The 144,179-nt window shown below is 47.6% G+C and overlaps 3 protein-coding genes and 1 pseudogene across 11 annotated transcripts in view; 3 read left to right on the top strand and 1 right to left on the bottom strand.

The window, feature by feature from the left end:
* Sobp (sine oculis binding protein homolog) overlaps positions 1 to 839 on the top strand; it is a 179,142-nt gene extending 178,303 nt beyond the window's left edge. For all 4 annotated transcript variants that reach the window (NM_001104640.2, XM_087597559.1, XM_087597558.1 and 1 more), the window contains 1 exon segment: positions 1 to 839. This exon segment is cut by the window's left edge and continues 1,079 nt beyond it. The gene's annotated coding sequence lies outside the window, so the exon portion shown is untranslated.
* Positions 840 to 25,526: 24,687 nt separating this feature from the next.
* On the top strand, positions 25,527 to 29,243 carry LOC134483826 (uncharacterized). Of its 2 annotated transcripts, none has more exons than XR_015646037.1 (4): positions 25,527 to 25,637; positions 27,876 to 27,961; positions 28,073 to 28,123; positions 28,814 to 29,243. XR_015646037.1 is itself a non-coding variant. In XM_087598799.1 (4 exons), the coding sequence occupies exons 1-4, from the start codon at positions 26,762 to 26,764 to the stop codon at positions 29,027 to 29,029; spliced, it is 369 nt and encodes a 122-aa protein (XP_087454925.1). In that variant the 5' UTR covers positions 26,692 to 26,761; the 3' UTR covers positions 29,030 to 29,206. The 2 variants fall into 2 exon arrangements, 1 of the variants encoding a protein (XP_087454925.1); XM_087598799.1 differs by lacking the exon at positions 25,527 to 25,637 and adding an exon at positions 26,692 to 26,777 and having other exon boundaries at positions 28,814 to 29,206.
* Positions 29,244 to 41,867: 12,624 nt separating this feature from the next.
* On the bottom strand, positions 41,868 to 135,763 carry Scml4 (Scm polycomb group protein like 4). Of its 5 annotated transcripts, NM_001415016.2 has the most exons (8): positions 135,428 to 135,763; positions 84,423 to 84,637; positions 76,138 to 76,267; positions 72,505 to 72,705; positions 68,491 to 68,685; positions 56,327 to 56,617; positions 48,116 to 48,261; positions 41,868 to 46,143 (listed from the first exon to the last, which is right to left on the bottom strand). In NM_001415016.2, the coding sequence occupies exons 2-8, from the start codon at positions 84,576 to 84,578 to the stop codon at positions 46,018 to 46,020; spliced, it is 1,245 nt and encodes a 414-aa protein (NP_001401945.1). In that variant the 5' UTR covers positions 84,579 to 84,637; positions 135,428 to 135,763; the 3' UTR covers positions 41,868 to 46,017. The 5 variants fall into 5 exon arrangements, with proteins under 5 accessions (NP_001401945.1, XP_087453680.1, XP_087453683.1 ...); XM_087597554.1 differs by lacking the exon at positions 84,423 to 84,637 and having other exon boundaries at positions 135,428 to 135,694; XM_087597555.1 differs by lacking the exons at positions 41,868 to 46,143; positions 48,116 to 48,261; positions 56,327 to 56,617 and adding exons at positions 59,151 to 60,037; positions 67,612 to 67,669 and having other exon boundaries at positions 135,428 to 135,744.
* A 1,643-nt stretch (positions 135,764 to 137,406) lies between these two features.
* Positions 137,407 to 137,663, top strand: LOC147998741 (small ribosomal subunit protein uS19 pseudogene; annotated as a pseudogene).
* The last annotated feature ends 6,516 nt before the right edge of the window (positions 137,664 to 144,179 follow it).

The following is a 144,179-nucleotide window of genomic DNA, read 5'->3' as shown; positions in this document are numbered from 1 at the left end:
TCACTGTTTGCTTTCTCCTGTCATGGTTAAGAGAAATGTGCAATTCGATCCTCAATCAGTGGGTGGAGGATAACAGGGTAGATTTACTTGTGTGCACTTGTACAGTTGTAGCTGCGAGTCCAGAAGTCCTCTAGAACATGTGTACTGGCACTGAGTTGCAGAGACTGTCGTGGAGTGCCCCAGTCTGATGAGTACGAAAAAAAAAAAAAGAAAAGAAAAGAAAAGAAAAAAAATCCCCAAAAAAGAGAAGAAAACTTTAAAAAAAAAATCAAGTCAAATCACCTTGTGATTCAGTGTATCTGTTTACTAACTCAAATAAAAGCAATTGTTCCCTCTGGAGGGGTCCAGGTGCCCCGCCCCTCCAGGTCCCCGAGCCTCAGCAGGAGGGTGACAGAAGGCAGGAGGGCAGGAGGGGCTGGTGTCGTCTCAGCTTCGCGGCTGCACTGGGGCCGCGGATGCGTGTACATACTGTATTTCTATATACGCCTTTGTACAGTCGAGTCAAGCTACTGTTTTGCAGGCGCTCCTTATTTATTAGAGCCGTGAGAGCTTGGGGGTGGGGGGGACACACCTGGCGAGCAAGCTCGCTTTTTAAACATAAAATGGGGGGCAAGGGAAGGGAGGCGGGAGGGAGGGGTTGCTCATAAGCCCAGGGAGAGATTTATAAAAGGGAACGAAAAAGAAAAAAAGAAAAAAAAAAAAAAAACTTCCAACGACAAACTAAACCAGCTTACAGCCCACCACCAAGCCACGCCCCTACAGGAAGTTGCCGCCCCTCTGGGCACTCCTTTTCCTGCCGTGTCAGAATCATCAGACAAATAAATCTCTAAGAAACGTTAGCAGCGCACTTACATGTGCTTTTTTTCTTTGGCTTTTCTCTTTCTTAGATCATTGTTGTTATTTGCCTTGTTGTAGAAAGTGCTTATTCCTCAGTCCCTGGAGACACTTTTTAAAGGTCATGAGGTACGGGGCCGCCCGGCCCAAACTGCCATTTCCGGGTCAGCTACCCCAATTCTGACCAGAGACAAGTGTGCACAAGCGGGCTCTGGGGCTTGCAAATTCTGCTGGCCTTGTCAGCTCCGAGACCTTAGATCTCGGGTCTGAGAGTCAAGTAGCTAAAAGTAAGCACTTGCCTTGGGTTCCACTCCACCACCATCTCCTCACACTTGACCCCACCTCACCCCTTTTGCTCCAGGGCCCACTGCGGCTTTGGCTGCAGCTTTGTTCTGATGGAGTGGGGTCACCTGAAAACACCAGAAGATTCCTAAGGTAAAACGTGCATCAACTGTGGTTCTTACCCAATGAAAATCAAGTCCCATCCTCGGGTTCTATGTGTGAAAAGAAAGCAAACCTCAAACTTAGCAAAGCAAATGGGGGTGTCCACGATCCCACAACTAGCTGATTTAGCTTGTCAAAAAACAAACGCTCGCTCATTAAAACATTAGGCACCGTGAACCCATGCTCTAAGCAGCCGGCTTGTGGACTCCAGAAGCCTGGTTTCTTTCTCTTCTGGAGCATGGAGAACTCTTGCAGGCTTCCAGGTGAAGATTTCAGTGACTCCGTGTAAAGTTCCTGGTGGCAGACCTAGTGAGGACATAGACATGTCAGACCTGGGGCACCTTCTGTGGCTGTCTGGGTTGCTTTTGTCTGTTACCCAAAATTGTCGAGCAAACATTTTGGCCCAGCTGGAAACAAAAGACACCTTTGTGCCCACCGGGAAAGAGTTTGTGGCATCTCATCAGCCACTGTCTCTTTCTCCTCCCTCCCTCCTGATCCTGGTGTTCTCTGAACGTATCCTTCTCTTGAACCGTCAAAACCACACACAAAGAGAAACAGAACAGTTGTGGAAGCAAGAACCAGCCCGTATCAAACACACAGACAATGGCCTCTCTTCCTCTCCATAGCAAGCAGGTGAGGAGAAGCCTCTTTCCCTGTTAGCACTGAGGAGAAGCTCAGTGGTTTGGTTACCACCCCAGTCACACAACTGGTAAATTGTAAGGCTTGATAGACCTGGGTCTGGACTGGGTCTGGACTGGGAGAAGTGGCTGACATCCTCAGAGGGGTCACTTTGATTCCCTTTAAATTGGCAATGGTGAGCTAGCTGTCGTGGAACATGACTTTAATCCCAGCAGAGGATTCAAGAGGCCATCCTGGTCCACATTGTGAGTTCCAGGACAGTCAGGGCAGTGTAGAGAGGCACTGTCATAGAAAACAAAACCTGAAGCAGTGACGCGATAGCATCTGGACATGGCCTTTGTTTCAGATGGGTGTTTCTCACCCTGTGGGTCAGGACCCCTTTGCAGACAGAACCACCCTTTTACAGGGGTCATCTAAGACCATCGGAAATATCAGACATCACATTACAGTTCATAACAGTTGCAAGTTACAGTTATGAAGCAGCAATGAAAATAAATTTTATGGTCGGGGCCACCATAACATGAGGAACTGTATTAAAGGGTTGCAGCATTAGGAAGGTTGAGAGACACTCTTGTAGCTCAGACCATGGGGTGAGTGTTGGAAGGTATTGTCTGTGGCTTCTTCCTGGGGTGGGGGCAGAACTGGGGACATTCTATTCTGAGAAGTGCACCAGGCCGTATTTTCAAGTTGTCAAATCCCTCACCTGTCTGCTGCCCGGGGTAGACTAGAGAAAAATGAAGCTTGCAGTCTCTGTCCCTGAGGCTCCTCACCCCTCACAGGACAGGGCTGTGAACAGGACCGACCACTTCTTGGTCTCACCGAGACTCTGCCTGGATGTTTTCTAGAGTTGTATCACTGGATTTCTGGGCGCTAGAGTGACAGATTTGAAAGCCACCTTCCCTTACAGGTGCTTCACGGTTATAGAGGCCCAGGAACTACAAGTAGGCCTAGATGCCAGAGCCACGGACCCAGCTTTGGTGGTCTCCCAGCCCTACTGACTCCCTCGCCATGGCCAGCCTTACCCACAGCCTGTGTCTGATTTGGTAGCCCTGCTCTCTCCCCAAGTCCTGTGCCTCTGTCCCCAGTGGCTCTCCTAACTCCCACAGTCTCGGCTCAGAGCAGCTTTTCTTCCTCCCAGCACAATGATTGTCATCCCCATGCAGGCACACTGCCTAGTCAGCCACACACCTCTCCGTGTCCTTTCTCTGAGAATGGGGGTCATGTCTTACTGGCCTCGTTTGCTAGTCTAGAGGAAATCATGATTCTTATAAACACTTACAATCCACTGCTTTCAAGCCTCCCTTCCCGTGCCAGCCCCACATCCCCACACAAGGGCAAACCTGACTCCCTGGGGCACAGTAGGTGGCTTTCCTCCAGGGTCCTGCACCCACAACTGAAATGGACTAGAGTCAGTTCTGATGACCTGTACTGAACAGTCTTCCATGTCCGCTGAGCTCCTCAGAGGCAGGCTCTATGGCCCACCTCACTCTGTTTCCCACCCTTGGAACTGAAGCGCTTTGATCCTCCAGCCTATTGGTGGAGGCTGAGCAACAGTAGACCCTGCAGGCAGAGACACATGGCAGTGAGCACTGAGGAACTGGTGAGTTTCATCTTCTGGTGCCAGTGCAGAAAAGGGCATGGTTGCTGCCCCCGTGTTCCTGCGCTGAACACTTGAGCCAAGGTAGCAGAACCATTACATGTTGTGCCCAGAAGAGCCTTGGCGATAAGCTCGTACCTTGATCCTTACACACATTAATAGATGACAAGTTAGACTACAAACCCAGAGAGGGGCTCTTATTCTGTCTCCTGACAGCAGTTACTACCATGTGGTGCTCTCACAGCAAAGGGAAAACCTTGCTGAGAAATAGCTCATCCATTACCCATGAGAGAAGTGTGCTAAGGACTTCATTTATGTTCACTTTACCTTTCACCACCTCTATCACCATAACTACTACCACCACCACCATCACCACCACCACCACCACTACCACCACCATCACTACCACCACCACCACCACCATCACCACCACCACCTCCATCACCACCATCATCACCACCATCACCTCCATCACCACCATCACCACCACCATCATCCTCATCATCACCACCACCATCACCATTACTACCACCATCACCACCACCACCACCATCACCTCCATCATCATCACCACCACCACCATCTCCACCACCTCCATCACCACCACCATCACCACCACCACCACTATCTCCACCACCACCATCACCACCACCACCACCATCATCATCACCACCACCACCATCTCCACCACCACCACCATCATCATCATCACCACCATCACCACCACCATAACCACCATCATCACCACCATCATCATCACCAGCATCATCACCATCACCTCCACCATCACAACCATCATACCACCATCACCACCATCATCATCATCACCATCATCACCACCATCATCACCACCACCATCATCATCACCATCACCTCCAGCACCATCATCATCACCATCACCACCATCACCACCATCATTCTCATCACCATCTCTACTTCATACCATAGAAACAGGCAGGTAGATGAAGGGATTTTCTGACCAGGACACAACTCAGCAGGGGCTCCAGAGCTGAGCTGGCTTTATAATCACTCAGCAATTATAATCAGAGAGATCAGACCACCTCCATGGGGCCTACACACTGAGCACAAGACATAAGGACATCGAAGGATCTTACATTATGTGTGTGTGGGGGGGAAATTATAGCTCCTTTTCCTGACACCTGATTCAAGACCAAATATGTGGCTGTCCCAGGTACTGTCTGGGGGACGCTGGAGTGCCTGTGTTACCAGCAACTCAGAAAGTAAGTGAGAAGTAACAGGCACTTTGTTATCCATGTTACATTTCCTGGGACAGGAAGAGGGGGCTAGCAGGAGCAGACTCTTTTGTCTGTTTTCTTCAAACTAGGGTCTCTTCCATGGCACGTCACAACTTGGTGAAGGCAAGCCTAACCAGGCAACCGAGAAAGTGGACAGATAGACAATGATTAAGACCTCTGTGTGCCAGACACTACCACAGTCGCTGGGACCCATGTGAGCCTCTGTCGGTTCTCAGTGCGAGCCTCATTTCTGGGTGAGGAAACTACAGCCTGGGCAGGGTGAGAGAAGAACAGCCCAGGTTTGAGCCCTATGTGCCAAGTGCAGTGCCCTTTTGATGGCCACAGCTCAGCTCATCACCCAATCTATTCAAAACGAGCCCAAGGGACCCATCGGCGTGCAGCCAGTCTTATGACAATGGACCAGACTCTCCTTTCTGTTTCCTCACACGCAGACTGGTGTCTCACTAGCAGGCAATGAAGTCTCCACGAATCAGGGGCCACTATTCTCAGTTCTAGTGGACATATATCCAAAGCTTGTTAATTGCTTCAGCCTTGTCAGACCTGAGGTAGGCACCTCATTCTCACTTCCCAAGCTGAGCACACAGAGAGACTTGGTGCAGAACCCAGAACCACGTTCGGGCAGTAGAACACCTGAACCTTTCCAGCATGCTTGCACTGGGCCATTCTGGGGAAGGGAGGGTTTCTGCATCCGAAAGCATCTGCGTGACCAAGCCTTTCATGGCAATCCCTTTCGTGGACACCCTCTCATTTTTGAGAATGACTGGAGTATCAACCCTAGGAGCAGACATAAAGGATGCAAAAGTAATCCCTTATCCCCAGTGATAGGAAGGCCAAATGCCTCCATCTATTTACCCGAGGCAGTTTTTTGCTCGAATGAGGACTCTGTTTTGCAGGCATTGCCAATACATCAGAATGTTCCAGAAGACTCCCGAAAGCTATGTGCTGTGTTGATTTCCACTAACCGCTTGCCTTGGAGCATGAGGCAAGAGTCTGACCTGTGTGGACTGGCTTGCTCGGGAGGGAGGCAGGTTCCTGGCCCCTCTACCGGCCACCACCCACAGTCTGAGCCATGGACTGGGCCCCTGCAGACCCTTCTGCCCTCTTCTCCTTTCCATCCCTCATTCTCGGTTTCCTTCTGACTTCTTGAGGGTGGGCTTTTGAGAAGCCCAGGTGTTTTGAATGGGAGGGGGTCGAGGGATGGAGGGGCAGGCTGTTGGGGAGGGTGTGTGAGGAGTGACCACAAAGCCAGCTCACAGAGGACACAGGAACAGCACATGTGTGTTTCTGAGGCCAGAAGGCACTGGATTTTGAGGATAAAAAAAGAAAACACAAAAACAAAAACAAAAGCTATTTCCCTTCTCCCGAGTCTTGTGTAAACATACACACTTCCTTTAAATGCTCCATATGACGTCCTTCTCTTTATGCTGTTGCAAATGCTTGGGGGAGATGCTTTTTAGGAAAGGGCAGGTCGTGGGTGAGCGAGCTCTGGAAGCAGGCCTCTTTTCTGGCTTTCCTAAGGCAAAGGGGAGAGCACATGGTAGGCAGAACAGGCCAGCTTTGCGTTCTTTCTAGGCTAAGTTAAGCAAAAGGGATGGATTGAAACATTGAAACAGATACAGCAGGGAGAAAGAGTTTTAGGAAATGGCAGGGCCCAGTGGACGCTGTTTTATACAACACTCCCCCAAGCACCCCAGAACCATGTCCTCAACCTCCCCTGTTTACACCACGTGTAACTTCACACGCTGAAGCTGGATTAGAGCTCAGGTCTGAAGGCCAGAAATACAATGAGATACTTTTATACATATTGATCTTTTTAAAAAGTTTGTTTTCATGAAACTTTAATTCCCCCCTTTCCCTCCCCGCCTCCCCCTCCATTTTTAGCTTTTTAGTCTAACTGCTGCCCATTTTTAGCCCTGTTCTTTGTGAAATGCTAATCCGGCCCAGGGTTTTCGTTTTCCGGGTGTCACTTTTCAGAAATTGTATATCTGCATAGCAACCCCGAGAGGGCTGCCTCTGTCACGGTATCACATGTCAGAAAGATGAAAAGGGCTTCCAATCCAAGCTCTCCACAAACTTGGCCCTCCAATGGGCAGGCAGAGTGCCTTGGCCTTCACATAAATGGCAGCAGAGAGTCGCAGGGCCAGAGAGGTGCAAACTTTTATCTTGTTGATGACAGCAAGCGACACATGACCTCAGCTCACTCGGTGGGGACGATCAAACCAGAAACAAAGGCCGTATTTTTCTCTCCTCTCGTCCCTGCTGTCAGCTTCCAAGTGCAACCTGAGCCTGGATTCCGAACCCAGTGTCCAGATTAGAGATTGTTGACTCAGATTTAGCGGTGAAACGTGAGCCCGGTTCTGCTGATGGCAGGCCTTGAAGGCGCAAGTTTACTTAAGCCAAGAGAAAGATTGTATGTCAGACTAGAGCCTGGCTTTTCTTTATCACAAACTTCCTGGTCTGCCTCTGTTTTAATAGTTTCCACCAAGGGAGAGGGGGAGAGAGAGAGAGAGAGAGAGAGAGAGAGAGAGAGAGAGAGAGAGGGAGAGAGGGAGAGAGAGAGAGAGAGAGAGAGAGAGAGAGAGAGAGAGAGACTCTCTTCCATCTCTTCAATGTCATAAATCAGAATATTAACGAGTGTGTAGCTGGCTTTGCCACAGTCAAAGACACTCAACTCTCTGTCCTTCTTTCTGGTGGGCAATACATAATAACCAATGCAGAATCCGCTCAGAAAGGATGAAAAATGGGTTTGACCTCGCCATTTAGAGGCTGTTTCCCGGTACTCAGGCTCCAATGCCAGTTACAAACTCGCCTTTGGAGGGGAGGGCGAGTCATCAAGAGAAGTCATCACACCGCCTCCCCATAGCTGTCTCTCCCCCTCCCCCACCCCCACTTTTTTTTTTTTTTTACTTTGGCGTCCTTCTGGCTTTTCCTTGGCTTCTGATTTCAACCCTCGTTTAGATTCTCTGCGCCTTCAGTAATTTATGTGCAAGATATTTTCCCCAACTTCCAAATGTTTTTCCATTTGGCAAAGCGTGTACTGAAGCCTCCACACAATGTAACCGTAGAGTTCACTTATGCTAGAAAACATAAGCCCAGTCGATGGAAAAGCCTGTGCAGCCAGCGGCAGTGACCCCGTGGCCCCAGGCTGTCACAGGCTGATCCTCCGGGCCACCCCTGGGGATACAAGGGGGAGGGTACTAAGAGGAGTGTCTTTTCCAGGTTGCCACAGATGCTCTGCCATCCACCTTCCTTGTCTCCAAAGAGGGAGCCGTTCCTTCCAAGTGCCTTTCTCCATAGCTTTTTGGAAGCTTCAGGGTGACATACGGAGAATCGTTTCCCCAGTCTCCTGATGGCTTTTACATGAGCAGCTATAATTTGGATGGCTTCCTTCAGGTCTGAGGTCCCTACGGTATCTGTTATGGGGTGTGGGGAACAGTCACTGCCGTCAGCCCCGCTCTGTTCTCCGTTACTGCGAACAAAGCTCCACGCCCCTCTTGGCAGGGAGGTGGAAACCCGGGAAGGGGCGAGGCAGAAGTCCACACATCACTGGACTGATTTCCATTAATGACTTCTCAGTCCCGAGTCACGGATTTAGGACTAAGACAGGCAGTGCCTCCCCTGATGCAGTACCTGGCCCTTTCCCCCAGGGCCCGCCTTCCCCCATCCCCCATTTCCCCAAGCGTGGGCGGTCCGGGCCCCTCTGTGACACATTCAAAGAGGTTAATGAGCCTGTTTCTGTCCAGTCACTCAGAGGCCATAACTAGACAACATTTGGCTTCTGAAATGCGAGCTATCCTTCAGTAATGGGCATTTTTTTCTTCCTAAACCGTTACAATAGAACAAATTCTCCCTGTATTCCCGTTTTCACGGGGCACGTGATGCTGTGTTCTCTCAACTCTTGACCCAGTAATTTGTTGATTAAATAAGCAAATCAAAAATGGAGAGCCATTCTAATAAGAAGGAGGCTGGACAGGGAGGTATTTTGCATAGCGGGTATGGTCTAATCTTCCAGGAGCCCTCTTACCAAGGGCTAGGGGTGTAGAATGGACTGAGGGACAGACAGAACTGACCATGAAAGAGGAGTGGCGCTTTTGTTTCTGATCGTCTGTCATGAAGATCCCCCAAATCCGAGAACTGAGAACCGGTTGGCTCCAGCAAGTCACTCAGCTGTATTTTTAGGCTTTTGTTTAATCTTTCTTGATTGATAAAGTAATTATCAAAACGCGTTAGAAAATAATAGCCAACTGGTGAGAAAAGGAACAGTTGGGAGGCAGCTGAGCGACGAAGGCAGGTTCCAACGTAGCGCCATGCTAATTCCCCTTCTCCCTCTGCCTGGGAACCAGGTGAAGGGGCGAGCTACCTGGCTCCTCTACGGCTCCTCCACCCCTCAGTGTCTGATTAACCCTGCTGCCTTCTCTGCCTCGCCTCACCTCTTCTCCATCCCTTTCGGCTCTGAAGCCTTCCGCAGGCCAACCCGAACCCCAGCAGATGTTTGTGTTTTATGAGCCAAATAGAAGTCTGAGGATCAACTGAATACCAGCCCCACTGAGAGGAGGAACCGGGCCATTTGACACCAGAACACAGAACGCAGCCTGTCCAGCAAGGCTGGGCCTTCCAGAGAGCAGAAGGAGGCCCGGATAATGAGCTGGCACAGCCCACATGCTGGCCCATTGCTCTGCCCTTCTGAAGAGCACGCAGAGGCCTCTAATGTAGGCTCGGCAAGGTTGGGGTAGGCCTTCCACAAGCCCACCTCCCTGGCTGATGGTCCTGGACTATAATGACAGCCCCTGGTGCCAGAAGACCATGTGGTACCCTCGCTGGTTCCTGGCATGGGAAGGAACAGAGGGTTAAGGACGCCCTACCATCGAACCAGCTTTGAAGTGCCATGTTGTCTCGTGAGATGTCCCAGGCTTCTACATCATGGCGAGGCCAAGACAGGAGAACGGACAGACCGATGTGGACAGATGGAAAAACTAAGTTCTCGTGTCCCTGCTCCACCATTTACCGCTGTGTGCCATTGGCTCTGGAGGTCTGTCACGTCTTCAAGACTATGTCTCCATCAGGGATAGACAGATTCTGCTAACTATCCATGAGGTTACTTCTGGGATCAATCAAGAGCATAATGACTGGAGCTGTGAGCCCTCAGCTCTGTTGTCCATCTTTCCCCGCTGTGTGACCAGGTGACTTGAGCTCGACCAATGAGAGGCTTGGGGAAAGCATCTCTCTCTTTGTCTCTGCTTCAGACGCCCTCCTAGCAACAACTTCTTTCCTCCGAGTCTCCATGGTAACTCCTTAAGAGTGGCAGCTCTTGCCGATGGCCTCATACCCTTGGGGTCACCATTCCATCTTCAGCTCTCTGTCACCGTTGTAACCTACTCGCTGCACGGGTGCTCTTAGATGTGACTGTCTCGGGGCTTCCTATTTCCTGGTTGGTTCAGAAAAGAACACGTGAATGTGTGTTTCTCACACTTAGGAGGAAACAGACTTCGAAGATCTCACTCTATTACATAGGAAGGGGAGGGACTGCTGACCGTAGGCATCGGATTCCAAGTTTAACCATACTGATTTCGGGGTCTTTCTGGGCCAGTTATCAATCTGCAACCATTTCTAGTGGGGCTTTTCAATTTGGAACTCTACAAAAAAAATTGAATTAAAAGACTTCATGCATATGGCTTTAAAAGAATCACATCTCAAAATAAAAATACAGACTCTAATGGGAAAGAAATGCCCACTGGACTATTCCAGGGCACCTTCTGTCCCTGTGCTCCTTGCTGGTGGCACTGCTCATGGTTTGGGCTGGTGTGTCTGAACCCTCCAAGGCTGTTGTTGTCCTGAGACCAGAGATTGTGCACAGCAGACAAATGCTCTAGCTCTGGTTTGTGTCCCTGCCTTCTCTTAATTTGAGCTACTTTATTTTTGTGGTACAGTTTTGCTACATGGTCCAGGCTAGCCTCAGGCAAGCTTTGAACCTACCACCTTCCCACCTCGGCTTCCCAGATGGCTTCCATAAGCAGCCTGTGCTGCCAGGCATGGCTTGGTCTCTCCCCGTCTCTGCTGTCCTCTGAGTCCACTGGTCCTGTTCCACAGCCCATCAGGATCCCTGCACTGTCCCAGGCCACTCTCTGCCCATGGCTCTTCGGGTTCTGCAGTGCTGTGAGGGTAGGGAAGCTATTAGCTTCTTTGTCAGGAAGACTAACTTCCGTATTGAGGTCAAAATTGAAAATGGATTTCCCCATTGAGCAGAGTCGAGCCCTGTGTTTCCTGTGCAGTGTAATTAATCGGCTGTCCAAGCCCAGAGCCCTCCCTGATTAACCATTTCCTACCCAACACTGAGGAGACTCTGCTCTGAAGTGATGTCTATTATGGGTCAGTCAGCTCCCGCTGCAGCCTCCGCTTAGGTCATGAAGCCAGTGGGGAGAGCTGTGTCCTGCCGCCTGGGAGAATTCAGAGCTTGAGCCTCTTCATGGTGTAGGACAGCCCGGATGCAGAGGAGGGACCATGAGCTGGGGACACCAGGGCAATAGTAGTAAGGAGCATAGCTATGACGTCTTACTCAGTGCCATGGCAACAGGCAGGATGATGTTATGTCATCTCAAAGTGACAGAGCTAGGAAGACATTCTAGGGAGGCTTCTCCCTCCCCCGCTGGCTGCCTACATGCCGAGTAGCCTCCATAGTCACCAACGTTTCAGACCCACCTTTGGTCTCATAGATGACATTGCAAACCCCTATGTTGGCACAACATCCCCAGACAGGTGTGTTCTCGTTGTGGCATCCTCTTGCGGTGCATCCTTACTTATGTGCATACATGATGATATCTGAGGGTCAGAAAGGCCTTGCTGGATTGTTCCCACCATCCAGCACCCTCCAAGTTGACACTAGGTAGCAACCGTTAGCAGCAGCAACAGATACAATGTGGCTGACAGAGTCCAGAGGAGAATGCGGGTGGACATGTGCCCTCTATACTTTACTCCTTTCGCCCACCCCTCTCGGCAATGTAAACAACTACAGTAGTTGCTGCTTTGCTGGGTATGAGCTGTATTCAGTGAATGTAGGGGTGCAGGAGGTCGGGTGGTGCCTGGCAAACAGTGCCTGGTGAAAAGTGTGGTTCTGACGTAATGTCAGATAACATAATGTTAAATGTTAATAGATAAAAGGAAACGTTCAACTGGCCCTCTGTATGGTCAAATACATAGACATGTTTACATAAACGTATTATATAAAGGCTGCCATTTTACCGGATGTATATCACTCGTGTTTAGAAATACTATTAAAATACCGACACTCTTTGTTATACATTCCACAGAGCCCATTCAACTCTCCCTGAAGCAGCTTGCTGGTTTTTGCTGAGCTCTTGGAACCGTGCCTGGCTGAAAACGGTGATTGAGTATGGCTGGGACGTAAATGTTGAGTAATGTCTCCTTAAATGTTAATGTATCAGTTAAAAGGAAACCTTGAAGACACAGGTTGGAACTTGACACATTCATCAGTGACACGAGTGACTTCTCAATCAGGCCATGGTTTTCAAATGCTGGCAGCATAGTTCCTGAAACATCTGGGCTACTCACAATACAGCACCATGGGTGAGACGCACCTTTCGTGTTATGTATACAGGCAGTTTTGCTTGCTCTGTGTCTGTGTACCACATACACGCAGTGCCCAGAGCAGCCAGAAGAGGGCACCAGATACCCTGGACTGGGGTTGAGAGGCTCCACAGGGCTCTGAGAATTCAAACCGGGATCTTCCTGAAGAGCGACAGATGCTCTGAATAGCTGTACCGTCTTGTCCAGATACAGTACACTTTTAAGTTTTACTCCTATTAAAATTCCCTTTAATAATTCACTTTAGTCATGATGAGTATCCGCCATGTTGGATTTCAGGCTATCTGAGGTCACTGGGCTTTGTTACTAGTTCTTGTGCAGTGGTATGCCATTGTGTAATATTCAGATATAATAAAAGACCATGGATGCTAATACAATGTAGGGAAAGAACTGAAACATAATATGTGTGTAGTGTTTATCACTTTCCTTTTATTTTTCCTTTCATTTGGGGGTGTTTGTGTGCATGTGTGTGCATGTGTGCTCGCACACAAGCCAGAGTGTACGTGTAAAAGCCAGAGGTCAACGTGGATGAGCCAGTTTGCTCCTTTGACCTTTGTTTGGATTGAGCTTCGGTCACCAGGTTCGAATGACAAAGTACCTTGACCTGCTGAGCCAATCTTGCTGGCCCTTACTTTCCTTTTTTATTATAATTATTTAAATCCTATTGCTGCTGTTGTTTTGAGACTGTAGTTGTTTTTGCAATTTTTTTTTATTTTATGTATGCTAGTTCAACGTCCCCCACACCAGAAGAGGACGTCGGATCCCATTACAGATGGTTGTGAGCCACCATGTGGTTGCTAGGAATTGAACCTCTGGAAGAGCAGCCCATACTCTTAACCACTGAGCCATCTCTCCAGCCCCATACTGTGGCTGTTTTGAGTCTTCCTGTATAGACCAGGCTGACCTTAAGCTTAGAGACCACTGAGCGAGCCTCTCTAGTGCTGGGAACACAGACATCCACCACCCTACCTGGCTTTTTGTATCTACTCAATTGTTGTCGTTTTTGTTTCTGAGAAAGGGTTTCTCTAATATCTAGCTCTGGCTATCCTGGAATTCGATATGTAGGCCAGGCTGGCCTCGAACTCACAGAACACCACCCTGCCCAGCTATTTATTAAATTTACTTATTTGAGACAGGATCTCTCTGCATAGACCTAGCTGTCCTGGAACTCGCTATGCTGCCAGTCGGGGCTGCACACAAAACGGGACTTAGTAAACTCTTAACTAACAAAAGGAGAAGCAAAGAAACAGTTTCAAGAAAACAGAAAGGAAAAAGAGACAGAAATAAGAAGGAAAGATAATGTTTCTTTTTTAAAGTCTTTTATTAAGGAAGTAATTTTCTGACACAAAACTCCGGGTCAGCTTTTGTCAGTGCTCCCTGCCCTGTGGCTTCCAGATCCCTCCCCGTGGGCCTGCTGTGGTGCGTGCCCAGGAACCCCTTGGGCGTTCCCTGTCTGAGGACCTGACCTCTTGCTTCTTTGGAAGGACAGGATGAGATTACCAGAGCTTTGGATCCATTTTTGGATCAAATGAAAACCGCAGGCTAGTCCTCAGAGTAGCCTTCTCCTCTTACACAGCTGGCTGGGCTGTAGGGGCGGGGCTCCGCCTTCCCTGGGACCAAGGCATGGTCACGAGGTGGGCAAGGCTCCTCCATCCTCACTACCCTCTCCACACTTCCGTTTATTTTGTGTCCATTGTAAGCAGTGCTTCAGGCTCCCTCAGGGCAAAGATCTCCGACCGGAGAACCACACAACAGGTTCCAGTTAGACCCTCTGCCACTTTGTTTTGCGACTGTTCTGGCGGGTGGAAGTACACATCACCGTGCCTCAGACCACCAACGATAATCTGCACCCTTTAATAAAACCATGTGCTCACGATTCAAGTATGTTTGCAGACCACACTGTAAGAAATCTAGAATGTTCGTTTGCTGGGTGGGAAGGTGCTTCTGGACTCCTGGCTCTAACGGGAGCGATCATGATGCTTTCCCATAGATCACCCTGAACTCTTACAAGCCTAATTAATTAAACTAATTACAGCCATGTTGGTGATCCCCACTAGGAATATTAAAGGTACCTTGAGCTGAAATTCTTGCGCGCCACATTTTAAAACGGCAAGGCACCGCCTGAACTGAGCAGAACCCTCTGTATTCAGACATCAGTCACCCCTTTCCTTGCTGCCATCAAACGAGTCCCTGGGTGACTTCTGCCTTTAAAGTGTCATTTACCTTAATGGTATTCACAGAAGGCCTCTTGCCACATAACCTATGTCCTGAAGGGTGTGCTGACTTCTTTCCCAAGCCCATTCGCATCCTATGACTGCAGAAGCAGTGTCCCCAAGTAGACCGACCTTTAAGTGTCTAGCTCAGACGACATGTATGGGTAAATCTTTATTTCAGATGACCATCCTTTGGAGAAGGCTATATATGTGTGAGCCTCTCCTTTGGACAGCAGGTGCCACCTAGAGGGCGTGTGACTGCTGCCCTGGCTTGGCAGGAGCTGGGTAGCTCCAACCCAGAGGAAATTCAGCAAAGCCCACAGGAATTTGGGGTGGGGTCAGCAGCTGTCACCAATCCTAGCCCTGTGGATTCAGCTGCAGGTTTTGTAAGGGGATCCTGGAAGAGGTTGGGGGTGTGGGGTGTGTCTGGCGATTCCTAAGAGTTTGGCCCTCGACTTGATACGAACTAGGAAATGCACAGGACTCTATTTCTCCACCACAAGATGTCAGCAGTGGGCTGGCCAGGAGGTAGCTCAATGCCTGCGGGGGGGGGGGGGGTGCGGGGGGGTGCGGTGGCGGGGGAGGGTCACTGTCTGACCTTCAAATTCCTGGCTTGGGGAGACTTCTCTTCTTATTAGTGGGGACGTGGTGATTTAATTAAGTTGCAGAAAGACTCTCCCTTGCTCCTGCCAGTGTCTTCTTTAAGATGATTGCCTCTGCCAAATGTCCTGACTACTCTGAACTTGAGCGTGAAGGGGCCAGTGCAGGCAGGGGCTGAGGGCAAACAGGCCAGGAAAGTGGGGACATGGGGGATGCTCAGAGACGGGATAGTTGAGGGCAGATTTCATTTTTTGATATCGTGTGAGTTTGGGCTTATGTGGTTACTAGCTATGTGGCTTTGCTTCCTGCCTACCCAAATAACATAATCCCCACTTTTTAAAAGTGGTATTAACCACAGGGTAATATGGTTCAAATAACATAAAACGACTCTCAAATTAGGAGGTGTTGTGTACACATGGATGCAGTTCGAGGGAATCATCTTCTCAGCTGAGATGTATCGTGGAGCTCCCTGTTGACTCCGTATCGTGAAGGAGCCAGCTGACCTTACTCAGGAAATATGGCCTCTCTAGCGTGAGCTGCCAGCCATAAACTTCTTCCAGCCTGACAGCGCCATCTTCTAACCAGATCCTCCTGGATGTCTTTCTCTAGCCCGTGTCCAGGGGCAAGCTGGCACTCAATGCTTGCTCCTTCTTTTTCTTCAGTGAGCCCGCTTTTCAGTATCGGGTGAGCGTGAAGTGCACCTTTCAGAGCATTACGCTTTCCTCAGGACACTCCCCAGCGGTAGGATGATGGAGAAAACTGAGACGGAGCAGGGAACCACTGAGTTAAAAACTCATGGAACTGAATGAAGACAATTTTTCCACTGGTGTGGGCATTAGTTATGATGTCCTGGCTGGCCAGAGCCCAGGGTAGAGGAGGCTTCGGTTCCAGAGCGATAGAAGCAGCAAGGACTAATTTCTCCTTTGCAACTCAGTTAAAACCATTGAGCCCCACTGATATCAAAACTGTCCAAGGCCGAACTCCAGACTTAACTGCTCATAGCATGCCGTGGTGGGAGGCAGAACTCAGGTAGTTCACATAGGCACAATAGCAAAGAGGGGCTAGGCTATCCCAACTGTGTGCTGTTTCCTGAGGCTTACCTGTGACCTGATCCTGGAGGAGGGGAGCTACTCTGGGAAAGGAGAAGCCCACAGTAAAGTTCTAAAGGAACCAAGTTACATCTCAATTCCTGGACAACTGAAACCTTCAGGATGTGGGTTTTCCATTCATGACCAGTGTGTACCTTTCTATTTATTCAAATTTTCTTTAGAATTTTCTGTACAAAATTTTAGGTTTTTCCTATAAAGAACTAGCAAGATTCAGTTCACTTTGAAATAAAACATAGTTTTGAAATTGAAAGCATCATAGAGGCTTCGGGGTTCCTGCCCTTCTATTGTTATTACAGACACACATGCAAATACATGTGTGTTCTAGGAGTGTCTTGATAAGTATTAACTAAAAGAAATAACTTGGGGCTGGAGAGATGGCTCAGCGGTTAAGAGCACAGACTGCTCTTCCAGAGGTCCTGAGTTCAATTCCCAGTAACCACATGGTAGCTCATAACCATCTATAATAAGATCTGGTGCCCTCGTCTGTCATATATATGCAGAACACTGTGTATGTAATAAATAAATAAATAAATAGATCTAAAAAAATTTTTAAAAAGAAATAACTTTAATAGCTTCCTAGTGTCATATTCAATAATGCTAAATTCTTTTTTCTTTCCTTTTCTTTTTTTATTTTCAAGACAGGGTTTTTCTGTGTCACCCTGGCTATCCTGAAACCTGCTTTGTAGACCAGGCTGGCCTCAAACTTACAGATCAGCCTGCCTCTGCCTCCAGAGTGCTGGGGCTAGAGGTTTATGCCATGAAGCCCCTCTTAATAAGGCCAAATTCTTAAACCATTATTTCCAGAGATAACATAAACGGCTTTGGGTTTTCTCTTTCTGATCCTATTCTCTCTTCTTTCCCTCTTAGTTTTTGTATTGCCGGGGATAGACCCCCAGGGCCTTGCACTCTTGATGGGCAGCTCTTCTGCCTCTGAGCTATGGATCCCCTGGCTCACTTTAGTTTTCTTACAGCACTCGTCAGTGTCTTGAGGTCATCCTTCTCCCCATCTTAATTTTAAGGGGGAAAAAAAAAACCCTTGTTTTTGGAGGTAGGTTTCACTATGTAACCCAGGCTAGCCTGGAACTCTCTATGTAGCTCAGGCTAGCCTGGAGCTTGGGTTTCTTTTGCCCCAGCTTCCTGAGCACTCTGAGCTTGTGTCTTTACTTGCTTCACTTAAGGACATTTTTACTTTGGAGAATTAATGGACTAATAAAAGTGTAGCAGAACCAGTGCACGGAGTTCTCATTTACACCCCACCCAGTCTCCCCATGGCTATCATATTATATGGCATAGTACTGGGAAGCCCAGGCCCCCAGCAGTGAGAGATCAGCATGGGCTAAACACTGGCCTTCATTCAGATTTCCTTAGGGGCCCGGTCGGGGTAGCCATTTCGTCATCGTGAATCCTTACTGGTCCATGACAATTTGTTTCCAAAGGGAAGATATCTCTTCAATATCCTCTCTATTCTATTCCAACCCACACTCAGGTGTGTGCGCGCGCGTGTGTGTGTGTGTGTGTGTGCATGTGTGCGTGTGTGCATGTGTGTGTGTACTTGAGAGTGTATGTGTGTGGGTGTGTGAGTGACTGTGCATGTGTGCATGTGTGCGTGTGTGCGTGTGTGCGTGTGTGCGTGTGTGCGTGTGTGCGTGTGTGCATGTGTGTGTGCACGTGAGAGTGTATGTGTGTGCATGTGTCTGTGTGTGGGTGTGTGAGTGAGTGTGTATGTGTGCATGTGTGTATGTGTGCATGTGTGTGCATGCGTGTGTGAGTGCATGTGCTTTAATACCCTGCTATTCTTTATTTTGCTCCAGTTGTCCCAGCCTGGACCTCTTCTGGGTTGGCTATCCCTCTGGCCTGCCTGCTGTCCTCCATTTGTTTTTACAATATGACATATTCTAAGTCCATTTGTGCCTCCCCTGTCCTAGGCCCCAAACCGGCCCTTTCTCAACCTGGAAGCCAAGATCCGTGTGAGGTGTGCACACTGGAACCAGAATGTCATTGTCCCTGGCCTTTCAGCAGAGAGAACTAAGAACACACTCAACGCTTAGTCAAGCACACACGAGAACCTACCGCTATGTCTGTCTGTATCCATCTGAACAGTGCTAGGTGCAACCTGAGTTCATACTGCTGCCTCTGGTTCTCACCCGCGACCACGCCGTCCGCTCCGAGCTTCTCTCACTGTCTGTAACTTCCTTCTCTCCTGAGAAGAAACCCGGCCTCTACCCTCCACCGTTTGGCTTGCTCACCAAGAAAGTAGCCAGTAGTAGTATTCTATCTGAAGTATTATTTTCTAGGCTAAGAACATCTTTCTACTTCCAATCTGCTACAAGGATTTAATCTTGAATTAGGAAGTTATATATGTCCAATTCACCATCCACTACAGGATTAACATGACATAATGAAATAACTCTACGAAGTCTTAAGCTCCCTGAGTTAAAATCTAACAGGGTAGTAGAATTATATATATATGCATATGTATATGTATATATGCACATGTATATGTATATATGCATATGTATATGTATATATGCACATGTATATGTATATATGCATATGTATATGTATATATGTGCATATGTATATGTATATATGCACATGTATATGTATATATGTGCATATGTATATGTATATATGCACATGTATATGTATATATGCGTATGTATATGTATATATGTGCATATGTATATGTATATATGTGCATATGTATATGTATTATACACATATACATATATTATGTGTGTATATATATGTATATATATATATACATGAAAATTTGGAAGTACATGAGACTGCTGGAATTTAGTAGGTCAAAAATAGTCAGGTATTAGCAATCTGCATTCGGCCGGCTAATAATTTGTTTAGAATCCTGTAGGCTGCTTCTCAGTGGAAGATTAATACCCAAGTTTTCACCACTCGCTGCTCTTCCGTCCCCAGACTCAAGCACTCTGAAGCCAGGGATGTATTTAGCCACCACTAGGAAAGGTTAGAGCGTTAAAGTCATGACCTTTAGAAAGAAAGCAGATGAGGGGAAGCAGTCAGACGATTAAAGCACCCAAACAATGGCCACTGGTGGCCCAGGAGCAGTGGACTAAAGCCCCACGGCGCTCCTCACCCCAGACTTCGGGACAGCTGCTAAGGCCTACATCATTTTTGCTGCCTGAGACTGTCCCTACCTTGCACGCTATCCATACATATCCTAAGGATGGTGTGGCTGGCAGCGGGCAGGACAAGCTTCACTGGATATGCCTACATGCTGCCTCGGGGACTTGGGAGAATCCGGGCTTTCTAGCATTCACTCACTGGGAAGACCCTCGCTGTTGTTCCCCAGCCTGCTCCATTCCTTGCCTCAGGTTAACAGCACAATGCCTTCCTTTACGAGCTGATGATACCACACGACGCCAGCCCTTGGCCATAATAACACCCCCCTCTTTGGCCTGAGTAGTTAGTTCCAAATGTGAATAGGAGACTCCACTGGGTCCCAGAAGAGTCCTTCCCAAGAGGGTGGATGTGCTGATGGAGCAAGAAACTTTCCCTTTCTCATCTCTAAGGTCACGGGCTGCTGGACAAATGAATATGTTGTCGAGTAGAGCAGGTCCTGAGGTCACCGAGGGGTTGGGGCCACCACCAGGGTCACGTCGCCCATTGCCACAGTTACGGTGGTGCCATTGCTCAGAGTGCAGGCTTGGCCCATGGCATGGAGCTGCACCGCTGCTGCTGCTGCTGCTGCTGCTGCTCCTGCTGCTGCTCCTGCTGCTCCTGCTGCTCCTGCTCCTGCTCCTGCTGCTGCTCCTGCTGCTCCTGCTCCTGCTGCTCCTCCTGCTGCTCCTGCTGCTCCTGCTGCTGCTCCTGCTGCTCCTGCTGCTGCTGCTCCTGCTGCTCCTGCTGCTCCTGCTGCTGCTCCTGCTGCTGCTGCTGCTGCTGCTCCTGCTGCTGCTGCTCCTCCTGCTCCTGCTCCTGCTGCCCCTGCTGCTGCTCCTGCTCCTGCTCCTGCTCCTGCTGCTCCTGCTCCTGCTGCTGCTGCTGCTGCTCCTGCTCCTGCTCCTGCTGCTCCTGCTGCTGCTGCTCCTCCTGCTCCTGCTCCTGCTCCTGCTCCTGCTGCTCCTGCTGCTCCTGCTCCTGCTGCTGCTCCTGCTGTTCCTGCTGCTCCTGCTGCTGCTCCTGCTGCTGCTGCTGCTCCTGCTGCTGCTCCTGCTGCTCCTGCTGCTGCTCCTGCTGCTCCTGCTGCTCCTGCTCCTGCTCCTGCTGCTGCTGCTGCTCCTGCTGCTCCTGCTGCTGCTCCTGCTGCTCCTGCTGCTCCTGCTCCTGCTCCTGCTGCTGCTGCTGCTCCTGCTGCTCCTGCTCCTGCTGCTCCTGCTGCTCCTGCTGCTCCTGCTGCTGCTCCTGCTGCTCCTGCTGCTCCTGCTGCTGCTCCTGCTGCTCCTGCTGCTGCTGCTCCTCCTGCTGCTCCTGCTGCTGCTGCTGCTCCTGCTGCTGCTCCTGCTCCTGCTCCTGCTGCTGCTGCTGCTGCTCCTGCTCCTGCTGCTCCTGCTGCTCCTGCTGCTGCTCCTGCTGCTCCTGCTGCTGCTGCTCCTCCTGCTCCTGCTTCTCCTGCTGCTCCTGCTGCTCCTGCTCCTCCTCCTGCTGCTGCTGCTGCTCCTGCTGCTCCTGCTGCTGCTCCTGCTGCTCCTGCTGCTGCTGCTCCTCCTGCTCCTGCTTCTCCTGCTGCTCCTGCTGCTCCTGCTCCTCCTCCTGCTGCTGCTGCTGCTCCTGCTGCTCCTCCTGCTCCTGCTCCTGCTGCTGCTCCTGCTGCTGCTGCTCCTGCTGCTGCTCCTGCTCCTCCTGCTGCTGCTGCTGCCCCTGCTGCTCCTCCTGCTGCTCCTGCTGCTCCTCCTGCTGCTGCTGCTGCCCCTCCTTAGGGAAAGAAGAGCAGGAGGCACAACTCTGCCCAAGGGCTACAAACAGGACAGAGCTGGGCTTTCAGGTGGAACAGCAGCACCAAGGACAAGGTGGTGCGCAGCCTCATGGAGTCCACACAGGTCCTCCTCCGAGATGAAGACAATTTCATTTTCTGGGTTAAGTCTCCACAAAAGATTTCCGGAGTCTATGCTGTCCCCATAAACCATGCCGATGCCCGTGATCTGTGCCGCCCCAGCTGCTATGGACAAGGAAGCTTGTTTTGCAATGGTATGCGTGACTGCAGACTCGTATCTTAGAATGAGAGACATTGAAGGCTTCTATGCCAACTCCCACACACAAAGATGAGAGAGAGAGAGAGAGAGAGAGAGAGAGAGAGAGAGAGAGGAAAGAAAGGAAACAATCCAGACATAAAACTATGGAAGAATCCTTAAAAGTTGCAGTAAGGGGCTGGGGATTTAGCTCAGTGGTAGAGCGCTTACCTAGGAAGTGCAAGGCCCTGGGTTCGGTCCCCAGCTCCGAAAAAAGAACCAAAAAAAAAAAAGTTGCAGTAAAGATGCTAGCACGTAGCTCTTCCCAGTGATGGCTTCTGGGGTGCAGAGTGACTCATTTTCTTTAAGGGTCTGGCCACTGGGAGCTTGACCATGCTCCAATGAGTATATGAGTAACACAAATTGGACTTAGTTTCCTGCCCCTCGGGAGGATGGGGTGGGGACACATGGGTAGGAGGGTGAACCTGGGAGAAATAGAAAGTGCATTGTAAGAAACTTGTAAATAATTAATAGAAACATTGTGTTGGGGTGGGGAAGATCATGGGTTGTGAGGATGTGAATCTGTTTGACTACAGAACCACACAGTTCTGATTTCCCATCCAAGACAGACACAGAATTAGACCCAGAGACGGTCCTGTTGATCTGTTTTGAGTCTTGGATCCCTCTGTAAATGACTCCCCTCTTTTTGCTTGAGCTGTGCTACTTGGGTCCCCTGAGAGATTTACGGCAAAATCTCTACGTGAGGCCATGACTGGGGGGTGGGGTTTATGCCTTGTTTCAGATCTCCAGTCCTTTACATTGAACCAAGGGTCTTTCACATGCCAGGGAAGTGTTTTACCACTGAGCTCCACGCCCAGCACCACCCACCCATCCACCCACCCACTTTACCTCCTTATAGATCTCACCTGTACGGGCAGTGCAGCAACTCTTAGAGTGAAAATCCAAGTTTATGCCTCCTACTGCTAAGAGGCCTCTAGGTCGTGCCAATGTTTTGCTCTTTGGAACAATGTTGCTGTGTCCTCCTTCCTTGTCAGTTAGTCCAGACTCTCTAGAGGTAGACTATTGCGGCTACTGTGTAGACACATCTTCAGTTTTATTCGGTATTGTCACAGTGTTCTCTGAGGTAGTTGTATCTCTATCCTGCAAGTATTCGGAGCAGGATGTGTCCTCTGAAGGCAGGTTGTGGCCCCCAAGACTCAAGGCTTGCCCTTGGTTTTTAGTGGCTCGAACATCCACTTGTGCCATCTTGGAGCCAGATGGCTGCAACCACCTTCATAACTGTGGACCAAGAGACCTGCTTGTAAGCATAAAGCGATGATGCCTGTGGTGGATTATTTGTAAAGACAGCTACAGGGATATGGGAGGTAGGAGATAAAATCTACCTCCATCCACTAGGAGGGACTGGTAATATCGTATGCTGTCTCTGGGGACATCATGCAAGGCTGAATTAATAGCTCATAAAGCGGTTGGCAGCTTATCAGAAACTTTGGACTCTCTCTCTCTCTCTCTCTACTTCTTTATCTTCTTTCTTTGCTCTTGAGTTCCTGGAATTTCACAGCCCCTGTCCCCTCCCCCACCCCCAGTCTTGCAATGTCAGTTTTTGCCCAGTTGTTTGTCTTCTATTGTTGTGATAAAGCACCAAGAACAAAGCGTCTAGGGAAAGACGCTCTCATCACTGACTGAGAGAAGTCAAGAAGGGCAGGAATGGATGCACAAGCCGGGCAGGAGTGCCACTCATGAGCTCGCACCTCACGACTTGCTCAATCTGCTTTCTTATAGCACCCAGAACCACCTGCCCAAGGGTTTCACTGCCTGTAATAGTCTGGGCCCTCCCACGCCAATCTTTAACCAAGACAACACCTCGCAGACTTGCCTACAAGCCAATCTTATGGAAGTACTTTCTCAGTTAAGACCCCTCTTCCCAGATAGGTCTAGGTTTTGTGTCAAGGTGACAAAAGCCAATCAGCGTACTTCAAAAGACAAGCACAAGAATTGTCCTAGAAATCAGAACCTTAGAATGGGATTTGGACTTCATTGGTAGTCTGTCTGTCTAAGCTCCACCCCCACAGCTACCTGGCAGCAGCCAGGTAAGCTCCGCCCCACAGTTGCCTAGCAACAGCCAACTGTGCCTGACTGAAAAGGGGGCTGCTTGCCCCCTCCTCTCTCTCTTACCTCTCTCTTACTCTTTGTTCTTCTCTGCTCTTGTCCCCTTCCCCCTTCCCTCCATGTGCCCATGGCCAGCCTCCTTTCCTCTCCTCTCCTCTTCTTCTCTCATTAAACCTCTCCATGTGGGACCATGTTGTCTTGATGTGTTCTGTCAAGGCAGCAGGGAGGCAGAGGCACGAAGAGACAAGGGCTCCAGAGTAGCCCATCTACTCCATCTCCTCCAGGCCTGTGTAGATGACATAGTGAGTTCAAGTCTTGTCAGTATCGCATAGCAAGTTCAAGGCCAGCCGGGCACAGGATTCGAGACCTCATCTCAAAACAAACAAAAACAAAATCAGCGGGGTAGCTTAAGAAGTTGTCCTTCCCAGGTTTCATCTCATAGCAATTAAATCAAAATACTGACAAGGAGAAGTCAGGTGACAGCACTTTTAAAGATACCCTCAGGTAACTCTTATACGTATATAACTTTGGGATATGTGTCGATTGTGGCTCTTGGCTGGTCGAATGAAGTCATTATAATTCTCTGTGTAGGTGCTGGACTGCTTCTCAGGGCATTGGGATACCAGATTAAGACCCATTCAGGCCCACTTATTGCAGTTGTGGGAACACTGGAAAAGCTAGGGTGTCTCTCTATGGCCACTATAAGCCCTTCATTCTGAACCCTGCACCCACAGGACAAACTGTGCTGCAAATCAGCCATTGATTGGTCTTTACTACGGCACTAGCAGAGCTATGAAGAACACTGACTGTGCAACCTTAGGTCAGTAGGCCAAATTCACGGTCTTAAAGCTTCAAGAGAGGAGATCGTGACTGGAACTGGGGACATTTATTAGATTGGAAATTGTACGGGTGGTTCTGACACTTTGATCAGGAATCTGCTTGTGAGCACCAAAGGTCCTGTTCTCCAGGTGGTTCTTGATCCATCAATAAAGATGCCAGTGGCCAAAGGCTGGGCGGAAGAGGGAGGACTTCCAGGTTCCCACAGGCAGGCCAGGAGTCAGAGAGAGAGAGAGAGAGAGAGAGAGAGAGAGAGAGAGAGCGCCACCAACCATGTAAGATCTCAGGTGGAGTGGCTATTGACTGCTTCCCCGATTGGGCCTGGAATATAAGGCAGGAGATTAGAGACACAACTAAGCTGAGGGAAGATGTAGGATGCTGAGTGAGGAGAAGGTAACCAGGCAACTAAACTAAGGGCAGATTTAGAGTGTTGAGTAAAGAGAAGGGCACACTGGCCATAGGAGGCTTAGAAGAGCCCAGCCACTGAGTCATCAGGCAGGTTAAAGTGAGCTAATGTGTATGTTTGTCTATTACCTGCAGATCCAAGGTAACCAGGGCAGTGGCCGGCAGTGCAGTCTGCCCGGAACTTAAAACAGGAACTTAGAAACTACACACTACAAGAAATGCTTAGGAATTCTTGTCCAGTTGGGTATGTGGGTGCATGCCTTTAATCCCAGCACTCTGGTAGTAAAGGCAGGCAGATCTCTATGAATTTGAGGCCAGCCTTGTCTACATAGCAGGTCCCAGGCCAGCCAGGACTACATAGTGAGACCCGGCCTCTAAAGACAGCAACAAAACGACAGTGTCTTTAGCCACTAGTTTCTCATAGCAGAGCTGTCTTTCTATCCATCTGTCTGTCTATCATCTACCTATGATATCTATATATAATCTATCTTTTTATCTCATATGTGTGTGCATGCATGTGTACATTGGACATCAGGTGTCACCTTAGGGTCTGTGTTATGGTTTAAATATGATTGACCTAGGGAATGGCACTGTTAGGAGGTATGGCCTTGTTGGAGTGGGTGTGGCCCTGTTGGAGTAGGTGTGTCACTGTGGGTGTGGGCTTTAAGACCCTCATCCTAGCTGCCCGGAAGTCAGTCTTCTACTAGCTGCCTTCAGATGAAGATGTAGAACTCTCAGCTCTGCCTGCACCATGCCTGCCTGGATGCTGCCATGTTCTTGCCTTTATGATAACGGACTGAACCTCTGAACTTGTAAGCCAGCCCCAATTAAATGTTGTCCTTATAAGAGATGCCTTGGTCATGGTATCTGCTCACAACAGTAAAACCCCAACTAAGACAGTCTGCCTAAGAGTCTCTGAATGGCCTGGGACTTGCAGACCAGCCTCTGCTGGCTGGCCAGTGAGCCCCAGATATCCCACTTGTCTCCACCTCCCCAGTCCTGGGGTTACAAATATGCCACCACACTTGGCTCATTTTTAAACATGGGTTCTGGGGCTCACACATGGGTCCTCATGCTTTGCACAGCAGGTGCTTTGCAGCCATGTGCCGCCTCTCCAGCTTTGTGCAGATATCCCTTACTAGACACAGGGAAATAGCCTCCTTTTGCTTGCCGACAAGCAAAACTTAACTAAGCAAAACTAAGACTACTCTTGAAGCCAATAGACAGCTACAGTGATCTGTTTCAGGAACAGTGCAGTCAGAACACCATAGGTAGGACCTGGCCAGGTGGCTATGGGGAGGAACAGGAAACTGTTGGGGTGGGCTGTGGAGCTAGATATGGAAGACGTTACAGTGTATCCGTTGGAATAACCCATACACATTGTATCAACTGGCTATGAAAGTAGAAAGTGTGTCCTTTGTTCTCAGTTGTTAATTGCTGTGCACCCCACCCCCTCCAGCTCAGGATATGTAACTATGTAATGCTTCCTCACTTACCCAAAGAGAACAGCAGGCTGCCGTGGGGAGGGATCTCTCCCACTATAGTAATAGCTTTTTTTGTATGAGGAAAAAATTTGGCATTCGAGCAATAAAGTGTTGGCAGCTGAAGCTGGGGCAGAAGAGAGGGAAAGGAGACCAAGACAGAGGAATGGGAGCAGAACAGGGAGGTAGAGCAAAGAGAGCCACATGGAGAGACACGGTGGTGAAAGCCAGGTTAAGTTAGATAGGCTCGCTAGCTGAGGAATGGCCAATAGCCTTTTATTACATAGATGCCTCTGTGACTTTATTATTATTAAATCACAAGCGGGAGCCTTTGGAATCCCCCGCAATAGAGTCACTTACTAGTGCTTTAGGGGCTATTGTTCTGGTGAGGATATTGACCTTTAAGCAGGAAAACATCCCACGTAGGGAAGGGTGGGGCACAGCTGCTGCTCCCCATGGTAACTGAAACAGGTATGCCGACCTGCCGGATACCAGGGCTTCCTTTGCATGGGCCGGGTGGCCAAAATCAAATCTCTGCCTTAGTGTTTGCCCGATCGATAGCTCGTCGGAGGTGTATGCCCCTTGTACAAGTCAGTTTATGTGACTATGATCAAACACCTGAAAAGAGGAAAGATTGTCTTTCGCTCATGGTTTTGGAGCTTCCGGTCCATGACTGGTTTTCTAGCTCACACTCAACTGTGAATCCCATAGGCAGAGAGGTTGTCAACCTAAGAGACAAGGGCATACCCTAGGAGGGAAAACTAATGTTGACAGACCTGGGTGGACTCTGTTTTTTTTTGGGGGGGGCCCTTTCATCTCCCCTGAGGAAATCCTTTGCTCCCCATCCAAACTTCTTTCTCTCTTATGAAGAGTGTATTTAAGCCTCAGCCATCTGGTCATTCTCGTATAATGTCCAAGAGTTTGTACATTGGTAGTGTAAAAGCTGTGTTTGCAGAAACCGATTAACCAGCTAGAATTTCAGTCCTGTGGAGATTGGAATATTGCAGGTCCGAAAGGCTAGTTACCTATCTTGGGCTAGTTCTAACCCTCAGGAGCAGCCTTTCCTCGTCCACCTCTGTGTAGGAACACTCTGTGACTAATAGATAAAACCCTTTTGGAATCTATGAACTTAGCAGACCACCAGCTTACACTATCCCCAAAGATAAGGCTATCACCAGATAGCATCTTGGGTCTAAGGAAAAGCTTCTCCCAACTCAATGTAACCTCCCCTCTGATGTACCCACCAATGTATTTTAAACGTGTCTTGATTTAGGGCTTTCTTTGTTCTGTAAAACTTTACAAGATTATAAAACTGCTTCCATTATTAGAACACAGAATTTGAGGTAAATCTACTTTTTTTTTTTTTTTTTGTTCTTTTATTTTTCGGAGCTGGGGACAGAACCCAGGGCCTTGCGCTTCCTAGGCAAGCACTCTACCACTGAGCTAAATCCCCAACCCCGGTAAATCTACTTCTAAATCTGTACTCCTAGGCCATAGTCACTCAAAAATGGCTCCAGAATAAACTATCTTTTATTCCCTTTAAGATGAGAACTATGATTTTTTTGACAGTGGATTTGGATGCCTTTCCTCCTGTTAATCTGTCTGGTGTGTGTTTATTTCAAAAGCCTTGGCGACTGACCCTCCAAAGAAAACAGGTAAAGACGGTCCAGCTTGAGGTAGGGAGTAGGATAGGAGCAAGGCCAGGCCTCCTGTCCTCTGCCTCAGACACGGGATGAAAAGTGTGAACCAGATCTCTTCTTCCACAGAGAGAAAAACAGACTCAGCGACATGAAGTGATTCTAAAAAGGACCGGAGAGGTAGCCTAGTAATTGAGCAATTGCCTATCCTGTGTGAGTCTAGGTTCAATCCCCAGCATGAGGGAAGTGGGTGCAAAAAGAAAAAAAAAGAAAAAGGAAACCCTCTAAACATGGGCTAAAGTAGAAGGCAGAGGATGTAAGTGTTGGGTCTATGCTGTGGGATCCATAAAGTCACACCATGCAACAAGTGGGAGGTTTATTCGGGGGCAGGGGGGCGGGGATACAGAGGCTGCCTCTGGAGGTAGAGGAAAAAGGGGCGGGGAGTTGGGTGGGAATGGGTGGGGTGGGTGGGCCTTTTATCAGGGGATAAAACACATGCGCAGGAGGACATGCAACAGGAGGTGATAGTGGGAATGTGTCACCTCACCGCAGCTAGCGTTGATGTGATCTGCTTTTGCCTCTAGGGCTGGCCATGGAGGTGCCTGGTTACTAACATTAGAGGGCTCCTATAACAGAATGGTCACTCCCTCTCTTAGACACATTCTTGAAGGAATTCAGGCCAGGTGTGACAGCAGAGGTGGCTGAGAATGCGACCCGGTTTGCCATCCAGCAACAGCGTCACCTGGTGGTCAAGGGAAGCAGAGCCTAAAGTCCCCAGGATCTAAGATTGAGGCCTGAGGAAAATGGACGGGATCTTCCCATCATTCTCAGAGGCAAGCTGAAGAGAGCCGAATCTTTTTCTATCCACAGGCAGGCTTCGCAGCTCTCACAGATGGGGAATCCGACTTCATCTTAATCACCTGCCTGCTGTCCTTCAGCCGCTCAAAGGCGAGCTTTTTCCGGAGTCTGCTGCGCCTGAAGCCCCCAGGGCCAATCTGCTCCCCAGGAAGCCCCGCCCTGCTGCCTCCCCTTCCACCCTCAGCCAGAATCAGACACCGGCTTTTCAATTCCACCGGAATTTCCTGAGGCTTTGCCCAGATCTTTCCTCCAGGCTCCAGTTGAACGCTGCTGGTCCATTTCGCCCCCAGCATGGGACTGGTTGTGTCGGTAAAGCAGCCTTACCTGGGACACCGCCCAGCTGTATAATCAAACATTAGATGCCCGGGTGAGAAATCATAGCTTGAAACCTCATCCAGAACTTGACCAGTCTCTCTGCCATAAATCTTATCCTGTTCTGTCATAACAGCGGGTCAGCAGGACCGCCGGACACCTCACCCGAGGGGCTCTAAGCATATGGGGAAAAGAGTTGACTGTAAGTCAACAACCCAAGGCAGTAGGCTCAACCCTGCAGCCCTAGCCGGAGGGTCTGCATAAGAAAGGGAGTGCCAGGTACAAACCCCCACTGTCCTGAATCCCTACCTCAAAAGATTGAGGCCCAGGCCTCCTAGCAGCCTCCACCTTAGCTAGATGCAGACTGGCTTTCCAGGGCTTTTTACTCGATGCCTCTTTAAAGTGTCTAATTTTAATGAAGAAATCTTTCATCTGCCACCCTGTTTCCAAGAGACAGGTTTGGAAGGAATTTTCACAAGTCACCGAGGCCCTTGGAAATGTTTCCTGGTGGGAAACGCAAGGCTGTAAGACACAAGATGTTCTCACTCTGGGTGAGAGCGGAGGGGCCAAGAGAAGGAAATAAAACACCCCCCACCCCAAGCGTTTCAAGAGCCAAGTGGAGGGAGGATACAGGGGTACAAGCAGAAGGGGAAGAGAATTGCACTGGGAGTGGAGAAAGGGTAGTTGTACCAGAGAACAGAATCCTTCTGGGGTTAAGTGGGGAGAGAGGGGGTGGGGGATACTCAGAAGGGCCACAGGATGAGTGGGGAACGGCACCCACAACAGGAAGGAGAGCAAAGGCCCCAAATATATACACGACACACACACACAACGGAATTAAAAACTCAAATTTATCCCCTCTGGAGCTATGTAAGCCAGAGAGGATTTAAAAAAAAAATCTGTTGAACTGAAAATTTCATAGCTGAACTGAGGCTGAACTGACATTGTTGAATTGGGGCTCGGGGCAGCGAATGCAGCTGTGTGCTCAGTCACAGCCCTTCCAGAGGTGAGGCTGGGATAGAACATCTTCAAGGGTCGGGACTCCCAGATAAGGCTCTCCCTAGCTCCTCCCATCAAGGAAGCGGCTTCCCCAGCATTCATCTCCAGGGGGCGCCATAACGTTTCCTGTGGACTGTGTGCTACACCCTCCACAGGGAGCAATGGAGGTCCCTAGGTAGGCGCTTCGTGCTGTCAGATCCTTCTCTGAGGTTCTCTGTATTCTCTGGACGCACACACCTCCAGCCCCCATCAGGAGAGGGACTGGATAAATAGGTTAGAAACACAGGGAGGGAAAGTTGGGAGTATGGATTTTTCGTACCAGCTGAGCCAACAGATGCCGGGTGGCGGGGAGGGGTAAGAGGGTGAGGAAGCGTAAGTCATAAGTCATGGACAAGGAAGAGGTATGGGGGTTAATGGAGGAGACTTTGGGAAGAGAGTGGCTTTCCAGTGTCATTAAAAAGCCTCCTCTCAAGTCCATGAGCACGTCGACCAGGCTTTTTTTTTTTTTTTTTCCCAGTAAGCCTCTGGATTAATATCTGGACACAGTGTCTTCTGCAACTGGTGATTGAAAAACACCATTTTTCCTAGCACCTCTCTGACACACAGTCCACACCAGCACCAAAGGACAGAGTGAGGAAGAGGCTAACAAGGCAAAAACTACAAACATCAACCTGGTTTGTAAAGGCAGCGTTTTCAAAGCATTTGTTTACCCTGCTTCCGCTAATGAGATACTACTTGTAGATGCAAATTTTTAAGGATGTTATCTTCAGCCCGGAGAGAAAGAAACTGTAATTTGCAGTTTTTTTTTTCTGGGAGTGATAACCTTCGGAAGTAATGATTTCGCTGATTAACTGCTGCGAACAAAACATTGTTGCCAAACCTGTTAATCTAAAACTAGCAATAGAACTGCTGTTAGATCCACATTCCCATCCCTCCAATCCCCAGAGAGCTCGGAGAAATATTTCTCATTTCAATAGCCTTCATCTTCTGATGTGTTTTATTGCCTCTGCTAATAGGTTAGCCATAAGTTAGGAGCGGCTTCCGGCTTCGAGATAGATATCAAGTGAACCGCATAGAGGAAGGAGTTCGAGAAGAAAAGCAATCCCACTTAAAGCATAATTTTTTTTAAATGAAAGGTGGAGTGGGGAAATGTGTGCGAGCTCATTGAGTAAGCGAGCTCATAAAATAAATGGAAGTGTTTAGCGATCAGAAGGCTGGATGTCGTCGTTTATTGTGTGTGTGACCTGTGACTGCGCTCTCAATCCCCAGAACCGAGCAACAACCCTTTCTGCTGACCTGCTCACGAAGACGCACCCCAGTTGGCTCTCAATACTTTGCGGCTTAGGTTGCCATCTGAGAGACCCCTAAAGCAGGTCACCATTGTGCCCTCAACTTTGTCATAAGTCGCCCCCCCCCCCAAAGCTGTGGTAGGCTCTCTCGCTCTAGACTATGGGAGTCTAGTGACAGGAAGTCCGTTTTATCGCTAAGTTACAGACCTGTGGGATATTGCGACCCGGTAAAGGTGTAAAAATGTGGGCGTTGGGGGTTGGGGATTTAGCTCAGTGGTAGAGCGCTTGCCTAGTAAGCGCAAGGCCCTGGGTTCAGTCCCCAGCTCCGGAAAAAAGAAAAAAAGAAAAAAAGAAAAAAAATGTGGGCGTTGTCTGGTCCAACCCCCCTGTTATCAGGGAAGATTACGTGACTTCATTATGTTCCGTATCTTGAGATGAGGCGCCCTGGAAAAGTTGAGGAAGGTCTTTATTTTAACCCCGCCCCGCCCCCAGCTCACAAGATTAGGGGGGGAATATCTCTTTAAGTACACTAATGGAAAAATATATTGCTCAATAGTAAAATTTATATAAGTGTACCAAAAGCACTTTAAATATTCGACCTGGTTGATTCTGATGGATGTTTCCAATAAAAAAATAAATTTGTTTAAAACGATACTAATAAAGACGAAGTGACTTGTTCAAGGCCTTCAGCTGAGCCACTGAAAAGTGCGACTGAATCTGGTTCTGTGGTTTTTGGTTCAATGGCTCCATCCGTCTTCTGTCTTTATGAAGCAGGGGCCAAGGGCTTAAATCAGCGTTCCTGTGATCTTAGCAAAGGGGACGCTGGCTGTGGCAGGAGGGTCACAAGCCTGGGAACAGCCCGTGCTAGACAGTGGGACCCTGTCTCTAAGAGGAAAAAAAAAATATGAGGGGAGAAAGGAGAACGGAGAGATGACCGGAAGAAGAGTGGGAAAGAGAAGATGGGGCACTGCACACACATGCGCAGATCGAGGCATGCGCAAGAGCACGTGACATGTTGCGACATGTCTAGTCCCGCCCCGCTCCAGGTCAAATCATCCACCCTATATAACTGCTCTGGTTCAGGCAGTGGAGCTGGCTCCTTCCTTCCTAGGCCTGAAAGACTTTAGGTGTTTGGGCGGCCAAATCCATGTTCAAACTTCACATATAATATTCATGTTGGGGTTCTTCCACACCTTGCCCTCTGATAGAAAAAATAATCCCATTTGTACATCTGAGGTAAGAGTGTGACCTGGTTTTCAGAGCTTGACTCTCTGACGGAGGCTGAGAGAAGGGATCTGCAGGTCTATGAGGGAGGGCACTTGGAAGTGGTTTTTCTTGTAGATTTGAGTTGGGACTTCATGGAGATAGGAGAAAAGGCTACCCCCCCCCCAACTTGCCCCTAGGCTCGGGGGAGGGGCAATATGAGCTTAGAGGTGGTTTGGGGCTCCACAGATGCAAAGACATTTCCCTAGAGGGCCCTGGAATCCTTTAGTAAGCGCTTATGAGGCCGTGTAGCGGCTGCCTGGAGTCCAGTTGATGAGACGCCTCCCCATGCCCTGGGACTAGAGAGTGGATCGCATAAAGGCTACACAACCTCAGAGCCCACGGGCTGTTTGTTACTGTAGCAAGAACAGAAAGAAAGAAAAAAAAAAAAAGCTGCATCGGCTTGAAATCTTACGATTTAGAAACCTTAATCATTCCCAACTTTAGACGTTATGCCTGGTTCCTCCTCCTTACTTGGTGACACGTGGCACTAAGAACTGTTACTCATTAAAAATGAAAATCACACACTTTAAAAAAAAACATACACTCATCCTATCAAAATAGCCAGGGCCAGTGGCATTTTATCGCACTGTACACATCTGACTATAAGTACTGACTGGTTACTGTTTAAAGGTGCATTAAAAAACATAAAATCAGACTTCTAAATAATGAACTCGTTGGTCCAGAAGAAAAGGCTGCAAACAGCATATTAAAAAAAAGCTTTGGGAAATCGAATCTTACAGACCATGGCCTTTCTAGTAAGGCGTTGTCCACTGCAAAGATGGATTCACCCTTGAGGAGCGTAGAGGGTGTCACAGCGGCAGCCTGCTTCTCACGGACAGGAAGTGGCGAGGGCACGCCATCGGGACCCTGAGATAGTGTGTCTGCATGAATACGATTTGGTGGCATTAAAGTAGAGGATAAATAACTTTAATAAACTCCCCACCTTGAGGCCCAGGAGGAACAGAGCTCCGTTTCTAAGTTTGGACACAACATCTTTCCCCTTTGTTTTCTGCACCTTAGTGCAATGCCCATTTGCAATTTAACCTAGTTATCTCGTGTTTGCATGCTCTGCAAACCGAATTACACAACCAAATTGCCTATTACAATTTCCCATTATGTGACACAATTACAGAGGAACGATGTGAGGTGAGAGGGTTTTACCAGTACTGGGAAGCACTGATTACATCACTGCCGCACAGAGCAGAAATTAAGGTGAAGCCCTTCCCCCTAGGTGGCAGGCTTTAGGGCTCTGTCTCCAATGCAAATGCTGCTCAGTGTCCCTACGAAAGCTACTCTCTGCTGCTCATCCTGCAAAATTACATCCATCAGGTTTTTGTTTTTTGTTTTTTTTTTTTTTGTCTTTTTTTTTTTAAGTTAGCACCTAAGCAACCCCACTTTCAAGCACGAAGCTCCACTCTTCCTCACAAGCACTTCCAAATGAAACATGGAGTTACAGAAATGTCCCAGGATCCTTTTGGGTCCACAGGAAGAGAAAACACTGTTGCTTCAGTGCGCGAGAGCGCGTGTGAGCATTTTGCAGGCTCACGCGCACGCAATCTTTCATCAGAAAGGAGGAAAGACCATATAGGGAGTGTGTCTACACGTCCATTTATCTCTCTCCCTCCCTTCTCCCTAATAAGACCCCTCGATACCAGAACTGTTGTTTGGCATAACTTCTCAGGGATTCACCAGGGCATGGGCCCACCAGGTACCCCCTGGCTACATTATATTTCATAACAGAAAGGACTGGGGAGAGGGTCGACTGGCTTTTCCCTGACATGCGAGGTGGACTTATTGTGTCCTTGGTTCCTGTCTGCTTCCTGCAGTTCAGCAATGGAAGGAAGATGCTGTGAGGGAAAGGTGCAGCAGCCAGCTCCCAGGTAGGACGAGATCACTCAACTTCCCAAGTGGGCTCAGGGGGAATGAACCAGAATAAAGAGGAGATTAACTAAGGCTGAGTTTGAAGAATCTGCAAATGAACCTGTCAGCTTACAAAACAAAAGCCGTAATGTTTCAATCAGTATCAACTCCACCTCGCAGGCTCAGGCAGCCGGGTTTCCCAGGGCCCACGCTCCCCCATTGTTCAGTAAGAGGCTTGTCACACAATGACAGCCTCATCCTGGAGCTGTAGTAAAACACACCTTATGGCCTCCTGAAGCTTTGTGATGTTACAATAGCCCTTAATTAACATAACTCTCTCCCTGCTAGTGAAAAGGAAAAAATAGGAGATAATTATGATGAAAAGATTGTATTGAATCAATTAATTTTCTTGCACATATAGAGAATTTAAAAGTAAATTTATTCACGAATGCAGTTTAAGTATGAAACCTTTATATTAATAATTATTTCTCTGTGCAAAATGGAGAGCAATAATCTAACTAAGCAATGTCTGTAAAGTAGAAATATTTGCTTTAAAATGCAACCGATATTTTACATTTTCTTGAGGAAGGGCTGTCTTTTTTCTCTTAATTCCCAAGAAATCAAAAATAAGATTAAACAATAACAGAAAATTAAATATTGCGGCTGAGAAATAATGGATAATAAAGAAATCCAAGCCCACTAAACTCTCTCACACTTTAGCAGAACGATTTTTAGTTCCCAGAAAAGAAAGAAATTTGACCCCTGGAAAAAACCTAATAGCTCATTGGTTGCTCTGAGCCTCAGAAACATTGAACTAGCCGTCCCTTCCCACCCAGTCTTGAAGGCCAAGTGCCGAATGACCAGAATGACATGACCTACATCCCAAGGATTTCTGGTGTGGGAACTGTGCCGGGAAAGGCCAGGAAATTTACCACCACTGCCCTCTACTCAGATATAGCCATTTAATTCTGCTCACATCTCAACAGACTCATTGTACCTCAGAGCTGCTGTGTGGGTGCTTTTTTTCCTCCACCTCTTATCCCCCACCCCCACCTCTATGACTAGATGGGAGAGAAAGGATAGAGGGGAGAGAGTAAGGTAGGCGGTCCCTGAATCTAATTTGTTTCCTTTTGTTTCTTTTTTGAGTAGGACTACAAACAAACTGAAACCCCTGTGATGGTTTGTGTGTGCTCTACACAGAAAATGGTACTATTACAAGGTGTGGCCCTGTTGGAGGAGGCGTGTCACTGTGGGTGTGGGCTTTAAGACCCTCATCCTAGCTACCTGGAAGTCAGTCTTCTCCTGGCAGCCTTCAGGTGAAGATGTAGAACTCAGCTCCTCCTGCACCAGGCCTGCCTGGGTGCTGCCATGCTCCCACCTTGATGATAATGGACTGAACCTCTGAACCTGTAAGTCAGCCCCAATTAAACGTTGTCCTTTGTAAGAGATGCCGTGGTCATGGTGTTTGTTCACAGCAATAAAACCCTAACTAAGACACCCCCCCCACCCCTGAAAAACCAACAACCATGGTCTCACTATCCGGTCTCTAGTATTTATATACCCTCTGAAAATTTCCCAGAATTCCAAAGGTCACACACTAGCAGAAACTATCTGCAGTTGGCAAAACTGTGCCTCTGCTAGAGCACGAGGCAAATCACGCTCAGCTGCTTCAAAGCAGTCCCGGGTCATCCCCACATCTGGGATTAAAAAAAAAAAAAAGGCATTCTTATAATATTTCTGGTTTATTTGTTTGTTTGTTTTAAGGAACCAATTCCAGGATTCTCACTACAAATTGTATTAGGAGACGGTTTCCTGAGTCCAGTCATCACCGGAACAAGTTCCTTCCACCTGCCGGCAGGGCCAAAAGTGGCCCTGGTTCCCTGGCCCGGGAGCCAACTCCTGCCCTGCTTCTTCGTGCGCTCCATGCTTCCCTTTACCAGTACAGGGTGCGAAGAGGGCGGATGTTCCTATCCCTTAGCTAAACTAAGGCGCACACGTCGTGAATGCGCTGCCTGTCTTGACATAATTGACTACATGCCGTTTGCCTGCCCCTTGATTCCCTCTTCATTCTCAATCCCAGAGTCCAGGAGGGCACCTGACCACAAAAGCCGACTCAAGGACCCTGAAGCTAGGCGACCCGGATAAGGCCCAGCCAGCAATGCTAACGTCTTTGCTTAACCCCTTGTGTCAACGTATGATTCGTCAATGCAACAGGCCACCCTGCTCCTCCCCGATTTCTGTTCCCATCCTATAAAAGTGGTGTGTAATCTTCCTTCAGAGACGAAGTTCATTCAGATCCCAAACTGGCCACCTCCCTGCGTGCACAGAAAAGCTTTCATTTTTAAGCTTCGGTCTCTGAGGTGAGTTTTCTCAGCTTCTACCCCAACCCAACAATTGGCAAATAAAAACACAAGGAAAAGGCTGTCGTGTCAAGGAGCGAATCAACAGCTGTTGCTGTTCAAACCATTCGTACCAAGTAAGGAAACACACTAGAAAAACTCAGCCTATCATGAACGGAAACACAGAATTTTAGACATCAATTTGGTATCTCCTGCATCATCAGACACCATCCAGTGCCTCTGTATCGCTATGAGTGACAATAAAGGACTTCGGCAACTCTCGGAAGAATGTGACCTATCCTTTTAAAGACCAGCTCCAAAGAAATGTACTGAGCAATGCAGCATCTGGGGAACACTTGCCTAGGCTTTTCAAGTGATTTCTTTCAAGGTGAAACACTCTTTTGGGTATTTTGATTTTGCCAAATAATCAGTCACATGATTGTACTTTCGAGGCTCCCCAATAACGACTTACATGTGTATGGGTGGGCAAGGAGTTAGGGGGTTTAGGGGAGCCCTTATTATTTTGAACCTGTTCTCAAGGGAGAAGGCGAGTGAGAACAGAAAAGGGTAGGCGGAGTTTCTCTTCTACCTACTTCCGCAGGAGTGTCTGTGCGAAGAGTGAAGAGAGAGATTTTCCCAATGGAGAACTCGACCAGCAGAAAAACTCTGGCTCTCGTTTTGAAGAGGCATCGTGGGTTGAGAAAGAGAAGGTGTTTACAAAGTAAGGCTGTAGCTGTGCAGGGTGACATATGCCCAAAATCTCGGCATGGGGGAAAGGGGTGCAGAGGTCAGACTGTGAGCCCAAGGCCAGCCTGAGCTAAGCAGCCAGATATTCTCTCTCTCTCTCTCTCTCTCTCTCTCTCTCTCTCTCCATATATATATATATATATATATATATATGTATATATATATGTATGTATGTATATATATATGTATGTATTTTTTTTTCAGGTTACACAGTAACCCTGAAAACAATCAGCTCTTGTTCTTTAATTCTTGCCATGACGCATAAAGCCAGTCAGAGCTTGAGGCCTTAAGGCAGAAGGGTGGGTATTAGAGCAGGCTGAGCCTTAGAACGAGCGAAGGCTTGGATCCCTTCTGTGAGCCCGTCTCAATGGCGCTTCTGCTCTCAGTAGAAGCTGAGAGAACAATCTAAGCTTTGGAACACAAGGCGAGGCCTGCTCACCAGCCCTTCCATGAGCTTAGGAACGTTTCTCTTTTCCCGACAAATGGTCTCTGTTTCCTCTTCTGTGTTAAACCTTAAACACAAAATCTAGTCCTGTTTGGGAGGGAATAAGAAAGCAGGTCTAGTACTTAACAAGGTGCCTTGCTGGTAGCAGCAGACTGCTTCCTTTCCTGTTATAAATTACAGACTTACTTGTTTGTTCTTGATCAAAATAAAGCATCCTTAGTTCCTTGTATCACAGATACAGGGCCTCACCATCTCTGAGTGTCTTCTCCACAGTTAATGAAGCATGTGATCTCCTAAGCATGAACAACGTGGCTGCTTACGTGAATGCAGCATTTTGGTGAGACTTACCAATTTTTTCATTATTCTTTTTCTGACTGACAGGCCTGATGAATTGGAAGATAATGACATGTCCGGTGTCCTTGCCGGTTAGTTGCCTTAGTCACCGTTCTATTGTTGCAAGAGATACGATGACCATGACAAGTTTTGTAAAGGAAAGCATGTGACTGCGACTGGCTTACAGTTTCAGGGGTTCAGTCCATTATCATCATAGCAGGAAGCATGGCAGCCTGCAGGCAGACATGGTGCAGGACAGGATCTAAGAGTTCTACACCCGGATTGGCAGGCAGCAGGTAGAGACTGAGACAATGGACCTGACTTTGGCTTGTTGTTGTTGTTGTTGTTGTTATGAGACAGGTTTTCTTTGTTTAGCCCTGGCTGTCCTGGAATTTGATTTGTAAACTAGGCTGGGCTTGAACTCCCAGGATCCTCCTGCCTCTGCCTCCTGAGTGCTGGATTAAAGGCATGCTATCATGCCCAGTTTTAGTTTAGGCATTCAACAAGGTCACGCCTACTCCAAAAAGGCCACGCCTCCTAATCCTTTCTTTTCTTTTTTTTTTTTTTTTTCTTTTTTCTTTTTTTCGGAGCTGGGGACCGAACCCAGGGCCTTCCGCTTGCTAGGCAAGTGCTCTACCACTGAGCTAAATCCCCAACCCCTCTCCTAATCCTTTCAAATAGTGCCACTCACGACCAAGTATTCAAATATTTAAGCCTACAGAGGTGGGGCAATCTTATCCAAGTGAAACACTGGTTTTATGTCAACTGGACACAAGCTAGAATCATTTGGGAAGGACTTTCAACTGAGAGACTCTTTCCATAAGATGGGCCCGGAGAGAGGGCAGAGAGAGAGATACTCAGCAGTTGAGAGCACGGGCTGCTCTTTCAGAGCTCCTGAGCTCGATTCCCAGCACCCACATGACGGCTCGCAACCATCTGTAACTACCGTCCCACGGGATTTGAAGCCCTCTTCTGTGTACAGGTAAAATACCCATACACAGATATTAATTAATTAATAGCCAGGCATGGTAGTGAATGCCTTGAATCCCAGCACTCAGTAATCAAAGGCAGGACCTCTGTGAGTTCCAGGCCAGCCTGGTCTACAAACTGAGTTTCAGGATAGCTAGGGCTTCAGCAACATAAAGTTGACCTGAAGGAAAATCTGTAGTACGTTTTCTCAGTGATCGCTGCAGGAGGGCCCATCCCGTTGTAGGTGGTGCCAGTCCTGGGCAGGTGGTCTCTGAGTATATGAAAAAGCAGGCTGTGCAAAAGCAAGTCAGTAGGCAGCCTTTCTTCTTATCAGCTCCTGCCCAGTTTAAGTTCTCACCCTGACTTCCCTTGATGATAGAATGTAATGTGGAAATGAAAAACCAAACCAAACCAAACCCTTTCTTCCCCAAATTGCTTGCCTTTGTTAGGATTTCATTGCTGTGAAGCGACACCATGACCAATTGGGGCTGGCTTACAGTTTAAGAGGTTCAGTCCCTCACCGTCATGGTGGGAAGCATGGCAGTGTGCAGGCAGACATGGTGGTGCAGGAGGAGCTGAGAGTTCTACATCTTCATCCGTGTATTCTACAGGCAGCTAGGAGGTGGGTCTGTCTCCCTTCCTCACTGGGTGGAGCTTGGGCATAGGACCACAAAGCCCACCCCCACAGTGATGGACTTCCTCCAACAAGGCCACACCTACTCAAACAAGACCACGCCTCCTAATGGCGCCACTTCCCACGGCCAAGCACATTCAAGCCCAAACACTGTTCTTTCATGGTGTTTGTCCTAGCAATGGAAACCTAACTGCAGCCTTTGGGTACGACTCTTACATGGTGTCCATTCTCCTATCACAAAGAAAGGGGGCTTATTGTTGAGATCAACTAGCCAAGGTTTTTGTGGTATAGATTTGGCTTCTTCGTGGATAAACTCTATTAAACAGACAAAGATTTCAGAATTGGCTGCACCTTGAATATTCGTATCTGATTCACAGACATCTGGGTCTCCCTGAGAAGGAAGCTTTCTCACAACCAGCGCTGTCCAACAGAGAGATAAGCCAGCTTCTCAGGGAGGGAACTCCCTTTGATGGGAAGAAACCAAGCAGAGACACTTTGCAGGACCTTAGGGAAGGCAGTGCACCCCTGGGTGGGGAGGCAGAGACATCCCCCGACTTGAGGCTGCTTCATTTCCGATGAAAGTAGCCTTGGATAGCACATGACTGCTGGAAAATGACCGAGTGTCTCCTTTCACAGTGAGCCATTTGAAGAAGCAAGTTGTGGGTTTTTTTTTTTTCCAGAGCAGGTCCCGCTGGTAGACTGCTTTTCTGCCTTAGCACCGCGGCTCAGACCACAGGGTCCAGAAAGTGACAGAGCAAGTCCGGGTGGTTCATGGATATGTTTAGGCGTAGAGCTGCTGCTGCCCCCACAGTATCGAGAATCGTGATTCGATCACCGCCAAGCCCCTTCGCCCTGGTATTTGTCATCTTCCTGTTCTGCCATCCTGTGCCACAGCATCAACTCCTGGTCCCACTAGCAGCCATCCTGGGATATGATGTCTTGCTAAGTGTGCCAAGAAGCCCCAGGTAGGCAGTTTAGCGTCTCAGGGTAGCATGTTGGTTTAGCGTGTTGGTCGGGGGCACAGCTTGGGAAAACGTACAGCTGGCTTCCCAGCGCAGCGTCTCCAGGCCGGCGTGTGGTCAAGTGCAGCACTTGGTACAGTCTTGTGTGCTGACTGCACCGTAACCACAGAGGAAGTTACCACAGGAAGTGTCCCGGCTGTTGCTTATTAGCATTAGAACAAAATTACACAAAGTAAATTGTTAGCAGACGTGTTGCCGTAATCTTTAACCGGTGGCTGTAAATAGGAGTGATCCTCTTTCAAGTCAATACTAGATTCCCCAAAACCCAGCTTCCAATTGTCCGTGAAGGAATCACGTGGGGTGGAGCTAACTAAACCTTGGAGGGAAAGGCACGAGGGGGCGGAGGTCCCAGCATCCTTAGCGCCGCAGGGTCAGGGCGGCGCTCCTGGGCAGACATTACTAACTTGGCAATATGGAGGAGGGAATGCTTGTGCCTCTGGACATCTGACGATCTGCTGGATTCCCCTCAGGGTTCTTGGTCTGCCCCTCTCATGGGACAGAATAAAATCGTGTGGCAACACAAAAGCCGAGCCGAGATTCCGCTCTTAGTGTGTTCATGTCAAAAAAAAAAAAAAAAAAAAGCCGCGTTGGATTTTTTTGGCGCTTCTCCTCTTAACAAGATGTGCCTGGCTCTACTGGGGAAAGTAGGAAAGGGAACCTTCTGAGGGCACATCCCATAGCTGATGCATTGGGCTACCTCTCCAGGTAGTCTCTCTCCAGAATAGTTCTCAGGGAGAGATCAGAATGTCCTTCAAGGCTTTCTGATGATGCCTATGTTCAAATAGAATATTGGGTGTTTCCAGTTTCCTTCAGATTCAACAAAACCCTCCTAAAAGAATATACAAAAAGTGTTTTAATTTAAACCATTTTAATTTAAAGAAGTATTCTGTGACATCATTGGGTTGTGGCTGTGTCGTGAGCAGGGGCAGTGAGCACACATGGTATTGCACTATTTTCCTAAGAAATGTATAATTCTGTATGTTCTGTTTGTTTCTCAACCTCTCAGCCCAGCCTCCCTTCCCAAGTTTTCAATTCTGAACACAGTTTTTTCTGAGGTGTTCTCTGCTCTTTTATTTCTTCTGAAAGGGGAAAGAAATGACAATCTTGTGGAAGAGAAATAACAGGCCTGTGTCCTCCCGGGCAGACATAACCGAAACCCTTAGGCAGCTGCTCCTGGCCAGGACTCCCCAGTACGCCTTTCTCAGATATCCAGGTCCTCAGGTCTGGCATTTCCACTCAGCCGAACCCAGGCCCCAGAACTGTTCTGGTTACCTAGCTGTCCCAGGACAGGCCGTGCTACAGTAAGAGGGGACGCCTACAAGTAACAGCTGGTAGGAAGATTAGACTGTGTAGTGCCTCCACGTTTGTTACCAAGCTGGAAAGATATTTAAGAACATGCAATAGCGGCTATACTCCCGCCACTTCTTAGATTTTCCAACTCCAGTGTAGGAGACTCACATACACACATATACACACACAGACACACACACACATATATACACACACAGACACACACTCACACACACATATATACACACACAGACACACACTCACACACAGGCACAAACACACATATATATACACACACACACAGACACACACATATACACACTCACATACACAGAGACACACACATATATACACACAGACACACACTCACACACACAGACACACACTCACACAGACACATATACACACAGACACACACTCACACACACACAGACACACACACACATATATATATACACATAGACACACATACTCACACATAGACACATACACATATACACACACAGACACACACAGACAGACACATACACAGACATACACACACACAGGCACACACACAGACACAGACAGACATACACAGAGACACACAGATACACAGACACACATATACCATACACATACACACACAAACACATACACACACAAAGGCACAGACAGGGAAAGGCACACACAGACAGGCACAGACACACACACACATAGACACACATAGATACAGACACAGACACTCACAGAGACACACATAGATACACAGAGACATAGACACACACACACAGGCACACACAGAGACACACACAGGCCACACCTTTTATTTAAAATCTTCACAACAGGAATAATGTGTTTCATAAAACATTTAAAATGCTTTAGGCCACTGAATTGTCCCTTGATCCCCCCACCAAGTGTTTCCAAGTGTAATTGGAAATGTTCGGAGCACGGGCACCCACACTCTTTAATTTGGAATTATGCAAAATGTGATCATTACCCACCACAACCTGAGGCCAAGCTGTGCGGCAGACACAGCGAGTGTGTGAACCGTCAGATATGAGTTTAAGTCTCTCTCATTCGGGCCAGGGTAACCCGGATGGCCTGACCCCTGAAGGTCTGCTCAGAGGAAATAGCCTTGCATGTTCTACATTTGAGAAGCTACTTAGTTGCGCTGTCTGACAAGATTTTTGAGAGGGATGGAAATTAATTATACTTACAGTATTGCTACAGTGATTTGGTCAACTAATTAGATTCCATGAGAAAACGGGCAAGAAGAATTGGTTTCGCCGGGTCTTCTGTGATATGTCAGCCTTCGTTCCCAGACTAATGAGATTGCTTCCTGGTGCTTTGTTTTGTTTTGTTTGGCCAAACCTTAAATGTCTGGAATCCTACAATTGAGCTAATTTAAGGCTTCATGTGAAATAAGACATCATGTCTGGGGACAGAGCTCCAGTTCTTCCACAGACTTGAACCTAGCTCTCTTTCAAAAACTGCTTGAGGCCTCCCCTGACTTGTTCGGCCTTATTTTAATTTGGGGCACCAGTGAGACATGGGTCAGTTTAGGCAGGGCGTTTGGCAAGCTCAATACTGCTAGTCATTCAGGAGCCTGTGTCCCTGGAAGCCGCACCATGAGCCTACAGGGAGGGGCAAACGCTTTTGAGGGGCAAATGCTTTCGAGAAGCGACTTTTCTAATCTCGATGCTTTCCCCCCAGCAACTCTGTACATGGGAATTGTCTGGTGCTTTTTGAGACAAGGATCTAACTTCAGAACAGCATCGAGCACCCAGCATTAACAATCTTCTTCAAGGTAGAGTCTGCTCATTGCTTTAACATTTTGAAGAGTCTCTCCAAGGTCTATTTCAAGGTCATTTCTGCCTCGTGCTAAAAATAACAGACATCCGGCTCATCCACAACCTGATCAAGTTCCATTCAGCGGGAAGCTTTGGGACATTTTTTTCTCCTTCTCTGTCGTACTTAAACCCAACCACTGGTGTATACGTAACACAGACCTTACAGGGTCATACTCCCACAAACAGGGAACATCAAAGGGGGCCCTTATAGCACAGCATGGAATGTGTCCCGTGTTCTTCACCTAAATTCTAACTGATTGGTACAATGGGTAGATCTGTCCAAGAGACTACGTCTGTCTTGTTAGAGACCAGGACGTCTGGCTACCCTTGCCAGCTAGACCATGCTCCGACTGCAACCTGGGGGAAGAAACCTTTTTAAAACTCATACCATTGTCATGGGACAGCCAGGGTTACCCTTAACCCTCACCTTCCCCAGATGTGCCTTATGGAAAAGGATGTGCCCATGAGTTCTCTATTCATCGAGAATAAACAAAGGGAGTGGGGGAAGGATTCCATAAAGAATAGCATCAAAGAGGTCACCCTTCTGCCGAGGAAACCATGGCCCCATCCCCCCTCCTCTGGACACAGCTGCAAAGGGTAGAAAATCAATTTTTTCCCATTATTTCACAGTGAAGAGTAGAAACCTATTTGTAAATTGAATTAAACCCAATAAAAACATGTCCACGTATTTGTTGAAGACTAGAAAAATTAGCCGCAGACCCAGCTACAGAGTGCGGTCATGTAACTAGAAATCAGCATGTACCATTTCAAACTTTGCTCAGACAGTTCCCACCCCACCCCCACCCCCATTTTTCCCAAGAAACACCCATAGCTAAGTGTCACCAAGATTCTTCAGCACGTCGTCCCATTGGAGCCTCAGTGAGACTCTGGGAGGGAAGGGTCACCAGGTCTTTGTTTAGGCAGATGGTTGCTTCTGAATTTGTACAAGTCGGTCAGTAAGGAATGGATATGAGTTGGACCCTGATGGAGCACGATTTCTTCCCAACTGGCAACCTGGGGTGCTGAGTGTGGAATTCGTCCCCTGTCCCTGTGCAGCCTAGATCTTGCTTATAAACACCCTACCCCAGCCATGCAGTCTGTACATCCTGAAAGCTCATTAGCAGTCTGCCCTCTGGTGGAGCAACGAAGTACTTCAGTAGCTAGAGCCCGGAAAATATCCTTTCCTCTTTCTCTTTGACAGAGAAAAACAAAAACAAACGAACAGACAAAAAAAAAAAAAAAAAAAAAAAAGCAACAAAAATTCAAGTTTTCCAGATAGTGCAAGGCGAGGCAGTCATGAGAAGACAACTTCCAGAGCTGAGTCCAGTGACGCTCAGTTCCCAGAACAGGGAGGGATTGCCACCGTCCCCGGAACAGGGAGAGGTTGCCACTACCTCCCGGGACAGCATCCCCACAGCCTCTGCAGGGACAGGGTCCTTCTTTTTTTTTTTTTTTTTTTTTGGTTCTTTTTTTCGGAGCTGGGGACCGAACCCAGGGCCTTGCGCTTCCTAGGTAAGTGCTCTACCACTGAGCTAAATCCCCAGCCCCTACAGGGTCCTTCTTAAGACTCCCCAGGACTCTTCTTGGGTGACAACATTCAGTTATTCACTCTGTCATGGCACAAATAGCACCCGTAAAGAGTGACCAACATGTCAGAACATTCAATGTAATAGGCTTTCTGTGATCTTTCTGACAAGCCCAGCGCACACACATGTGAGTCTCTGAAAGGGACCACTTGGTGTGTTAGAAAAGGCAAGGATGCACACGTTTTATAAAAAAGACCCAGTCTTTGGGGCTGTCAGCCCGTGACGTTGGCCGACTGCTGCTCTGGCAGACAGAACCTTGAGATCTGGGGTTTCGTTTCCAGCTCGTAAGGACTTCAGAACTTAGCTTGCTTCAGCTTGTCAATGTGATAGCAGAGTTTCAGCGCGGGGCCCAGCTTCAGTCCCAGGTATTTCATGATCATGTCACTCCTTAGCAACAACAAGGCATTGCCATCAATCTCCTGGAGGGAAGGAAAAGCCAAAGGACAGTCAGAGTAGTCAGATGGGGGGCTAAGGTCTGGGGGCGCTCACAGGGCACTTTACGGGCAGGTGAATAGATCAGAGAGCACACACTCCTAGCTCTGGGAAAGCACTTGGGTACAACTGAAGCAAGCAACTATAATGCCCTCCTCTTCCTGGCCCCTCCTGGAACTCATTCGCTACCTTGTACCTTTTGGATTCCTGCCTTCTTCTGATTGAAGCAGACAGAGCTTCACTTAGAGTCCTCCTATCTCATGTGGGATAGATGTCATCCAAGTAAAGAGAGAGCCACAGACAGGTCAGCCTGAGGAGGGCCAGGACTGATGCTCCTGGCTTTAAAGAGGGCCGTGAAATGGGAGAGCTAGACAAGCAGATTGCCCCTGAATTACCCAGGCAACAATGTATCCCTCTCACACCTGGATCTTAGTCCACTGAGACCCATTTAGGCTCCAGACCACAGAAATAAAGGTAAGTGATGTCTGTCCATTGTCTAAAAGCCCCGATATGTAGCAATGTGTTATACTACCAATCCCGAACTGATACAGTAAGCTGGGCAAGTAACATAGCAATTCTTACCTTTCGCCCTACTTACCATCTTTGTCTATTTCAGAAGTGCCTAAATGATCATAACATTTATATGAAGGCTGCGTATCTGAGTGAGGCTTCGTGTAACGTGTTTATGTGTATTTTCTCATTTAACCCTCTAAGCCAGTGGTTCTAACTTGAGGGCCGTGACCCCTTTATGGGATTGAATGATCCTTTCTCAGGGGTCACCACCAGAAAACACTGATATTGACATTATGATTCATAATAGGAGCAAAATTAGTTTATAAAGTAGCAACAAAAATAATTTTATTCACCGAACTGAGAACAGGACCCTCTTGGGGAGGATTAGAGGAAGGATTGAAAGAGCTAAAGGAGCTTGCAACCCCATAAGAACGACAAAGCCAACCAACCAGAGCTTCCAGGGACTAAACCACTACCCAAAGAGTATACATGGACTAACCTAGGGCTCCAACTGGGTATGTAGCAAAGAATAGCCTTGTTGGGGCATCAGGGAAAGGGGAAGCCCTTGGTCCTGCCAAGGTTGGACCCCTAGTGCAGGGGAATATGGGGAGGGTGCAGTAAGGGGGATGTATGGGGGGAATACCTGTATGGGGGAGTGGGAGGGGAGGGAATAGGGGCTTATGGACAGGAAACCAGGAAGGGCAATAACATTTGAAATGTAAGTAAAGAAATATATCTAATAAAAAATTTAAAAAATTTTATGATTGGTAGTGACCACAACATGAGGGACTGTATTAAGGGGTTGTGCTTTAGGAAGGTTGAGAACCACTGGATCACAGTTTGCCTGGCAAATTGCAGGGGTGCTATAGATGACTGTTGAATGCACAGGTGGGTGGATGGATGGACAGATGGATGGTCGATGAACAGGTGGATGGATAGATGGATGGATGGACAGACAGATGAGTGAGTGGATAGATTTGTGGATTGGTGGTTAGATGGATGGTTGGATGAACAGACGGATGGGTGGGTAAGTGGATGATGACTGGATGGACAGGTGGACAGATGGATGGATGGACAGACAGGTGGGTGAGTGGATAGATAGGTGAATTGGTGGATGGATGGATAGACAGGTGGGCGAATAGGTGGATGGATAAAGGATGGGTGGAGGAATGGACAGATGGATGGATGATGGATGGACAGATGGAGGGGTGGATGGATTGGCAGAAAAGCAGGCAAGGCCCAAAAGAGAACAGAAAAGAGATGTGTCTCTTCAAAACACAAATCTGGTGGTTGCTTTGCCCTGACAGGCCTATGGTTGCCTCTGGCTCACTTAAGGGCACGGCTAGAGCTTAGCCTAGATCACCAGCATTTGGAGGATCCTGAACTCCTCTCTCCTTCCATGCATCCCCTTCCCCGGCCCTCCCTTCAGACCCACGACTTTCATACATGCTTTCTGAAGAGCTCCACATGAGGCCCCAGGGCCTGAGGGTCTGCATCTTTCACAAACCGGACCACGTCCTCCACGGTCCAGGTAGAAGGATTCCTGCTGCTTGGCCTCCTGGTATCCTGTATCTCTGGAGATGGGCTCGGGGCTGGAGGGAGTAAGCAGAGGAGGAGACCATGAACCATTGAAACTCAGTGCCCATTTGGTGCTGCCTACTGGGTTTACCCACCCCATGCTTGCCCAGAAGGAGTCCTTAGTGCTCTGAAGTCCACGGTAGGACCAAGTGTCTCTGTGACAGGTAGATGCTGTGAGTGGCTGGTCAGTGAGGAGCAAAGGGCTGTGCTGTGCTGTCTGTCCATGAAAGGAAAGTTTGGGAGAGCTCTCATCCTTCACAACTTGAAATTCTGGTTCAAAAACCTAGCTAAAGTTCCCCAGACCTTTGGTTCAGTTCTGTGTTTGTGGTCTAGAGCCTGCAATAGACAGCTATTGGTACCTGGGGCTGGTGAGCTGAGTGGTAAGCAAAGTGGGCCTCTGCAGCCTGTGGGGCAAAGCAATACTGGGCCCTTCCTGTGTCCTCTGATGATGGCAGTGTGGCAGAACAGAGGTGGTTCACTTTTGGACATTGCACAATGGCTAATCTACTGTTTATACCTCCAGCAGCACTGGAAGGGTCTGTCCATGTCTTGTCTGCTCTTAGAAGATGGTGTTACTTTAATACGTGTCCCTTGTCCCCAGCATTAGGCTCATAGGAGTCCTTGGGAGGGTACCTTTCCTGCTGGCCCTTTCCCCTGCCATCCATGCTGAATCTCATGACACTAGTATTATGGCTGATTGTCCTGTCAACGTGACTACACTTAGAATCACCAAGGAGGCACACCTCTGGGGAGCTTTTTCAGAGAGAAGGGATGGCCCACCCTGAATGGGCAGTACTACCCCAGAGGATGGGGTCTCAGACTGAATGAGGTACAGGTGGAGAACGTTAGTGTGCTGGCTAGTTTTATGTGGATTCAGCATATGCTAGAATCATTTCGAAATAAGGAACCTCAGTTGAGAAATGAGTTACCCCTTCAGTTGCTTGCTGTCAAGCATTTGTTCATAAAAATGGGGAAAGTCAGGAATGTACCTGCAGTGTACCCTGCAATGATTTTCCCCGTGAGTCTCTTTGCTTCTGCTCTTTTCTATCTACCATATAATTGCCACTGCCTCAGGCTGTCCTGAGACCAAGCTCTGTCTGTAAACTTCTCACACTCACGGTCTCTCTGAGTAACCCTTGCCTGGGCACTGTGCCTTCAAGTCAATGGCTGTATTATGGTTTCCATACCTTTCCTTCTTAGATAGAGAGAAAGGACTTTGGGCCAGGGGTCCTAGAGACAAATCCTGGAGCTTCCTCTGCTTGTCATTTGACTGCAACATGTCTTAGATCATGGTGGCATTCTCTAGCCATAGGTACTGAAGTGAGCTAGCATTGGGCCTTCTGGTCAACCCACCACGGGTGCTCTATAGAGTGAAAGAGGCTCCCTGTACAATCATCTGGGCATACTGCTTGTGATGGCTGTTCTCAGTTGTCAACTTGACTGTATGTGGAATGAACTACAATCCAGGAATGGAGGGCACACCTGTGGCATGGATCTTGAGGCAGGAAGACATCATGACTTTGATCCAGGTCTTGAGAGAACATCAACACAAGTGCATGCCAGCCCCGGGGCTATCAGACCCCTTCGTGAACACAGCGGCCGTCCTCCTTGCTACCTCCTGACTGTCCATCTGACCTTTGTCTATCCTTCTCCCAGAAGGCTTCCCACATTCTCCTTTGCAGTGCAGTCACTTGCATACATTTCTGTACTTTAGATTATAAATCCTATGTTCACTTCACGATCGTGTACCAAGCCCTTTCCCTGGCTTAGTCTTGGGAGAGGTGTTTGGTGAGCAATGCAGACCAAGCCCCCTCATTACAAGGGTCGTATATTACCTCAACCCCTCCACAGCTGAGCAAAGACTAACTAGACTTGAAGCATGGATCTGATGGGTGGGAGAGGGATCAATACGCTCAGTAGAAAGAGGCTAGCTGTGTGTGAGTGATCCTTGCTGCTATTTCCTGGCTAGACAAAGGCCAAGATTCTGAGCAAATAGCGACTGCCCTACAGGATGATTCTAGGAGCTTAGACCAGCGCTTGTCAGCCTTCCCCAAGTCTTAAAATAGCTTTCTTCTGTGCTTCCCTTCCCACTTATGATATGCCTGAGAAGCTCCCGGTGCTCTTGCACCGAGAGAGCAAGATTCATTTCTGAATTTGTCCTGGTGGACAGCCAGATTTTGTTTGAGTTCTGTCTTGTTTTCCCCTAACTTTTCCTTTTTGGACATGGAAGGGTCCCATGAGGTGGTGTGGCACCAGGCTTCTCGCTGAGAAACTGTTAATGCTCCCTCGAACCCTTGGAACATGGATGCCCGCTAGTGAAAGATGATTTTTTTTTTTTACTCCATTTAAAGACATCTGCACTCAACGTGGAGCTGAAGAAGCCCAGAAATCCCATCTGTCTTCAGGGCCCGCCCACAGGAGCACGGCTGTTAATCAGCGTGGTAATAGATGTCCAGATGTCAGGGGGAAGTCTTTAGTCCAAGAATGATTCTGCGGTGATGAGAGCAGAGGTCAAATCTAATTTCCTATACTTGGCAGGAAGGAGGGGAAGTCTGGCCCACTGATAAGATCCTGCCCCAAGTCCTGCAGTCCTTTGAGCGAGGTCACAAATAGGAGACACCGTCTACAGCAGAACAGAGGGCTCCTGGTCATCTCTGAGGCAAGTGCTCTCCGTGCTTGGGACTTGGTGCTGGCTGTGGGCATTTCCCTTTTTCAGGATGATGGGAAAACAGTCAGGCTGGCTCAGGGATGTTTCTGAGGTGCCTTTCAGTCATACAAGGCAGGATAGCAGGTAGGTTAAGTCACACCTCTGCGGTCCCCCCTCATTCAAAGCACATAAATTCAACTCCAGAGAAGGAAAATGGAACTTTCCGGCACTGGGTTTGCAAAGCTGGTGCAATTCTATGGCTCACAGAAAAATCAACACACCACTGCCTCCTTCCTCCAGCCAGGCGCTAGGGGCGGTGTCAGGAAGACAGATGGGTCCAGTCCGGCACAGGAAGGGGCTGCAGCAGGCAGATGTGACAGGTAACAAGATTGGACGGATTGAACAAATCTTGCCCCTGTGCAGACAGAGTGTGCAAAGCCTTCTCTAGCTCTGTCCCTCCCTGTGCGCTGTTGAGCTGTGAAAAGTGAGACCCGGTGGTGAATGGGTGCGTAATTAAATCCCGTTGCTCTGAATCCACGGTGAGCAGAAAAATAGACCACCGACAGACTCGGTGCTGAAAAGCAATCCCACCGGAGCCTTCTGAAGCGCGGCGATCGTACCACATCTGCAGATCTCTTTTCGTCTTACACATCCCCACGAGCACACACATAATAGCCTTTTGCTCATTCATAATTCAGGGGAAACTTTAGCTGACAGAGTGGGAGAGTGGAACAAGGGAGTGGTGAACCAGGGTGAGCCAGGAGTCAGAAATCCCTACCTCCCGCAGCTGCACAACACTCTACACTTCTCCAGAGTACAGTCTATGTGTCTGTCTCTGTGTGTGTTTCTGTCTTCCCTCCAACCTCAGGCACTACGTGACCCAATACACAGCAGACTGCTGTCAATAAGTGATACTTCTGAAAGCCTCAGGTGTATATCCAAGGCTATGTAGAGTGTGAGGTGCCCAGGCTAGCCCACCATCTAGGCAGAATCAGGTGATTTGAGACACTATTGTTTTACATTCTTTCAGTTCTGGCTTTTAAGATACTACAAGGCAACAGAGACCAGAGAGGAGAAAGTCTGATCCTTCCTTAGATTTTAATCAGAATTTTTGTCTGTTTGTTTTGTTTTATTAATCCTTCAAGATAAGCTGACCTACCAACAGGACAGAAGATGTCCTTAGGGACCAGCAGGCCAGGTTGGGCTGCGTTCCTTCTCAGCCAGAAACTGACACTGTTAGCAACCACCCGCTCCACCAGGAGCCTCTAGACACTGGTCCTTCAAAAGGCTCAAGTGTCAAGTCTCATTTCAGTAGGTTCCATCACACTGAAGCCTTTCCTGACTCCAAGGACGAGGTGGCCCAAAGCCCCAGCCCCTCCCCTTCCAACACTGTCCCACAGCCCCTCCCCTTCCAGCACTGTCCTGCAGCCCCTCCCCTTCCAACACTGTCCTGCAGCCCCTCCCCTTCCAGCACTGTCCCACAGCCCCTCCCCTTCCAACACTGTCCCACAGCCCCTCCCCTTCCAGCACTGTCCCACAGCCCCTCCCCTTCCAGCACTGTCCCACAGCCCCTCCCCTTCCAGCACTGTCCCATTGGCCACACTTTTCCACCCCCAACAGTAATCACAATAACGTGCTGAGGTTTCTCTGGAATAGGATCCTTCTGTTTTGTTCACAGCACCATCCTCAGACCTGAGAAGAGCCCCTATCTAGGAAGAGCCCCTGCCTAGCTGGTCAGCGGACATCTGCAGGCCAGAACAGCACAGTCTCTTAGTTGTCTACTAGTAAAACCTTCTGCCATTTTGGGCATCAAGGATCAATCAGGATAAAGAGGTAGAGGTTAGCCCCAAAGCTAGGCGGTATTCTTCTATGGCATGCAATACACATCCAGTAGTTTTAGCTCCCTAAATCTCACCACCCCTGGTGGCTCACTCCCTTGGTCAGAAATGTGGGATTTACAATCACTATAACCGGAGCTCCACCTGCCTGACATGGGCCCTAAATGCATTCACTATGCTTTCCAGGATCATCCCAGCCCCCTCTCCCTTCTCCCTATAACAAGGAAGCCCTTTTGCCTCTAGAGATCCCAGCCCTCATGAGTCCCCACTCCTCTTGCTTTCTCTAGCAGAATCGTCTCTTCCCACAGCCCATGAAGCCAACCCCAGCCCATAGGAAACTTTTGAGCTGTAACAACAATGTCAGGTTTGTTTTGCTTTTGCTTCTACATCTTGTAGATGCCTGTGGTTGGGAATTCTATAGCGGGTGCTGGAAGCTTTGTTCTCGGAAACCTTTTTGCAGCCTTCCAGAGCTCTGGCTGAGTGTATCTCAGATGAGAAACCCCCTCCTGAATATTCACCTGAACATGAGCAAACCCCAGGGAACCACTTGCATCCCGTGCTGCAGCCCAGAGAGCTGGCAGCCAGAGGAACCAGCCCTCGCACTGTCAGGGCAGCAGGAAGGTGGGGTAAGGATTCACACCGGAGGAAAAGGCAGCTGAGAACTGTGCACATTCTCACCCACTCCCCTCCTGTCTGCAGCCTGGTGTAGGTTTCTAGACTCTGTGGTTTTAAACCGTTGTGATTAGTACATAGGGAGAAAAATTCATTTCTAGGTTTCTTCCAGGACTTATGAGTTGGGTCAAGCACACTAAAGAGAAACAGTTTCTGGGTGCAAGTGGTTCTCTCCTGGGGTACACTTTCAGAGGCAGCTCAAACAGTCCTCTGAGAACAGGAAGATTTTGATAGAGGCCTGGGTGGGGTGGGGGTGGGGAGCGAGAAGGACAACAGCAAGGAGCTGCAGGCTGGCTGGAAGGCTTCTGTCACACCACTCAGTTCAGCACGTGAGTCACCACGGTCTCTAACGACCGGTAGCTGGACAGATTGGTTTCAAGAACAGCTAGTGTGAAGAGACCTTGATAAGGAGTCACAGTGGGGCTGGATTCCTGTCACTCTCACACTCTTCTCCATCCCCTTCCACACCAGAAAGAAGCCCCAAGAAACCCTGCGAACACAGACCAGAGACCCTGGAGTGGTTTGGACAGGGTCAGCCAAGTCAGCTTGGCGAAACAACTGGCAGGCCTCTTGCTTGCCCCCCCCCCCCGTTAGCTAGAAATGTATAGCAACGCGTCTCAAAGCAATACATTACAGCTTATGGTAAATAGCAGAAAGCCGTCCATAATTGGTGCTCGCTAAATGACACAGCCTCGCTTGACTGTCAGGGATTCGAATATAAATGAGACCCTCACAAAATTGAAGTCATGGTTCCCCTACCACAGCAGACTTAGGGTCAGGGTGGGGGTGGAGGAATTGGAGAACACAAGCATTCTTAACAAAGAAAGGTTGTTCAGACTATTGGTTGCTTCCAGAACATCTCTTCCCCCATTTCTTTAAAACGGGGTCCCCGATTTCTGCTTGGAATTAAAACCGCATTTCCTAGTTTCCCTTGCAGCCAGTAGCCATGTGACTAAATTCTAGAAAAGGAGGTGTAACAGAAATGGGAAGTTCTTTCAGAGATACAACCCTCCATCTGAGCAGAGGCACAACCTTCTGTCTGAGCAGAGGTACAGCCCTCTGTCTGTCTGAGGAGAGGTAAAGCCCTCTGTCTGTCTGAGCAGAGGTACAACCTTCTGTCTGTCTGAGGAGAGATACAGCCTTCTGTCTGTCTGAGGAGAGATACAGCCCTCTGTCTAAGCAGAGGTACAGCCCTCTGTCTGTCTGAGGAGAGATATAGCCTTCTGTCTGTCTGAGGAGAGATACAGCCCTCTGTCTGTCTGAGGAGAGGTACAGCCCTCTGTCTGTCTGAGGAGAGGTACAGCCCTCTGTCTGTCTGAGGAGAGGTACAGCCCTCTGTCTGTCTGAGGAGAGGTACAGCCCTCTGTCTGTCTGAGGAGAGGTACAGCCCTCTGTCTGTCTGAGGAGAGATACAGCATTTTCCCCCCTTAGCTCCCCGCAGAGACATGGTCTATGGAATGCTTACACTGAAGAGTTCCTGAAGCTATAAGGAGTGAATAATTTCATTTCTATGCCTTTCAGAGTCATGTCTCCTTCAAGGGGTCTCTGCGGACCCTTCCACCCTTGGCAAGTGGAGGCCCTACTGGGATGGGTGAAGCTGTTTGGGGGACGTGTGTGGAGGGTGTTGGCTTATACAAAACAGCTCACGGGAGTGATCTGTGACTGCCACTGGAAAAGGGATCCACGCCTAGAGCAGAGCTATGTTTTGCCAAAGTGCACACAAGCAGCCCAGCGGGCAGAGTCAGAGGAGCGAGCTGAGGAATCCCTGACTCTGGCCTGGAGTCTCCATCAGCACTTCCTGCTGTAGAGATAGACTATGGTCTACGGCATTAGCATTTATTAACCGCTTACTATACGCCATAGGTTTCCTACTAACTATATATATGAACTCATTTAACCTTCCCCATGGTTTGCTGGTACTACAACTTCAACTTCTCGGGGAAGGAAACAGAAGCACAGAGAAGCCAGGACTTGGAAAGGGCCAGGCAGCCAGGAAACAGCTAATCCAGAATTCCAAGCTGCAGCATCCATGAAGTTATCCACTCCATTCTATGGCTGCTAATCCATTAATGAGAAGCTTGCCGATGGCGTCGTGAAGCAGGGGTGTCTGATCCTTTGACATGGCGCTATGATGGCATATGGCATGTGCTGTACTAAATCCATGCCACTCTGGATTACAGGTAGTCCAAAGGCTGCAGATTGGACACACCTGGTGTAAAGCGTCTGTCAGAATGGCCGCCACCATATTCCTAGAATCCTCTGTCCTCTGAACACTTCCATGGATTATGTTTCCCTTGGGAGGGAGACAGGAGGACCTAACGAGCAGCACAGAAGCACTTGTGTCTCTTCTGCTCTCTCCAGGGAGCTCGAGTCATGGATGAATGAATCATCCACCACGCAAAATTCTCTTCTAGGGAAAGAGCTGGACTCCTTCCCAGTTAAGTGGGACTGAATGATCCAGCCTTGCCAATAGATTGTGATCGATACCTATGCCCATCTCTTCCTGGGCATCATAGTGCCATCCCCACTCCTGTCCCCTAGATGTGGGGCGTAAAGACAGACAGGCATGATGGAGACACAAGAGGGACAGAGCAAGGGTCCCCAAATTGAGGTGGAACACCCACTTTGGACTCAAACTAATTTGTCATTGGCATTTGAGCCAGTGGACATTTTGGAGTCTACTGGTTATTCCTAACCGAATGTGTCCTTTTCATCATTTACAATCAGAAGTTGAGATTGGCAGCCTATAAGAATAAGAATAAGAATAAGAGTAAGAATAAGAATAAGAATAATAAAAATTCAAGAGATTTGTGGAAAGTTCCAGTTTCCCAGAGGTGCCATGTTCAAATCACTATAACCTCTCCCCTGTGCGAACACAGAGGCCGCTAAGGCACCAGGAAGCCAGAGTTTGAATTATATTACCACATCTGTTTCCTTCGATGGCTGTACCATTCCTCTTGGGGCTGGAAGCTGGGAGCCTCAGCCCAGGTGTTGATGAACCTCCAGAGGGCACAGGGTTGGTACGGGAACCACTGGTGGTAGTGGCGGGGCCTCCCACGAGGTGACTGTCTCCAGAGTTCAGCCTCTTGTAGTACAGCGAGGAAGAGTGGGTCACAGAGCCCCTGTGGCTAAAGGCAGTGGAGGAGACATCTATGGTGTAGCGGTTCATTCCCACTGCGTTTACCAGACACTCTTCAGCAGTGGCTACCTTGGCTAAAACGTAAGAGAGGAAGAGCACAGACATGAGAGAAGTCCAGGGAGCTCCCCAAGCCTCCATCTTGACAAACCCTGCTCTGACATGGTCGCCATTACCAGTAAGCACAGGCAAAGAGAGAGCGTGAACACAGAGAATAATAGTTCTGAACAGCATGGGTAGCAAATTGGGATCTTGCCTCACCAGGGAGGAACCAAGGCGTAGGCTCTTCCGTGTTTAGAAAGCCCAGTGGCTATCTTGGCCCCTAGTCACTTGAAAATAAATTAAGTCAAACCAACCGGACCCAAAAAAACAATAGTTCTGTATGTGAGCCATATATGTGGCCAAATGGTGTGTGTGTGTGTGTGTGTGTGTGTGTGTGTTTATGTGTGTGTGTATGATGTTTGTGTATGTTTGTGTGTTTGTGTGTGTGTTTGTGTGTGTGTTTGCATGAGTATATGTGTGTGTTTATATGTTTGTGTGTGTGTTTGTGTTTATGTGTGTGTTTGTGTTTGTGTGTTTGTGTGTGTTTGTGTGTGTATGTGTGTATTTGTATGTTTGTGTGTGTTTGTGTTTATGTGTGTTTGTGAGTTTGTGTGTGTATGTGTGTTTGTGTTTGTGTTTATGTTTATGTGTGTCTGTGTGTGTGTTTATGTGTGTGTGTTTGTTAGTGTGTGTGTTTGTGAGTTTGTGTGTGTATGTGTGTGTGTTTATGTGTGTGTGTTTGTGAGTTTGTGTGTGTGTTTGTGAGTTTGTGTGTGTGTTTGTGTTTGTGTTTATGTGTGTCTGTGTTTGTGTGTGTGTATGTGTGTGTGTTTGTGTTTGTGTTTATGTGTGTCTGTGTTTGTGTGTGTGTATGTGTGTGTGTTTGTGTGTGTGTGTATGTGTGTGTCTATGTGTGTGTGTCTATGTGTGTGTGTGTGTGTGTGTGTGTGTGTGTGTGTGTGTAGGTCCAGATACATAATGGAGATAAAAATAGAGGATGTTCTTCTTGCCTCCCTCCTCACCCAGTCAAAACCACCAATAATGGAATATTTAATACCATCATCCAAACAGATCCTGATATCCCTAAAGAAACACCATCACTTTAAAAAAGTGTTCCAGGATTGACATATGTAGGACCGTTAGCCCCCGACACTTTCAGCATGTCTCCATTTCTCCTGCAGGAAGGTACTGAAAAAGTAAGATTTGATATTATTCGGGTAAGTGGCAAGTCCCACTGCTGGGGACCTCATGGAGACATCCTGGAAACAAAAGCCTCCACGATGTAAGACTGAAGAGGAAACTTAGAGGTAAATTTTGTAGGTGAGAATTCTTCTATTTTAGGGCTATTGAGATGGCCCAGCAGTTAAGAGCACTGGCTGCTCTTCCAGAGGATCTCAGCTCAATTCCCAGCATCCATATGTTAGCTCACAACTGCCTATAGCCCCAGTCCCAAGGGATCCAACAACCTCTCTGACCTCTGCAGGCACCGGCATGCACATTGTGCATGGACATACAGGCAGGCAGATAATGCACACATAAGAAACCTTTATATTGGGGTTGGGGATTTAGCTCAGTGGTAGAGCGCTTGCCTAGCAAGCGCAAGGCCCTGGGTTCGGTCCCCAGCTCTGAAAAAAAGAAAAGAAAAGAAAAAAAAAACCTTTATATTGTAAAGGATGAGAATTTCATATTAATAACCATTTGCCTTAAGACACTAAAAACTGAGCAAATTACATTTACAGCGAACGTATAAAGATTCGAGCAGAAGTTAATCCAATAGAAAAACACTAGGAAAAAAAAAGGATAACAAAAAGCTAGTTCCGGCAACCCTAGCAAAGTTGACAAACCTTTAAATGTCTTGACAAAAATATAGGCAACTCAGATCACCAGAGTCACAAATAAAAGGAGATTTCTCTCGGCCTTACAGGAATAAGGGAAACGAGAGTGTGCTGTTGGAGGTGGGTCTGCTCATTCAAATGCTCACTCCTGGTCAGGATGCCAACAAGGAGATCTTCGCTACACCAAGGGATGCTATGTAGTCCCTGCTCCCCTATTCAAAGTCAACCCGTTAATAAGAGGCCAGAGCCTGCACCTGGGCAGTAGGGAGAGAGAGGTGGGACTTGAGGTTTGAGTGAAGGTAGACTATGAGCAAGTGGCCAGGAGAAACGGCAGCTAACAAGGGGCGTATGGCTGGGATGTAAGTGTCCCAGGAGTGGACACGAGGGAAATAAAAACATTCGCCTATACAAAACCTGTGCACAAGTGTTTATGCGCCCGTCTCCCACTGTGAAACAGTCTCCAATCTGACGTTATCTCATCGGCTACGAATAGATTCTTTTCGCAAAGATCCCATTTCTAAATAAGGACCCATTCACAGGACCTAGGGCTGGGGCTTAAGTGTACAACGTTTGGGAGGACGAGTAAATTGAGTTTTGTTGGTGGTGTACTTAAGACAGAATCTCACTCAGTAGCCTAGGCTAGCCTGGAACTCGTAATGTAGCCCAGGCTGGCAGTGAACTTACAGCAATTCTGGTGCCAAGATAACAGGTGTAAGTGACCACACATAGCTGTTAATCTTTAAGTCATTTATTTTAATATATCTCCATAGAATACAATTAGCAAATTATATCCTTGCTGAAAGTCTTGCTAGAAAGGAGTGAGTCAGTTGAAGGGGACATCTCACGTCATTGTCAGACATTGTGAAAATTGGGAAGGGGGCATGCTAGCATTGGGAACACGCTGGGCTAGAGGCAATCTTTCTCTTCTGTAGTAACTGAACCTCTTATGGCATTATGGGAAAAGCGTTCCCAGGAGCCTGGAGAGATGGCTCAGTGGTTTAACAATCTGTACTGCTCTTTCAGAAGACCTGAGTTCAGTTCCCAGCACCCACACTGGATGGGTTTAGAACGGAACCTTGCACAACTGTCTACAATGCTGGCTCGCGGGGGGGTGGGGGTGGGGGTGGGGGTGGGAGTGGGGGTGGGTGTATAAATCTTATGCCCTCTTCTGGCTGCTGTTGGTACTGCACCTACATGCGCAAAGCCACAAATGTACGCATAAATAAAAAGGAAATAAGGTAAAATCTTCACCAAGGAATCTTACAGTCTGCCCCAAAGCTAGGCCACTATACTACAAATCTACTGGCTGAAATTTCTCTCTTACAACTAAGTCTAATTGTTCTCGCTTTAGTATAAAGATGACTGCTGTTTCCATAGTGGATACCTGTGATTCTATTAAAAACCATGAAGACATTAAACAGGTCGATGGGTTACAGGTATGCAGAGCGCCTAGGAACCTACGAGCTTAACTGCACTGTGACACACGAAGGAAGACCGTTTCACTGGCAGGGAGAACTGCTTTCAGTTGCCACAGATGACAGTGTGAACAGCAGATGGGGCCAGCAGACCTGGAATCATCCAGAAGTCTCCACGGAGACTTCGCCTTCCTTCCACGCAGACCTGGAAAACCGCAGGCCTGTCAGGAAACATGGCCAGCGCCTATTCACTCCTGGATCCTCACAAAGCCCCTGCTCATCTGAAATAAGCTGTGTGTCCCCAGCGAGAGAACCCAGCCTGGGGCTGTGGAAAGGCCAGCTGGGCAAAGGCAGGCCTCAGGCACCTTGCGAGTCCCTTGGGTCCATCACAGAACCCAGAGAAACCCCTTGTAAATCATTCTGGGTCTCCATCAGGGAGAACAATACCCTGCTTTCTGCGTCCCCACAAGAGCTTGCTTCAGCTTGGAGGCAAGCGCATACGCAGCGCATGCCTACAAATGGAAAGGAGCTTTGGGTTTGGCTGTCTGAGGAACTTTCTGGATAGGCTTTGTGTTTCCTTTTCACCATTGTAGATCTGTTTGGGGACTGTGGTTTCCTCGGCTGCTGGGTTTAAAAGCCTGTGCGAGGATGAAACCAAAGACATCTCCAGAACAGGAGGGGCCTCCTGTCTAAGTTTCTCCGTTTGAGGAAAAAGGTTCCTTCCTTCCTCTGCCTGCCCCTGAGGGATTCTTCCAAGACCCCTGTGGGCAGGCCACTCTCCACACAGTCCTGGAGAACTCCAAACGGGAAAGCAGCAGAAGAAAAGGGGACACGAAGGAGAAAGCCAAGAGACAAAGGAAGAGAGTCCCTAAGCAAGGGAGACCTGTGTGCAAAACACAGAGAAGCAGAGCGAGCCTTAGCCCTCAGTTCGGAAGGCACAGGCTCGACTGCAAATAGCCAAGGGAGCTTGGGCCATGGGTTTTACTCGGTGGATCCAGCCGTGCTTACTAGGATTCTCTAATGAAGGCTTGAGATACAGCAAGATAGCCACCTGCAAATCCCCCTCACATAATCAATACCTCACACAAACAATACCCAATGATACCTAGACTCCAAACCAACATGCTATTCCACCAATTCCACTCCCCAGTCAGTCGCCACACCACGCATATATGCCACATCACGCGTTCTCTCTCTCTCTCTCTCTCTCTCTCTCTCTCTCTCTCTCTCTCTCTCTCTCTCTCTCTCTCTCTCTCTCTCTCTCTTCCCCCCCCCCCCACATCAATCATAACTTCCCGGTTGAGGGAGCAGCTGTACAGAATGAGCCCTTGGTCGAGCCATTAACGCTACCTTCTCCCAGGCTGAAAGGCACGGCCTTTCTCACGGATGGTCTAGCCCTTTGCGGGTCTGCCTAGTTCTTGGGCAGGGTTCAAAGGCTTCCGTGAGAACAGCTTGGCCTGGCTCCACTACGAGCTGGCAGCACTTCAGTCTCAAAGCCCAGAGAAGAAAAGGCTGGATTGTAGCCTGCCAGGCCCAGCTTCCAAGAGCTGCGAAATGCTTACCAGGGAGGCCTAGCCAGGTAGCCGCTCCTAGAAAGAAAGGCCTGGAGTCTCGGAGCACAGAGCAGGAGACCTCAGCGGAGAGGCTGGGGGGCAGGAAGGGAAGGGCTGGGGGCTCCCTCTTCTCTCACCCAGACACAGGTGCCTCTCATCCTACCTGGGTGCAGAGTCCTTGCTGCTGACAGCTTAGCCCACACTCCCGGGGACGCCGCTCCCAACACGTGCCAGACGCTGCGGGACCCCGTGTCCTCTAAGGGACCCCGAGGTCTGCAAATAACCACCGTCCCTCTGCAGCTTTTGAGGAGGCTCTGGTCGCAGCTTTTCTGTTCCCAGGCTCAGTCCCGCCCTTGTTCTTACAGATAAGCAATTCTCGTTTTCCCTTAGGGCCTCGGTGGCCCATGCCTTGCCTTCGTGGTTCAAAGGGCACCGGGCCACACCACCTATGGGTGGAGCGATTCATTCGCTTCAATTACATCTTCCATTAACTTAGTCTCTGGCCAGTATAGATTTTTTTTTCCTCCTTTAGCTTGGCCCCAGCTCCATCACTCGGCTCGAGGTCCAAGCCTGGCTCCTCTCTGGTCCACTTTAGTGCATTTACATTTTCCCATCCCTAATGAGAGGCCCACAAGCAGCCCTTGTTTTAATGCCTGACACCTGCATTTCTTTCATTCTCCAGCGTGTTTCTGGTTTGCCTGAGACTTTGTTCTAAGCTACGGTTTGATTTTCCTCCCTTGGAAACTTGGACCGAAGACCGTTTTTACTGAAGTCAGCTGTTTGGAATAATGAATTCCCTTCGGGGCCTCCAGAGGACCGCAGGCTCCATGACCACCTTCCCCGGGATCTGGCAGCTCTGCCAAGCGTCTGTCCCAGAGCTTGTGGGAAACCCAAGTGAACAGAGTGCGGTGGTGAGGGGCGGCCCACAGGCTTGACTCTGCTTCCTCAACAGTCTCATGTGCTTTGCCCTTTCATAAACTTGGGGGCTGGAGAGTTGGATTCAGTGAGCAAAGTGCTTTGCTGAACATGTGTGAGGACATGAGTCAGAATCCCAGAGCTCCTATATTCACACTCACAACCCTCGCCACAGTACAGACACACACATCACACTCACACACACACAAACACAAGTGCATATACATGCACACAAACACTCATTCACACACACATACACACTCACTCTCTCACATACACAAGCACATACAAGTGCACACACGTGCACACAAACACACTCACTCACACACACTTATACACATACTCACACTCCTTCACACACACAAACACAAGTGCACACACGTGCACACAAACACACTCACTCACACACACTTATACACATATTCACACTCTCACACACACATAAGCACATACACGTGCACACACCTGCACACAAACACATTCACACACAAACATACACGCATGCACAATACTCTCTCACACTCTCACACAAACACACACTCACACAAACACACACAGACATACAACACGCTCACATATACCTAAACACATACGCATACACAACACTCTCACACTCTCTCATACAAACACACACACACAAACATGCACACACACCAACATACACACTCACACAAACACACACGCTTACAAACACATATGCTCACACATATACACTTTCACACAAACACATACACTTACACATGAACATATACACACATGCACACACTCTCTCGCTCACACTTGTTCATAAGCTAACCAGTGAGCTCCAAGTTCAGGAAGAGTCTCTGAGAAAATAAGGTGACTCCGCTAGAGAAGCCCCTCAGCCGCTAAGAGCAGCTCTGGTCTTCTGAAGAGCCATGGTTATGTTCTTGGCAACAGTTATCAGGCAGTTCACAACCTCCTGTGAGCAATTCCAGGAAATCCAATGCCCTCTCTGGACTCCTAGGGGCCTTGCGCTCACACACATATACATATAATTAAAAAGAAAATGAATCTTTTCTCTTAATACAAAAGTGGAGAGGAGTGGCCCTCTCATGGGGGAGAGGGAAGGCAGAAGACACACAGAGACCTGCCTGGTTGGGGCTGGGGGTGAGCTGCCCTGGGGTATGAGAGTGTGAGAGCTGACCCCGCCCGTTGTCTGCCCTTGTTGTGATTGAGGGAGAGAAACCCTTTCCCACTTGACCCTTGCTGCCTGCAGCACCTGCCCCTCACCTGGGCAGCATTTGGATGAGCTGGCCTCGAGGGCACGAGAGCGGGAGAGCTGGCCCTGCCCCTTGCCAGCTGTGACACTGGGTGAGCTTGCCTGAGGCAGTGCTGGAGAGCTGGCTCTGTGGTGTGGGTGTGGGGGAGCTGGAAGGCTGACCAACTCAGCTACCACACAGGCCCAGATGCAGGGCTTGGTGTTGGCCCAACCCAACATCCACCCCATCTGTGAACTGCTGGAGGGTGTAAAGGGGCGGGTCCTGCAGATCCAAAGCTGCAGGGTCTCCATGACACAGGGCAACAACTGGATATCCAAGAGGAGTCCCAGTGAGGCCCCAGTATTGATGGTGTAACCGAAGCCAGAGGCCTCGAACCAGACCAATGACTCATTCCAGTGAACATTTGCAAGTGAAGCTGTGTGGGCAACAGGGTAGACTGTGGGACACACTGCAGCTCCTGTGACAAGATTTTGATATGTTGTGTTTTGCTGATATCTTTTAGGGTGGAGAGCAGAAGCAGAGGGACCAGGAGATGAGTAGAATTAAGACTGCATGCTGTGGGGCTGGAGAGATGGCTCAGTGGTTAAGAGCTCCAACTGCTCTTCCAGAGGTCCTGAGTTCAAATCCCAGCAACCACATGGTGGCTCACAGCCATGTGTAATGGGATCCGATGTCCTCTTCTGGTGTGTCTGAAGATAGCTACAGTGTACTACTCATATACATAAAAAAATAATAAAAAATTTAAAAAAAAGACTGCATGCTGTGGAGTTCACGGGGAATCAATAGTTGAAAAATGGTGGCGAGGAACTGAGAAAGACTCTCTGTGTGGTGCTTTGACCTTCATGCACATGCACACATGTGGACCCCCATGCACACATACATACCCTTGGCTAAGTTAGACTTTCTATTGCTGCAATGAAATATCGCGAGCAAAAGGAATCTGGGAGGCAGAGGCAGGCAGATCTCTGAGTTCCAGGCCAGCCTGGTCTACAGAGCAAGTTCCAGGATAGCTAGGGCTACTCAAAGAAGCCCCATTGTGTAAAACAAAGAACAAACAAAAAAAGGAATCTGGGAAAGAAAGAGTTCATTTGGCTTACACCTCCACACTGTGGTCCATCATTGAAGAAAGTCAGATCAGGACAGGAACCTGGAAGCAGGAGATGATGCAGAGGCCATGGGGGGTGCTGCTTGCTGGCTTGCTCCTTACGGCTTGCTCAGCCTGCTTTCTGATAGAACCCAGGACCACCAGCCCAGCGATAGTCCCTCTCCCATCAATCACTATTAAGAAAATGCTCTTACAGGTCTGCGTACAGCTGATCTTAGCAAGATAGCTTTCATGTAAAAAGTTTTCACCTTTTAGCATTGTTTACTGTCCAGTGTTGGCACTGGTAACCTTCAGACGGCCTTTAGGAAGCCCCAGGGCCAGTAGGCACCATTCACAATGGCCGAATCCTCATATGCATCTGCACCAAGTTGAGGAAAGAGAACATGTCACTGTGGTCCCATGAAAGAACAACTTCAGGTTCCTTGGATGCCCAGGGGACAAATCTCAAAGATCTGGGCTTTGCCAGCAACTCATTCATGGCAGTCGTGGGGACAAATACATCCCCAATCATGGATCCTTTAGATAAGCGGCAGGCCCTGTGCTCTGGGGGGTTCTCACTGACCCTCCTGTTAATCATATTCATCAATAAATACCACATCCTTCTCTCACACAGAGGGGGCAGGGAGTGAGTCCAGTTTTACTCCAGGAAAAAAATTGCCCGCATCTACTGTATGAGCCAGATTGACGAGGCTGACCTAAAGGCTGACTGGAAACCAAAATACAGAGAAGTTCCCAGTCTGTTCCCAATGGCTTTAACATGGCCTTGGGAATGGTTTGGTATCTGTCCCCTGGAGCTTGGGTTATATACTCAATTACTATCTGAGTCCCTTGGAAAATCTGGTAGACTACAGACAGCTGGCAGAGGAAAAGAGGGCCACCCTGTGGAGCTCAGCCTGCCTGGTGAGGTATTTGCAGCAAAGAAAGACTATGTGTTTCTCAAGGAACAGGTCCGTGCCACAGGACAGGTGTCAGTGTGGCACTCTCCTGAAATCTCACCACACAGGAGTCAGGAGGACCACCAGTTCTAGACCCTACCTCAGAAATCCATGGGCTGAGGTGGGATACTTGCCCTCGTGTTCAAGTCAAGGCCATGACGTACCAGGACCAGAGAGAGAGAGAGAGAGAGAGAGAGAGAGAGAGAGAGAGAGAGAGAGAGAGAGACTAGAGTCGATCCCCAAAGGCAACATATATAACTATCTAGAAAAAGCAGCAAACATTTGTCCATGTCAAGGAGCTCACAGGTGACAGATGGTAAAGTGAGTCCACAGATGACAGTTTCAAACCTTTGCCGGAAACATAGAACACAATGTCATGCTGTACTCAGCAGGGCCTGTCGAGTTAAGACCAGTGGCCTCTTCTCTTTCCTCATCCCCCAAGCTTCTTTTTTTTTTTTTAAGATTTTTTATTTATTATATATAAGTACATTGTAGCTGTCTTCAGACACACTAGAAGAGGGCATATGATCCCTTTACAGATGGCTGTGAGTCACCATGTGGTTGCTGGGATTTGAACTCAGGACCTCTGGAAGAGCAGTTGTTGCTCTTAACCACTGAGCCATCTCTCCAGCCCATTCCCCAAGCTACTATGAAGTGTTCTGAAATCAAGCAGGGTTTGCTAGGTGTGGGAGGGGCCAAGGATTGATGGAAGGAGCCAGCCACACCCACCTTCACCACTGCAGGCAAGCGACTTGGAAACTGACAACACAGCAGTGAAATCTGAGGGAAACTGAGTTAGAGATCACACTGATCCGAACACATTTAGTTGTTGAATAGGAACGTTTTGTAGCACGAAAGGGACTGGGAGAGTCCCAAGATTTGTCCTAAATTTCATCCATAGTTGAGGAAGAGCTGGTTCCAGAGGACAGACTTCCAGAACAGAGGGAAGCATGAATTGTGTGCTCCTGGTCAAGTCCTATGAGCCTCTGTTTGATCAGTGTAACAAGGGTTTGAGAAATGAAACTATGTATCTCTGAGAGTCTCATGCCAAGATCTTGCGAAAAGTTAACCCCATGTAACCTGAGTTCACTATGGTTCGGAGGCCACAGAAAGGATACTGTATCCGCATCACCTGACTTGAGTTCCTGTTCTGACTTCATTCACTGATAGACTACATTGCCAAATAAACCCTTTCCTCCCCAACTTGCCTTTTGATTGTGGTGTTTCATCATAGCCTTAGAAAAGCTGACACAGGGCATGACAGTTTGGTCTTCATTGTTTTCTAGGAGTCGCTCCACAAACCACGTGAACGTCCATCTCAGTCAGAACCAGATGGTTTATTGAACGCACATCCTAATACTGATCAGATCAGGACCACGAAAAGGAGGCAAGAGCCTAATTGTGGTACCAGTCTGTTTTCAGGGCAGGCTTTTTATAGGAAAATCAGGTTCCAAAGAGTAAAAGGCAAGGAGGGGAGCAACTGGCTTTTAGGTAAAGTATCATGAGCTAACCTTGAGGCTGATTGGTCCTGAGTAAGGTAAGGGGTGGTGGGTGGGTGGTGAACAGGGGAATTTCAGAACACTGAGATGACAGAACATGATATTATTATCATAACTTTTCGGCTTATTAGTAGCATTCTGCAGTGTCTGCCACAAAACACACACACACATACACACAGACACACACACATACACACACAGACACACAGACACACACACATACACAGACACACACACATACACACATACACACACATACACATACACACACAGACACACACACATACACACATACACACACAGACACATAGACACACACACATACACACAGACACACATACACACACAGACACACACACATACACACATAGACACACACAGACACACGCACACGCACACACACAGAGACACACACACAGACACACACACACACACACACACACACACACAAAGAGCTCACACGCAGGCACAGAAGGTTCTACCTGGTGGTCAGCTCTGACTTAAACCACAACAGTTCATATTGACCTTTACCTCGACGGGTTCTATGTAAAGCTTTGTGGGATTCCTTCAGAGTAACAAACCTCAGAACCTACAGAACAGAACACAGAATACGGTCTGTGGTCAGCATGACCTTGCTCTGAGTTAGGTTATTTCTCTGTGTCAATGACTGATAGCCGTGTTACAGCAACAGTAGGAAACAGCTGGCAGGCCTGGAACAAGATGGCCACAGCTGTGCTGGGGGTTGGGGAAGTCAGACCCCAACAGTCTTACATTCATCAATGTGGGAAGACCCATCTTAGCTGTGGATGGCAGCCTTCGCTGGGAGGAAAGCTGTGGTCTGTACAACAGGACGAGAGCAGAGCCCTAACATTTGCTGTTCTCTGCTCCCTGACTTCTGGTGCACCCTGATCAGCTCCTGCCCTCTTCACTTCCCCACTATGACGGTCTGACTCCACCCTGGAACCGTGAGCCAGAACCAGTGCTTTCCCCCTTCAGCTGCTCTTGTAGTTGATCACAGCCCCCCAGCCTAGATCCTTTGGGATTGATCAGTTCCGTGATTTCAGAGTCCTCTGACAACTTTGCAACGATGAACAATTACCCAGAGTTTCCTTGCAGTCAGGGGAAGAAAATCACCCCCACCCAAGGGTGGAGAAGATGTGACGTGGTCTTATAGTCTAAATTTTATGCACACATGCCACCAAGATAGACTGTCAGCCCTCAGACCACATTCCTCTGCTGCACAGGACGGGAATAGTCTGGACTCCAAAGTTCCGGTTAGTTGGAAGTCCTCCCAGCAGCCTAGAGAGACAGGCCTGGGCCTCTCTAGGATGGCAGCATTGCCTATCTGTCATCTCTCCTGCCCACCTTGAGAGAGGGCATCTGCAGCAGGACAAACCACCTCTGCCTTACCTGACTCAGTCCTCCCATCCTCTTTCTCCTGGGCCTTCTCAGAGGCACCGATGCTCCCAGGAAAAGGCAGGTGGCTGAAGAGGTTGTCACACAGGAGGCTGCGGCACAGTTTGGTCAGGAAGCGGAGGACGTAGCCCACACTGTTCACCACAGGCAGATTCCTCAGGTGCTGCTTTCCATCAAAGGAAGCAGAGACTGGAAAACCAGAAGGAGCAGCTTAGAGCTGGACACTGGCAGGGAGCAAGGACCGTCCATTCTCTTACATTTGTAAGTGGGACGTACTGAACTACACTGGAGCTCTCGATAGCGCCCTGTTTCCTGTCTAAGGTACCACCCAGGACCGCAAGCTGCCTCAGCTGCCATGTTCCCCTGTCTCCTTGGTCTATGACAACCTGTCAGCCTTCCCTTGCTTTCCGTGACCATGGAAGCTTTGACTAGTTCTGCTCAGATATCGTGAGACCTGTTGCTCCTCCGTTTCCTTTTGTCTGATGCTCTTTCTCATGGCTGGAGTCATAGGACTGGGGACAGGGAAGAGAGACTACAGAGGCTTCACTGCACAGTAGACGGGAGCCCTGGTGTACCCACGGCTCTTCAGGGGTATGAACCTTCCACACTTGGTGGAGTCAATGAGTTCCGCATCCTTCTACCCCGGTCTCCATATTCTGGCCCCTGGGTCCAGTCACTAAGTCTGCCCATACTCAAAGGGTAGGGAGCGTTTGCAATACTTGGTCTGTCTTTATCCATGTCTGAAGGAGGAGACCGAGGCAGATACCTGCGTTCACCTTCAAGTCTCTACTTCCACATCCTGTCTGTGACCTCAGGACCCCAGGGGACTTCAGGGGAAGCCCTGAAGAGAGGAGTCCTTAGAAGGGTCTAGAGTGACATTTTTGAGAATTATGGAATTTTGGGTTCTTTTTAAAGTACAGAAATATAAGAATGTGTTTACGTTTTAATCCCAGATGTAGGGATGTGGGGCTGATTCACACTATCCACAGCGGCTGACCATGATTTGCCTCATGCTCTAGCAGAAGCATGGTTTTGCCAGCTATAGATACTTTCTGTGATTGTGTGACACTTGGAATTCTGGGAACTTTTCAGAGGGTACATAAATTCGAGGGCCACGAGAGGCGGGGTTGGTGGTCGGTGATCATTTAGGGAGGTTGGTTGCAGTCTGTAGTAAAGACCAACAGCAAGAGTCTTTAAAGCCACCTCTCTACAGCAACTCTGAGTTCCAGCTCTACACAGAAAGTAGCATCACTTTCCGGAAGCTCTGAGACTAGTTCATCCTGTCTCCGGTCTCACAGCCCTTCAGAGCTGCACACAGCTCCAGTGTGAGGGACAAAGACACCTCAGAAAGGACATCCAGCTTTGACCTGGGCTCCCCCGACTCACAGCAACTGCAAGCAGGCAGCCTCCTGATTTGCATTATACCACTGTGTGCTGGCAGAGGGCAGGGGCTACCACAGCTAGTTTTTATTAAAACCAGACATCAGAAGAGCCCATTCCTTCTTGTAGCGATTTTCAGTTTGGTAAGGCCTTGGGCACTCATTTTCTCACAGCCTCCTGACCAGCCTGTGAGGACAGGAGGGAAGGCGGGGGAGGGGTGGGATTGGGGGAGGTGGGGGACACAGGGACAGACCACAGGGACAGACGGGACCTAGGCTGGGTTTTTCAGTTCATGTGGCTTCGATGTGGCGCTCCCCTTTTATTTAAAACTCTACGTGGCTCTGATCCAGGGGCCAGCCACAGCGCTGTCATCATGCTATCCCAGAACTTTGCTGTCTTTAAAAGGCTTAGTGATACAGAAACTTGCTCCAAGGTAAGGAGGGTCTTGGTGGGGGCGGGGGGCACGTGTGCGTGGGATTGCACACATGGTGAAAATCCCATCTCTTTCAAGAGGCTGTGGAATGGCTGAGTTCATAGATTTTCCCTCGGGGTTGCGGCTAAGGCAGAGCATCCCAGGTGTGCTGGGAAGAATGGTGGGGCTCTACGATGTTGCTCTCCTCAACTCTTCAGAGAATCAGGACCAGGCACCCTCTTCTAGCCTTAAGGTTCCTCCCTGATTCTGCCAGTCCCCATATGACCAAATTCTGGGTGCTGTTGTAGGGTGTTTGGGGGGGCAGTGCCCTGAAGATCAGCTTCTAAGTGCTGAGTGGGCACCTGGCTGTTTCTCCTGAGTCCTCTCTCTCTCTCTCTCTCTCTCTCTCTCTCTCTCTCTCTCTCTCTCTCTCTCTCTCTCTCTCTGGGCCACATTGATGCTGTCCTGTAGCTTTGTTGAACCTCTTATTTCCAACTACAACATGAGAAGCTAGCCCGTACTTCATGGCCTCCAGGTGGAGTCAGGAAGAACTGGACCAAGGCTAACATTCTCCAACACATCCACTCTGGCTTCCTGGGAATCCCCTCAGCCAACTGGAACTCCAAAAGATGTCCATTCCGGTCTTACTTCTCTCCAGTGCCAAGGCTCTGAGGCCACAGAGAGGGAGGAGCAGGAAAACTGGCGTTCTTCCAGCTCAGGGTCGGGGACTACAGAGTCTTTAAGACAGGTGGCAACATGGAGAATGCACACAGAGACAAGGACCTCCTCAGCCCCAGATCTGTCTTGAGCTCTGCTATGCAACAAGGAAAGGGGACAGGGTAAGATGGTGGCGAGTGGAAGGCAGAGGTGGAACAGTAGAGGAACTCCTGGACTATCTTCTCCTCCCCTCCCTTGTTCACAGGTCCTCCTGTTTTCCTATCTGCTGAAGCCCTTAGATATCCCCCAGCCAGACACATGCGCTTGGACCTAGTCCAGGTTCCTCCCTCACCTCCATTTGCTTCCCTTCCCCCTCCCCTCCTCTTTTTATCTCTTTCCCTTCGTCTTTGAGACAATGTTTCACTGTGTAGCACAGATATCTAAGAACTCTCTGTGTAGCACACACTGGCCTCAAACTCAAGCTACTCCGGCTTCTACCTCTGAGATTCTGGGGCTGCAGGCAGACATTCCCACAGCTGCTTCCCCTTGCTAACCCTACAGCCCATCGCCAGGAAATCTGCCTTTTTCCTGGTGTGGAGGGAAGACATCGCCACAATGCTGAGCCAGAGAAAACGCCAGCCTAACTCTCCACCATGTCTTTAATAACGCAAAGCCAGGCAGGGGCAAGAGTTGTACAGTGTGGGATAGAGAGGCCAAAGACTTGAAAGCTCTGCTCCTCCCACTCCGCAGGCAAATCTGTTCCCCTGGAAGCTGTCCGGTCAGAGCTGAAATCCTAGATGAGCTGAGACCCTGTTTAAGGAGGTGCACCCCGCACCCCACCCCCCATAGGGTGAAATTGGGAGATTTCTTTTGCTATGTCACTCCATGGTAGTGAGTGCTATGAAAAAAGAATAAAAGGATCTGATATTCAGGTCAAGGTCAGGAGAAGAGAGGAGTCTGATAAGGCAACATTTGAGGAGAAGCCCTAAAGGGTGTCCAGGAGCATGTAGCATGGACCACTAGGGTGAGGCATTCCGGAAGACAAGAACAGCAAGTGCAAAGGTCCTGGGGTTAGAGTATAGTAGGATGCAGGAAGACTGGCAGAGAAGCCATCTAGCCTGAGCTAAACACAGGATGAGAGAGAAGCCACCCAGAGTTTGGAGAGGGAGCTGGAAACACCTCACATAGACCTATGGGCCCAGTAAAGATGTGGGCTTTCACTTGGACATAGGAGCCGGTGGACGATTTAGAGCAAAGGACAAGTGTGATTCTATTCCAGAGTCCACTGTGGTTGGGCTGTGTTGCGGATATGTCTGAAGGCAAAGGAATGGTGTTGGAAATCAGGAGAGGAAAACGAGTCAAGGGTGAGGACCCAGGAGGTCCTGCTGTCTAGGTCTGGTAGCTGTCTCTCAAGCCGTGCCCAGAGACACATTCTGCTCACAAGTTCACAGAGGACCTGGAGCCCAACAGGTAAAAGACAAGACCTAGACACACACTGTCCCCAATGGGGATGGCTGCAGAGAGACCACTGGCATCCCTCCCACACCCCCAGACCTTACCTGACACCAGCTCGCCACGGTATCCTTGCTTGACAAGGGAGAAGACCAGCCTCGGCTGGTGCGCACAGTCAATGCATGCTTGCACGGCCTGCTGCAGGACAGCTGCAGGCCGCTCGGGCCCCAGGCGCTCCGGAAGCTGCTGCAGCTTCCTCCTCTCCAGGTATGGCCCGGCATCGGCCTGTTTGTTAATGTAGAGGCACACTGTGGGCACAGAGAATACCAGAGGTGAGACATCTAGCACTCCAAGTACACCGGGTCTGCAGGCTGCGTAGGCGGCAGGGACGGGATGTGGGGGAGGGGGTTGGGGAGGAGGGGACACGGGGTGGGGGTGCTGTCTAAGGCAAGGCCTGCATCTGGCCCCGGCCTTAGGAAAGCTGCAAAGGGCAGACTTGTGATCGATCCTCCCAGTTTAAGACGATAAAAAGGCTAAACAGTTGCGGCCTTAGGAAAGCTGCAAAGGGCAGACTTGTGACCGATCCTCCCAGTTTAAGACGATAAAAAGGCTAAACAGTTGCCCGTTCTAATTGCCTGAGCTTGCTCTAGAGGCGACCTCGTGGCAGTGAGCAGAAGGATAGCTGGGTCTCCTCCAACAGTGTAAAACTGAACAGAAGATGACTATTACCACCCATACGGGCAGTGTATATAAAGGTATTTTCATCTGGGTAGGTACATGACAAATCTCTCTTCTCTTCCAAGAAAAGCTGGCTCTTTCTCTGTGAACTTGCACCAATAAAAAGCTTGTTGTAACACTGATCATTCTAGAAGCAGTATGAGGTTCCTATGGGACTTCCATTTATAATTCCAGAAAATAATGTTCGAAAGCCGTCAGTAATTACACACCTAAAAGACTTATTTATTTTTACTGTATGCACATGCATGTGTTTGCCTATGTATGTCTATGTACCATATGCATGCAGTGTCCTGGGATCTGGTTACAGACCGTTGTAAAGCCACCATGTGGATGTGGGGAACTGAACCCAGTTCCTCTGCCCACATTAAACTCTTAGCCACTGAGCCACCTCTCAAGCCCCAGATTCCTCACACTTTTAACTACTTAATAAAGTAATGTATCTCATTATGAAATTTTGAACATAAATTGTGTTCATCTGCATTTTAACTGTTTATGTATTGTGTATGTTTTATAGGTAAGTAACATTTATGTAACATAAATTTAATGTTATATTTATATAACATAAGTGTCAGAGTGTCTGTAAACTGATTTTCCATGTTTAATAGATTAATCAATTTTACAATTAAAAGAGGAAATAAAAACCTCACGCATCATTTTTTACATTGGGGTGTGTGTGTGTGCGTGTGTGTGTACAAACTCACGAACATGCACATGTATATGTTTGCATCAGGCATGCTATGGTGCACACATGTGGACATCAGAGGACAGCTTGAGGGAATATGTTTTCTCCGTCCACCCTGTGAGTCCCAGGTACTGAATTTAGGTCACCAAGCACCTGTCAACAAGCATCTTTACCTACTAAGTCATCTCAGGGATCACCATGAGTTCTGTTTCAGAGAAAATATTTCTACTGACAAGTTGCCCGATGGATTACTAACTGTTATTATGTAAATAATCATCGTGTTTATATGAATATAATAATAAATAATGTTAATATAACAGTCAGTTGGCTGAGGGGCTCTGATACAAGATGTCAGCTGATACACGTTCAACTCCCTTCCGTTCTTACAACACAGCGCATGTGCCCACTCACAACTATTTCACCTGTAATTCGACAGTAATTGCCCAACAGGTCAGCCTGACCCCAGACTGCCCTGACATAATGCATCCTGTCCTCCGCTGTCAAGGTCAGCTGCTTGAAGATTTAAAAGTAACAACAATGTTATCGTAACCTACATAGAAAGCCTGATTTCTTCTCTGCTCCCAATGCCGGACCCTTAGCAAACGAAGATTTTTCTAGCTTGCCTCCTGAGAAAAACTGTCTGCAAAGTAAGGTGGAGATGTGATTTTCTCCCCTTCCAATGGCACAGTAAGTCTCTGCCTCATGAGTATTGTTGATAGTGTATGATAGATTTGAGAGATAGAAGTTTTACAAGAGTAAAGTAAAACAGAATGTTAACAGCAGGGGTCATATGATCGTCCATGCATCAGTGGCCTTCTTAAGTGTTTGCCCTTCCACGATAGGACCATTTCTCCTCAGAGGTCACTGTTTCAGGGGAGTGCTAAGGATGTTAGGGGGTGAAGTGACTAGCAGAGCTTTTGGGATGGTTAGACAGTGACAGCAGGCAGGCACCTCCCACGCGCTCAAGCAAGCCTGAACTGAGTGTTACGGCCTCGCTCATGAAGTAACCAAAGTGCTTGGAGAACGGCTCAGGTCTGCCATCAGGGCTGCGCCATGGAACTTGGAGACAATTCCCTCTGACCACAAGAGTTCACTTCATTCTCTAAGGGCGCCCACTCTCCCTCAGAGGCTGAGGTGAGACCCCCAGCAGTGAAGACCCAAGAGAGGAGGCAGGGTCTGTCGGAGCTGAGTGTGAGGCAGCGATGGGGTGACTGGACAGGAAGCTCATTCCAAACGGAGGAAGAGAATATGCTGAGATGTGTGGACATCACACATCTGGTGAGTGGAATCACGGGGTGGGGGTGGAGGCTGGAAGCTTCCTCAGCAGTGTTAATGGGTTTAGTCTTTGTACTACAGTGGGAGGGGCTAGAAGGCTAAAGGACTCAGTGGGTGGGAGGAGCAAGGACTGAAATTGTGATGAGGGGCAGTGTGTGTTCCTGTGCGTGTCCACATGTGCGCACACTCACGTGTGCATACACTACACATGCATGTGCCTTTATAGCCATCTAACTACTGTTACAAGATGAAGTTGTTGAGAGACAGACAGAGAGACAGACAGACAGACACTGGAGCATATGGTAGCCACTGGAATCACAAATGCAGGATGGACACATTCTGTAATGCACACTCAAGTGAGCACACTCAGATCCAGCCGCTGCTCTCACTTGTGCACCCCAAGGCAGCCAGCTGAACCCAGCATTCACAACAACATTCACGGAGAACAAAGAGGTTTTTGTTTTGCCTTCTCGTTTTGTTTTGTTTTTTATTGTAGGAGTGCTCTCTGTCTGCATGTACCCCTACATGCCAGAAGAGGACATTAGCTTTCTTTAGAGATGGTCGTGAGACACTATGAGGGTGCTGGGAATTGAACTCAGGACCTCTGGAAGGACAGCCAGTGTTCTTACCTGCTGAGCCACCTCACCAGTCTGAAAACAAAGTTTTTAATAACCGAACTGCAGGACAAGGAAATGTGTGCTTTCAGAGAATGGGGGCGGTTGTCATATCTGCTGCCAGCTACCATGTCTAATCTTTCTTTGGGCTATCTCAGGGAAATTTTTCTTCCTTTTCTTTTTCCTTTCTTTTCAGAAACAGGGTTTCTCTGTGCAGCACTGGCTGTCCTGAAACTCATTCTATAGACAAGGCTGGCCCCAAACTCAGAGATTAGCCTGCCTTTGCCTCCTGGAATTAAAGGCAGGCACCATCACACCCACTGAAATGATACCTTGGAGAAAACCTTAGATTCATAAAGTACCTGAGAGATGAAATGACACCCTGCTACTCTAGGACCATTGCCACCAATGCGTCTGTTCTGCAGACGTACCTGTGACAGCCTGTGGGACCACCAAGCTGGGGACAGTGGCTGCATCCTGAGGGATGGAGCTGAGGTCGGGTTCTGGAGTGCTCCGTGGAGGTGACAGGGCCAAGGGAGTCATGAGCACCGGAGACTTGATCTGCAAGAGAGTCCGTTTAATCAGCGAATGTCTAGAAATGCTCTCTTTGCCACCCCAACCATCCGGATGTCTGCTAACTTCTCTAGACTCTCACACTCCTACACCTTTCTCCTCCTCAGCTTTGGGAAAGGAGCTCCAGACTCAAGTTCATGTTCAAAATTCGTATTTGGATTATCCTCAGAGGATCGATAGCTCTATACCCTTACATTGGCACTATCAGGAAATGACAGCACCGGGCAGTGGGTGTAGAAACACAGAGAGGCATGATTTGTCAAAACACATGAGCTCCCGAGACCAGAATGCAGACTGCAGGGCAGTGCCCTGTCCACACTCCGTGCTGGGTACAATCCCAGCTGTAGGCTCTCCCTGTATCCACCAGGAGATGGACCATGATGCTTTTCCCATTCTCTAATGAGCTCACAGGGTGAGCACTCTCCGGATTGCTGAGTAGCTGTTCAATGGTGACTTCCTGTAGCAGACCACCGAACTGTGTAGATGGGGATCGGAAGGAGCAGCCACCACTGTGAAGGTCTCCCTGAAATTGCACGTGAGAAGATGGCGTTTACACAAATGGAACTGGTGAAGACAAGCCAGGGACAGCGAGTCAACAAGTCACTCTGCACCTGGCACTAGGTTGGGTCCAAGTGATGGACAGCAGTAGAGGGTCAATGGAGACAGATCCGGGATATAATTTGAAGGTGGAATATGTCATTAGCTTCTCCTTTTCACCAGTGATTGACTTATGTAGGAACCCTACCCCAGAAGAATTAAGTCAATTTATAAGAGTGTGGGGCCCCTGGCAGCAAATGTTTCAAAAGATATCAGCGTGTAGACACAGTTCAAGAACCATCGCTCAATCCCAAGCCTCTTTCAAACAATCTCTTGTGGGTCTCATAGAAATGTCAATTTGGATTCTGAGTGTGAGGTAGTATTCTGTATCCTAATGAGCCCCAGGTAGGACGTCTCTGCAGATCCATGAGCACACTTTGGTGGGCCAAGTATTATGTCCCATTGTTAACTTACACACACACACACACACACACACACACACACACACACACACACACACCTTTCTTCTAGACCTTTAGAATGAACTACTAACAGCGAGGGAGAAAGAAAGAATGCTCCAATACCATGGATCAATTCAGTAAGTTACCATTCTATTCTGTGAGAAGACGCCATGACCAAGGCAACTCCTATAAAAGAAAGCATTTCACTGAGGGCTTGCATGCTGTTTTAGAGGGTTAGTCCATTATCATCATGGCAGGAAGCAGACTGACGTGCTGCTAGAGCAGTAGCTGAGGGCTTTACAGCATGATCTGCAGGCAGCAGACAGAGAGAGATTGGACCTAGCCTGGGCTTTTGAAACCTTAAAGTCCACTCTCAGTGACACACCTCCTCCAATAAGCCACACCCACTCCAAGAAGGCCACGCCCTCTGATCCTTCCCAAACAATTCCACTCCCTGGTGACTAAGCACTGGGAATATATGAGCCTGTGGGGGCCATTCTCATCCAAATCACTATAAGCTTTATGCTCTATCCACCCATTTAGTCATTCTACAGATATGTATTGTCCTGAGCCAGACCTTCTCTAGCTGTTTGGGGGAGAGGGACACTAACCTAGAGCGGTAGGTGGGGGCGGGGCGGGCGGGGTGGGGCGGGGCTGGAGAGGACTGATGGACGTTTCTGGACACATTTAGAAGGTGGAAATATATCTGGGTAGAAAGAAGTCACAACTGGTTCCGAGGGTCAGTGGAGTTAAGGGTGTGCTCCACCACCCCCCGGGTACATTGAAAAAATTTAACTTTCCTATTGGAATAAACTTAAGAGTTGGGGGTGGGGGGGGAGTGTGAATTAGAAGATAAATCTAACTGTGTATTGGCATTTTTGTCTAGGAGGGGACAGAGAACTATCCACAGCAACGGGAAAAGATTTACCCTACAATTCAATGCCACCTCACACACTTGGGGCAGACACTGTGGGAAGATACAAGGTTGGCGAGCTTGTGGTCACCATGGAAACCAGGAAGAAAGTTCCGTGAAAACTCCAAGGCAGAACCAGCGAAGGCTCTGAGAGAGACTTCTGGGCATCCAGCTTTACGGGATCACCGTTTATAGTAGTCGGAAGTCAAACGCACGGGCAGAGAGGAACGTCTAGAAACAGCGGGACACAGATACGCGGCACGTTTTCCGTGATATGATGCCGGCATCCATTTCTACCATCACAGGCCATTCATCTTCGCTAGTCTTGATTTGCATTTTTTTTTAATTAACTTGTTTAAATGGTTGTTTTCGTGGACAAAAGTAAAACGAAATGCTCGTATGTTGGTTTCTAATGTCATTCTTCAATAAAAGGAGCAGGGACTTCTATCAGAAATGGATGGTCCCAAGACTAAGACGGGGAGTACAGAGGCAGCTGGAAGCATCTCAATATGACAAGAGATAATAAGATATTTACGAAAACAGCCAGCGATAGACGTATCTTAAGAAGCAAGATCTGGACCACTCCAAGCCACAGAGAGGTAGTGTAGTGACTTATAATAACACTAAGTATTATGTAATCGATGTCCACAGGTCCATCTGCTGTACGTAAATGTCTGAAAACGTAAATAAGTAAGGGGAACAAATCAATCTTTCATGAACCAAACATGCACATCTTCTCTCGTAGGTGAGCTCAACACCCTGGTCTTTAAGAATGTGCATACTGAATCCCTTCTAAATACTGCAGTGTAGAAATGGGCCAGTGACTCCTACAGTGGGGACACCCGACCAAAGCCACCTCAGCCACAGGATCCAAGTCAACATCAGCAGCGGTAGGGACGGTAGTTGCTTCTGATGAAGTTCCCCAGGGATGTTACATCCCCTCTGTGATCCCCTCCCACGCACAGTCTAATATGTGGAGCAAGTGCTAGACAGAGTCAATTGTATCACGTTCTGTGAAACTCCTCAAAACTGTCCATCATAAGAAAATAGGGAAAATTAGCCACTTCCACAGACAAAAGATCATAAGAAGACAATTACGGGGTGCTAGAACTGGCGTGTATCAGTCCAGAAGAAGAGGCTATACAATCTTCCGGAAGGCCTATAAGTTGAGAGCTGTGGTGGTTTGAATGAAAATGGTGCCCATGGGCTCACAGGGTGTGGCACTATTAGGAGGCGTGTCCTTGTTGGAAGGACTGAGTCCCCGAGGTGGGCTTTGAGGTTTCAGATGCTCAAGCTTCTCTCTCTTCCTCTGCCTGTGGAACTCTGAGCTAACCTCTCCAGCACCACGTCTGCCCGCGTGCCAGCCACCACGATGATAAAGGTCTAAACCTTTGAACCTGTAAGCCAGCCCCAATGAAATGTTTTCCCTTATAAGAGTTGCCGTGGTCATTGTGTCTTGTCCTAGCTACGAAAACTAAGACAGAAGTCAAGCAGAGCTGTTGTTTAAAACTTCAAGTGCATGGATTTACAGTTGAATTAAGTCTATTTAAAAGGTAATGAGTCCTCAGAGCTTCACTTTGCCCACCCCATACTCGGGTTCATTTGTCGGTGGCTCAGAGCAGACAGCATGGGAATGGTGTCACCTGTACCTTTGCAAATGTTACAAGTTCCGACCCGGGTTCTTGTATTGGTTTACAGACTTAAGGGCGTGAAGAGAAAAAGACTTCAAAACGCTGATCTAAACTCCAAGCCTGTCGCACATATGGCTGCTATGTGGTGGGTGACACCCAAAGAAATAAAACCCTGTTGTTGTTTCTTCTTTGTTTTCAAACTGGCTTTTAGTTCACAGCCCTGACAAACAGGATGGCGGTCCCACTACTTCAAGGTTTTTAAGTCAGCGCACCTCCAGGACAGAAGGGTTTGCTTCATGTAGCCCCTCCTGTATCCTTACGAAGATCAAGGCATTTTCCAGTCATGGAATATAAGGGGCCTTCGCCTGCTGCCCTTGGCAGAGTTTCTGAGCTGAGGGCCTGACTGAAATGCTAAGAGGTAAGCATTCCCTTTGAAACAAAGAAGACTGTCCACATGACAGAGTGCAGCTCTTTCTAGAAACCACAGTGTTCAGAGGTTATCTGTGTCCTTTCCCAAGGTGACAGTGGACAGCAAGGCTCAGTGGTGAGCAGACCCCAGTAATATGGTGGCAGGTTCCATACACAGGGACTCAGCCCAATGGTCCAGGATGGGGCAGGGGCTGTGAACTCCAGGGGACTGACATCTGCCCTCTAGCTTGATCCTCCCTTTTCTATAGCAGACCTGTGTTAGCATTAGCCTCAGGAGCACTCAGATGTCCTACTGTCAACTGGGCTCAAGTCCTGAAGAGAGATGCCTGGGAGGTTCTCAGAGAAACAGAGGACTGACAGAGGCACTGGGAGAGATATCAGCTGCCACAGACCCAGGCCACAGAAGAAACACCCTCAGAATCTCTAAGAGAAAAGTGCAACAAAGACTCAAAATCATACTGTTCACAGTCACGGGATGATCACGATTACAGTGTCACTAGCCATATTGCTACTGGGTAATATTGTTAGCAGTGCTTACTGTGTTAATATATATCGGATTGTAGCGAGTTATTGCTACCCTCTCAGCATCTTCCCCTGTGAATGCTTTCCTCTTTGTATCTAAGGGTAGAAACTACGGGAACTGAACTTGCAAGGAGAGTTGACATAAATGTAAAGGGGCTCTGATGACAGGCATGGAAGAGCTTTCTTTTTAAAAAAAATAATTTTTATTTATTCTTTAGCAACTCATATATGTCTAATGCATTTGGATCCTACTCGTCCTGGGTTGCCTTCTCTTCTCCTCTTATCCTCCCCAAGGAGCCCTTCCCCCATTCCAACACATCCACTCTCTACTCTAATTTTATGTCTGTCTGCCTGCCTGCCTGCCTGCCTGCCTGCCTGCCTGCCTGCCTGCCTGCCTGCCTACCTACCTACCTACCTACCTACCTATCTATCTATCTATCTATCTATCTATCTATCTATCTATCTATCTATCTATCTGAGACAGGGTCCTACTGTTGACCCAAATTGCTCTCAAACTCACAGACTCCGAGAATCCTTCTGCCTCCAGACAGCTAGAAATGGAAACCTGAAGCACAGTATCCAAGCCAAGAAATATTTTCTTAGTAATAAAATACAAGGTCATTAAGGCCAGACCGAGTAAGATCTTACTTAGTCAGTTTAAAAAACAAAACAAAACAAACAAACAAACAAACAAAATAAAAACAACTTCTGGCTCCCCAACTGTGCCCCGGAGTTAAAAATCACCAAATTAGCGGCCATTTGGTAAATGGGGTGAACCTGTACAATCTACTTGCTGGCTCCTCTACAATAAGAGTCCCGTCATTAATGGTAAAATGGTGTGTCGCCAACTGAAACTGAGGAGGCTGGGTTAGCAACTTTGTTTTGCCAACTGAGAACATTTTAAATTATCACAGCTTTAAAAACTTTCTCTCACCATGTATTTTAGAATAAAGGGTAATCTTTTGAGCAAATCGTTTTGGCTTTATGAAACTTTCACGTGGTTCTTATCTTTCCTGTGTCATATTTGATTGGTGACAGGGATGGGCACCTGGTTTGAAGTTACTCTTCTAGGACATTAAGTTTAAGGCCTATAGAGTCATTCGGGGGTGGGGAGCAGGGTCTGAGATAATGTCCCATGCATCTTCCTAACTTTGAGGGAAGTAGGCTCACAAAACAGCGGTGGCCTCTTGTTCCTACAAAAGAAATTCACCATGAGGTAGAACCAGACCTGCTTGCATTGTGCAGGGTCTTTGTGTCAGCCAAGGGACCTATGCTGCGTACCGCTCTGAGATGTCCCTGGATATCAGGCACACTAAGAGGTTTCCCTGAGTGTTGGGGACACTGAAAACCCCCTTTTAGGAGGGAGGAAACGTGCAACGTGAATCAGGTTTGTTCCGTGGGGGCGAACCGCCGTTTTTCTTGGCCCAAGAAACACTGTGTCTGTTGGTAATTTTCATTCTTGGGTCACAGCCCCCCGAGGACCAGGAAGAAGGCCAGAGAAGTTTTACTATGTTTTCTTGGAACTTGGACTTGCTCCCTGGTTCTATGAAACAGAAAACCTGTCCATTCCACCCCTCCCCCGACCTAACGCAATTCCCAGACTCCAGCAATGGTACAGGTAGGTGCCTGAGAAGGCACAAGTGCCCAGGCTAGCTTCTGAGACCAGATACACAATCCTAAAATCAAATCATCATGAGCTTTCCTGACAGAGGTTTCCCCATCAGAAAAATGATGGAAGAATTGGTGAAGAAGATCTTTAAAAAATATATACCGTGTGCTAGAGACATGGCTCACCAGTTCATAGCACACACCGCTTTCCCATAGGACCCAAATCTGTTTCCAGCCCTCACAGGAGGTGGCTCACAACCAACTGTAACTCAGGAGACACCAATGCCTCTGACCTCTGTGGGCACAAACACACTCACACTCACACACACACACACTCACACACACACTCTCACACACACACACTCACACACACACACACTCACACTCACACACACACTTTTTAAAAATTGAAATAAGGAGCTGGGAAGATGGCTCAGACATTGAGTGCTGCTCTCGCAGAGGACCCAAGTTCAATTCTCAGAACCCACATGTTGCTTCATAACCATCTATAACTTCTCTCCTAGGGAGAACGCCCTCTTCTGGTCTCTTCAGTCATCGCACACATATGCTACATACATTCTAGCAAAATCATACGATAAAATAAAATAAATGATATCTCAAAAAAAAGTTAAGAAAACTAAAGTAATTTCGAATAGCCAAGAACCTTTTTCTCTCATGACTGGGTTTTTTTTTTTTTTTTTCATTTGAAAGAGTTGCAAAGAAGAAGGATAAAGGTTGAATTCATTACCGGATCTTCCACAAGATCTCTCCGCTGACCTAAAATAATTTCCATACATTTTCCTAATTCTTGAGAGTTAATTGCCAATTTGCATTTTGGTTGCAAAATTCAGGTCTCAAGATGGAAACTGCAGTTTTACTTCATGGAAACTATGTGGGAGACAACTACAAATTCTCTTCTAAAGCCCGGAGGCTGGCAGAGAACAAGTTTCTCTTTTTCCCTCAGTTAGCCAGCCCTTCACAATCTGTCATAGACGGGGGCTGGCCCCTGGGTTGGGCGGGGTCAGACGGGGGAGGGGCTGTCCCCTGGTTTGGGCGGGGTTGTAGGATTGGAGTTACGTCATAGACGGGGGGCTGTCCCCTGGTTTGGGCGGGGCTGTAAGATTAGGGTTATGTCATAGTCGGGGGGGGGGGGCTGGCCCTTGGTTGGGGCGGGGTTGTAGGATTGGGGTTACATCATAGGCCGGGGTGGCGGCTAGTTTGGGCGGGGTCAGATGGAGGCTGGTCCCTGGTTTGGGCGGGGTCGTAGGATTGGGGTTACGTCATCCGTTTCCCACCCACAGCCTCTCCCTCCATGCTGTTAGTCCTTAAAATGCTCTCAGGTTCCTCATTGCTATAAATCTGCCTCTTCGCAGCCAAACTTGACATCAGCATCTTTTATAAGCCGAAAACTATAATCCATCCCCCAGGAGTCCTGTGCTAAATCTCTGTCCAGAAAAATCTTATTACATCTTTTGACACTGGCCTACTTACGGCATTACTTTAAATGTCTCGGGAATGTCAACTGCTTCCACCAAAAAAACCACCATAGATGAGGAATAAGTTCTACAAGTGGCTTCAAGAGCCACCCTGCTGAGAATAGTCAGGGGACAGCTCAGCCCCTGACACTCATTTAGATGCAAGCTTAACAATATGTGTTTAAAGGGTTGGGGATTTAGCTCAGCGGTAGAGCACTTGCCTAGCAAGCGCAAGGCCCTGGGTTCGGTCCCCAGCTCCGAAAAAAAGAAAAAAAAAAAAAACAAACAAACAATATGTGTTTAGCAACAGTCCTAAAATCTGCTCAACTTACAGCTTCCCCATCTGCTGTAATTCGCTTTCTCCACTTGTTAAAAAAAAAAAAAAAAAAAAAGCACACAACGTGTGCCACGTTGTCCCGACGAGACCTTGTCCGTCACAGGCTCTTTTGAGAGACTTATTTCTCAGCCTGAGTTTGCCCAGGCCCAGTCTTCCATGGCGTTTTACAGCAGAGCTGTGCCCAGTCTCCCAGCGCCCCAGCCCAACATGATGGGGACCAGGAGGCATACCTTGTACCTGGGTTTCCGTCCTCTCTTCTTCGGGATTGTCACTGCTGGCACGGAGGCAGAAGAAGCAGAATAAAGGTTATGCACTGCCATCTGCACCCGCGTGGAGTGAAGTGGAGGCCGGCCACGCTTCCTCCCTGGGACCCTCTGGGTCTGCATTTCTGCTGGTGCCAGGCTTACTGAATGAGGAGGCAAACCGCACACAGGCAAGAGAGGTCCTGGGAATTAGTCCAGACAGAAAGGAAAACAAGGTTGGAAACGTCTGCTTGGTTTTCAAAGCACGTAGATCTGATAGTGATCTGTGCACACCTACCACTTACAGGAGAAACATGGCGGCACCCGAAAGTGAGCCAGGCACCACTAGGCTGCAGTCCTGCTAAGTGGAGAAGACAGGAGATTCCCGGATCTAGACATACCTGAGATTATCACCAGTGACTGGGTGCTTTCACGTCTCTATTCAATGTTGGACTAATAAAATCGTATCATAATAGTATCTAAATACTATGCATGATCTTCTACATTTATAATGTTTAATGCTACATAAACTATATTATGTTAATAATATAGAAATATAATATCATATTAATCATATTAATTAATATTATAACAGCATATTAATGGTTGATATGCAATTATATGACACATGAATAACGATTATAATTATATTGCTAATTAACATATTGATATATTAAATATATAATATAATTGTATTATATTTAATACTATTGTATTACACAAACTCATCCATCCCCCTATATTTACTCTTGTTCCTTTGGTTGAATTACAAATTGTCATCGCCCTTTTTAACAATACAAGTCAATTTTATTAAAGACATGATATCCCTCAGTGAAAACGTGGACGGGAGTTTGCACGCAGAAATTGTTCGCTTCACCATTATTTAGAATTGCAGAAATAAAATAGACACAGCCCAAATAACGATGCGTAAGGGAACAGCTAATACATCCACAAACTAAAACCGGCAAAGAAGTTAAAGTTGCCTTTAGCAACACATTTTTCATAGCACGATGTTGGGCAAAGTAAGCATCCTGCGCACAAACGATGCATAAAAATGATCCCAACTATGCAAAAAATTTTATATGGTAAAATAAAAGGAAGGAGGCTTGCTAAAAGGTCACTAAAGATGACCAGACTGTGGGCAACGTTCTTTGTACACAGCCCCCCTGCACGCGACCGTGACCTTAGCATAGTTCCGACAATATTAATCATAAGCTGCTTGAGCAGAAGTCCATAAATCTGGAAGCAAGAGGCCACCAACAAGACCATGACCCAGAGAACAGAGGAAGTGGAAGCTCAGAGGTCAGATATCCAGCTTGGGCATGAATGTGTCGAGTGGGGCCGAGCTTTAACTCTGGGACGATGTTAGGTGATGCAATTCACTTCTACAGAGTAGAGGAACCTTCCAAAAGAAATGAGAGGCTTCTTCTGAGAAGCCTGCAGTAGGTGTTAGTAGGGAAGCTCCCCGTACCACCTTGGCGGGGGGCATGGAAGCAGAAACTACATCGCATTACTCAGGGAAGAAAAGGCAAAACACTAGAAATTCTCTTAAAACACAACAGGGGAAGATTTGGTTTTGGAAATACCATATTTGGTGGATATGTTTATATATACATATATATATATATATATATATATATATATATGCAGATACACAGTGTGAGGGGTTGAACCTTGTGTGTGCCAACCAAGCACTTCACCAGTGAGCCACACTTCGCACTCCATAAATACAATTTTAAAGGAGGAACATTTTTACTTCCCAACTCTATAAATAGAATTTTAAGGTAGAAATATTTGTATTTTACACACTGTTGAATATTTCAGATAAAGAAAAAGGCTAGATATAGAGAGTTTCTCTGTGGTTAGGAGTAGGCAGAGCTCTTCCAGAGAACCCAAATACCCACCTCAGGCAGTTCACAAATGCCTGCAACTCCCCAGGCCTCTTCTGGCTTCTGTAGGCACTGTTCTCACAAACATAAATCCTCACACACGCACATATATAAACACATAGTTACAAATAAAATAAGATAATTTACATAAAACACTCAGCCTGCTAAAAATATCTTTTTTCTCTGTGTTAAAAAACCTATATTACTGATTCTAAGATAACATATTAACATATTCTAACATATTAACCTTATTGCAATACAGGTGCCCCTATATCACTTCAAGCAAATCAGAATTCTTAGTAAGGCATAAGAAAATGATGCGTTTTGTAATTGAATACATCTTAGAGTCAATAAATTATGATCACTGTATAGGAATCCATAGCATAAAAATCTATTCCTGGACCTCGACACTGACAAACCTCCCAAACATTCATTGGTACAGAAGAAGTCAAAAGCACAAAACTAAGAAGATCTTGTTGGGTGAAAGTCAGCCTCATTTTGACCTATGGCGATCAAAGATCTGCTTCTTTATAATGAGTTTAAGTTTTCAGAAACAGGTGGTTTTCTTATTGTAGGTTGTGTTTCTGCACCTTTCTACTTTTGCCTTCTTCTTTAAATTTTATTTTGGTTTATGTTTTTAGTTTCAGGAGACAAGGCCTCGCTATGCAGTCCAAGCTGCCCTCCAACTTAGGTTCCTTCTGCTCCAGTCTCCAGAGTGCTGGGAACACAGTGTTTGGACATGCCTGTCTTACTTCGCCTTTTGTGTAGAGATTAACAATGTGTCTAATAGCATCGGTGTCAAAAGGGAAGCAAGAGAAAGTTTAGGGTTAGGAGCCGAGCAGAAATCCAACTGCTACACTGTTCATACAGCAAGGTGAGGCTCTAGTTTCATTCTCAGCACAATATAAAAAGGCAGGCATAGTAATTGTGCTTGGGATCCTAGCACTGGGGAGGCAGAAACAGGTACATTTGTTGGCTTGGTGCACTGGCTTGCCAGCCTAACCTAACTAGTGAGCCAGTTCCCACTGACGGACCCTGTCTCAGAACTAAGGTGGACAGCATCCAAGAACCAACATGGAAGGTAATTGCTACCCTTTAAATTCACCTATATAATGCAGGTCTGTCCCTGTGTGCACACACAGACACACACATAATAAATAAATAAAATGCAATAATCTTTAAGGAAAATCAAGTTTAGAATGATATGAGTTAGCAACAAAGTTTCAAATAGAAGTAAACCTAAGAAGTCTTTGACGTCTAACAACTAAACTTAACTTTCCTTACACAGTTCCATATAACAAAATCCTTTCCTAATAAGGAAGGAGGAGGTGGGGGGGAGGAGGAGAGGGGAGAAGGAGGAGGAGGAGAGGAAGAAGAAGAAGAAGAAGAAGAAGAAGAAGAAGAAGAAGAAGAAGAAGAAGAAGAAGAAGAAGAAGAAGAAGAAGAAGAAGAAGAAAAGGAGGAGGAGAAGGAGAAGAAGAAGAAGAAGAAGAAGAAGAAGAAGAAGAAGAAGAAGAAGAAGAAGAAGAAGAAGAAGAAGAAGAAGAAGAAGAAGCAGAAGCAGAAGCAGAAGCAGATGCTATTTATTCAACTAATTTCCTTTCCCCTGACATTTCACCTCCTTCTCGTTGAGGAAAGACCATGCCTCATACTGCCTCCTACTCCCTGCCTTCCACAGAAGGGCCAGTCTTAGGCAGTGTGACAGCCCTGCTGGATAACCAGTCTGATACGTAATTTTATGCTAATTGACCAGCCATTGTTGGTGGAGCTGTAGGTAGTAGAGAGATGGGAGCCAGTGCCAAAGGCAAGAAATAGCCAAGCTTCCTCATCCTACCATGCCCCGGTGGTTGCTCATTTTACCTACGAATCAAGAACAGGTTGTAGGCTTATATCTTTCAAAACCTACTTTTAATAAGGTTCTTAAATGCTTTAGCTGCCCTTCTAGCCCACCACCCACCAGAGATAGTGGGAAGGGAAGGTTAATAGGGAAAAGGTAGATGTGGACCTCTTTAGAAATAGTTCTATGGAGCAAATCCAATCTGCATTGTCAGTTCACACCAAAGCAGCAGTGGCAGCTTGATTCACCTGAAAACACCATTCACAACTCAGCAACGGCAGTTCAATCCAGAAGAAACCACAAGGCTCCACCAATCAGCCTGAGCCTGAGGAAGTGGCAAGAAGCCACCAGAACACCACCAGAAGTTCTTTGGTGACATTTCTCTCTCTGAAATCATGGCAAATTATGGCCAGCAAAGAGTGGCAAGGCAAACCAATACCAGACAGCGTCATCTACCGTCCAATGGGTGATATTTATAACCTTTCCAAGCATCCTCTGTAGCAAAACATATGGTGCCCTTTTCCCTGGCTGTTTCTAGAAAAACACCATGTGTCTGTTCTCAGAAAAACACCCTCCCACGTGTCTGCTTCAGCCTAAACTTCCTGTCATAGGAAAGTTTTCAGAAAAACATCCCATGACACAACTGAGTCTCCAAAGAAAACGGAAATTTCCACTTCAGTGGGTTCACCAACACTCGTCCCAGACAAATCTATTGCTAAGTACCAAGGATACTTGATTGGATAATAAATGAATATATCAGTACCATAGGGTTCCTTTAAATGTCCCTGTAGGGTTATTTTAGAGTGACCAGTAAAGCAACTGACTTTCAATAACAGGTCCAGACACTTTGGAAAGTGTGTGTGAGGGCATGGGGTGGGGAATGTAGGTCCCCAAAATCTTCCTTCCCAAAACTATGGTTTGGATAGAAAAGAGAAAAAGAATTAAAAAAAAATTATAGTAAAAATAAGGAAGTGTCTCGGCTTTGGAGCACTGAGAGCAAGACACAGGAGATTTCGTTAAGAGAGTAGAACTGTGGAAGATACCATGACATTTTATCATGCTTAAACATGGTTCAGTGGTAACAGAAAAGGCAAATATTGAAATATGCAATAAAAGACTGCCATCCAGAAGGAAAAGTTCCTCTGGATATAAGGATAGCCAGATGTCGTGATGCAAGCCTCTAGTCCTAGCATTTGGGAAGCAAAGGCAGGCCAATCGCTGTAAGTTCAAGGCTAGCCGGGTCTACATAGTGAGTTCTAGGACAGCCAGAGCAACACAGTGGGCCATATCTCAAGCAAACAAACCAAAAACATAAAAAAAGAAAAGAAAAGGTGGAATGAACAAATTCTAATGAAAACAATTTACTTAAAATTTATTAAGAAAAAAATCTAAAGACAGCCAAAAATATATGGCCAAGGTCCTTCTTTGCAAAATGACTTATAAAGGTGAACTACTAAACATCCCCCAAAACAGCCTTGATTTAGTGTATTATTTCTAACTTATAAAATGGAATACTTACTGACTTTAAGCATGCATGAGTACGAAAGTGTGTGTGTGCATGTGCGTGCATGTGTGTGGTGCGTATGTGTGTACATGCGTGTGCATGTATATGTGTATACAAGAGGGCTCATGTAGGATTCTTCTTACAGTGTTTGCATGGCTTTATGTAGGAATCGTCAGTGCTTTATAAACTAGTCTAGGTCTGGGAAAGAAAACCCTCAAAAGTCTGGAGGTGGTCACCCTTGAACAAAGAAACTGAAATGTGATTTTTTATTTTGTTTTGTGTGCCATTTTGCATAGTTTGAAATTTTTAAATCAGAGACAAATATGCAAAGAGAAAAATGAACGATTCATGAATGAGTCTCATTCTCCAGGAGCTCTTTTGGATACCTTTACTCTTTTAAGAAAAAATAGCCTTTCGTTTTCTTTGTTTTCTGATGATGTTACACCCCGAGACACTGAACACCACTGGTCATTGCTTTAATATCTCAGACAAAAGCAGTGAAAGGGAGTTGCTTTGAACGAGGCTGAGAGCAGCACCTGATTTACAGCATTTGATGTAAACATTACTCAGAGGACAATTTGACTGTGTACGTCCATTTAGCAAAATGCTAGTGTGGCTTTCCAGGTAGGGCCTGTGACTGACTGAGCTTTAGCCAGTTTTATAGTTTCAGACACATAATCCCCTGCTGAACAGGCCTCAGAGACAACCAGAAAATAATTGGTTACCATGTAACAGTCTCACCACTATTGCACTGGCATCTTTTTTTTTTTTTTTTTTTGTTCTTTTTTTCGGAGCTGGGGACCGAACCCAGGGCCTTGCGCTTCCTAGGTAAGCGCTCTACCACTGAGCTAAATCCCCAGCCCCTGCACTGGCATCTCTTAATGAGACGGCAACATTGTAGTAAGCAGGGTCCACAACTTGGGCTCCCAAGATTGTTAATGGCTTTTCACCCTTAGCTTTGGTCAAAGAAGTCTCTTTTTGCAGTGGGTAATGGATAATGCAGTCTCATAACTGAGACTCTGAGAATTAGAGACTATTAGTATTCAGTCCTAAAAGACGTATCAGTCCCTTCAAGACCTGGGTGAACATTCTAGAAGAGGGGGCAGAAAGATTCTATGATAATCACCACCTATAGAAAAGCAGGCAATAAAAACAATATAATAATTTTGAAATAGTATAAGATTATATATAATATTTTTTTTGGTTCTTTTTTTCTTTTTTTCGGTGCTGGGAACCCAGGGCCTTGCGCTTCCTAGGTAAGCGCTCTACCACTGAGCTAAATCCCCAGCCCCATAATATTTACCTGTAAAGCTATATGTGTGTGTATATGTAACAAAATAATAAAGTGAAATGCTAGAGAATCAGAGATAGAAGAAATCCCTTCTGCTAGCAGAGTTGGGGTGGGTGGAAATGGGAAAATCAGAGCATGACATCAGATCTAGGACCTTCTCGGGCAGAATTACCTAGGCTGGTGGGTTGGGCAGGGATATTTGAGGGTTGTATGAAGGAAAGGTGGATAAATTAGACAAGGAGAAAGATTCATGGCTTTCTGTTTTTTCTAAAAGTATGAAAGACAGCAGGTGCGGGATCTCAAGTCTTTCCTGGATTCTCCTGTTAACTACAGGGAATGGGTTCCTGACCACAGTGTAATGGTCTTTCTCGCTAGCGTTTCAAAACATTACGGCAATCCTATTTCATCTTGCTCTGAGGCTCCATGCCGAATTCACTGTGACCCAGCGTCTTTTACATGCAGCCTTCGGACGCCTAATGCCCTAATAGCTCTAGGGATTTAGGGGTATACAGGAGGTGATTTCTAATGATAATGTCTCCCTTCGGCACTGGTCAGTCATGCTCAATGCTACCCAAAGAGCTCAAACTTCAGAGATACTTCCTCTTCCTCGCCTCTCAACTACACCCTCCCCCATTGTCTGACTAGTAATATTCTCACGTACTGATTAACGATGGTTTTCACAGTTCCTCACTGTGTCATTCGCCTAAGTGTGTGAGGTACATTCCGGGAGGCCGCAGCCTGCGTTCCACTTCTTACGCTGCTCTTCCGCCTCTGGCTCAGTTTTGCACCTGACGCCTGTGAGGTGGCAACATTGTGTCTATGTTTTTATGGGCCAAAAAATGTATCTATTTGGATAGAAGTGTGTTCGGTATAAAAGAGCACTTGGAAGATCAACAAAACCTATAGACACTGGGATGAAGACGCAGCTCAGTGAAAGAAAGAATAGACTATGTGGTGCCCTGGATTCGATACTCAGTTCTGCCAAAACAAAATAAATATGACAAAGAATGGGCCCAATAAGGACTGGAGAGATAGCTCAGCAGTCCAGAACACACACTCCTTCTATGTGCACACAGACACACACATGCACATAATTAAAAATAGAATAAACCTTTATTAAAAATAAGGAATAAAGACAATAATAGAATCTGTTAAATTGAGAAAAATGCGTTCTTTTTAATGCATGCTTTTCCCGGTTCTGACAAAGTTTAGCTAACTGAAGCCAAAAATCAATACATATATTTATTCTTAGCATTAAAATTTTACTTGGTGATATTGTTCTCCATGTTTTATTTATAGGATAAATATTTCATTTATTTTATCCTAGAAATAAAATCAAGAGTCTTTTGAGGCAGCTGATTTCATATTTTGCAGGATAAAGAAGGGTCAGGGTTAGCTTGACTCTCTGACTAGTGTAGGGCAAGGGTGGAGGAGTTAAGGGTGTGAGGAGGTTACTAAAGAGCGAAGGGGAACAATGTAATGATGTGTATCTGCAGGGACAGTAGTAACATAGCAACCGGGATACATTACGTGTGCAGCAACACATTCTTTTCAGCACACAGAAGTCTTAGAGAAGTGAGCCCAGATGTAACTGTAATTATTTTAATATAATTGAAAGGTAAGCAGGATAAAATATAATTTCTTTTAGCTGGCCTCATTCATGTGAGAGAGAACTCGTTTATAGCTTTTCTTTCCACTAAGTTCTGGTATGCACCGGCCTCTAGAGTCTAAATAGAGAAGATAAGTGTACTATGTTGTGAAGATGACGACTCATCCTGGAAGAATAGGAATTGAATCCAGAGCAGAAGCAATGGTCAGTGCTGGTCCCCACAACATAACCAAGGAGAAAAGGGCTCCAGAGGAACTGGAGGACATGAAGCTTCTAGACATGCCTAGGAAATAGAAGGAGATCTCAGGACCTTGGTGCCTCCTTGCCCACAGAAATAGCATCCTCACAATGATGTCAGGGAGGCGAGGTGGCAGTTGCCCTGGGTCTTTATGCTGGGCCACATGCTGGGGAGGGAGAAGCAAGCAAAATCAGCTACCTTTGGCTGCACCTACTCTCCCTCCTGATGAACTCCCCAACCCCAGCGATGAATGGTAGAGCCGCCAGGGGGATAGAGAACCAAAGGTGATTTGCATCAGAGGAAGGAGGGAAGAGGTCATAACACAAGAAGGGCAAATGTTTGCAGTAGGGTCTTACACCCTGCAGGATTTTGAAACATCAGAGTAGCTGGAAACGTGGGAGACAGATTGCCATACAGGCACTAAGAATTTACTGGCTAGGCAGGGCTTAGCTGTGTTCTAACTCTTCTTCAGTCCCCATGGGCAGCCTAGGAACTTCCTTATAACTAGCTTTGCCCTAGGGTCCATTGGTTTAGACCTGCTTCTCAGAAGATGAGTCTGAGGTAAGAGAAGCAGGGTGTAAGGCCATGAGAGGCTAGCCTTGCCTCCTCCTGGTGTCAGGCTAGCCTTGACTTCTCCTGGTGTCAGGTGCTCATTTCTTTTAATATCAACACCACAGTGTCTTACACTTCAAGGGACATCCTCACAAAAGACAACACTCTGGAGATCTTGGGTACTGGCCTGGATCTGATGCTCTTCACCACATTCCTTAAAAAAAGGAGCTGTCTGCCTAAGCCACATCCCCTAGTTCCTGTGACACCCGGATGCTGTCTGAGTCTACTATCTAGGAGGTGATGGCCTAAGCTTGGAAGGTGGGCATGGGCTGAGGGAGCCAGCAGATGAAGCCCCCTCGCTGCTCTGCTAGCTGTCTACCAGAAACATCCTCCTGTCTGGCTTCAGGGTCCTAACTTCTGCTGATCCTCTGTCTCCTGTACCATAAAGTGTTTGCTGCATGGACTGTAGCTGAAGACCCAGCCAGCCCTCTATTCTGACTTCTCCATCACCTGTGGCCATCCCCCTCCGTTAAATGATCATTGTCTTAAATACAAGAGAGGTTTCCCTGAAGATATCTGTAAAATGACAGCATGGACCTGCCCTAGGCAGGTCCTTAACAACGAGGGCGAGTGGAACCTTGGAAGAAAGGCTCCTTTGGGATGTTTGGGAAGTTCTGTGTCTGCTATTTCAAAGGCTTGAGTATGCCCCTCTCTTGCCACACCTGGAGATGTGCCCCTGAGCCAGCTTTTGGGTCTCAATAGGGGACCTGACAGGCAATCCATGCTCCCCAGACTTCTGGGTAAGAAAAAGAAGGGGTAAATGTTGAAATTTGCATAGTTGCAAGGTATCGTGAACCAGATGCTGGGCAGGAAAGGTATATGTATAAATGCACACACAGCTATGCATCCCTGCAGACTCCCTTGGCCGCTTGGCCATGGTTTTGCTTTGAGGGACATCAGTTACCCGTAGTCTGAAAATATCGCTATAACACAATGAAGGACTAAGATACATTGAGAGAAAGATCATAGTCGCATGACCTTTATTATAGTATATATCATGTTTTATTGTTAGTTGTTCTTGTCGCTCTCTCACCATGCTGGGCCTATAAATTCAGCTCTGTCACAGCTATGTGTATAAGAATAAAACACTTACAAGTAGCGCTATCTGAAGTTCTAGGCTTTCAATGCGGGGCTTGGTTGTGTCTTTTGTGGATGGGGCAGAGGGGAGGGGCTACTGTGTAGACTGCCATGCACGAAGTGTTTCTGGAGGTGTTCTTCCAACGGTAGCTACTGTCTCTGGATGGGATAAGGAGGGAAACTGGGGTCCGAGGGATGGAGAGAGACTTTCCTCTCTGCCTTGTTTTCTAATTCGAATCCTTTTTATTCAAAGAATAAAAATCAGGTGTGATCTAAAGGAGAGAGTGGATCTGCCCTCCACGGCTGTTGATTGGCAGGGCCAGCTGCACTGGCCTGGGTGATGTGGGTAGGGTAAGGAGAGCTCAACCTTTAGATTGCAAATCATGGGACCACATCCGAGTGTTACACTCACGAGTCTGCTACATTTGCAGTGTGTGTGCATTCACACTAACCAGGATGCCTACGCATCCTAGTGAGTCAGATGGCCAGACCACACCTATCCCTGTGGGCATTGATGGCACGTCGGGTCTGGTGGTAGGAACTGGTGGGAATGAGCCTGGACTAAGTCCATGTAGACTCTGCTGTTGACTAGTTGACAGATGGACGTGTTGCTCAACCCTTCTGAGTTTAGTCCCCCATTGGTACAGTTTCAGGTTTCTGAACTCCCCATTGAGCAATGCCGGTAAAAGCACAGTGAATATTTTATATTTACGCCCACATTCATGCATAGCTAAGTGAACGGTGCAGACTCACACAGTCAAAGCAACAAGTACCCAGGTCCTTGGACTCACAGTCACAATACAGAAACTATAATGCCCAAAATTAACCCTTAAGCCCCACCTGCCCAGGAACTGGGTAATTTCCTGGGATTGCTGGGAGTTGTAGTTCTTGGAGAATAGCAAAGCCCCACTGGAAACTACAGTGGCCTCTAGGTTTGTCCTTATCAGCCCCTGCAACATGTGGCTCGAGGCCATTCTTAGCTGGGAAATTCATAGGAATGGTCCTGACCGAAGTCCAAATCTTGGTCAGTATTTAATATTTTGTAAAGCTTGCTTGGTTTTTCTGGCAACTCTCAGAATTAATAGAACGAAGGGGCCCCGATGACTCAGCAGGAGTGGTGTGCGTGATGAAGCTGAACTATGCTGCAGCCTTAGCTGTGACCTAAAACAGCCGAGGCAGAAGGCCTCTGCATCCAGCAGATGTCTAGATGCAAAGTAGAGTGGAGCGGCTCCTCACGAGCCTTGTGCTGAGGGCAGAAGGCTGGGAGAGTATCATAAGCTTTCTCACAATAGGTTAGCCACAGCCAAGCCTCGTCTATGTGGTCTAGAGGAGCCATTCAAGGTCACTGGAGTACCTTGCTGGAGCCTGTGCCCTGTCTTTGGAGGGTGAACACTCAGAAGGGAGTAGATATACTCATGTACCACATAGCAGAACATCTCTGAGACTACTGGACCTCACAGATGGTACCCAAGAGTCCAGGACAGTCACAGCCTGCAGCACTCCTGCTCTTCTCCACCTTGCCCTTCCTGGGTGTTCCTTACACCCTTAACCCTGCATCATGTGGGAGCTGGAAGCCCCGAGTCTGCATCCGTGGACTCCCACACCCCTTACTCTTATCTCGTTCAGAGGTTTCCATGACCTGCTCACCACCGAACCAAACGCAGAATGAGGGCCCGAGGTGAGAACTGAGCCACAGAGGGCCTCAGAGCCTGTTGCTTGGGGCTTCCCTCACAGTTTTATCAAAGAATATTAATTAACCTTTGTTCAACTCTACACGACAGAAGTCAGTCCTCCACTCTCCAACAGGAATCCATGTCTGCTGAGGTTCGGTCTGTTGCCATGTATTGTAATGTTAAAGACTGCCCCCCCAAGATCTTGTGACCCCTCAAGATCTGGTTGCCCCCAGGGACAAGGAGATCCGTTGTGTACACCAAGTGATACTATGTAACCTTGCCCCCCAAGTTATTCCTGATTGGTCAATAAGGATGTCTATATCCTGTGGGTGGGCAGAAGGGAGGTGGGCGGGGCTTCAGTTCCAGGGCTTGGAATCTGAAGCAGAGGCCGTGAGGGGAGAGAGAGAAGTGAGAGTGAAGAGAGAGGAAGATGATATGAGGTAAGGGATCATGAGAACCGGCCATGAGGGCCTGCCTGTTGGAGTAACAGTGGCCCAGGCAGAACATGCAAGTCATATCTCAGGGTTACTGACAGGGGAGTAGACAGAATATCATAGAGGGCTGGTATCTGCCCAGCTCTAATGCTGTATATAAATATGAAGGTTTTGTGTCTTTTATCTGGAAACTAAATGATCAAAGGTTGGGTAGAGCCCTAATTAATTAATTACCACAAGTGTCCCCCCCCCCACACACACACACAGAGTCGTTACCCTTGCCTGAATGAAAAGGCACCTCAGGGGGCTGTTTTAGGAGGGCACGGTTGTGGCGTTAGGGGCTTTACCTCTTTTCCCAGAGCTCTGACTGGAAGTTGCTAGTCCAACAGAAATTTCCAATTCCCAATTCCTTCTCTATACTGTAACTAAATTCTTTTTCTCCTAACACCAATGTGTATCCATGTCTAGCTCTCTTGATACACTTGAGCCCTGTGCAGAGACAGTCTCTTGTGTCCTGTATGGAAGTGTCACCTGTCAATAAAGAGCTGATTGGCCAATGAGCTGAGGCAGAAAGTAGGAGGTGGGAGTTCCGGTGGGGAGAGTAGAATTCTAGGATAGAGTCGGGCACGGAAAGAAATTCGCCCTGAAGTCTAAGGAGACAGACACATCAGACTTAGGAGAGTAACTAGCCTATGGCAGATTTAGACTTGTTTAAACGGGATAACTGAGTTCCGAGGTACTGGGAACAAGCCCAAGCTTACAGCCTAGGCATTTATTCACATACAATTAGGCTTTAGAGTCGTTATTACAGGGACTAGGGTGTGGGTAGAAAAGCCCACGATTGCAGCTCTATGTCTTTGATTGATTGCTTTGGGCTTTTGAGACAGGGAATTGCTGTGTATCCATGACTAGCCTAGCATTTGCTATCTAGACCAGGCTGGTTCTGAATCCACTGTGATCCTTCTGCCTCTGCTTCTGGGTGCTGGGATTACAGGTATGCACATCTGGCTCCAACTCCAGCAGAGAGCTGAATATCCGTACATCTCGGGGAGGTAACAAACGTTCAGCAAATGATTGAGTGGTGTGGCGAGCTGCCCCTCACCCAGGACTGCACTGAGGCAGCAGGGTCCAGACCGGCCATGTGTGTATTAGTGTTAGTAGTGGCCCTGTGCTCAGAACTCCACCTGAGGAGTCTTCAATATCTATGTTCTTGGGTCAGCTACATGTGACTTAAGTGTAAAAACACAACACAATCCTGAGTTCTACTCCCAGGACCTACACAAAGGTGGAAGGAGAGAACCAACTTCACAAAGTTGCCCTCTGACCTACACACACACACACACACCAACGGCATGCACACATGCCCATACGCATATACACTAATTTAAAAAAAATAACCATTTCCAAACAAGAAAACTACTCCAGCAAGTCATGGCAGCCACACGTTTCCAAAATAGACCTGCCACAGATCACCTGCTTCATCTCTGTTACTTTCCACAGTTCTGAGGCGAGCATTACTGCCCTCGGACTTACAGAAGAGGAGCTGATGCCCAGAGAGATATCATGAGATCACCACCATCAGTTCAGAGCTCATATCTAATCCCAGAGCTTTGTACAAAGCCCTGTCAGTGCTCCTCTGGGGCAGCCATGAATGGAACTGGTAATGCTACAGGTGGGGCACAAAAAGGAATCCTGACCCCTCTGGCCACAATCTTCATAACCCGATAATCCACAGGATGCCCCTGTGACTTAGCATCTGCGGTAACTGGAGTGGATGCAGACACTGTTAGCCATTGCTGAAGAGCAATTGCAAGCAGTGCCCGTAGAAGACACTTGTCTGCTAAGGACACAGCTGCCAGGAGGCTCTTGGCTCACTGCATCTCTGAACCTGTGCTCTGTAGGGCGGGGAGCAGCACTTTCCAGGGCAGCTGTGGTATTTCTTGTTTTCAGCAAACCACTGCTTCCTGTTTTGCTCTCTGTTTATCTTTAGAGAAAGTGCTTGTGGTTTGGTTGTTTTGGGTTTTTCATCCTTCAAGCTCTGCAAAGAAAGCCTTCTTTTCAAGGCGCTGTGTGTGAGAGAGAGGGGGTGGGGGGAGAGAACAGAGCAAGTTTTTCAAATACTTTGCTAGAAAGAATAGTAAAGACTTCCCTGATGAAAATTCAAATAGTACCAGTCATAACTCCCCAAATCTGGGACCTTAGCAGTCTCCGGAGTGTGTGGATTTCTCAAGGACGGTGACAGCTAATGTTACTTGTCGACTTGACACACCCGGGAAGAGGGAACCTCGTAACCTCATTCATTATGGTCGAATTGCCTCCGACAGAGGCATTGGCCTGTGGCAATGTCTCTGGACCACTTTCTTCATTCCTAATTGAAGAAGGAGGGTCTAGCCCACTGTTGGAGGTGCCACCCCTGGGCAGATGGTCCTGGGTTATATTAGAGAACAGGCTGGGGTTGGGGATTTAGCTCAGTGGTAGAGCGCTTGCCTAGCAAGCTCAAGGCCCTGGGTTCGGTCCCCAGCTCCGAAAAAAAAAAAAAAAAAAAAAAAGAATCAAGAGAACAGGCTGAGCAAGCCAGGAGAAGCAAGCCAGTAAGCAGCATTCCCTCCATGGCCTCTGGTTCAGTTTCTGCCTCTAGATTCCTGCCTTCAGTTCCTGCCCTGACTTCCCTCAGTCATGGACTACAATATAGGAGTTTAAGCCAAATAAAGCTTTTCCTCTCTAAGTCGTTTCTGATCCTGGTGTTTGTCACAGCAACAGGAGAGCCAGCTAGGATAAGGACAAACCTCTCTGAAATGGCCACCTTCCCAATGCCCGCGTTTCATAGAATTTGGGGCACACAGTTAATCACTCTGAAGTCCAGAGATGTGCAACTCTGATGTCTTCATGAGAGATGCTTTGGAAAATACCAAGGTTTCTCAGGCACGTCTTTAGAACTATAGAACTCGGTGTTTGCTCTGGAAGACCCACTACCTCCGGGCCAGCATAAGCAGCGTATAGCAGTCAGCAGTAAGCAGAAAGAACAGTGTGGGATCGCAACCGATACCGCTGCCCCTCCGGCAGTTGGGAAAGCCAGCATTCGAGAAACTAAGACAACAGCTACATTGGCAGCGAAGGCAGCAGCAAGTACACCATTGTTCTGACTTGATTTTGATTCTCTATGCTCCGTAGTTGGGCTCATCTTCCCCAGCAGACGGGAGCATGCATCAATCACGCACGCTGCCTTTGATGGGCGGTAAGTGGAATGGCAGAGAGACCGGCGAGCCTTGTCCTGAGCTGGCAATCAAATACACAAGAATTTGCCAGGTCTGTGCTTCTAGTATACCACTAGGATCCCGTGGGAGCCCTGCGTAATAAGTAGGGCTCGTGAGATATGAATTACTGCTCTTCCCCCGACACGATTTTCTATTCTTCTTGTAAAGAATGGAGTAGAAGGAAGTGTATTTCCTGATCACCCTGCAGCAGCCCCAAAGATAGCCAGCAGGCAGGTAAGAGCTTTCCCTTTATCTCCCGAGAAGACGAATACACCCAGACAACGCTGTGAGACTCAGCTCTGCCTGCAGTGTGGCACAGTAGTCCCCTGTCTGCACAGCACCAGCGTCCTGGGAGTAAAACTGCTGAAACCTGGGAAGGGGCTCGGCAGTCTAGAAAGCTGTGAGGCTGGGAAGAAAGGCGGGCGTTGAGAGCCAGGCATGGTGTAAGCCTTGTCTGGACGTGCGTAACCATTACTCACTGGTTCACCAGCCCCTGGTACTTCACCAGGAACCCAGACTCTTCAAACAGCAGGAATGTGGGGGCTGGAGTGACACATACCACGGAGTCCCCATCTCACAGGAAGGAAACCAAAATGGGCTGAATTCACTTCTGATCACCCAGGGTCACAAAGGCTTCTGGGCTGTCCTCATCAGGGGGCAAGTGCCCTCACCCCCACCAGGGTCTCAGGTTAGGAGGGTCACTCCCTCCTTGGTAAGTGTTCCCATACCCTCTCACAACCTACTGTCGCCCAACACCACCCTGACAGGTATCACAAGACCAAGCCAAGGGCAAACTCTTAGCCCTCATGGGGAAGTGCTGGCCAGATGCGCCTCCCTCTTTGCTTGTGTATCCTTTTGCCATCCTGTCGAACTCCCGACCATCCGTGTATCATCTGTGCAGAACACTGAGGAGACGAAGACGTACCCAGATACCCTCAGGGGTCCCTTGAAGAGGGCGGAGCATCCCTACATGTCCAGTGAGTCCTCCTGACATGTTGGGGTGTGCAAACCCAGCACAGCTCACGGCATGACCACCTCGTCACTAACACATAGCTTCTCCCCATGGTGCTGAGTCTGGATCACACCCACAGGTCACCTGAAGAGGAGCAGACCCTGTATACCCTCAGGACACACTGGACAGTGGCCAGTAGCCAAAATGACAGTGTCTGTGTGTGTGTGTGTGTGTGTGTGTGTGTGTGTGTGTGTGTGTAGCACACCTACCACAAAGACTCTCTGGGAGTGGCTCCTCTCAGAGTGCCTGCTTTTGGAAGACAACCTGCTCCCCCACCCCCACCCTTCACCATGACCTTCACGGCGTGGGGACTGTCCTTGGTGCGCAGTCACACGCAGGTCCGTGTCCACAGCACCAACAAGACCACAGAGAGAGGATGAACAAATGGGGGATTGACACACACATGCTACTCTTTCTCCATTTGATTCTCACTGTGGGACTCTGAGGCCAGGGGCGTGAGAAGCCCCTCTTATGCAGAGCGAGCCTGTCAGACGTACACAGCGGAGCTGAGAAGGCTCCTACTCTGGGACCCTCGAACTCAGCTTAAAACAGCTAGAGGGTAAAATTGCCACCACCTCACACGCTGTGTCTGGGCTGGGTGAAGATGATGCTGTGAGAAGGGACTGGGTTGGGGGTGGGGGTGGGGAGCATGACACAGCTGTAGGCCTCCATTCTTAGTTGCCAAAGGAAAGGTCAATAAAGGACAATGACCCCTTCCTTTTCCAGCTCACTCCCCAGGGTGATATAGTCAGCAAGCAGGGCTTGGGAGGAGGACAGGTCTCCATTCTCAAAGGTCTCCCAAGTCCAGGAAACCTCAGCTAAGTCAGTTCTTAATTGTTGGTCAGTTTACCTTCTGAAAACCTCTATCTGTCTCTGTGAATATTCAGTGGACACTGAGGCATTTATGTGGTACTCTGAGGCTGCGTGAGGACAATGGGACACGCGTTCCTGAAGACAGAGAGATACACCCGCATGGTTGTTTAGGAAGAGGCACAGTATGGGACCCTGGAAAAGCAAAAGGTGCTAGAAGCCAGAAAAACAAAGAGGAACTTAGCCTGCTCCTAGGAAATTAGCCAACCAGAAGGCGCTGGGACTGCTCGGGAACTGTTTCATTTCTGTCTAATAAGAAACAGGAAAGGATCGAAAACAAGAAGCAGCAGGACACAGGATGAGATGGGAACCAAGAGGCGGGGACCAGACATGAGGGGACAAGAGTGGGGATTGGACATGAGGGGACAAGAGTGAGGACTGGACAGGAGGGGACAAGAGGTGAGAAGATAGAGATGGGGCCAAGGAGGTGGGATAATATGAAGGGTCCTAGGTCCAGGTGGAGACATTCATCACAGCTCAGGGTCTTGTGAAGTCAGATCTTGGTAGCCTTGGACAAAATGAGCTCTGGGGTACAGCAAGAGTCTATGAATATGTCTGGGAAGTTTTCTGTGGAATCAGAGGGAAAAAAGCACATTTTCTCCCAACTTCAAAGCAAGCTGGACCCTGTGTGTAACAATCATTTCAGAACTACCAACAGATCCGTACACAATACTTCGAGAAGATGGTACCTTTGTTTGTAATGTATCACTGGCTCCAGAAGGACTAATTCCCTTCAAATTTAAGGGTTAACCTATTAAGGTTTACTTGAGAGAAAGAGCAGGGTAGTTACAAGGAGGTTGGAAGCATGAAATAACCACAGACTGTTGACAGCTGCCCAGCATTTGACAAACTGCCCCAGACGTTTCTGGAATGGATATTAAATAGCATATGAGCAGGAGGAAGATGCAGTGGGGTAGAGTTCATGACTAATGAGCCACGTCCGAGGCGGGTGACAGCACGGTCCACAGGCTGCCTCTAGCCACAAGCTTCTGGTTTCCAGTTTAGTCATCATCTTCTGGGAACATGGATGAAGGTTTGGAAGGCAGGCGTGCCAAATACCCAGCTCGGGAGAGGTGTCCAGCGCTGCAGATTACAGAGCTGGGATTCAAAATGTTCAAAACCAGAGGAAACTAAAAGGCACCCTGTCATTCCAAGATATATATACAAGGCAGGAGAGGTTTCCAGTGTGAAGAATATGGCGTGGAGCTGGAGAAATGGCTGGGGGTTTGATCATTCACAGTTCTTCAAGAGTACTTAGGTTCAGTCAATCCTCAGTACCCCACGGTGATTCACAACCAACCATAACTTCAGTCCCAACACACCTGACACCCTCTTCGGGCCTCTGTAGATAACAGGCATGCGCATGGTATACAGATACACATGCAGCCAATATACCCAGACACATAAATACAAATAAACAAATCTTTAAAAAGAGATTTAGGGATTTTAGTTGAAAAGGCCTGGTTCTGATTATGACCTAGAGCATTTGACGAAGGAGCCTCTGGGGCTAAGACCGGAGTCCAGCTGAAAGAAACAATAGCACCACTGTCTGCAGAACAGCTGGAGTCTACACCTGTGTCCCAGACGGAATTAAAATAAATATTGACTCAAACAGGAGGGCAGGGCAAGGCATGGAGCTTTCCTTTGTGTAACCATCAAAAGTAAGGACATCTAGCCAGGAAAGAAATGATCCTGTTTGGCAACACGGGGTGGATCCACAATACTATGAATGGTGTATCACAACAGCCTCCCCACACTGTATACTACAGTGTATCCCAACAACCTCCCCACACTGTATACTACAGTGTATCACAACAACCTCCTCACACTGTATACTACAGTGTATCACAGCAGCCTCCCCACACTGTATACTACAGTGTATCACAACAACCTCCTCACACTGTATACTACAGTGTATCACAACAGCCTTCCCACACTGCATACTACAGTGTATCACAACAGCCTCCTCACACTGTATACTACAGTGTATCACAACAGCCTCCCCACACTGCATACTACCAACAGTGTATCACAACAACCTCCCCACACTGCATACTACCAATGTGTATCACAACAGTCTCCTCACACTGGATACTACAGTGTATCACAACAGCCTCCCCACACTGCATACTACAGTGTATCACAGCAACCTCCCCACACTGTATACTACAGTGTATCACAGCAGCCTCCCCACACTGTATACTACAGTGTATCACAACAACCTCCTCACACTGTATACTACAGTGTATCACAACAGCCTTCCCACACTGCATACTACAGTGTATCACAACAGCCTCCTCACACTGTATACTACAGTGTATCACAACAGCCTCCCCACACTGCATACTACCAACAGTGTATCACAACAACCTCCCCACACTGCATACTACCAATGTGTATCACAACAGTCTCCTCACACTGGATACTACAGTGTATCACAACAGCCTCCCCACACTGCATACTACAGTGTATCACAACAGCCTCCCCACACTGCATACTACAGTGTATCACAACAGCCTCCCCACACTGCATACTACAGTGTATCACAACAACCTCCCCACACTGTATACTACAGTGTATCACAACAACCTCCCCACACTGCATACTACAGTGTATCACAACAACCTCCCCACACTGCATACTACAGTGTATCACAACAGCCTCCTCACACTGTATACTACAGTGTATCACAACAGCCTCCCCACACTGCATACTACCAACAGTGTATCACAACAACCTCCCCACACTGCATACTACCAATGTGTATCACAACAGTCTCCTCACACTGGATACTACAGTGTATCACAACAGCCTCCCCACACTGCATACTACAGTGTATCACAACAGCCTCCCCACACTGTATACTACAGTGTATCACAACAACCTCCTCACACTGCATACTACAGTGTATCACAGCAGCCTCCCCACACTGCATACTACAGTGTATCACAGCAGCCTCCCCACACTGCATACTACAGTGTATCACAGCAGCCTCCCCACACTGTATACTACAGTGTATCACAACAACCTCCCCACACTGTATACTACAGTGTATCACAACAACCTCCCCACACTGCATACTACAGTGTATCACAGCAGCCTCCCCACACTGTATACTACAGTATATCACAACAGCCTCCTCACACTGTATACTACAGTGTATCACAACAGCCTCCCCACACTGCATACTACAGTGTATCACAACAGCCTCCCCACACTGCATACTACAGTGTATCACAACAACCTCCCCACACTGTATACTACAGTGTATCACAACAGCCTCCTCAAACTGCATACTACAGTGTATCACAACAGCCTCCTCACACTGCATACTACAGTGTATCACAACAGTCTCCTCACACTGTATACTACAGTGTATCACAACAGCCTCCCCACACTGTATACTACAGTGTATCACAACAGCCTCCCCACACTGTATACTACAGTGTATCACAACAGCCTCCCCACACTGCATACTACCAATGTGTATCACAACAGTCTCGTGAGCCAGCCTCCCTGCACTGCATTAAGAATTTTGAGAAAAAAGAGGAAGCAAAATTAGAACTAATCCAGACTGCTGAAGGAAAAGGGCAGAGAGAGGCAGACAGACAGACAGATACAGACAGAGACAGAGATACAGAGAAATATGGAGAAAGAGACTCAAATAGATGGAGAGACAGAGGCACAAAAACAGAGACGGAAAGAGAGAGAAGAAAGAGTATTGATATTGATGATTTTCATTTTTAAAATTATTTAAGCATGCAGTCCAAAGACTAGGTATTTCTAGTAATAAATTTTCACCCTTGAATCAAAACAACAGCAACAACCACAAACCTAGTTGAGACAGGTCTCATTCGACCTAGGCTGGTCTCTAACTTGATATATAGTAGAGGATGACTTTGAACTTCTGATCCTCCTGCCTCCACAGCCCAAGAACTGGATTACAGGCAGGCACCACCATTTTGGTTCTGTGATGCTGGGAACATCCAGCTTGAGAGACAACCACTGCCACATCTCTGGCCTGAGAAATACAATGGCATTTCAAAACACACACGCACGCACGCATACATGCACGCACGCACATGCACATCAACACTCCCAACACTGAGGCAGGATGATCAGGAGTTTAAAGCCAACATAGGCTACACAGTAAAATATTTCAAAACACATGTAAAATAAAAGTATTAGTTAAACAGATAATAACTGGATTCTCATTATCTATGGCCCAGTCATTCAAAAGTGGGTAAGGGGGGATTAATGTATTTGTATTTCAACAGCAACCAAAAGTAAATGTCCTGTTCTATTACTTCTTGGCAGGAGAGGAAGGACACCTGGAGGCAAATCCCTAACTCCAAGAAGATCAATTTCATAAGGATATTTAAGCTTATTAAAATAAGAAGGGTGATGCAGAACAAAACAAAACCTCTGTGTCCCATCCCAGCCATCGATCTCTCTTACTGAGGTCTTGTTACTGGTCTCTTGTTACATACATCTCATAATAGATTTTCAAAAAGTACCTTTGTGGTGAGACCCGAGGGGCAGAGGCAGTGCTCAAGACTGGAGCTAAGAGAGGGGCTCAGCGCGGTGACTTTTAAAGAAAGGCCCCGGTAGACGCTGATCTCATTGGTTTGATTGGATTGAACTGAATCGGTTTTAATGGGGATGCTCAGGCTGAGACATTTAATAAACCTTAGTCTAATCGAACCAGACTGTCGAAATAAATGACCATACATTCATATCCTGGGACACAGTGATTTCCTGAGACACCAATCAACCTGTCCCAAAGCGGCCCACAGGGACCCATTCAGGCTTCCCCAGTTGCTGACAGGGCAGGGTCCCTAGGATTTATAAATCCATCAGAAAATGACAATACAGGTCTCCTATGGCTATGTGCTGACACCTCGTTTGCATGCTACTCAAACTGCATAAAAGAACGATATTTATATTTGGAGATGCATGGGGTATATGGTATGCTAAATATAATGCCTAATTTTAAAGTAGCTCATTTATATATTGATTTGAGTCTTGCTGTATCAGACAGATACTTGAATTCTTAAGTATTCTCTGGTAGCCAGATTGCTTAGTGAACTAGCGTCCTAATGCAGACCTCGCTAATTACCCCACACTTGAGAGCTTGCAACAGCCAAAGTGGGTCCTCACACCGGAGGCCAAAGTCTGAGGTCAAGGCGACAGCTGTACTGGTTTAGTCTTAGCAGGGGGTCTGAAAGCCACCCTGCTGATTCAGTCTTGGAACCCGGCAGAGGGTCTGGTATCCACTCTGCCCCTTTCCTGGCCTCTCCTGGTTGCCACCAGTCCTCGGCATTATTTGACGAGTAGCCACACCAGTCCAGTTTCTTCCTCCATTGCTCCAAGGTTTCTCTTCCTCAGGATCCATAGGGTCAGAGTCGGACACTAGCCATTGAATTTATGGCCACCAATCTCAGTGTCATCTCATCTCAGCTTGCTAAAAAACATTGGCAAAAAAAACTGTATTTTTTTTAAAGAATTATTTATTTTCTGTATGTGAGTACAGCTATCTTCAGACACACCAGAAGAGGGCATCGGATCCCATTACAGATGGTTGTGAGCCACCATGTGGTTGCTGGGATTTGAACTCAGGACCTCTGGGAAAGCAGTCAGTGCTCTTAACCGCCGAGCCATCTCTCCAGCCCCAAAAAACTGTATTTCTAATAAGTTCAAAGTCTGAAGGTCTGTGTGGATAAGACCTTTGAGAGTGACGTTGTTCAACCTACACAAATAGTTTGTAGCAACCTTTCCAGGCAAGACCACCACCACTAATTAATTCAATGTACAGTTCTCTCTTATTGCACCTTCTTTTCCAGACATCTCTTGTGTAACCAAGGCTGGCCTTGAACCCCTGATCCTCCTGACTGCTCTTCACCAGTACTCAGATTACAAAGGTGAGGCCACCATACTAGGTGCTAATTCAACACGAAGTTCTGTAGATTGATGCTATTGTGTAAGGTCACCTAACTTTCCGCAAGTTTGGGGAACTACTTTTCTCCCTTTCTAAGATTTTTTTTTTTCAAACCCTGATATTTGGATTGTTGACGGATAATTTTCATACATTCAAACTCACAGGTTTTAAAGACACACTCGAGTTTCAGCTAAAGCATATACCAATGTAACCCACTCCCCACTCAAAACATCGGCTGCTGGACTGAGAATATAGCCCTGTGGTAGATCAGTTCTCTGGCCTGCACCGAGACCGTGGGTTTGATCTCCAGTACCTCAAAACATTAAATAAATAACCATTGTCTCCTCAGAAAGATTCATCGCGTCTTTTCCCGATGAGCCCTACTGCTTCCGTGGCAATGACTGTTTTCCCCACTAGACTATTTCGACCCACACATACATGGATTTACTGATTCACACTCTTTCGCCTGGCGTATTGGCTGACAGAGCCGGCATTCCACTACCCATGGGCCTTTGCAGCGTACCCCAAGGCAGGATGGATGTACCACCTGCCAGTCCTCCACCCGGCTGTTTATTGGGGCTGTTTGCAATTTTAAGCTGCTTTTAAGATTCTGCCAGCAACATGCCTGCTTGGGTCTTTGTAGATGTCTGTTTGCTCTTCCTTGATGATAGGCATGAAGGGACATAGCTTCGGTTCCCATTGAACTTTGTGTGGGAACAGCGGGGGGGGGGGGGGGGGGACGGGACGGAGGGGCGGGGACAGCCTTGATCCTCCCAGCAATGTCAGAGTAACAGAGCGATCTTTCCGCAGCCTCCGCCGAGGAGTTGCTGGTGGAAAGCAATTCTCTTTTCCTTCATGCATGGCAACGTTGGGTGTCTTTCTGTGTCTAGGTTGTCGGTCATATAGCTTCGGTTTAAAGTTTAAAGTTCTAGATTTTTACACATATTTTTGTTGCTTGTTTTTATTGTTACGCTGTAAGGATTTTTTATATAGTCTTATACATGTCTTTTGTTCAAACACACACACACACACACACACACACACACACACACACACACACACACTAGAACTTCACTATCCTCTTTGGCTCACTATTCACTTTCCAGATAGTATCTCGTCTATCTTACTTTTTATTTGTGTGCTCTTTTATCCAGTGACGGTGATTGGACCTAGAGGTCCTGTGCATGCCAGCCAAGCACTCTACCACTGTGTCCCACACCACGACAGACTCTCAATGGTATCTTTTAGCAAACAGATGTGTTAAATGCTTTATGAAGTCCAATATAACAACCTTTTGTTTTCTGGTTATCGGCTTCTGCATCTAAAGACCAAGATGCCCCAAGACTATGATTAGTCTGCTTTCTTCAACCCGCCATCTTGTCTCACCCCTTGCAGGCTGCTGCTTACCTGATCCTCAGTTAATTACTGTATGACTGTGAGTTACCCAGAGCGGGTTCAAAAGTTGTTCTGAGGCGCCTCTCTTGAAGTCTGTCAGCCCTGTGAACTGGTGTCTGTTTCTGGACTCTGGTTTATTTGTTTTGGTTACTATTTGTCTGGTTTTATTGAGATGTGTTCTTTGGATGGCCTGATGCTCACTGGGAAGCCAGAGTAGCACTGGGGTTACAGGTAGGAGACACTGTGCCCTCTTGATCTTATTCTGTTGACATCTCTATCCTTGTACTGACACTTAATTCTCTAGGTTACTGCGACTCATAGCAAGTCTTGAAATGAGAGAGGCTGCATTTTCAATTTTGTCTTCCTTTTTCACCACTAGTTTCTGATGGTATTAGCATGCTCGTGGCCCGGGGTTCGATCAAAAAATTATTTTGTAATTTTCATCGAATTGAAAAAAATAACTTACTGGATTTTTATTGGGTTTGCTTTGAATCAATGAGTAATTAAGATAGACTGAAATGTTCGCAATGTCTGGTTTACAGTTCTGACATGTGCTGCCAGCCTCTGCTCTCTTAGGGCTCTGTAGCTTGCCCATGAAATAGTTGTACAGTTTTCAGCGAGCATCCCCGGTCAGTATGCTCTGGTTTTAATGCTACTCTGGAGGCTGCCTTTACTCCCAGAAACTGTTTCTTTTCCACAGACATGCAATTGATTTTTTTTTCAGTATACGTTATCTTATTGCAATTTTAATAAACAATAACTCAATTTTGCCAGTAATGCCAATTCCTATGAAGTAATCATTAGATATTTAGGAACCCTCAACATCAAAAGCCTTAAATCGAACTGTTTGTTGTAGCCCCTCAAAAACTGCAAACTGCATTAAAAAAATTTTTTTTTCTCTACAGAGTCTCATCAGGTACGCAAAACTCTGTATACTCTTACACTGACGCTAATGTTGACCCGTGCTTGCATTCTTAGCAACACACACATTATAAGACAGCCATTTCTTCCTCCTCCTCCCACTGCTCCTTTTCCTCCTGCTCCTCCTCCTTTCCCCCCTCCCCCTCTCTCTCCTCCCCTCCCCCTTTTTTTCTCCTCCCCCTCCTCCTCCCTTTGCCCCTCCTCTTCCTCTTCCTTCTCCTTTTCTTTTGGTTCATTCTTCTTCCTTCTCTTTTCCCCCTCCCCCTCCTCCTTCTCCTCCTCCTCCTCCTTCTCCTTCCTCCTCTTCCTTCTCCTTGTCTTCTGGTTCATTCTGCTTCCTCCTCTTCCCCTTCCTCCTCCTCCTCTCCCTCCCTCTCTCCCTCCCTCCGCTCCTCATCTTCTGGTGTATTCTTCCTCTTCTTCGAGCCCGCTGACCTAGCGGGACCCTTCTTCGCTGCTTCATGCCCTGACACAGTCTGCAGCCACGCCCTTCTCCTACAGTTCCGCTGCTTCTTTATTTGATCATTTACCCTTAGCTGACTGCTCAGACCCCATTTCATCCAACGTCTATGCGTTTTTTCCCGTACATAGGCCTCAGTGTTCACTTTGACCCTTGGGTGCCGCTCAGAGCAAAACAGGAAGAAGTCTTTTGGGAACATCGAAGTCTTTTTCCTTTCTTGTCACCTTTGTGAAGAACGTAATCCTTCATCTCCCTGTCATACGAGCTTTGTCACTTTGTGTCATACTGGGGCACTTCTTCAAGAGATTGACTGGGGATTTAGTCCTGTGCTCTTCCCAGAAGGTCTGTGTGAAAGAAGAGGAGGACATTTTGCCCTGAAGCTTGTTGGGGTCTCCACGGCCCGTGTTGAAGGAGCTGCAGGTACCGGGCACGGGCTCTTCCCTCGGAGCCCAACAGAGATCCTCCCTCCATAACTGATTTTTAGTACACCAACTCAATTCCACTAGAAAGCTAACTGTTTGACCGTGTTTGGGACCATGTTTTAAATATTTCTCTGGATTTTTCTATAAGCACAATCACATCATCCACGGATTTAAAATTGTATTTCTTTTTATTTATTTTTAAAAATGCTTACATTTACCTCATGTGTTTTGCTTTTGCGTATTTGTGTGTTCCACACGTGTGCCTGATACCTGTGGAGACCAGAGGAGGGTGTCATGGAGCTGACATGGCAGAGGGTTGTGAGTAACCACAGGGGTGCTGGGAACCAAATTCAGTGCGAGAAAAGTAGACACTTAACTGCTGAGCCTCGTCCTAGACTCTGAGATGGTATTTCTTTTTTAAAGGTATGGTTTTTTTAAAAAAAGTATATTTCTAGGACTGGGGAGAGTAGAGGACTTGAGTTTGGGTCCCCAGCACCCATATTTAAAAACCTAAATGCAGGGGATGGGAAGATAAGCTCGGACATTAAAAGAGCACTTTTGGCTTTCACATAGGACCTGGGCTTGGTTCCCAGAATCTACCTGGTGGCTCACAACCATGTCTAACCCCAGTTACTAAGGATTTGACATTCACATTTTGACTTTTGGGGACACTGGTCACATGTGTACTATGCATACATATATGCAGGGAACACTCTCATACATCTAAAACAAGAAAAATCAGCCTTAAAAACGGGGTACAGCAAGGCATAGCTATAACTCCAGCTTTCAGAAGGCAGAGAGGAGACTCCAGGGGGCTTGCAGTCCAGGTAGCCCTGTTAAATCACGGAGCTCCAGGGTCAGAAAGAGACCCTGCTTCAAAATCACCGTGGACAGTAGCAAAGAAAGATGCCTGTTATCAGCCTCTGGCCTCTACAGGCACATGTGCATGTGCACACACACACACACACTCACACACACAAACACACACAAAAACACACACGCAGACACACGCACTTCTAATGTATGCAGAGACATACATACATACATCACACACACTCACATATGTGCACACACAGGCACACGTACTTATATGCCCCCCAATGTATACAGATACTTACATACATGCACCACACACAGATCCATGACAAACGTGCATGTCTTTCTGATCTTTTGCCTTTTTCCTTTTCATCTCTCTGCACCTTTCTTGTCTTGCTAGAGCGATTGAAATTCCAGGAAATTGCTGATGTGACAAGAGAGGACATCTTTGCTTGTTCCTGCCCCTAGGGGCAAACTTCGGTATTTTATTTCTAGCTAAGCTGTTATATCCGGGGTGCCTAGATGCCTTTTATCAGATTAATGAGGTTTCTCCTGGTCTGTGCTCAGGTGGAACCCAAGACTTGTGTGTGACCGGCAAATGCTCTGCCCCTGAGCCCAGCTCTTGGCTGTCTGAGGCAGCCTCACTCTGTAGCTCAGTCAGTCCTGGGACGTATCCCTCTTCTGCTAGAATACGACCCCAGACCTTGGCGCAATGATTCCATGTTCGAGGGCACCATTCTGACCTTAAAACCTAGCACAAAGGCCCCAACATTTGCCAAAACAGGAACAAAGACCTAATCCATCAAACACTGGGTCTGGCACCCGCAGCCACACCACACTGCACGGGCAGGCAGAAGACACCCAGAGGTCTGCCAGTCTGGGGCCCACCCACAGAAGGGCTGCAGCATTGGGCCAGCTCCCTGGAGCAGCGCTGAGAGCTTGCCTTGGTGGTGCAGGTGTGGGAGAGTTGTCAGACTGGTGAATTCAGCTATGTCCCAGGCCCAGTCCAACATCTACCCCACCTATAAATTACTGGAGTTCGGGGAAGAGCTGGTCCTCCAGATCCAAAACTTCAGCTCCACACTAGGACATCTTCTACGCTTTCTTTTGTTAATTTTTTCTAATTCTGTTTTTCAATTTATTTTGTGGAAGGAGGATGCAAGGGCAGAGGGCAGATACAAAGGCACAGGGAGATGAGTGGGATTGGGGTGCATGATGTGAAACTCACAAAGAATCAATAAGAGGAGAAGACAAATGAACCAACATCAACAATAACAAGTTTGGTCCGTAGTTCCAGGATCCAGGAAATTGTCCTAAAGGAACTAACCTTGATTTTTGGCTTCTGTAGTTCTGCTTCTTGCTAACTCTTCCTGCTGTCTGAAGTGTGCCAACCCAGGATGTGGTTTTCGTGTGCAAAAAAAAAAAAAGAACTGTGAAGACTGGGGCTGGGTGACTTGGGCAGCCTCCAGCCAGCTATAAAGACTTTCTTTTTGGTTTTAAGAAGATCTGTGTGAGAGAAAGAACTGGAAGAGCTTGAAGGGGCTCGAGACCCCATATGAACAACAATGCCAAGCAACCAGAGCTTCCAGGGACTAAGCCACTACCTAAAGACTATACATGGACTGACCCTGGACTCTGACCTCATAGGTAGCAATGAATATCCTAGTAAGAGCACCAGTGGAAGGGGAAGCCCTGGGTCCTGCTAAGACTGAACCCCCAGTGAACTAGACTATGGGGGGAGGGCGGCAATGGGGGGAGGATGGGGAGGGGAACATCCATAAAGAAGGAGAGGGGGAGGGATTAGGGGGATGTTTGCCCGGAAACCGGGAAAGGGAATAACATTCGAAATGTAAATAAGAAATACTCAAGTTAATAAAAATAAATAAATAAAATAAAGACAAAATAAAAAAAAAAAAAAGATCTGTGTGAGACCCAAAGAAACTGGGTGATAATGAGGTCGCAAGGGATGATGTATGAGTCTCACTGGGAAGGAGAAACTAACTAGTTGTCGGAGGTGGATGAGAGAGAACTGAGTAGGAGAGAAGGTGAGGTGGGGAACGGGATGGCAATCCGGATGGAGGCGGGCAGGAGAGGGCTGGCAGTGAGAATGGAAATCACTGGGGTTGGGCCATCTCTATTACTAACTGGAGAACTGGGATGGAGGCTACTGGGAGTCTCTGGGGTGACCCTCGCTGAGATTCCTACCAGAGAGGGACATAGAGGCTGAAGTGCCCACCTCCTGCAGCCAGGAAGGAGTTCCAGAGGAGGGAGGGGGGCAACATCCATCCACAAAACCTTCAACCCAAAATCCATCCATCCTACAAGACGTGCAGGGATAAAAATGGAGCAGGGACTGAGGGAATGGCCAACCAATGACAGCCCCAATTTGAGACCCAGCCCTGTGAGAGAGCCGACCCCTAACACTGCTAATGATACTCTGCTATGTTTGCTGACAGGAACCTAGCATAACTGTCTCCCGAGAGGCTTCACTCAGCAGGGGAGGGAGGCAGATTCTGAGAGCCACAGCCGGACAACAGAGCCCAGGAAACTTGTGGATGAGTGGGGGATAAGAGTGAGCAAGTCGGGGCTGGGGATTTAGCTCAGTGGTAGAGCGCTTACCTAGGAAGCGCAAGGCCCTGGGTTCGGTCCCCAGCTCCGAAAAAAAGAACCAAAAAAAAAAAGAGTGAGCAAGTCGAAGGGGTCAAGGACACTACACGAAGACCCACAGAGTGGGTCCCACAGCCGGGACCGTGGAGGCTCATAGAGCCTGGGCCACCATCAGGGAGCCTGCAGCAGCTGGACCTAGATCCCTTACACACTTGTAACAAATGTGCGGCTTGGTCTTCATATCGGTCCCCTAATAAGTGCAATGAGCACTGTCTTGGTGTCTGTCTGTTCCCTGCCATTGGATCTCTTCCCTACCTGGACTGCCTGGCTGGGCCTCAGTGGGAGAGGATGTGCCTAGTCCTGCTGGCCCCAGGGGGCTCTCGGTTCTCTGAGGATAAGGGGCGGGGCCGTGGAGCTTTGTAGGGGTGGAGCCGGGAAGAGATAAGGGAGGCTGTGATCCGGATGTAAAGTGAACACAAAAATAAAAATAATAAATTTTTTAAAAAGAGCATCTGTGTGAGCTCTCTGTAGGACCCCCTCACATCACGGCCTCCGTTCTGGTTCGCAACCTTCCTCGTTACGTTTTCGAAGTACGCTGGAGATCCCACCCCGCCCCACCCACTTTGCTGGATAGATGCCCCTCCCCCTTGCTGGATAGGCGCTATTCATCGCTTTGCTTGATCAATTTGGAGAACGTAATTTTATTCATCTATTCAAACAACTTCAGCTTTTATCAATACGTCTCTCTTGCTGGGATTTTACTCCATAGATTTTCGTTACCTTGATGGATGGCTCTCTGTCAATTAGCATGAATTTCACTCGATCTAATTTTTCTAGTTTTGTACAGTGGAAACCTTAAGAACCATTTTAGGTCTTTTTTTTTCCCCCAGGGCTTTTAAAAAAATTTTTTTACGGCTCTTTTCAATTTATTTCATGAGGGAGTGACAGTAGTCCAAGTTAAAAGCGGACCCCGAATTATACAAGCTATGAGGTTTTTAAACGTGTGGCAAGGGACAGAAGGGAAATTCTACTCATCCCAAGGAAATCCTCACAGAGAGCCACACGCACTTAAAACCCATGAACCTTCAGCTGACCGTCCTTAGCCAGTCCAGTCTCTATCAGGAACTGGCTTATGTTCTTGTGCTGGTCACCCTGTAGCTGAATGACTTCTCCATTTTCTGGATGCTCAGTTACAGTGGCATTGCAGACAAATTTCTTCTTAAACGCCTTCACTGGTTTCTTTGTATCGTAATCATCGGCCATCCCTTGGACAGTTGTAAGGGTCTTCCTGCCGTTCCTCTGTTTTCAAAGAGGGTCTTGCTCTAGAGTCCAGCCTGGCCTTGAATTTATGTCTCAGACCTCCAGGTTCAGATCCGCTGACCTTTCTTTCCTTTTTTTCCTTCTTCCATGCTTCCTTTATTTTTGTTTTTGACTTTTTTAAAAAAAATGTATTTATTTATTATATATAAATACACTGTAGCTGTCTTCAGACACACCAGAAGAGGGCATCAGACCCCATAGCAGATGAGTGTGAGCCACCATGAGGTTGCTGGGATTTGAACTCAGGACCTCTGGAAAAACAGTCAGTGCTCTTAACCACCGAGCCATCTTTCCAGTTTCAACTTTTTCTTAAGATTTATTATTTTATTTACAGTGTACTCACACTGTAGCTATCTTCAGACACACCAGAAGAAGGCATGGGATCCCATTACAGATGGTTTAAGCCACCATGTGGTTGCTGGGAATTGAACTCAGGACCTCTGGAAGAGCAGTCAGTGCTTTAAACCTCTGAACCATCTCTCCAGACCAAACCTGGGGTCCTTGAGAGTATTAGACCAGTGCTCCACAACTACTCTAGAACTCGAGGCTTTTTGAATACACAGTTGTTTTGTGCATTCTTAATATTTACAAGGTGATTGCTTCTCAAAGGAAAAAAAGCTATTTCTCTATGATTAGTTTCATTTATTGTTTTAGTCTTACCAGTGCATGTGTGTGTGGGCAGGGGGTTGCATTATGGGACAGTATGTGTACGCATGTGTGCACACATGTGTGTAAAGGTCAGAGGACAACCTCAGGGTGTCACTCTTCAGGCGCTGTCTTTCCTTTAAGATGGGTCTATAACTTCATCAAATAGCTTAGGGCATCCTAAGTGCTGTCAGATACCTGCTCCGCTCTGCCTCTGTCGTGCAGGAGCAGAGTCTGAACTTCGGTCCTCGTGTTTGTAATAACATCTGGCTGAAATGTCTCTCCAGACCTTTTTAATTTTTATTAATTTAGTCTCACTTTGTAGCTCAGACCGACGTCCAGCCTCACGATCCTGAGTTCTGGAATTAAAGGTATCTGCCACTACCCACCCTTCGCCCTGTTTCAATGTCTCTCTCCTGGAGAGGACTGCAGGTCTGGGAGAGGAGGAAGGAGCCTTCTTCACTGAACTGTTTTCCCACAAGACAGCAGTGGGTTCTTCAGATCGATCAGATCTCTAGTAACCATTCACGGTGCTCTCCCTAGACAAAGGGGTCTGTATTTCTGGTTTGCAGGGGCTGTGTTTGCAGAGGCTCGTTAGGAGAGGCTGTATTTCAGGGGCTGTATTTCTGGCTTGTCTGAGTTTCTGAGTTTATCGCTGCTTACTTTCTATTCTCAGGAAAACCACCTTGCTCTGCTGTCGCTACCTTAAAGTGTTTTATTTTAACTTTTCTTATGCAAATTGCTGTTGTGGTTGGTATCCCAAGGGTCTTCCAAACTCCAGCCCCTCCCTGTAACCTTCTTATGAGAACCAGATTAATCTCCTTCTGGAATCTTCTACCTAGAGATGGACCAGTTCCCATTCCTTGCCTGGTCTCCAGACATTCGGACACCCTAGTCCCAACTCCCATGGTCCCTTCCTCGCCTCAAATGGCTGAGCACACTCAAGTCATCCTTCCAGGGAGCTCAGGAGGAATCTCTCTCACCTGCTGAAGCCTCCCCTGCCCCCCCCCCCCATATTTATCTGAGTCCCAGGGTGAAGCCTACCCGTCTGTGTATAGCTCTCTGTTACACAGTAGAAGAGCGGGTTTTTTTTTTTTGTTTTTTTTTTTTTTCTGGAATACTGTCTGTTAAGGTTTCCATCACTTCTCCCATTGACAAATACGATGTTCGATTTTCCAGATGTTTCCTGTTGCTTCCCAGGAACAGAGATCACTCCTGTGCTTCTGCATCTACCCGGAGGAGGAGGGCCTGCAGGCACACTTGCTCACAAGAGAACGTTTCCAAGAAAGCACACTGTCTGTGAGTGAAACTGGGATGGATGGCTGTGGTGGTTTGAATATGCTTGGCCCTGGGAGTGGTACCATTTGGAGCTGTGGCCTCGTTGGAGGAAGAGCATCACTGTGGGCGTGGTCTTTAAGCCTCTCCTTCTAGCTGCCTGGAAGTCAAGTCTTCTCCTGTTTGCCTTCAGAACAAAGTGTAGAACTCTCAGCTTCTCCTCACCATGCCTGCCTGGACACGGCCCTGCTCCTGACTTGATAATGGATGAACCTCTGACCTCTGACGTAGGAGGAACTGCACACCGCTTCTGCATAAATGCCGGGAGAGGGGGTGTGGGGGCGGGGGGTATCGCAGCCACAAAGGCATCTCCTGCAGGAGGACCTAACTGAGGACTGCCTGAGAGACCAAGGATTGCTGGTGCAGACAATGCCAGCCAATCGGGAACTGCTATTCAGAAGAGATGCTTTCTTGGGACCAATGGGACATGGGTGGAGGGTATTAAGAGAGCTCACAGGACTGTTCAGAGCAGCTTGCTAAGTGTTTCTCGCCTATTCCAGCGTCTGTTCTGTTGATTCTGAGCCACCTCACCTCCAGTCCCCAAGGGCAAGTAGGATCGGGCAGCAAGCAGTCCAGGGCACAGGCAACACTGATCCTTGTAGGAGTTGCCTTGGTCATGGTGTCTGTTCACAGCAGTTAAACCAAGACAGTGGAGATCAGCACATGGGAGTGCAGGACGAGAATGTTCTGAGGCATCCAGTCACTCATCCTTTCACCCATTTCTTCAGCAAATGTTTGTCTAGTGTCAGGGTTCCCCATGTACCAAGGATATGAATGACAGCCAGTGCTACTGGTCCCCTGGAACTTGTCTTCCAGTGGGAAGAAGCAAACCATTAAAGACAGACATGGAACAAAGGTACACTTAGAAATGGCAGTGAAACCTGATGCAGGGAGGGTCTGGGAAGGTCTCTCTAATTAGAGGAAACTCAAGCAGACACCAAGACACTTACAGTCCTAAGGAAATGTGATGAAGACATCCTAGAGAAGCAAAAACGACAGATAAAACCCTGGGACGGGGTGGGCTTGGTGCTCAAAATTAACACAACAGGTACAAAATGAGGGAACACGGCTGGGAATGGGGTAGAGGAGACAATGGGGTCCTCAGTGTTGCTATTCTTGGGGCACTGAGAACACTGGATATAGAACCACTGGGCATATCTAAGCTGAGCAGAGATACAACAGGAGTTTCTCTCTCACCCATCTCTCCCCATGTGTGTGTGTGTGTATGTGTGTGCATGTATATATTATGTATGTGTGTGCGTGTATGTATGTGTATGTATGTATGTGTGTATATATATGTGTGTATGTGTGTATGTATGTATTATGTATATGTGTATGTATGTGTGTGTATGTGTAATATGTATATGTGTGTATGTGTATGTATGTATTATGTATGTGTGTATGTGTGTATGTGTATGTATGTATGTGTGTATGTGTGTGTGTGTGTGCATGTATGTATGTGTGTATGTGTGTATGTGTGTGTATGTATGTATGTGTGTATGTGTGTATGTGTATGTATGTATGTGTGTATGTGTGTATGTGTATGTATGTATGTGTGTATGTGTGTAAGTGTGTGTGCATGTATGTATGTGTGTATGTGTGTATGTGTGTGTATGTATGTATGTATGTGTGTATGTGTGTATATGTGTGTGTGTGTGTTCTAAGTGGTATGACACTCAGCCCCACTACATCCCCCACTGAATTTAAAAGCTTCACTCTGACTGTACAGCTACACAGTGAAGAGCCAGCCTGCCTCCATTTTAGACTTCAAACCCATCTATGGGAAAGACAAACTAAGGTTTGGATTAAACCTCTGTTTCTCAATGATTGGGCTGTGCCCCACCTAACCACAAATAGTTCTGTACTGTCCAGAAAACGACGCCATGCTTTTGTTTCAGAGAAGTTGGTTTATAATCATCTCACAACACTACCTTTGTTTGAAAAGGTTACTATGACTACCTGTTGTTATGACTACCTTGTTACGCCCACTTTGCAACTGTGTCTTTGTTCCAGGAGGTCATTATGACTAACTAGTTATGATTATGTTGTTTCTGTAGCCTCACCTCTTTTCTCCCATTTGGAAAGCCCCTACCCTGAGCTATAAAAACCTTGTCTTCCTCACACCCAGTGCTGACCTCTGGAAACCCGCCTTAGGGGGAGACAGTTCATGTACATGAATTTAAAAGCTTACTTTAATTAATAGTTAGTTTCAATTAATTTAGCCATGAAGATTTGGGTCAATGGTCTTTCTCCTCTCCTCTTTGGGATTAACTACTGCCTGGACTGACACACTCATTTTTGCTGAAATATAAACAAAACTATGGCGTTCAACTTGGATAACTAAGAAATATAATGTAAACCAATTCGGAGCAGGCAAGGTTAAGTGGAGGTAGAATGACTACAGTTGCCTGAGGCTAGACCCCAGGACAAGACAGGCTCCAAACTTTTCATGAATTCTGGCCTGAGCAATGCAGTGTCCAAAGGGGAATATAGAGAGAAGGTGCCAGATAGAAACCACAGGATGCAAAATCACAGTATGCCCTTGTTCGTTCTAAGTTATCTAAAATCATGTGTGTACGTATATGAGCACCCATGCACATCCATTAATTTCCTTTTGCAGTTTCTTCTATCAGAAGATATTACCTGGTCATCCCTTTTTTTGAGTCTCTTTAGAAGAAAAGTATTTCAAAACTGGGGCCCCCAAGACAGATTAGAGCCAGCAGAATATAGTCCCCTATCTGACCTGTACCTCCCTGCTTAGAGCAAAGCTGACTGTGGAGCTGGGCAAGATAGTCAAGGGGGGCAATCTGAGTGTGGGGGTGGGGTGGGGTGATCTGAGTGTGGTGGGTGGGGCCATCTGAGTGTGGGGATTGGGGGTGGAGTGATCTGAGTGTGGGGGTTGGAGGTGGAGCCATCTGAGTGTGGGGGTTGGAGGTGGAGCCATCTGAGTGTGGGGGTTGGGTTTGGGGCAATCTGAGTGTGGGGATTGGAGGTGGAGTGATCTGAGTGTGGGGGTTGGGAGTGGCAGGAGACCCAGGAGTTATGTTCCTCCTTCCCTCTCCTCTCCTTTCTGCTTTCCTTCTGTGGTGGTACAAAACCCACACCCTCAAGTGCTCCTCTTAGAAGGCAGGACCTTCTCCATTGCTGGGCACAACTGACTGAATTCTTCCTGATCCTCTGCGGACCCTCGCTTCTCAGAAACTCCTCTCCCCAAGCCCAGCTCTAGACTGTAGATTTGCAGAGACCCATTTTCCCTTTGGTAGAGCAGAATTCTGCCTATAGGGGAAGATCCTGGTGAGACACCGGAAGCCAGTCCAGTACCTCCTCTCCTTTTGGGACTCCCCTACACGGGCTGCTTCGCCCTCATATCCCTTTCCCATCTCTCCTCTCTGCCCCAGCATATGCAAAGGGATCCTTCCAATAGTGCCCTGCATAGCCTGCCTCGACACACATGGGACTCACTAGTGACTTGACAGCCCTCCTGCTCTGCACTATAATTAGACTGAGTGTCTCATGGGTGAGGTCACGTCCTTCCCCCAGCATCCATAAGGACGAGCACAAAGCTAAAGCAGAAGGGGCTTCTATTGATTGGCTGGATGAGTGAATGAGCTTTTCCAGTGTCACATGACTAGTTCCTCACACTGATTTTTACCAGATCTTAACAAAGAACAGACAAGGAGAAAGACAGTAAATAAATTGGGTATTTTTTTAAAAATGAATAAATAAACAGCCCATCACCTCAGTCTACCATCACCTCAGTATAGTCTATCATCGCCTCAGTCTACCATCGCCTCAGTCTAGCATCACCTCAGTCTAGCATCGCCTCAGTCTACCATCGCCTCAGTCTACCATTGCCTCAGTCTATCACCTCAGTCTACCATCACCTCAGTCTACCATCACCTCAGTCTAGTCTACTATCACCTCAGTCTACCATCACCTCAGTCTACCATCACCTCAGTCTACCATCACCTCAGTCTACCATCACCTCAGTCTAGTCTACTATCACCTCAGTCTATCATCACCTCAGTCTACCATCGCCTCAGTCTATCATCGCCTAAGTCTACCATCGCCTCAGTCTACCATTGCCTCAGTCTACCATCGCCTCAGTCTACCATCGCCTCAGTCTATCACCTCAGTCTACCATCACCTCAGTCTAGTCTACTATCACCTCAGTCTACCATCACCTCAGTCTAGTCTACTATCACCTCAGTCTACCATCACCTCAGTCTACCATCACCTCAGTCTACCATCACCTCAGTCTAGTCTACTATCACCTCAGTCTACCATCACCTCAGTCTACCATCACCTCAGTCTACCATCACCTCAGTCTACCATCACCTCAGTCTAGTCTACTATCACCTCAGTCTATCATCACCTCAGTCTACCATCGCCTCAGTCTATCATCGCCTCAGTCTACCATCGCCTCAGTCTACCATTGCCTCAGTCTACCATCGCCTCAGTCTACCATCGCCTCAGTCTATCACCTCAGTCTACCATCACCTCAGTCTAGTCTACTATCACCTCAGTCTACCATCACCTCAGTCTAGTCTACTATCACCTCAGTCTACCATCACCTCAGTCTACCATTGCCTCAGTCTACCATCACCTCAGTCTACCATCACCTCAGTCTAGTCTACTATCACCTCAGTCTACCATCACCTCAGTCTACCCTCACCTCAGTCTACCCTCACCTCAGTCTACCATCACCTCAGTCTACCATCACCTCAGACTCCAAGACAGAGTCCCAACACTAAGCAGCTTGCAGAAGAGAAGGTCGACAGATTGTTGAATGGTGCTTGCCTCATGCCAGGCCCTGGCATAGGCTTTGATCACCTTGCTGGATTTTTATAACTCCCTCAGGAGAGACTTGGCCCTGTGTGAGTTTCCCAGGATCCATGACACTATAAATGATAACCTGGGCCTGTGTCCTTCTCCCTGAGGTCTCCTTTTCCATGTTGTAGCATGTCTCTGAGAAGCACAACCACAGGGACAGACCAAGAGCGGGAACTGGGCCAGAGGCAGCATTTGGATAAGCTGTAGGGTGACAACTAGCAAGAAAACAGAGTGCACCGGTGCAAGGGCCCCATGCTTGTCCTCACGAACTCTGGGAAAGACAGAGATGAAGAACTCATGCTGCTGCCCTTTTGATAGAAGCGGGGGTTGGGGGACACTTCAGGACCTCTTAACATAACACCCTGGATCTAATCCTGGCTGGTGCTGTGTGCCCGGATGTTTCTGTTAGATGAAAGGCATCACGGACAGCTGAGAACCCGCTATGCTGAGCCAAAACTGCACTGTCCCCTGGACTCTGTGTTCTCAGCTGTAAACTTCCCAGCTCAGCTCAGCAGAGGGTGATGTCAAGTTTCGAGTACGTGGTGAACTGTTTTATAGGCCCTCGATTGAGGAGCACGGGGCAGCTATATAACCCTGGCAACCAGAGCTGATGAGAACGCAGCTTGGCTCTGATGCAGTGTCTTTCCAGTGACCACAGGGACAACAGAATTGAAGTTGGACTTCTCTCAGGGTGGGGGAGTAGAGGGGTGACAACTGGGACGAGAGGAATCGAGAGCACGAGGTCCAAGGTTCTCACACAGAGAAGCCTGGCTGTGAGTTCTACAACTACATTTGAATGTAAGCATCTGGGAACCGTCTAGAGAGAGGCCCCCTTTTTTTTCCTCATTAAATAAAACAGGATGTGTCATGGAGGTGACACCCGAGAGTGTCCTGTACCTACGGTCTTCCCTGATTTTTTTTGTGTGTATAAGACATGTTTAGACAAGTTATAGATTCTCTTCTCAACTCAGGACAGTCAAACAGGGAACCTGGCCTCTAAGAAATACTGAGCACAGGCGGACTCAGCCTGCCGATGTACCCCAAACTCCCCACTTCGTGTGCACAACAGACAGCTGAGCTAGGCATTCTCATCTCCCCTCTAATCATGACCATGCCAAGACTCAGAGACTCAAGGAGAGGCAACTTGTCTACCTGGACATTGTCAGGGCTATAGTTCCCATCCTGGGCTGTCGAGACACTAATAGCTGGGACTAGAGAGATGGTTCAGTGGTTAAGAGCGCTCACACCCAGGTTCAGTCCCCTGAACCCACACAGTGCCTCACAACCACCTGTAACTCCAGCCCCAGTAGATCGATGTTCTACTGCATATGCATGGTGCACATAAACTTACACAGGTGCACACACACACATAGACATATAGACAGACAGACAGACAGACAGACAGACAGAAAAAACCGAGAACAACGCCAACAGCCTACCCTAGGACCTCATGTGCAAGAGCAGAAAAGGCAGTAGCTGGCCTCAGAGTGTACCCTCATTAAGAAAAATCTCACACATTAAATAGTTGAACCCCAACCTACAGAAACAGGGAACTGGCTGTGGGCCTGAGCGTGCTCATGAGACAGCCTATGACCGACAGAAAGCAGCACTGGTAGAAGAAGGAGTCTCTAGGGGTTAGAAAACCCATTTGTGGCTCTAGGAGACACCTGTTCTCTAATGTCCAGAGTAAGGTAGCCTACCAGTTGCACCCATTACGAACACTTGATAATTAATTAATCAAATCAAAGTCACTAATTAATAAATCAAAGTCACTCTGCCAGTCGACCTCTCTCTCCACTGACCTCCTGAGACACCCTTCCCCACCCCCTCAACCCCCATGTGCTGCCACTCCTACCTGGCAATGCAAAAGAGCCCCCTCCCTCCCCGTGTGTGCTGGACTCCGTGTTCACAGCAGGTGGCCCCTCTGTTATTAACTCTTCCAGGACTCAATGTCTGGTACTAGCCCTTGTGTCCCTGAGCTGTCACAGAAGTGTTGGCTTTGAGTACCAAACTCTCTTCCTGGGTTAGCATAGACCTTTCACCCCCCCCCCCATTTATTTACATTTCTTTTTTTTTCTTTCAGAGCTGGGGACCGAACCCAGGGCCTTGCGCTCGCTAGGCAAGCGCTCTACCGCTGAGCTAAATCCCCAACCACCCCCCCCCATTTAATCCCACTGTGTCACACACCTCACACACCCAGCTCCAAGCTAGGAGGAGACCCAATGCTGGTGACAGACCCACGACTCTAGGAGGCTGCCATCTGTTTCTCTTGGTTCTTGGCTTGTTGTACAAATGGTGTCTGTAGGTGGCAGAGCACAGGGCCACCCCCTTGAGCCTGTGGGACAAAGGTGGTGTCCCCCTTGCCTTGGGTTCAGATCCTCCTGTGCCAAAGCATCTGGAATCAGCCCTGAGGGTGAGGAGGGGGAATCTGAAACTTCTGGGAGCTGGAGAGTTCTTCGGTGAAATGTGCCTAAATGTTCTCTGCTCAATACCCCCACATTTCAGGGACTAGGTATGCTAGCCGCTTTCAATTCATGATGTCTTTATCCTTTCTGTGGTATTTAAGTCACAGGGTGAAAGACGAAAGGAAGAAAAGAACCTTTTTAAGAATGTTTTGGTGTCCATCACGGATTGAAGCCTTTCAGCCAATCTTTGTTAAAACAAGGGCCGAAGTGCTGACAGCCAAGGGGCTAATTGCTATTGGACACAAGCCCACAGAGCCCCGCCTCCTCCTCTCAGAAACTCTTGGCTCTCCTCCCCAAGCCCCACCCCTAGCAAGACTCCTTAATAGCAGCACAGGGTCTAGATGAAGGCTTGCCTTGGGTCCACTACCACAGACTCTGGTATTCCCAGGGCCTCTAATTAAAATGCCTGCAGCAGAAGCTCCTGTTTCATTGCTGTGGGCTTGTGAAGCCTTGGCTGATGCTCCACACAGATTAACGAAACGCTGCCTCAGCCTTTCCTGTCCCATCTCATTCTTATTGTCATATTTATTACCCCAATTCAACACTGGTGGGAATACCCAAAAAGCGAATTAAGCACTCTCTCCCCGGCTGGGCAAGGAGAACTGCTTGGCCATGTCTTTGTGGCCCGAAAACTTGGTTTGCAGCCGGTGCTCGCAGCTCTCCTAGGCACAGGCCCTAGCACTGCTGCCCAAGATGGAGACTAGCTCCCTCCAGCTGGGATTATCTTCCAGTCCTGCTCCTGTCAAACGACTAGGTTCTCGCTACTGCTTGAAGTCAGAGAGCGGTGCTGTTTTCTGGTTACTAAGGTTCAACAACCTACAGCACTTCTGAGAACTAGTTACAGTCTGAGGGGAAAATAAACACCAGCTTTACTCACCCATTGTGTCCCGGATTGCATTAACCTAATAATTGCATGATATTAAGTCTCCATTGCTCCCCCATCCTCCTCCTGTCTGTCTGTCTCTCTGTCTGTCTGCATCCTTACACAGAATGTCATCACATGAAGATGTGACACAAGAGAATGCCAGGGCACAGAAAAGCAACATGGAGGATAGTGGGGAGGGGGGAGGGGAAGGGGGAGGGAAAGCGGAAGCGGAACCGGAACCGGAAGCAGGCAAAGGCTCAACGGGTCTTCCATTTGTTCCTTTCCGTGTGCTTTATAATATCCATGGTGAATGACTGCATTAACATGGGTATACAGCATCTCATCACTACACATGCACTGGAGATATGTACCCAAGAATACCCATAATTAGGTCATTATAAGCAGTAGACATATACTATGATGGCGTAGTTGAGGGCACAGTAAATAAAGTATTTGGCAACCAAGTGTAAGCGACAGAATCTGGGATTGTGAGTGGTTGAGCTGGCAGGTGACATGGCTTAGCAGGTAGAGAAGCTTACCTTAAACCTGACGACCTGAATTCAATTCCCAAGACCCATGTGATAGGAAGAGCAAACTGACTCCAGAAGGTTGTCCTCTGATCGACTGCACACCGTGCTGTACACACGCCACTCCATATAAATACCTAAACACGCACGCGCGCGCGCGCGCGCACACACACACATACACACACACACACACCATTCCATATACATACTGAAAACACATATACTCATATACACGCACACGCCATTCCATATACATACCTAATACCTAAACACACACATATTTACACACACACACCATTCCATAAACATACCTAAACACACATATACTCATATACACACACAACATTCCATATACATACCTAAACACACACACACACACACACACACACACACACACACAAATGTGGAGGGAAAACATGTTGAGTGACCAAGACACTATGATTTACAAAATTCATATTAAAATTAAATCTCAATGGCCACTGTATCGAAATGTGTGGCCCTTGGGGAGTAATTAAGCCTTGAAGGCTCTCCTCCCATGACTGGAATTAGCTGCCCCACAAAGGACTCAAGGTTTAAGAACCATTCCCTGCCTCGTCCCTTACAGGACAATACTGTGTCTTGTCTGAAGGACCCAGAAACATGGCACCATCTTGGAAACAGAGGGCATCCTCCACTAACGTCACTCCCACTCTGACCTTAGACTGCCCAACTCCAGATCTATGAGAAACAAACCCCTATTATCTATAAGTTATCCGATCTAAGGTGTTTTATCATACAACAACAGGCTGAGACAATCAGATCTTGGGTCTTACAATGGTACCATTAGTGCAGTGTGCAAAGCGGGCTAAAAGAAGGAGCCACATATAAAGGTTCTGTGCCATGGGCTCCTGAGGGTGCCCTGACACCTGGGCAAAGGCCATAGGGAGTAGGAGGGGACAGGGGAAGCAGGACACTCTCTTAAAAGTAGCATCCGTGGGGTTGGGGATTTAGCTCAGTGGTAGAGCGCTTGCCTAAGCCCTGGGTTCGGTCCCCAGCTCCAAAAAAAAAGAAAAAAGAAAAAAAAAAGTAGCATCTGTAAGGTCTTGTTTTCAGACTTGAAGTCATAGCATGAGGAAAGTTGGGGATTCACAACTGTTACCTCAGGTAGTGGAGAAGGGAAGTCATGATATTTTTAATGAGGACAGAACAAAGGAGGAAGAGGTGTGGGAGAAGCGGTTTGGAATGCTAAGGTTAGGTTTTCAATGCAACCAGTAAGCAAGGATGTTAGAAGAGTTGATAGTCCAGCTCAGGGATGGGGCCAGCCATGGAGGGCCTCAGGCCCATAACTGCTTCCAATGACCCGTCCCTCCCCATGTCTGCAGATCTACTGATGCACCCAGAAAATATAATGGCCCCTCTCTAATGCTCGAAGGGTTGGGGTGGAAGGGGCTATTAGCCAGGGTTTCTCCTCAGGTGGAGGGCAGACATTTGTCTGGCACCTGCCTCTGTCCTGGAGGCTCGGTCAGGGGTGTGGGGGTTGTCACCAAGGTTACCCACACTCAGTCTTCTTCCCATAGCTCTCTGCACATTGCCTGCCACACCAGTCAGGGATCGAGATACACTAGAAATCCCCGGTTGAGGTGTAGGGTGTGAAATGTGGACAAAGAAAAATCAAACTCTCCAGGTCTATCTCGAATGCCCAGGCAAGCTGAGCTTGTGAGCCTTCCTCTTGGGCTTAGCATCCCCATGTAACTGAGAAGTCTGCCTCCAGCCACCCACAGCGCCCACCGGGTGTGAGCTGGAGACAGACAGTTACAGGTGAGGCTTTTCCAAAGCCGTCCGTGCTCAACACCACCGTGTTCGCTATCAAATTAGATGTCCTTGAATTAACTGGCCACCGTTGACAGCCACTCTGGCATAGGATTCAGGAAAGCAGGACTTCAGGTCTGACCCTGGCACTGGCCCTGGTGCCACATCGAGATGTTTAACTTAAGGGATCTCAGACTCGGGCAAAGGAGCATCTCACTGGGAGGCCAGCCGACAGAACAGAACTGGAGTAGAGAAAATTTGGTCTGAAAGTGTGACTCCTAATTCCCATTTACCTGGAACTCTTACCATCAAGACCTCCCTCCAATGGGCATTTGAAGCATGTTAGGATGGATCCTGACCTCTGGGGAGGGGTCTTATGGTCCACTAACAGGTAGGACATTGGACTTGACAGCAAGTGTGAACTCTGGGGTGATAACCAGGCGTAGCCAGTGTACCCCTCTCTTGGGACGTCTCATCAGTCTTACGGACTTTGTGACCTGTGTACCATGGAGGAGGAGGGAATGTTGAAGGGGAAAGAAGAAATGGGGGATTCTTGTTTAAAGGGATTTGGGGACGTAAAGGTCACCTCGTCTGCTGTGGGGGAGATCTGGAACCTCTGTGGACCCCTGCATGCCTGAAGTGAGTACAGTAGGGACAAGATAGGCTTAAATGTCCATGAAAGGTAGGCATCTGTTCAGTGGAGAGGCCACTGAGAGGCTCGCAGGGTTTCCATGATATTGACAGGGATGCGGATGTCAACAAGCCAGACTTAGGTAAGCAGTGCCATTGGCTGATTTGTGTTTCTTTCATGCGCTGAAGCCCTAACTGGCAGTATGACTGTATTTGGAGACAGGTCGCTTACAGAAATAAGTAGGGGTTAATAAGGTCATGAGGGTGAGGCCCCAAATAGAACCGGTGCCTTTCAAAGAAAAGCGGGAGACCTGGAAAGACGCTCCACATTTAAGAGAACATTTTGCTCTTGCAGAAGACCCAGGTTGGGTTCAAGGCACCCACATGGTGGCTCACTGTGGTTCTCCCTACCCTCGGGGATTGTTGATCAATATCGGTCCATGGATGGCAGTGATCCAAGACATACAATTTGGGGGACTGGAGATAGGAACACCCAGGATGGGCAAAGGTCACTGGCTGAAGGCTTAGGGACTGTACGGCCTCATTAGCTCGGGGAAGCACTTCAGGAATCTCAAGTGCCAGCTGAGTGGGAGTGTTGGTTAAAGGTTTCTGAAGCACTACAAATACATAACTAGAGTCAAGACTCATTGCAGATGTCCCATTGCTGCCCTGTTGGCTCCCTGAGCTTGACCATGGAAGTCCTGGGACAGTACTGTGGTCCCACACTCTCCTTCCCTCTTTTTATCTAATTCCATAAAACCACTTTTAAAAAGCACCTTCCCGTAAGACCTGCCCTTTCTTAAAATTATTCCAGGGATACTGCATGCTCTCAGGCTCATCCTCTCTTCATCTCTCCCCTCAAAGCCTCCGTGGGTCCCTCAGGCTCCTCTGAGCAGCCCTGTGATCCCCATGGGTGCTGGCAGCCATCACCATTTGAATCAAGTAAGACCTTTATTTTTTTAAGAGTTAAAACTTTTTCTTGTCTATGTATGGTGGTTTGCATGCCTGGACCATGAGGAGACCAGAAGAGGGCACCAGATCTGGTGGAACCGAAATGACTCACGGATGTGAGCTCCCATGGGGACACTGAGAACGGAACCTGAGTCCTCAGCTAACGGCAAGCGTTCTCAGTCAGATGTTTAAGGAGGCGAGAGGAAGTAACAACAGCGGAGAGTGCCGTGGCCCACGAGGCTCAGCAGTGGTGACAGAGAAATGCCTACACAGAGAAATACATACACAGACACATATGCACATAGTGCACACACTCACACACAAACACTCACATGCACACACACACACACATGAACACTTACCCACAAACACTCTCACAGGCATACACACACACACACACACACACACACACACACACACACACACACGTTCCCAACAAGAAAGAGAGCAGAGCGTAAGGAACAGTGAGTTAAGAAGGCAGCCTCTTTTCAGGAAAGTGGAAGAGGAAGATGGGCCTCGGGGCTGGAGATGTCTCAATCCAGTCTGAACTGACTGAGAAAGCACAAGCGAGAAGCAAGTTTGGATTCTCCGCACCCGCGTCCACGCCACAAACCAGGCATGGTGACATAAGCAATGAATCCCAGCACTAGGGAAGCAGAGACAAGAGACTTCTGGGGACCAATGGCCAGCCAGTCTAGATACCCAGCAAGATCCAGGTTCATAAGAGTCCCCGTCTCACGCAGCAAGATAGCTATTGAGAAAGATACTTGATATTAACCTCTGGTTGCCATAAACACAAATACATACATGCATGCACGTGTGTGTACATACATAAACACGCAAAGAACAAGTTGTGCGTCCGAGATGGTAGTAGCCCAGAAATAGGTCTAAAGGGATGTTTTGGTTATATAAACTTCTAATCTCAGTTCCCAAAATCAAAAGCACGTATCCCGGGGCTGGGGATTTAGCTCAGTGGTAGAGCGCTTACCTAGGAAGCACAAGGCCCTGGGTTCGGTCCCCAGCTCCGAAAAAAAGAACCAAAAAAAAAAAAAAAAAAAAAAAAAAAAAAAAAAAAAAAGCACGTATCCCCACAGCTGACTCCCACCATGTGTTTTCTCTCTATTTCTTCCTTTTCTTGCCCACAGAGGCACAGGCTGCCAGTCAAAACAGGATTCAGATCCTGAGGCCACCCCAGGCTGGCTTAGGGGCCAGTGCCGTGGCAGAGCCAGCCTCACACATGGCTTAGGGGCCAGTGCCGTGGCAGAGCCAGCCTCACACATGGCTGAGAACACACGTAGCTGGGGAGTGGACCAGGGCAGGGCTCTGGATACTAGGGAAACACATCTCGTGTTTAATCCTGACTTTCTCCTTATAGACATGATGTCCTGGGATGAAAGGAAGAAAAAAGAAATACCTTGCTTCTACCTATACTCTGTCGGCTGAGAGCCACGGGCCATCTCTCTCCAGGGGAACATTCCCTAACCCCCTTCTCTGGGGCTCTATCCCAGCACCCATTACCACTTACCCACAGTTCCCCTCTCCTCCCCTCACTTGGACCCTGTTGGGACAATTATGTGCTTTGCCTCACTTGCGTCTGTCCCTTCATAAAATTTCTTTAAGACTTTCAAGCCACGTGCCTCTGTTTCGAACCAATGAGGTCTCTACATAAAACAATTCTCGCAAGGAGAGAGGAAGGGAACAGGCTTTTCTCACCAAACATTCAGCTCTCAAGAGCTGAGTCACCATCAGTCTGGGCAGCCAGCACGGCCACCTCTCAGAGCACACTGGGGCCTTTTGCCCCCGAGGCATGTTGGTGTTCTCCCTACAGCCAACCCCACATCTCCCTTCGCTGTTGTGGCTTCTGCAGAAAGCGAGGCGGGTCCTTGTTCTCCCTGAGTCAACACCTTCACTCAGGTACTTCATAAGTGAAACTTTCTGAAGGAGGGTGGCTGAGGAACTGGGGTTCAAGAGAGGTGGATGTAGGCTGGCAGCACCAGATTCCTGACACTGCCACAGGCAGGGGGAAGAAAAGCTACACACCGAAGAGGCCCCTGCCTGGAGAGCCAAGGGCACACTCCCCTGCCTTCAGGGTGACACCAGGACTCTGTGGAATGACTTTAGTTTAGTACAAACTCAGGACTGCCCCTGGGCGATAACTTCCTTCCTTCTCTGAAAGAGTAACCCAAGCTGTCACCACCCTACGACCTGAAGAGTGTGATCTCTTTAGCTGTGGCTAAAAGGCTCCTCCTGGTTTCAGGGAGCTGATTTATTCCAAAAGGCGAGCCGCGGGGGCACTTTGTCTCAGTGGGCACTGACTGCCTAGACCTAGTCACTAGCATCCCAGCCTGACCAAAAAAGTGCGTGTGCGTGTGGGTGTGCGTGCGTGTGCATGTGCGTGGTTTTGCTGGGTGCTCCTCTGAGATGTAAGGACTGCCTCCTACAACCAGTAGCCATCACTATGGGTAAATCAGCCAAATTGCAAACCTCTGGACACAACGGAAAAAGGTCTCAGACCTGTGCTTCCTTCGAGTCTCCACCTAGGTCTTTGCATCTGATGACCCACCCACGCAAGCTTGCAGGAGTGTAAGGGAACACCCACTCTCCAGAACTGAAGCCGAGATAAACCGAACGCGAATGAAGCCGGGGGCTGTGCGCGCGCCCGCAAACCATAATTCATCACCATGGCTTCCGGCCACGGGGTTTGCCGAGGAAAAAGGTAGAAGCGGGGAAAACGAAGAAAGAGAAAGTAGCTAATTCTAATGCAAACCAAATATTCCCAGCTACTCTGGGTCTCAGAGATTTCGCCAGGGTTTGAGTGATCTTAATGGTCTTTGAGCCACAACTGAAAAATGCCACAATAGATATTTGAATTAAAAATCACTAGCTTTGCCAAGAGACCGATTGTTAAAAACTGGCAGCATTCCAAAGAACTTAGCAGGCGGCATACTGCCCGGGGCTCAGAGAATCGCTAATTCTAGAGAAAGTTAATTACCACCGTATTGATAAAAGGGTAATTTTTAAAGCTTGTAGTATGGCTTTTGTGTCTCATTAATTAAAATTTAGAGTAATTTACTAGACACCCTGGCGGCTTCTGTAACTTTATGTTTGCACCAAACCATCTGATTTTTCTTCCTCCTAGGGACCGTTTGAATTCCCCCGTCTCTCCTCACCTGTCTCCGAGAGCAACAAAAACATTTTAAAAGGAGGGGAAAACGTGTAAATTTCAGTCTCTTGGGAGACTTTGGGATGAAGACATAAAATAGCCTTATAAACTTTTTTTTTTAAAAGGCTTTTTCAGAAATACTGAATTTGTCCATCACTAAAAACAAACCTCTGTGCTCACACCTGACAGGAAGGAGCCTGTTCTCATAAACATCTCAGGAAAACGATTTTCCCTCATGGGAAAGGGGTCCATCATCTTCATCCCAGATCTGTTCTCAAACTAAATCTGTGAAGATGAAACAGGAGGGAGGTAGAATTCTAACCTCCAGGGAGCGTACAGCCCAGCTACACTGAGGTCATGGAATGCTGAAGCTGTCGGAGGTGGCGTCTGTTCTAAAGTGTGGGCCACCAGGGGTGTGCACGTGCGTGTGTGTCTGTGTGTGTGTGTGTGTGTGTGTGTGTGTGTACGTGCGTGTGTGTGTGGTGTGTGTGTGTGTGTGTGTGTGTGTGATATGCCCCTGGGTCTGACAAAACTGTAGACAAACCTAAGAAACACTCTGAGTTTTGTGTTCCACACACCAGAAAAGCTGTTATTCGGCGAGCATTCCTCGTCATTTCCCTCCATTCATTGCAGTTAAGCACTGAGCTCCAACGTTAGGATGAAAAAGAGACAAATAAAAACCACCATGTTATGAAGGGTTTAAGGCAATCTGGTCATGATTTTCCAAACATTTAGTAAAAAAAAATTTTTTTTTTAACTTCTGTCTTTCTTTGTCCTTCAGGGTCTTGTTCGAATTTTTATCACACGAGAGCAGTATTGAATATATTAAAAGTCCTTGGGTTTTTTTGTTGTTGTTTTGGTTTGGTTTTTTTTTTTTTTTTTTTTTTTTTTTTTGAGTTGGCAAGATCAAAGCGGATGAGTTGAGGTGACAACATTTGAGTTTGGCTTGTTTCCCAGAAGCTGATCGCCTGTGACCTCCAACCTTCAGCCCCACAACCAGAACCAGAAAGTGAAACTACGCTGGTGGCTGGTATATCGCTTGCAGAAAACACCAGCAGCAGAAAGGCTGTGCAGGAAGAAGTCACACCTGCCCGCTCATTTTCCCTGTCTTATTATTGCTCGTGTATACAGCTTTTAATAAAATAAAAGTAATTTCGACAAAATATGGGATTTTGTAGAATCTGCGTCTCCTCTTCTGACACAAGTCAGGCAGGCACAATGTTAAGAGAGATAGAAAACATTCATGTTTTTAAAACAGTTGACAGCTATGTTTTAAAGGTCGGTCCTAAAGCTACAAGCAGCTTCTCTGAATGGGGCATCGGTATTTACATTGTAGCAGCATTTTGACGGCCACTCACTGGTAGTTTTCCAGGTACTTGCCACCCTGTAACTGTTACTCAGATAGACCGAGCCATTCTACCAAGCAACAGACATTCAAAATGATCCATAAAATAGTCTAACTCAGGCACCTTCTCTACAGTGGCCTCTATATTTTCCCGAGTTCTCCAGACATTCCGTTTCGTTTTGTTTTTAATAAGAAGAGAAAAATGCCTTGAGGAGGGGAAGGGCAATTATGTCTCTGGCCCTTCAAAAACATCATTCCTTAATTGAGAAAGGAACTACACAGAACACACAACCACCACATCTGGATCACTTTTCAAGCCCCCTCCCCCCGCTACAAGGTCCTGTTTTCTCAGAGGGCTGCTGATGGTTTTAGCCCTCGTGAGAAATGCCATGACCCTAGAAAGGCAACACAGCAAGCCACCCCTGGTTTATCGTCACAAAACCCATCAATGACGAGTAAAAACTGCTTACTCAGCAGCCCCCTCCGCACCGGTTCCCACCGGTCCTGTCCATCCACAGAGCACCTGTCTGTGACACTTGGTGCTGCAGGAAGAACCGGTGGGAGCTAGCTTGGGTCACATAGTACTGTGTAGGGGAAGGAAGTGAACTTTGAACTTGGGAAAACTCCAAGCATTCCATACTAACCTGGGATTTTTTTTTTTTCTTCCTAAAGAACTAACAGCAGGAACTTGCAGACAATTAATACTATTCTTATCTGTGGTAAATTAGCCACAAAAACACATGAACTATCCCACCTGCAACATTCAACGTAAGTCAATAAAATCCAACTTAAAAACAAATACTTTGGTGAGTGCTTATGTCATGCCGATTTTAATAATAAATTTTAGGTAAATATTTGTAACCTAAACCACACTACAATTTTTACATTAATAAAACAAAATAAGGCAAAATTACTATTAGGGGAAAAAAACACCAAGTTCACGTTTGAAAAAATAAAACTTTGCACATATTTACATGCAGGTTTAAAGAGCGGTGTGTAATATCAAAAATGGTTATAAACTGTATGTTTCTATTTCATCTTCCTTTGAGATAGAGTTGAGAAATCAAACATTGTATTTTGCATGTTAGGATCTGAAGTTTCCCCACCGGGCTCAGTAGTTTTAGCACCAGACACTCGTGCATTACCACAGAGGCAGGCATGCAAACCCTCCCAAAGGAACTGAAGCAGGTAACCTGTTGTGCTGACAGCACGACGAGGAGTCGTATAACAGTACCACAGCACACCCTCCAGCATGCGCATCCCTTACCTACAGCTGGGTCACAGGACCCTGATCAGGGTGTTGATGAGGTCGGGAGTGTTGTCTTAGGAGACAGGTGACTTCCCGCACGCACACGTACTGTGAGTGTGGCACAAGCTATCCTCCACCCGTGTGCTACGGCTCACAGCTAGTCGCCAGCAGCCCTGCTCGCCCGCTGCAAACATCTCATTAGACTAATGCATTCAGCACAGGCAGAGCGCTCGATTTACCATAGCTACAGCAGTGAATTTCCATTACGATGACAGCTTCAACCACATCATGTCCGGAAAACCAGCCAACCACTGGCTTCTAAAGAACACACACACATTTTACATGCAGAAAGCGAGAGCTCTGTGTGTGTGTGTGTGTGTGTGTGTGTGTGTGTGTGTGTGTGTGTGGTGTTTCTTTCCTCTGTACAGTGCAGCTTTTTGTGAACAGGAGCTGGCAGGTAATGACACTTCTGCTTCTTAGGTAGTTACTTCCTTGTAATAAACTGAATTATGTCACAATAGTCAGAATGGGTGTTTTCCTGCATTTCAGTTTTCATGACCCCTCCTCCCGTTGCCATAGAAACCAGACTGTAACACCATCTCTTTGTCCCAGTCCTGCAGCAGTGAGGGCCACACCAGGCTTATAAGACTGTCGTGATCTGACACGGCTAATGTTTGGCTTTGGGGGAAAGAAAGAAAGAAAGAAAGAAAGAAAGAAAGAAAGAAAGAAAGAAAGAAAGGAAGGAAGGAAGGAAGAAAGAAAGAAAGAAAGAAAGGAAGGAAGGAAGAAAGATGCTATTCCAACAGAGAACCTGTATATTGTCAGAGGAGCTTACCCATGGGGACACACCATGGCTGTACCTGTCAGCTCTGAAGCTACCTATCCTACATTTAATGCCACACGGCTCCACATCCGTGTATGCACATATGGAAGTGTTTCTCCATGCCCAAACATGCTTGGGACCTGCCTGGGGAAGGGCTGCTGTCTCTCCTCCATACACACTGCCTGTCCACTAAACCAGCCTGTACCAGAGAAGGCACCTTTTCTCCTCCCCTTCTTTCTATAAAGTGAGTCCAGGTTTTCTGGTGCTGACTTCATTCATCTGGGGACACGGGATGTGTGTCAAGCATCTCCTACAGATGAAATGCCTGGTCTCTCTCCCAGGCTGACGTGCAGGGACGGGCAGCATGTTTATAGCCAGGACTGACCATTAGCTAAGCTAATTTGGAAGGTCTGGGTCATAGCTTAGCCAGTTACCGAGAATATGAAAAATTAGAAAGGAACTTCAATTTGAAGTTTACCTGAAGGTATGTGCCGTCTGAAGTAAATTTGTCCAATTAAATTAAATAGATACGGGAAATTGATGTTTTTGAAGTCAAAGCATTAACCTTACTAAGAAAGAAGGAATCCCCTGGGTGGCATGTGTCCTTCCTGCCTATGCTGGCTGCCGGCCATGGCCCTGACTCCTCTGCCCCAAGTTGGTTCCCATGCTGGTCCTGGCCCAGCTTGGATGGCAGTCTCCATTCCTACCAAACGCCACAAAGAGTCACACATTTGTACCAACAGTATAGTAAATGTCCCCTTTGACATCCAAGGGAATCAGGCTGAGTTAGCAAAACAAGATTGGTCCAGAAAAGCTCCCGATAGATCTCCATTTTATGAAAGATATGGGCAATTTGGCCCAAGTAGAAATTATTAAGGTCATGAGAGACAAACTTTGGGCTGAAACTCATGATGTAGATGTGGAAAAGTAAACATGTTCACCACAAAGTGCAGATCCGTGCGGTTAGGGAGGATGGGACACTTCCTTTTCCGAACAGCAACCAAGATGGCCGAAGTGGAGCAGAAGAAGTGAACCTTCCACAAGTTTACCTACCATGGCATGGATCTCGACCAACTGCTAGACATGTCCTACGAACAGCTGATGCCGTTGTACAGCGCCTGACAGAGACCGTGCTTGCGGCGGAAGCAGGCTCAAGGGCTTCAGAAAGGCCAAGGAGGAGGCATCACCCATGGAGAAGCCCGAGGTAGTGAGGCCCCACTTGAGGGACATGATCATTCTGCCTGAGATGGTTGGCAGCATGGTGGGTGTGTACAATGGCAAGACCTTCAGCCAGGGGGAGACCAAACCAGAGATGATCGGCCACTACCTGGGCGAGTTCTCCATCGCCTACAAGCTGGCAAAACACGGCCGGCCCAATACTGAGGCCACCCACTCCTCCCGATTCATCCCCCTCAAATAGCAGAGGCAATAAAGACTCATTTCCAGCCCTGGAGGGAGGAGGGGTAGGAGTAGGGGTAGGAATAGTCAGAGTCCTCTCCTCGTGGGAAGAGGCCTTAGAGGAGGCAGTGGGCAACTGAAGAAAGCATCGTGGGTTCACCACTGACCTACAACAACTCCTTTGGACTTGTATATATTTAAACTGTCAAGGGTTTTATCCTTTGAAAATAAATATATTATAAAACCAAACGGAAAAAGTAAAAATGGAGACAGGAAAAGTAAAAATGAAGAGAAGGAAGAGAAGGAATCCACATCCTTACTTTAATCACCTGTCGAATTTTAATGTTTTATTCAGGAAAATACAGTCTTGGAAGTTTCATTTGGGTGGGGGGAGCTGTTTGTAATTTCATATAACTGACTTCATTTAAAGAAGAAAGGGCCTAAGGAAGAAGATGAGAAGGAGAAGAGAAATTAGAAGCCAGTCAGGCGTGGGCCACATACCTGTGATGTCAGCATTCAAGAGCCTGAGGCAGAAAGAAATGGGCCAGCCTGGGCTACATGGTGAGTCTCAGGGCAACCTCAACTATAGGGTAAGGCCCTGGGGGGAGGAGGAGCACACTAGGGCCTGATGGGTGGTTTAAATGTGGCCTGCACCAAGTTCCAGCCACAGCTGTGGTCATAGAGTCTCACACAGTGTTCCACTGAAGGGCACCTTAGGTGAACGTGGGTAACTGGTGTTTAATTTAATATGGCTCTTTCGACAAATGAAACCAACGCTTCTTAAGGAATCAAACCATATAAAGAGAAAAGGCTTTGGTGGACTCTTACTCCAAAGACCTTTGGTTTTCCTTTCCCAGGAAGACTCTGAGGGGCTCTGCCTCTGATCCGAACGCTTCCTCTGCCTGCGGACTCTGTCTGTGTGCTTGTCCTTCAGCAAGGTGTGCTGGGCTGCTGCTTCGCCATTCCATGGGTCAACTTGGCAGTCACACATGACCTTGAAGTTAACTAAAGCCCAGCTGAAATATTTAGATCGATATTACTGAGATGAACTGTACATGCATGCAAGCACGATACTCAAAATCCTTTCTGCTTAACCATCACCTGAAGTTACCAATATTTTACAAAAATATTGAATATTTTTTATTCCAAGAAAATTTAAGTTAAGCATGTAAGAAAATTAAATGTGTGGGATGGTGAGTATCCGCCAAAGGATTTTTAAAAGGCAAAGTGTTCTCCTCCTCCATCACAGCCCTGACCTTGTATATCCCTGGATGACCACCAAAATGCTCAGGCTGTGCTGGGGGGATGGCTCGGTGGATAAGGTGTGTGCGTGCTGCATAAGTATCGGAGTTCAGACCCCAAACGCTCACAGAAATGCCAGGCAGGTGTGGTGACTCTGCAATCCCATCATGACCAGGAAGCAGAGACAGGATCCTGGCGTGCACTGGCTAAGTGGGTCAGGTGAGCCAGAGAGTTCCAGCTCATTGTGGGACTCTGCTCTTCTAAGTAAAGTAGAGGGATCAAAGAAGATGCCTAGCATCAACCTCTGTTCTGGCCTTCACACGTATGTGCACATATATGTGCCAATAGACACAGACATACACACATACACTCACACATGCACACACACACTCATACACACTCACACACACTCACACACTCACACACGCACACACACTCATACACACACATGCATACACACACTCATACATGCACATACATACACACACTCACACATGCACACACACACTCATACACACATGCACACACACACACTCATACATGCACACACACACTCACACACTCACACACACTCACACATGCACACACACTCATACACACACACGCACACACACTCATACATGCACACACTCACACACACATATGTGCACACACTCACACACACTCACACATGCACACACACATATACACACACATACACACACATACATACACACACACACGCACACACACTCACTCGCGCACACACACAGTGCATCGCATCGCTTAGTGCTTTCCACCATGCTCTTTTTACAAAAGATTTCCTTATTTATGAATTTTATGTATATGGGTACTTTGCTGCGTGTACATCTGCATGCCAGAAGGCAACGTCACACAGTTGTGAGAGGCCATGTGGGTGCTCGGAATTGAACTCTAGGCCTTCAGAAGAACAGTGTGTATACTCTTAACCACTGAGCCATCTCTCCAGCCTCCCTCCACCCTGCCCCCCTGCTCTTTTCTGTGCTGTGGTCACATTTCTCTCTCAGAGCACAGTATACTCCACATAAACACCACTTGGTTGGTGGGTAGCAAGAGGTAATGAAGGGAAAAGGGTTCCCTTTGGGGGTTTGTTAGTTGCTGATGAAGACATCACCCAGATCAAGTGCAACCTTTGCTTGGAGAAATGGAGTTTCCCAACACGAGCTTTAGGCTGAGAGGATTCCGCTGTAGGCAAGCCATCAGCATTATGGCCCTCACACACAGCCATTCTAAGGTGATATGTAACACTTACTAAAGGACTACTGCTCCATGTAGTCCAACCTCAGTGTGGTGGGATGGATATGCTGGGCCCGGGGAGTGGCACTGTTTGGAGGTGTGGCCTTGTTGGAGGAAGTTTATCACTGTGGGCATGGGCTTTAAGACACCCCTCCTTGCCTGGAAGCCAGAGTCTTCTCCTAGCTGCCTTTGGAACAAGAACAGCTTTGGAACTCTCAGCTCCTCCAGCCCCATGCCTGCCTGAATGCTGCCATGCCCCCTTGATGATAATGAATCTGTAAGCCAGCCCCAACTAAATGCTTTCCTTTGTAAGAGTTGCCTTGGTCATGGCATCTGTTCACTGCAGTAAAACCCTAACTATGACACTCATCAATCTTGGGAAATAGGTATTGGTCCCACTCCACAGACCAGAAAAAAAATGAGCCTCCAGGATGCTAGGCAAATTGCCCAAGGGCTCAGAAGTGATGGACAGCTTTGCCCAGGCATTTGCTTCCAAGACACAGTGGTTAATTGGTCTATCCCAACAGCTTCCTGGCACTGCCTCTCTTTCCAGCCCTCTAGGAACCAATGACCTTGGTCCAATCACCGCCTTGCTTTAGACTGGAGATGAAGCTGGACACTATGCTGTCTTTGTGAGCCCATCTGGGGCTAACAATTCTTCCACCCCAAGAGTCACTCTCTCCACCAGGCTTGACAGATCAGCACTTCAGGTTGATGGGTTTGCGGCTTAAAGTAGCTGCGGTTGTGATTAACAAGACACAAAAAGGCACTCATTCAGGCTGGAGGTGTAACTCAGTGATAGCTTATGTACTGAGCATATGCCAAGCCTGGAGATTGATTCCCAGTGCTGCAAAAGGAAAAGGCATATTTTTCTTTCCCCAATAGCATATGACCTAATGAATAGAGATATCTATCTGACAACTTGAGGAAGTTTTGTTTGGTTTTTTTGAAACAGGATCTTTCTATGTAGCCCAGGCTGTCCTGGAACTCAGAAAGCCACCTGCTTCTGCCTCCTAGGTGTTTGGGGCTAAAGGTAAGCACCTCCACGCCCATGGAGGAAGTTTTAAAGAAGACAGCTCAGAAAGAAGGAGTGGGTGAGGGGTGGTGTGGAGATGTGGGGCTGCTTTGGACTGTCCACAGCAGCTGACCATGATTTGCCTCATGCTCTAGCAGAAGCATGTTTGGTCAGCTGCAGATCAATTTCTGCAATCATGTTATGTTTGGAATTCCGGAAGCTTTTCAGAGGGTATAAATGCTAGGGCCCCAGAGAGGCAGTGGAGTGGGGGATGGGGGGGCGAACATGTTCATTTAGGGAGGTTGGTTGTGTTTTGTTAGTAGCCTTGTCAAAGAAGAAACAAAAGAAATCAGATTTAAGGATGTTCATAATTCGTCTCTTCCCTCTGCCCTTGTTCTTCTCCTGTCTAGTGTAAGGGAGTGAAACAGGGGCGGGGGGACAGGGAGAAGAACCCACAAAGTAGCAAAGACCAGCTGGAGAAGAATGCTAGGAGACACTGTGCTGTGACACTGGGACCTGCTCCAGGCACTGCCACTATGGTTACCTGCACAAGACCAGCCAGCATCCCAAACAGGCAGCGTGCAGTGGGCTCAGTGGGTTATTTACAGAAACAAAGAGGACATGGAAGCACTTGACCCACCAGGGAATCCCCCGGGAATGGGGAGCCGTAGGGGATTCTGGGAGAGTTGGGAGGGTGAGTCCCGATGCTCAAGATGCATTGTTTACATGTAGGAAATTGTCAAAGAATAAATAAGAGATATTATCCTATTTTAAAAAAAATGGATGTCACGGAGCATAGAACAATAGGAAAAGAGATTCATGATGCACGTTTGCTGAGAAAATTGCAGCTGAGGAAGTAAGATGCAGAATAGAATTTTATTTTGAAAAAAAAAAAAAACCAGGAATGATTTATAAAATGTGGAAGAAATGTTAGCAGTGATGACTTATCGGTGGTGAAATTGTGAGTAATTTTCATGCTTTTATTCTTTTATATTTTCCGCAGAGCAGCCCCACTCATTTTGTGCTAACAGGGATTTGAGTGGAGCCATCCATTTTCAGTAACGAAATCTTTCCTTGTCGTGTTAGGAAACGCACTCACATGTCTCATAAATCTTGTTTTGCTTTGTTTGAGACAGGGTCTCACTGCGTATTCCTGGCTGGCCTGGAACTATTGAATTAGACCAAGGTAGCTTGGAACTCATAGAGATCTGTCTGCCTCTGCCTCCCAAGTGTTTGAATTAAACCACATCCCCAGAACTTCTCATAAATCACCCTTAAAATAAAAACATGTTTTTTCCTGTAAGGCGGAACACATCAGACAACAGCCTAAGCTAACCTGAGGGCTGTTCTGCTGTCCCCTGCTCTGGGGTTCCCTTCAGGCATACCCTGGAGCTCTGGAAGGGCTTGGGGCACTGAGCGCAGGCAATATACAGAGGGGGTCATCCTCGAATGGTAAAACCCCTTGTTAAGTACTAAATAAAGTTGATGATGGAGTGAAGAGAAAACATGTCCCATCTAAGTAAAGGATTGTTCGGGGCTGGGGATTTAGCTCAGTGGTAGAGCGCTTACCTAGGAAGCACTAAGGCTCTGGGTTCGGTCCCCAGCTCCGAAAAAAAAAGAACCAAAAAAAAAAAAAAAAAAAAAAAAGGATTGTTCATTCAGACGCTGCTGGACCCAAAACATGGTCGCTTCAGACAGGCCTCCTCTCTCTATGCTCTGAGCCTGAGACCTTGGCTGATATTAGGAGTCATCGGAACAGAAGCATTGACCTTGAGGTTGGATGGTTGGGTGGACTCACAGCCCAGACTCTCCTTTTGAGACAGAATCTGACCTGAAAAGGGTTGTAAAGTAAGGGGCACCAACTTCAGGACTGTACATTGGTCATGAGTCTATAAATTCCAAAGTGTTGGAGAACAGATCCTACTCTAAGCTTATGGCAGTTTGAATGAAAATGGCCCCCATAGGCCCATAAGAGAGGCATTATAGGGGGCGTGGCTTTGCTGGAGGAAGTATGTCACGGGGGGCGGGCTTTGAGGTTCCAGAAACTCAAGCCAGGCCCAGTGTCACTCTCTCTTCCTGCTGCCTGCTGATCCTCGTGCAGGACTCTCAGCCACCTCTCCAGCACCCTGCCTGCCTGCACACTGCCATGCTTCCCAGCATGATGATAATGGACTGAACCTCTGAACTGTAAGCCATCCCCAGGTAAATGTTTCCCTTTCTGAGAGTTGCTGTGGTCATGCTCTCTCTTCACAGCAAAACAAAACAAAAACCTCCACCACCATTAGCCAACCTAAGACACAGCTGCTCCCCAGCACGTGATACAGCTCCTGGAGGTGGAAATGGACGAGTCGTTATTACTGAGTGAGTTTCAAGAGGTCTGTCTAGGTAAATCTCAGCAACTGTCAGGCTCTCAGACACGGGTTCTCCTCATCCCTCGAAATCACTAATTATAGATATCTGCTAGCTTAGTCGGGCTTACTACAGCCGTGGTGAAACACTGTAAGCAAAAGCAACTTGGAGAGGAAAGAGTTCATTTCGCTAACAGTTCCATCATCAAAAGCAGTGAGGGCAGGAAGCTGTGCAGAGCAGGAACCCGGAGCTGACACAGAGGTCATGGAGGGGTGCTGCTTACAGGCTTGCTTGACCTGTATTCTTTTTTTAAAAGATGATTGATTGATTGATTGATTGATTGATTGATTTTTATATCAGTTCACTGTCGATGACTTCAGACACACCAGAAGAGGGCATCAGATCCCATTTACTGATGGTTGTGAGCCACCGTGTGGTTGCTGGAAATTGAACTCAGGACCTTTGGAAGAGCAGCTGGTACTCTTAACCACTGAGCCATCTCTCCAGTCCCTCAGCCTGCATTCTTGTAGAACCCAGGATCACCAATAGCACCACCTATGTTAGGCTGGGCCCTCTCACATTTATCATTAATTTAAAAAAATTGTCCTACAGGCTTACCTAGAAGACATTTTCTCAGCTGAGGCTCCCTCCTCTCTGATGACTCTAGCTTGTATCAAGTTGATATAAAA

The sequence above is a fragment of the Rattus norvegicus genome, chromosome 20 (assembly GCF_021556685.1).
Source record: "Rattus norvegicus strain SHRSP/BbbUtx chromosome 20, alternate assembly SHRSP_T2T, whole genome shotgun sequence".
Classification (NCBI taxonomy): Eukaryota; Metazoa; Chordata; class Mammalia; order Rodentia; family Muridae; genus Rattus; species Rattus norvegicus.
This window is presented reverse-complemented; position numbering and strand designations above follow the sequence as displayed.

Bases quoted from the DNA above. Each gene is read 5' to 3' on its own strand.
- Scml4 (NM_001415016.2), bottom strand. From the start codon at position 84,578: ATGCAGACCCAGAGGGTCCCAGGGAGGAAGCGTGGCCGGCCTCCACTT. The intron at 72,706-76,137 runs GTACGTCTGCAG...CTGTGCCCACAG, and splicing joins GGTCCCACAGGCTGTCACAG to TGTGCCTCTACATTAACAAA. The intron at 46,144-48,115 runs GTATGAAAGTCG...CCTTCCCTCCAG, and splicing joins TGGAGCTCTTCAGAAAGCAT to GAGATTGATGGCAATGCCTT.
- LOC134483826 (XM_087598799.1), top strand. The intron at 27,962-28,072 runs GTAAAGACGGTC...CTTCTTCCACAG, and splicing joins TGACCCTCCAAAGAAAACAG to AGAGAAAAACAGACTCAGCG. The intron at 28,124-28,813 runs GTAGCCTAGTAA...TTCTATCCACAG, and splicing joins TTCTAAAAAGGACCGGAGAG to GCAGGCTTCGCAGCTCTCAC.